The 104,306-nt window shown below is 44.0% G+C and overlaps 1 protein-coding gene and 1 long non-coding RNA gene across 7 annotated transcripts; one reads left to right on the top strand and one right to left on the bottom strand.

Moving 5' to 3' along the window:
• Positions 1-31,688: 31,688 nt before the first annotated feature.
• On the bottom strand, positions 31,689-62,674 carry ZFP90 (ZFP90 zinc finger protein). Of its 6 annotated transcripts, XR_007514696.1 has the most exons (6): positions 62,472-62,674; positions 62,139-62,206; positions 53,939-54,065; positions 53,496-53,591; positions 46,314-46,381; positions 35,294-35,377 (listed from the first exon to the last, which is right to left on the bottom strand). XR_007514696.1 is itself a non-coding variant. In XM_049864555.1 (5 exons), exons 2-5 carry the CDS (start codon positions 62,169-62,171, stop codon positions 35,292-35,294), a joined length of 342 nt encoding a protein of 113 aa, XP_049720512.1. In that variant the 5' UTR covers positions 62,172-62,206; positions 62,472-62,674; the 3' UTR covers positions 31,689-35,291. The 6 variants fall into 6 exon arrangements, 5 of the variants coding, with proteins under 5 accessions (XP_049720512.1, XP_049720510.1, XP_049720509.1 ...); XM_049864555.1 differs by lacking the exon at positions 46,314-46,381 and having other exon boundaries at positions 31,689-35,377; XM_049864553.1 differs by lacking the exons at positions 35,294-35,377; positions 46,314-46,381 and adding an exon at positions 46,394-50,162 and having other exon boundaries at positions 62,455-62,674.
• A 91-nt stretch (positions 62,675-62,765) lies between these two features.
• Positions 62,766-87,873, top strand: LOC126064978 (uncharacterized). Its single transcript, XR_007514698.1, has 4 exons — positions 62,766-62,839; positions 79,672-80,522; positions 81,486-82,019; positions 83,474-87,873. It is a non-coding gene; the product is annotated as an uncharacterized LOC126064978 (long non-coding RNA).
• Positions 87,874-104,306: the final 16,433 nt, after the last annotated feature.

Below are 104,306 nucleotides of genomic sequence, written 5' to 3'. Positions count from 1 at the left end.
TCCAACTTGCGGGAGACTCATTATTCCCATTTCACAGCTGAACAGATGGAGGCTAGGAAAGAAATGACTCGCCCTTGGTCCCAGAGTTTGGAAGCCGTGGTGGCGCCAAAGACTGTGAGGTAGGAAGGGTGGTTATTAGCCCCATAATCTTCAGCATTCCCCCAATATAAATTGATGTTTTCTCATCTTTATGTAAAGTGTAAATAAAGGCATTTTTTCAAAATGCGGCTGTTTTTATAGGTCTGAAATACTGTGCTAGCTGTGCAAAGCAGCCTTCCCGGGATTCTCGCTTCAAAAACAGCTCTCCTACCCATTTCCTGGAAGATAAGAGGGGGAACTGGGATTTGAGCCCTCATTCCTCTATTTTAGACCTGAAGTGCTTTCCTCTTTGGGGCACACGAAGTGGACTCTGGGCCTAAAAACAGTCCTGAGACTCAATCACCCTGTCCCGTAAGCCCTTTCCTACTGAGCTGAGTTTTCCGGCCATTCACACCCCCTTGTTCCCGAAATTCCCTCCCCCCCCCTCCCCGGCCCCGCACCCCAGCTACGTTGAGAACCCCAGCCTGACTCCTCCTTCCTCCCACCCACCCAGCTCAGATTTAGGGGTTTGAAGGGGGGAACTGGAGAGTCTAATTATAGATTCTTTGGCCCTCTAAGTCTCACCTGGTGACCCCGCCCATCCTTCCCCTAAGCAGGCCTGAGGCTAAGCCGTGTATCGCTGCATAGCAACCTACAGTGGAAGTCCTTCCTCTAGCTGAGCAGAGGCTCTGGCACGTGATAGCCTGGGTCCAAACCTGGGTTTCACCACTTTCTAGCGCTGTGGACTCAGGCAAGTGAAATAACCCCTCTGTTTTGCATCTGTCAAACAAAGGTAGCAATTATATGACACCTGGAAACCCTGGTGGCCTAGTGGTTAAAAGCCATAGCTGCTAACCAAAAGGTCCGCAGCTGGAATCTGCCAGGTGTTCCTTGGAAACCCTATGGGGCAGTTCTACTCTGTCCTACAGGGTCGCTGTAAGTCAGAATCCACTCAACAGCAGTGGGTTGTTTGTTGGGCTGTATATGACACCTGCCCTCTGAAGTGTTGTTGTTAGTGGATTTCCAATTCATAGCCACCCCGTATGTGCAGAATAGAACTGTTTCATAGGGTTTTCAAGGCTGTGACCTTCCAGAAGCAAATTGGCACACTTGCCTTATGAGGCGCCTCTGGGTGGTTTCTAACTTCCAGCCCTTCTAGCGCTTAATGCTGCGGGGCACTCCCCCTCTAAAATACTAGGATTAAATTAGTTAATACATGTGTTGTTGTTGTTAGGTGTTGTCCAGTTGATTCCGACTCATAGCAGCCCTATGTACTATAGAAGGAAACCCTGCTGGGTCCTGCACCATCCCCACAATCCTTGCTATGCTTGAGCCCATTATTGCAGCCACTGTGTCAATCCCCCTCGCTGAGGGTCTTTCTCTCTTTTGTTGACCCTCTGCAAAGTATGATGTCCTTCTCCAGGGCCTGGTCCCTCCTGATAACATGTCCAAAATACATAAGACAGTCTCTCCATCCTCGCTTCTAAGGAGTATCCTGGCTGTATTTCTTCCAAGACAGATTTATTCGCTCTTCTGGCAGTCCATGGTACGTTCAATATTCTTTGCCAAAACCATAATTCAAAAGCATCAGAACTTCAGTCTTCCTTATTCATTTTCCAGCTTTTGCATGCCTATGAGGCAAATGAAAATGCCATGGCTTGGATCTGGTGCACCTTAGTCCTCAAAGTGACATCTTTGCTTTTTAACACTTTAAAGAGGTCTTTTGCAGCAGATTTGCAATACATATAGACCTGGATTAAATAAATTAACAAGTTCTAAATGCTCAATTCAGTGCCTGGCACACAGCTAATGCCAAAATGTTGGTATTCTTGCTCTAGGATCCGGTTCATTTGGCCTACTCCTTCGCTTGGTGAGCCGTTTCTCTCCTCTCTAGCACCCCCACACTCCCCAACTAAAATAACTAGGAAAGCTGTAATCCTTCAATTTCACGCCTGAGGGTAAAGCGAGCAACTGGCATCTGGCATCACGGGAGCGCTCCATTATCCGGTCTGTGGTCTCAGCAGCTGGGGATCGAGGGTGGACCAAACAAAACAAAACAAAACAAAAACCCGTTGGCGTCGTGTGGATTCCGACTCACAGTGACCTTGTACATAGAGTAGAATTTCCCTTAGAATTTCCAAGGAGCGGCTGGTGGATTTGAACTTTTAACCTCTGAGCCACCAGGGCTTCAGGGGTGGACAGCGCGCAGAAAAAGCCCGCGGAACTCGCTGATGTCCGCACCAACCCTCGCCTTGCCAGCCTCGCTCTCCCACAGGGGGTGCTGTTGGTGCCCGAGGGGACGTTAAAAAGCCGCGCGGGGGCGAGGCGCCGAGCAGGCCCGAGACGGGACGGGATGGCAGGGCCTATCCTCGCCTGCGCCCAACCGGAGCCAGATGAAGCTATTGGACGGACAATTAAACACAAACGAGCCTCGGGATACAGGCCCTAATTAGGTAAACACCCGGCTGGAGGGCCGTTGAGCGCGCTCATTTCCGACTCCTTCCCAGATACTCAGCGTTCCTGGCGGGGGCAGGGAGAGGAGGGGAGAAATAGAGAGTCAGCTCTTCTGCCTGCCGCGTGGACCACACTGCTGTTTTCTCCGTAGCTCCCCTATCTGTAGGTCTTTCGTTTATACATTCATTCATTTAACAAATAATTGCTGACAGCCTGCTATGTGCCAAGCCCTGTCCTGAGCAGTGGGGATGCTAGAGTGAACAAAACGTAAATATCCCTGCAACCTAGGACCTTCCATTCCAGGATGTGGGGGGTAGGAAAAAAATGACAAACATATGTTAGATGGTGGTATGTGGTGTGTTGAAGAACAAGGACAGAATCGGCGGGGCGCGTTTGCGGGTCACAAGGTCGGGATGGAAACTGTAAGTAGGGTCATCCGGAAGGTGTTTCAATCAGGGTTTAGCAAGAAGCTGAATCCAGTGGTTCAAGTCTTCAGTGAAGGAACTAGAGGCACGGCAGGCTTTAGGAACCAAAAGGGCTTTTGAGGCACCAGAAACCAGCAACAGCGGGAAGAGGTTACCACTTCGAGGACTGAAAGGCAAATGGAGGGAGTTATGTTATTGGAGGTCTGTGGAAGCTGGAGCGGAGGACCACCGCTCCCGGTACAGCTGTGGTCAGGAGGAGGAACACAGCCGTTGCTCAGAGCAGAACAGGGAGAGCACAGGGAAAAGATACCCCAACATCTGTGTCGGCAGCCTTTCATCTCCGGGCAGCGCCTGCTTCCCATAATCTAAACCCAGTCACAAGCCTGAGGGCAAGAAAGCCCAGGTTGACAGGGGTGGTTGTCTCTAGGCATAGGGCAGGGTGGAGAAAAGTGGGCTGGAGCAAACAGGGAAGCACACAGGCCTCACTGAGAAGAAAATGTCAGAGCAAAGACTGGATGGAAGTGATGGAGCAAGCCGTGGCTATCTAGAGAAAAAGTATTCACAGCACAGAAAAGCACCAGGGCAAAGGCCCTGAGGCAATAGATTACTTGGGACAGCAAAAAAGCCAGTGTGACTAAAGTGAGCAAGCAGGAAATGAATCAGAGAGTTGGGGAGCAAGTCTCTTAGAGCTCTTAGGCCACTGTAAAAGCTTTGGCTTGTTCTCTGAGAGGGAGGGGAGGTGTTGAGCAGAGGAGTGGTTTTGAGAATAGGCTGTGGGGTATGAGGGCAGGGAGGGCCTTTGGAATCTATGGCAGTCATCCAGGCAAAAGATGAAAATGGCTTGGTTGAGGGTGGTCACTGTGGGGGTGGTGAGAAGTGATTCTGGGTCTATTTTGAAGGTATTGCACACAAGGTTGGCTGAAGGATTGGATGTGGGGTGTGAGAGGAAAGAGTCAAGGATGGCTTTATATCCCCCATCACCTGGGCTTCCTTGCCCTCAGACTTCTGATTGGTTTTAGACAATGAGAGGCACCACCAGGAGGTGAAGGGCAGGAAGAAATATGTCAGAGAATTTTTCCCCTGTGCTCTCCTTGCTCTGCTCTGGGGCAGTGGCTGTGTTTCTCCTCCTGACCGCAGCTGCACTTGGGAGGGGTGGTCCTCCAGCAGGATGGCTTCCATTTTCTGAGATGGGGGAGATGTCACGGACAGTGTCAGGGACCTGCTCACATCCCCTAGGAGCCTTTTCAAGGTTTCTGAGCTCCCCTCACCTGGCTTCTATGTGCTGATGCTTCTATCAGCCTGTGCCAGAGACTCTCTTCAGAGGTCTGGCCTCTGGCCACTTGCTGTTTCCTCTGCCTAGATTGCTCTTCCCCCAGGTATCTGCCTTCCTCTTTCCCTCAGTTCCTTCAGGCCTCTGCTCAAATGTGCTCCTCAGAGAGGCCTTTCCTGACCACTCTACATAGATAGCTACATCACCCTCTCTTCCCATTGCTGTTGTTAGGTACATTTGAGAAGATTTTGACTCATAGTGACCCCATGTGACATAGTAGAATTACCCCATAGGGTTTTCTGGGCTGTAATCTTTTATGGAACAGATCGCCAGGTCTTTCTTCCTTGGAACCGTTGGGTGAGTTATAACTGCCAACCTTCTGGTTAGCAGCTGAGTGCTTTGTGCCACCAGGGCTCCTATTTCCCCTTACCCTGACTTATTTTTCTTCCTAGCAGTTATCACACCCTGGCTTATTAGTGATTTATTAGTATGTATATGTGTGTGTATTTTGTTGTTGTTTGTTTTAAGAGAAGCAACATAGAATAGTAATTAAGAGCAAAAACCCTGGAGCCACACTGCCTGGCTTTGAATCCTGAATCCACTTTTCCTGGTTGTGAGACCTTAGACAAGTGACTTTTAACTACCTTGTGCCTCAGAGTGTCTCATCTATGAAATGGGATAAGTATAACAATACCTTCCTCGTAGGTTATGAGTTAATATTTGTAAAGCATTTTAGAACATTGTAAACGCAAGTGTTCATTAAATTGTATTTATTGCCTCCCCACTGAGGAAACTCTGGTGTCACAGTGGTTAAATGGCTGCTAACCAAAAGGTCGGCAGTTCAAATCCATCAGGCCCTCCTTGGAAACTCTATGGGGCAGTTCTACTCTGTCCTACAAGGTTGCTATGAGTTAGACTCAACTCAATGGCAATAGGTTTGGTTTTTTTGGTTCTCTACTGAGTGTGTCCTCTATGAGGGCATGGGTTTTTGTTTGCTTTACTCACTGTTGGCCATTAGTGCATAGTTAGGTCTGGCATATAATAGATACTCAAATATTTATTGAATGAATGAAATCGACAAGATAATAACTATTAAGTGTCTGGCTAGATGCTTTAAAAAAAAAAAAAAAAACCATTGCTGTCGAGCCGATTCCGACTCATAGCGACCCTATAGGACAGAGTAGAACTGCAAGAGAAGCAAAATCATTGTTGGTTCCCTGACCCGCCTCACAGAGCTATTAAGAGATCCAATGAGTTAACATGGGGACAGCATTTTGCAAAGTGTCATACAAATAATATGTTATTATAAGGATGAATTACTACAGTTTCCTAAGGGCTCACTGGGTACTTGGTTCTGTGCTAAGTATTTTCATGCATGATCTCATTCTAATCCTCACAACTCTATCAGGTAGTTCATATTAGTCCCATTTTAGAGACAAGAAAACTGAAGTTATATCCCTTCCTCGAGGCCACACAACCAGGACAGAGGCAGAACCAAGGTTCTAACCCAGCTGTATCTCACTCCAAGATGCATTTTCTGAAAATGTTGGCAACCTGCTATCCATAAATATTTTCTGGAAGAATAAATTAAGGAAGCAGTTTTTTGGATATTAGGAAGAACTTCATAATATCAGACCCTTCTTCTTAAAAAAAAAATTTTTTTTTTTTTTTTTTATAAGAACCTCTCAAAATAAACATATTTGCCTCCAGCCCAAGGTTAAATTCTGGGTGCTCCAAGAAACATTGCCCATTTTTGGTAACAAAATCCCCAGAGCTCTACTGCCATGGAGCACACATATGAGGATGTGTCCCAAAGCCCAGTGGTGTTTTCCAGTCCTGTTTTACCCTTGGCTTTTCTAGGAAGTAGCCTAGAAACTGGGTGAGGCCCTATTTTTGACTCACCCCCGGCTCCCTGCCTAGTGCTCTGCACAAATGATTCCACAATCTTACCTTCTATGTGTCTGTTCCTGATATTCCTGGGGTGTTCCTTTGTGCCGCGATTTCACTGGCTAGGCCTTCCTATTCAACACTTCTGAATGATTAAAGGCGCTGAGGTAGCTGATCCCCGCCTAGAAACTGGGTCCGTGTACTTTCCTTTTCCCTGAATGTCAGGCGGGGCTGTGCTGGCTTCAGTACCGCAGGGTTTTTTTTGCCAAGGTCTGCAGCTGTCAGTTTCCAGACATCAGAGGCCAAGCATTTATGTATGGGTGTACATTGAAGGCAAGGAATCAACTAATCAATAAGCACTCATGAAACCCTGAATCCCGATGGTTGAGTAAGGTTCAGGAACTCTGAGAACTTTAGGGCCAAAAAGAACTTTAAAGAAAATAGTATAAAAATAATCATCTGCCTTCAGCTCCATTATTCATTTTTCTCTTTTAAAGCGGAAAGTGACTCCTGAAGACTATGTTTCCCATACTTCCTTGAGAAATGACTTCTTGCTGGGTTCAGCCAATGGGAGGCACTGCTGGAAGCCTGGAAGGCAGGAGTAAGGGAGAAGCCATGGTATTTCTGCTTCTTTCTCAGCCATGTCTTGAGTGGCTGTATCTCGTCTGCAGCTCCAGCTTTTGCTGTGGGTCCAGGTTCTGCCAGGCAATCCCAGACTTTGGGCTTCAGTAACACCACCTTTTCCCTCTCTCCATCCTGCCAAGGAAGGGTTAGATGGTTTCCTGTTGCCTAATCTCTGGGTTATATCACTCTTCTCTGTTTGGCTTCTTAGACTCTCCATCACCTCTGCATTAAATTCTCTCTGGTTTAAATACTCACAGTGGTTTCTCTCTTCCTATTGGACCCTGACTGATATAACAATGATAATATACCCAGTATTTACTATGTGCCAGGCACTGCTCTAAGTGCATTATATAAATTAACTTACCTAATCCTACCATTTGAAGAATCATTACAGATGAGAAAACTGAGGCAGAGAGAGCTTGATGTAGCCCAGTGAGATTCTAAATCTGGATATAAAAAATTACCTAGGAAACTTATTAAAAATATAGGAGGCAATGGATGCCATCCTAGACCTACTGAATCAGACTCACCAGTTCATGGGACCCAGGAATCTGGATATTTAATACACTCCCCAGGTGATTTTTTTTTTTTTTTGTAAAAAGATATATAACACAACATTTGCCAATATGACATTTTTCAGGTGTACAAGTTAGTGATATTAATTACATTAATTATATTGTGCAACTATCACCCATAATTGCTACCAGGTGATTCTGATGTAACCAACTCAGCACTATTCGAAGTGAACTGATATTTGGGGGATCTAACCTCATTTTGGAGACCCTGGTGGTGTGTGGTTAAGAGCTATAGCTGCAAACCAAAAGGTCAGCAGTTCAAACCCACCAGGCACTCCTTGGAAACTCTATGGGGCAGTTCTACTCTGTTCTATAGGGTCACTATGAGTTGGAATTGATGTGATGGCAAAGGGTTAACCTCATTTTGGTAATGAGGACATTGAGACCTGGATCAGGAATGTGAACTGCCCACAGTCACAGCAAGCTCAGTGGCAGAGCTTGGACTAAAATACAGCCCAGGATCTCAACAACAAAAAGACACAGAACTCAATTAAAAATGGGCAAAGGACTTTAAGTAGACATTCCTCAAAAGGAAACATACAAATGGCCAAGAAGCATGTAAAAATATGCTCAAAGTCCTTAGTCATCAGGTAAATACAAATCAAAATCACAACGAGATACCATTTCACGCCTACTAGGATGGAGCCCTGGTGGCGCAACAGTCAAGCGCTTGGTTGCTAACCAAAAGGTTGGTGGTTGGAACCCACTCATTGGCTCTGCAGCAGAAACATCTGGTGATCTGCTCCCATAAAAATTGTAGCCTAGGGAACCCTATGGGGAAGTTCTATGCTGTCATGTGGGGTCACTGTGAGTCAGAATCGACTCAGTGGCACCCAACAACAGGATGGATATTATCAGGAAAATAGCAAATGTTGGTGAGAATGTGGAGAAATTGGAACCTGCATGCAATGCTGAAGGAAATGTAAAATGGCAACTACTCAAAAATTACCATATGACCCAGCAATTCCACTCCTAGGTATATACCCAAGACAAAAAAGTAGGGACTAAAACAGAGGCTTGTACACCAATGTTCATTGCAGCATTATTCACAATAGCATTATTTCCACAATGAGGTGGAAATAACCCAGTCTGTCTATCAACAGATGAACGGACAAACAAAATGTGGCATATACATGCAATGGAATATTATTCAGTCATAAACTGACTGAAAGAGATCTATATTTATACCTATTCCCAAGAAAGGTGATCCAACTGAATGTGGAAATTAGAGAACAATATCATTAATATCACACGCAAGCAAAATTTTGCTGAAGATCATTCAAAAACGGCTGCAGCAGTGTTATCGATAGGGAACTGCCAGAAATTCAGGCTGGTTTCAGAAGAGGACGTGGAACCGGGGATATCATTGCTGATGTCAGATGGATCCTGGCTGAAAGCAAAGAATACCAGAAGGATGTTTACCTGTGTTTTATTGACTATGCAAAGGCATTCGACTGTGTGGATCATAACAAATTATGGATAACATTGCAAAGAATGGGACTTCCAGAACACTTAATTGTGCTCATGAGGAACCTTTACATAGATCAAGAGGCAGTTGTTCGGACAGAACAAGGGGATACTGATTGGTTTAAAGTCAGGAAAGGTATGCGCCAGGGTTGTATTTTTTCACCATACCTATTCAGTCTGTATGCTGAGCAAATAATCCGAGAAGCTGGACTATATGAAGAAGAAAGGGGCATCGGGATTAGAGGAAGACTCATTAACAACCTGCGTTATGCAGATGACACAACCTTGCTTGTTGAAAGTGAAGAGGACTTGAAGCACTTACTAATGAAGTTCAAAGACCACAGCCTTCAGTATGGATTGCACCTCAACATAAAGAAAACAAAAATCCTCACAACTGGACCAATGAGTAACATCGTGATAAACGGAGAAAAAATTGAAGTTGTCAAGGATTTCGTTTTACTTGGATCCACAATCAACAGCCATGGAAGCAGCAGTCAAGAAATCAAAACACGCATTGCATTGGGTAAATCTGCTGCAAAAGACCTCTTTAAAGTGTTGAAGAGCAAAGATGTCGCCTTGAAGACTAAGGTGCGCCTGACCCAAGCCATGGTATTTTCAATCCCATCATATGCGTGTGAAAGCTGGACAATGAATAAGGAAGACCGAAGAAGAATTGACGCCTTTGAATTGTGGTGTTGGCAAAGAATATTGAATATACCATGGACTGCCAAAAGAACGAATAAATCTGTCTTGGAAGAAGTACAACCAGAATGCTCCTTAGAAGCAAGGATGGCGAGACTGGGTCTTACATACTTTGGACATGTTGTCAGGAGGGATCAGTCTCTGGAGAAGGACATCATGCTTGGCAAAGTACAGGGTCAGTGGAAAAGAGGAAGACCCTCAACGAGGTGGATTGACACAGAGGCTGCAACAATGAGCTCAAGCATAACAACGATTGTGAGGATGGCGCAGGACCGGGCAGTGTTTCGTTCTGCTGTGCATAGGGTCGCTATGAATCGCTATGAATTGACAACACCTAACAACAAAAACCACAACAAAGAGAAACGAAGCTCTGATATATGCTACAACATGGATGAACCTTAAAAACAGTATGCTAAGTGAAATAAGTCAGATACAAAAGGACAAATGTATGATCCCACTTACATGAAATATCTAGAATAAGTAAATGCATAGAAACAGAAGATTAGAGGTTACCAGGAGCCGGAAGGAGGGGAGGATGGTGAGTTATTGTTTAAGGGGTACTGAGTTTCTGTTAAGGAGCCCTGGTGGTGCAGTGGTTAAAGCACTCGGCTGCTAACCAAAAGATTGGCAGTTCGAACCCACCAGCCACTCCACGGGAGAAATGTGGCAGTCTGCTTCTGTAAAGATTACAGCCTCAGAAACCCTATGGGGCCGTTCTACTCTGTCCTATAGGGTTGCTATAAGTTGGAATCAACTCCACAGCAGCGGGTTTGGTCTTCCGTGTTGAATTTGTTTGGAGTATTGAAAAACTTTTGGAAATAGTAGTGATGGTTGCAAAACATGTGAATGTAATTTATGTCTCTGAATTATACACTTAAGAATGGTTAAAATGGAAAAATTTTTGTTATGTATGTTTTATCGCAATAAAATTATAAATGTGTTAAAAAAAAAAAAAGAAATACAACCCAAGAAGGGCTTCCCACTACCTCCACCGCCTGCTTATTCCAGGTCACATGGCTAGGTCTGATGTTTGGACTTGCTGTTCCTGGGAGCCACCTGGAGCCACTTCTTATTAGAACTATTTTGGAAAATTCAGTAGATAAACAGACGTGTATACAGGATTGCTGAGTGGTTGATCAGTATTTGGTAAAAAGAAAAGGGATGCAGCTTTATCCACTTAATCTTGTATTTTCTGAATAACTTTAGGGATTGTGTTTAAAAATAACATCCCCAGGCCACCTTCCTACATTCTGACTCAGTAAGATTGTGGTAGGGCCAAGAATCTAGAGGGGTCCAAGGTGATCTGACAACTTGGGAAAATATAAGCAAAACCCAAAAATCCCAGGATCCAAAGGAACTTCAGTTTAATGGCAGCCCCATAAGGACTGTATTTTTTTCTTTTCTTTTTTTTCTTCCCATCATTGCTGAACTCCCAGCACCACCAAAAGTGCCTAACACACCAAAACACAAAAACAAAAACCATTGCTGTCGAGTTGATTCCAACTTGTAGCAATCCTATAGGACGGAATAGAACTGCCCATTGGGTTTCCAAGGAGTGGCTGGTGGATTTGAACTGCCGACCTTCTGGTTGGCAGCTGAATGCTTAATCACTGCTCCACCTAACACACAGTAGGTGCCTAATGAGTATTTATTGAGTGAATTAATGATAATAAATGCCTTTTCTTGCATTTTGAAAATATTTTCTGGGCAGTTATCTGCTGATTCTCACAGGGTTATAACCCATTCTAGAGATGATGAAACCAAGTTCAGAGGGACTGGGTGACTTGACAGGGTCACACAGCTAATAAAAGGTGCTACAAGCTCTCTCTATGAAACGCTCTCCTCCCAACTGACAGGATGAAAGTGATAAGCAGGAACACAGGTGAAGATCATATATATGAATGTAAAATAAACCATCAGAATAAAAATCAAATAACTTGATAAGGATAAGGAATTCTAGCATTTAATACTGGAGGAGGGAATTGGAAGCTCAAAGATCCTGAAAATACACAAATCCCTCTCTCACTCAAACTCCTAACTTTACGTAGTCATTAACTCAAGTAGTCCTTGCTTGCCTGCTGTGTTGGTAATAACAGCTCCCTTTATTCAATACCGTTAGGGGCCAAGTGCTTTATGTATGTTACTCATTTAATTCTCATATCACCTCTATCCTGGCGTACTGCAGTAGCCTTCATTAGTCCCCCTCCAATCTGTTTTCCCTGCTGCTGCAAACTGGTCTTTGAAAACAGCTAAATCTGACCACTTGGTATCTCTAATTAAAATCCCTAAGTGCCTCCCCATTGTGCTCTGTCCAGGGCTTGTGAGGCCTGCCCAGTCTAGACCCCACCTACCTCTCCATTCATTACATCCAACAAATATTTATTGAAGACCTACTATGTGTCGAGTGCTATTTTAGACACTGGGGATACAGCGGTGAACCAAACAGAGAAGATCCTTGGTTTCATGCAGTGTATAATAATAAACAAGTAGAGAAGCATATAAGCAACTACAGACGGAAATAAGGCAATGAGATAGTCACTGGGGAATCCTATTTTTGATAGTTTTGATAGAGCGGTCAGACTCTGAGGAGGCAACATTTCAGCGAAGACCTGAAAGCTGACAAGGAGTTAATCATGGGAAAAGCTGTGAGAAGGAGTATTCCAGGTAGAAGGAACAGTACCTGCAAAGGCTGTGAGGTAGGCAAATTCTAGAAACCAGGAACAGAAAGAAGACAATGTTACTGAAGCAGAGTAAGTGAAAGAGAGAGGTATCAGGTGAAGTCAGAGAAACAGGTGAGAGCCAGATCACACAGTAACCCATTAGTACTTTGTAGCCACAGTAAGTGGTCTGATTTTTTGTGTCCAGGTGAGAGACAGTAGTGATTTGGACGATGGTGGTGGCACAGCAGATGGAGAAGAGTGGTCAGATTCTAGATAGAACTTTGGGGTAAAATTGACAAGACTTTCTAATAGATTGGTTTTGGGAGTGAAAGAAAGGAGGAATCAAGACCATCTCCTAGGTTTGGGAGTTGGATAGATGGCAATGCCATTTATGGAGACAGACAGAATTAGGTGGAGGAGGAATCAAGAGTTCCATCTAGACTGTGAAGCAGGAGGTGCTGTAAGCTAGCCAGTTGCAGATGTTGAGTTGGCCGAGGCTATTTGGGTCTGGTGCTAAGAGGTAGGCTGGGTTGAGGTATAAACGTGGCTATCTGCATATAGATGATACTTAAAGCCATTGGATTAGCCCTGAAGCACTCCAGCATTTGAGGCTGGGTGAAGGAGGTAAAAGGGAAACCTGAAGATTGAAGTTAACAGAAAAAGAGTACCAGAAGAGAGGAAGTGCTCAGCTGTGTCAAATGCTGCTGAAAGCCAAACCCGTTGCCGTCGAGTCGATTTCAACTCATAGCGAAATGCTACTGGGAGGCCATTAAAGATGGGGCCAGAGATATGTCCATTGAATTTGGCTACTCCAGGTCATCAGGAGAACAGTTTCACTGGAGAATCAACTCAGAAGTCAGATTTGATTAGACCGAAGAGTTAACTGGAGGAGAGAAAGCAAGTATATGCAACTTTTTCAAGTTTCATTTAAAGGGGAGTAAGAAAATGGGGTGTAGCTGCAAGAGTGTGTGAGTTCACGTGAGGGTTTGTTTCTTTTAAAAGATGGAATTTACTAAAATCATGTTCTACAAACTTTAGTCATTGAAGAACCATCATACTTTTTTTTTTTTTAACCAGCCTTTTATATGGCTAAATACATTTCTTAATATAAGTCACTTTTAATTTAAGCAACTTTCATCTAAAAGCAAATGATATTACTACATCAAATGGAAAACCAACACCACTGGCCATAAATAGAAGGTAACTGATAAAAAAAAAAAAAATGAGTACAATGAAAACAAAACAATGTCATTAAATTCTAGCTGGATATTGCTGCCTGCGGGGGCCTAAGCCTGGGGCCAGTAGTCTGTTTAAAAGGGAAATCATGAAGTGTGTTAGATGTTAAAGTCATACCGACATCAAAGTGAGACTTTCTTCTTGAACTGAGAAAGAATTGAAAATGAAATAACTTCTTCTCTATGTGATTCAAAACCACCTAAGGCTAGGCCTACACTCTGGAAAATAGTCCTTTCTTTTTTTTTGGAGATATAATTTATACTTAGTTCGCCCTGGTGGTGCAGTGGTTAAGTGATACCACTGCTAACCAAAAGGTCAGCCGTTGGAATCCACTAGCTGCTCCTTGGAAACCCTATCAGGCAGTTCTACTTTGTCCTATAGGGTCGCTACAGGTCAGAATCAACTGGATGGCAATGGGTTATACTTAGTTAAGTGCATGAATTTTAAATGTAGAGTTTGATGAATTTTTACGTATGTGTATAACCAGTGTATCTACCACTCAACTCAATATATAGAAATTTCCAGCAAGGAGACCAGTGCCCACCGAAGGCATGTTCTGCTCTTTTCCTCCCAAGCAAATAGCTGGGAGAGGGGCAGATTAAAATTGGTTAAATCTATCTAATACCAGGGTTCAGCATTAATAAGCCCACTTGTCTGCAGATTTAAACCACATTCTCCAATGTCAACTTTACTGCAAGAAAGTACTATTTTGGTTCCCATCTGCTGATACCTTTGTCTTCTTTCTCGATTGGTTTAGAAGTCAGTTTGCAAAGAGAGGTGTTATTTATTGGGCCCCCGAAACATCCCAACTAGTATATTATCTCTAAAGACTCAAAATAAGGCAGATCTTTCAACTGTTACATAAATGCTGCAACCAATGGTGGAGTAGGAAGCAGCCGTTTAACATGCTACTGTAGGAGAATATTTTTATGGAAAGATGTATACAGTGTATTGTAGAATACAAAGAGAAAGGGGTTGATGGATGGATAAAACCCATTGCAATCAGGCCGATTCTGACACAGCGACCCTATAGGACAGAGTGTAAATAAATGCTCCATGGAGTTTCCAAGGCTGTAAATCTTTATGGAAGCAGGCTGCCACATCTTTCTCCCGTGGAGCAGCTGGTGGGTTCGAACCGCCAACCTTTCGGTTAGTGCCGAGTGCTTTAACCACTGCACCACCAGGCTCCTTGCTAGATGAATAGAGGGATAGATAACTGGACAGATAGATGATAAAGCAAATATATCAAAATGTTGATCGGAGATTCTAGGTGGTGCTATATGGGTGTTCACTATATAATTCTTTCATTCTTTTCTGTATTTGAAAACTTTTAAATGAAATACTGGGACTTTAAATTTTTTTAATTAAAAAATACTATCTAAAGAATTATCCCTTTTTATAGAAAAAAATTAGTGAAATACATAAATGCATAGAAAAATATCATAATCTTTAAAAAAAGAAAATTTGATGATTCATCTTCCCTGCATGAAAACCCTTTAGTGGTTTCCCATTAACCAAAATAAAAACTTCTTAGCAGAGTCTTCCAAGGACTGCACTGCCTGGCCCTGCCCACCTTCCAGTCCTCATCTCCCTCTCCATACTCCTGCCCCCTTTCTGCTCCACCCACACAGTCCTCTGTCTTGCCCTCCAACTTGCCATGATCTTTCCTGCCACAGGACTTTTGCACATACTCTTTCCTCTGCCTGGAGCACTCTTCTTCTCCATTTCTCACTTAATTTACACTTATCCTTCAATCTCAGCTCAATTGCCACTTCCTTACAGAACCCTTTCCTGACCGTATTTTATGTTCTCATAGGACCTCATATAGTAGCCCTTGTCACTATTTAAATTGTCCATTTCTTTGTGTGCTTATTTGATTAATTTCTATCTTCCAATTAGACATGACTTCTGTGATGGATTCAACCACTGGGTCCCCAGCAGCCAATTCAGCAAATAGTGCTCAATATATACTTAAATGAATGAATAAATGGAGAACAGCCACCCAAACAGGAACACTGATTTTTTTTTGTAAGGGGTGAAATTGTGAGTAATTTTGTTCTATCTCTTTCTTTCTTTCTTTCTTTTTGGCATATCTAGATCTTTTTTCTATTGTGTGTTAATTGTGAGTTAAAAACCAGTCTTATCTGAACTGTATTATTCTGAAGTGTTTAATCCAGAACCTATGGATCAGAACTATAAAGGACAACTCCCTCTGGATAAAAAAAAAATCCCTGGGCTGAGAAGAGAGAATTGCCCAAACGGAAGAATCCAGAAACAATTCTGTTGCTGGGGGCATACAAATGAGTCTTCTGAGCCCTAGCCCCGCCTCCCCACCCACTGCTCTGTATTTCTAAGTCCTTGGAGCAACCTTTGTTTTTACACCCTCATACACAATAGTTATGGACACCAAAGCTGATTTGTCTGTCCTCCTCAATAAAATAGTGACAGCCAAACAAAACATCACCAACAAAGTCTTTAAAAATTTAAGGAACCCGATAAAAGCCTCCATTTGGCATCTGCCACTAAAGGAAATCGCCTCTAGCATGTGCCTCTGTTGCTGCCCACCCCCTTCCTTGACATCTTTTCTGTAAACATCCTTTCTCGAGGTTTTCCCTCCGCTGCTTCCTAGAAGGTGTCAGTGTTGGTCCCTCTGCCTTAGGAATTGGAAGAAGGGGAGCCCCTTCATGTTCACATGGGTGAAACTGATCAGCTGACGTTCTTCCGGCCTGTTGAGGATGAAAGCCTGAGATCTGAGGCCCCGGCAAGAACACAGCCGCCTGCGGGCATGGGTGGGCCCAAGCCGGGAGGCCCTGGATGGCAAAGCGATAGGTGGTGTGTGCACACTCAGTTGAGACTGCCTGCCTGCCTGTCAATGGGACAGGTGTGAGGGCCGACCGGGGAAGGTCAGGTCCCAGTGCTGATGCCGCAGAAAAGGAAGGATTCAGAACGAAACATTTTTCTGTTTTGTAATTAAATCAGTACAGGAATTCAGGATGTGAAAAAAGTAAAGAACAAGGAAGAAGAAAACACCATCACTTGTATTCTCCCTAGCCCAAATTAACCAATGCTGAAATTTTAGCTTTTTTCTTCCAATCTTTTTCCTACCTATAGGGTCGCTATGAGTCGGAATCGACTCCACGGCACTGGGTTTGGTTTTGTTTTTTGGTTTATAGCTTTAAAACAATATACAACTCGTACCCTTTTTCTGTAAGAAGAGAAAAGAACATTATGGTTAAAGCAAAAATCCTCCTTGATTTCTATGCAAAAAAAAAAATATATATATTACAATTAAAGCAAACATCCGTCTTGGTGAGTCCCAACAAGGCTCGCTGTACCAATTTAAGCTCCAGCCACCATGACACAAGAGTTTGTATTGCACCTCATGCTTATCAGCACTTGGTATGGTTAGATGTTTTAATGTTTGCCAATTCAGTGAGTGTGAGATGATATTTTACTGTGATTTTAATTTTCCTGATTTCTAGTGAGTTGAAACATTTTTTAAAATACATTGAAACCTGTGAGTGCTGGAACTTGATGGAACTGCCTTGTTTTTGCGAGTCTTGCAAGTTTTCTGCCCTTGATAGGTGCAGTCTTACCATTTTTCTGTCGCTCATTTTAGTGAAAAATATTTGAGTTTTCCTTCTCTGACAGGTTTCTGCCTTACACAGGTTCTGGCTTTCATGGAGTTCACTGTACTTCAAAAAACAAAAACAAAAACCTGTTGCTGTCAAGTCGATTCCAACTCATAGCCTCATAGCAACCCTATAGGACAGAGTAGAACTGCTTCATAGGGGTTCCAAGGAGCACCTGGTGGATTCAAATTGCTGACCTTTTGGTTAGCAGCTGAACTCTTAACCACTACACCATCAGGGTTTCCTTAACTGTACTTACTGGCTATTAAGTATTCCTCTTCTGGGAATCACCTGTTCATGTCTTTTACCCACTTTTCTAATAGGTTGTTTTTTCCTGTTGACATACAAGAAGTCTTTATATATTCTAGAATTAACCACTTATAGATCATATGCACTATTTTCTCCTAACTTAAATCTTACTTTTTTGCTTTGTTTGTGTTTTCCCTCATTGTACAGGCCAGGATTATCATTACAATATCAAATAGTAAGAATGATAGCTAGCATCCTTGCATGTTCTTGGTTCAGAATTTATTCTATTATTTCATCAATATGTATGCTGTTTGACCTGGGTGGTGTGTGTGTTGTTGTGTGTACACACATTGTATATATATATAAAAGTATATATAATATATAATGTGTGTGTATATATATGTAATGTGTATATATTTCTAAAAATCACAAAATGATTAAGTTATAGTTTTCACAAGAGAAATATCTGTAAGACAGAATAAACTTTACAGACAAGGGCAGAAAATTTTAATTCCGTTGTTATAGCAAATGTAGGTAAAAAAATTCATAATATGTATTATTTTTTTTCACGTAATTTTGCTTGTGAAAAATAATTATATATATATATATAAACATATACAGTGATATTTTTTATTAGGAACAGGAATTTCCCTTCAATTTCTGGTTTAGTAATGTTTAACCATAAATGAGTACTGAATTTTATCAGCACTGAGATGATTATATTTTTCTCCTTTAACCAGCTAATATGGTAGATTACACTAATAGAATTTTTGCTTCTGAAATACTTTTGCATTCCTGGGATAACCAGTTTCAATTCTTTCCTACTACAAGTTTATTTTCTAGCTCCCAGTCTCAGATCATGCCTTGGAAGGGCAATGTCATTTCCTGTCTTGGCTCCTGGTCAAAGACTCCAGTTTCTCAATAGGAATGCTCTCTTAGAAGCTTCAGAAAGCTTGGATTTGCTCATTAGTGATGTGGTCAGGGTGCCCAAGAGGCTCTAGGGGAAAGCCTGGTGCATTAGGCTGTGTGGGTATTTGCTGCAGAGGGACCAAGTGAAAACCAGGTATAGGGCAAGGAGCAATCTTCCAAAGTCACCTACTATTGCTTGTAGCAACAGAATTCAAATTTTCTGCCCTTCTCTGTAAAGTTTATTGTTTCACAGATGTTATTCTTGTGAAAACTATAACTTAATTGTTTTGTGTTCTGAACACTTCCTGTGTACCAGGCACTCCGCTAAGTGCTTTATATGCATTATGATTAATGATGGCAACTACCATTGACTGAACCTTTACCCAGTTCTAGGCACTGGGATAATGGTTGTACAAACAGTATTTCATTTAAAACCTTTAACTACCCTAGGGAGTAGAGATTATTACCTCCATTTTACAGATGAGGAAACCAAGGCTGAGAGAAGCTAACTTGTGGAGATCTTAAGACAGAGCCAAGATTCACAATCAGGGGTGTCTCACTGCAAAGCCTTTGCTCTTGACCATTGCTGTGGTACATACTATGGGTAATTAGCTCTTCAGCTCAAGCATGACATTTATAAAACGCCCTGTAAACTCCCGTGATCAGCCTCAAGTACCGACCTCTCCGTGTGACCAGCGTGTGACTGAGTATTGGCAAGTGTGATTGGATGGAATCGTTTGTGGTCTGATGGTCTCAGTGTCAGGCTGTGACATATGATCACATGAGGTGCTCTGCAATAACAGCTCCCTTAGAGAAACTGTGGTGGGCACTTAAAAAAAAAAAAAAACTTTAAAAATATTACAGCTTTACTTGTGAGCAGCCATCTAAGATACAACTAGTGGACTCTTCACATCTGGAGTAAAGGAGAGTGAAGAAAACCAAAGACAAGGTAGCAATTAGTCCAAAGGACTAACAGACCACACGCGCTACAGCCTACATGACCCCAAGACCAGAAGAACTAGATGGTACCCCGCTATGACTGGGATCATAATAGAGGATCCTGGACAGAATGAGAGAAAAATGTAGAACAAAAAATCAAATTCATAAAAAGACCAGACTTACTAGCCTGACAGAGACTGGAGGAACCTCTGAGACTAGACCCTAAGGTATCTCTCTGACTTGGAACTGCAACTATTCCTGAAAACTACCTTCCAGCCAAGCAGTAGACAGGCCTATAAAGAAAACAATAGCACCCTAAAAGAACAAGCTCCATAGAACAAACAATTACATGAAACCAAAAGGACAACATTTGCCCAAAAGTAAAGATGAGAAGGCAGGAAGGGGTAGGAAAACCAGACAAAAGGAAATGGGGAACCCAGGGCAGAAATGGGGAGAGAGTTGACACAGTGTGGGGATTGCAACCAATGTCATGGAACACTTTGTGTACAGTTTGTTGGATGGGGAACTAATTTGCTCTGTAAACTTTCACCTGAAACACAGTAAAAAAATTTTTTTAATTATAGCTTTATTAAGATATAATTCACATTCTGGCCATACAATCTGGCCATTTAAAATTTACAATTCAATCACTTTAAAATACAGAGTTGTACGGCCATTATAATGAAATTTTTTATAGTAGCTTAATTGAGATATAATTCAAATACCATATAATTCACCCAATATCTTAGTTACCTAGTGCTGCTGTAGCAGAAATACCGGAAGTGGATGGCTTTAGCAAACGGAAATTTTTTCTCTCACATTTTATGAAGCTAGAAGTCCAAATTCAAGACTCCAGCTCTAGGGGAAGGCTTTCTCTCTCTGTCGGCTCTTGGGGAAGGTCCTTGTCTCCTTTCAACATCTGTGGGCCTGGTGTTCCTTAGCGATCTGCATGTGTCTTAGCATCAACCTTCCCCTGGGTCCAGGAGATTCTCAGCTCAGAGACACCAGATCCAAATGACGCTCTCCACTCCTGGCTCTTCTTTCTTGGTGGCAGTGAGGTTCCTCCCCTCTCTGCTTACTTCTCTCTCCTTTTGTCTCTTATAAAAGGTGTGACTCAAGTAAAGGTGTGACTTGAGTAAGGGTGTGACTTCAGTCATACCCTCTTGTAAGGCTACAACTCAAGATACACCCCACACTGATCCTAGCTCATTAACATATAGAGGTTAGGATTTACAACACACCACAAAATGGAGGATAATTATACCAGATCACAAAATGGAGTTGACATATATTTTGGGGGGACACGATTCTATCCACGACACCCATTAAAAGTCTCCAGTTTAATGGCTTTTAGTATATTCATTGATATGTGTAACCGTCACTATAGTCAATTCTAGAATACTTGGATCATCCCAAAAATAAACCCTGTACCAATAGCAGTTATTCCCCATTTTCCCCCCAAACTCCCAGTGCTAAACATCCACTAATCTTCCTTCTGTCTCTACAATTTGCCAATTCTAGGCATTTCATATAAATGGAATCATATAATATGTGGTCTTTTGTGTCTCACTTCTTTAACTTGGCATAATGTTTTCAAAGTTCATTCATGGTGCACCGTATAAGTACATCATTTCTTTTTATTGATGAATAATATTTTACTGTATGAATATACCACATCTGGTTTATCCATTCATCAGTTGGTGGACATTTGGGTTATTCCCTTCTTTTGGCTATTATGAATAATACTGCTATGAACATTCATATATAAGTTCTTGTATAAACATGCACTTTCAATTTGTGTTTTGCATTTTATATGGTACATAAGCATTACTTATTCTTAGATAATCTTTGCCCATGTCCAGTTCAACCTTTCTGCAGTTGAAAATGCTCAAGAGCATCCCTTAAAAAAAAAAAAAAAAAAAAAACCAGCTGAAAATACCTGCTCATGGATATGGTAGTAGGTTCATTTACCAACTGCAAATATGGGAATGAGGTGGAAATGGTTTTCCAAGCAAGGATCACCTAGTCTGCACTCGAGGGATGTTTATTGCATCCTGGATTCAGTCAGACCCTAGCACAGCTGAGGCCCAATTACCCTTAATGTGGAACCTCCTCTGGCCCTTGTAGCTCATCCTAATGATTCCAGAGTTAGCCTTCCTTCCATTCCCACGTAGTCTTCCTCACCTCAGTAATGACAACTCAGTCCAGTTGCACAGGCCCAAAACCTTGAGGTAGTTCCTCACTCCCTTCTCTCTTTTCTTTCTCTCATGCCCCAATCCAGCAAATCCTATTGGCTCTATCTTCAAAATATACCCAAAATCCGATCACTTCTCACTTTGGTCGAAGGCACTATCATCTGTTACCTGAATTATGGCAATAGTCTCCTCACTGGTCTCCCTGCTTCTGCCTTGGTCCCCACAGTCTGTTCTCCCCACAGCAGCCAGATCACATCATTGCTCTGCTTAAAGCCCTCCTGTGGCTTCCCATCCTCCTCGGCACAAAAGCCAAAGTCCTTGCAATGGTGACAAGTCCCTATGAGATCTGACCTTCACTCCTTCATGAGTTTTGTGTGTCACTTCTCCCCCTCATTTTCTTTTCCCGTCACGATGGCTTCTGGACTGTTCCAACAATTTGCCAAATCTGCTTCTGCCACAGGGCCTTTGCCTTTGCTGTTCCCTTTGCCAGGAACACTCCTCCCCAAGAGAGCCACAAGGCTCCCTCCCTCACGTCCTTCAAATCTTGGCTAAAACATCACCTTCCCAATGAGGCCCTCCCTGGCCTCCCTATTGAAAGCTGTACCTCCATCACACACACTTCTTTTCAACTCCCTCACCTGCTTTGTTTTTCACCTTAGCACTCATCATCTTCTAACAGTAGATTGTTTATTGCGAAAAAAGTATTTGCAACGAAGAAGTCATTGGTCTTGCAAAATTCTATCAAGGGATCTCTGGCATCATTTGTATCACCAAAGCCATATTTTCCAACTTTCGCATTTCAATCACCAGTAATTATCAATGCATCCTGATTGCATGTTTAATCAATTTCAGACTGCAGAAGTTGGTAAAAATCTTCAATTTCTTCATAAATTTGAATAATAGTCGTATTAACTGGTCTTCCTTGTAGGTTTATGGATATTATCCTATCACTGACAGCATTGTACTTCAGGATGGATCTTGAAATGTTCTTTTTGATGATGAATGGAACCCCTTCGTCTATTTGTCATAGTGGATCATATGATTGTCCAATTCAAAATGGCCAATACCAGTCCATTTCAGCTCACTAATGCCTAGGATATCGATGCTTATGCCTTCCATTTCATTTTTGACAATTTCCGTTTTTCCTAGATCCATGCTTCATACACGCTATGTTCTGATTATTAATGGATGTTTGTAGCTGTTTCTTTTCATTTTGAAGATTAAGGTGTGCCTGACACAAGCCATGGTGTTTTCAATCGCCTCATATGTATGCGAAAGCTGGACTATGAATAAGGAAGACCGAAGAAGACATGATGCCTTTGAATTGTGGTGTTGGCAAAGAATATTGAATATACCATGGACTGCCAAAAGAACAAACAAATCTGTCTTGGAAGAAGTACAACCGGAATGTTCCTTGGGAGCAAGGCTGGCGAGACTATGTCTCACATGCTTTGGACATGTTGTCAGGAGGGATCAGTCCCTGGAGAAGGACATCATGCTTGACAAAGTAGAGGTCCAGTGAAAAAGAGTAAGACCCTCAACAAGATGGATTGACACAGTGGCTGCGACAATGGGCTCAAGCAAAAGAATGATTGTGAGGGCAGTATTTCATTCTGTGTGGTACATAGGGTTGCTGTGAGTGGGAACTGATTTGAGGGCACCTGACAACAACAAAAAAAAAAACAGCATGTTTATTGTCCTCCTCTTTGCTCTTGCCCCACCATGTCAGCACAAGGAAAGCAGAGGTTTTGTTTTTTGTTTAAATAATTTTTATTGTGCTTTAAGTGAAAGTTTACAAATCAAGTCAGTCTCTCACACAAAAACTTATATACACCTTGCTACATGCTCCCAATTTCTCAATTTTTTTTTTTTCTTAATGATACAGCCCACTCCCTCCCTCCACTCTCTCTTTTCCTATCCATTTCACCAGCTTCTAACCCCCTCTACCTTCTCATCTCCCCTCCAGGCAGGAGATACCAACAAAGTCTCAAGTGTCCACCTGATCCAAGAAGCTCACTCCTCACCAGCATCCCTCTCCAACCCATTGTCCAGTCCAATCCATGTCTGAAGAGTTAGCTTCAGGAATGGTTCCTGTCCTGGGCCAACAGAAGGTCTGGGGGCCATAACCACTGGGGTCCTTCTAGTCTCAGCCAGACCATTAAGTCTGGTCTTATGAGATTTTGGGATCTGCATCCCACTGCTCTCCTGCTCCCTCAGGGGTTCTAAAGCAGAGGTTTTTGAGTGTTTTGTTCCAGAGCCTGGAACAGTGCCTAACACATTGCAGGTGCTCAATAGATATTTATTGGATGAATGAATGACTAAGTTGCTTGATTGGTTCAGCCCATCCTAAGTTCCCCTGCTTTCTTCTACTCTCTACTGATACAAACCCCTGGGTCAGGTCTTGAGGGGATATTCTCAGGTTCTTTCTCCCAGTCTCCCACCCCTACACCTGAGTTAATTTTCCACCCAGAGGTAGTGCCTCAAACCTCCTTTCAAACTGAATTTTTGGTTAACATTTGCACAACTTACACCTCATTGAGGTGAGGAAGACTTCAGATCTCACATTTGTGTTTCACCATCTGCATGCCCTCTGGTGTGCCAGGTGCACCAGAGAAAGTAAAACTATCAGGCGCAGCCACATTCATAGCCTCCTACTGAGGAAGAGGACCTAGGGTTCTTTCTGCATAAATATGCTGTGGATCAAAACTCTTGTTCATTTAGTTGTTCATTCACACATTCAGGGGCAGGTCCCCCCCGCCAGGGACTCCTAGTTACTAAGCAGGATGCCTGAAATTGGATTATGGAAGGATTACAATCACTGGAATAAGGTCAAGGCAACGGCCATGGGAGTGAGTGGCTGAGGTGGGGTGGAGGACAAGCTCATTGGGGGAAAAGAGATTAGGGAGCTGAGAGATCATTTAGTATATTCACAGACATGTGCAACCACAATCCATTTTAGAACATCATCATCACTTCAGAAAGAAACCCTGCACTCCTTAGCTGTTACCCTCTATTCCTTCATATCTCCCAGGCCCTGGCACCATTCATCTACTTTCTGTCTCTATGGATTTTTCTACTCTGAACATTTCATGTCAATGAAACCATACAATGTATGGTCCTTTGTGACTGGCTCCTTTCACCTACCATAATGTTTTCAAGGTTCATCCATGTTGTAGCATGTGTCAGTATTTCATTCCTTTTAATGAGATTATCTTTGCTGATACTGGAATCACTAAAAATTATCATTCTTAATGTTGGAGAGAAGGACAGTGAGTCAGAGGTTAAAATCTTCAAGGAATGAGGGGGAGTGACTTTGGGTCTGTAGATGTCTGCTACAGGAGAGCAAGAAGATGGTACAGTATGATGACATGAGTTGAAGCCAGCCCTAATAAAGAGGGATTTACTCTGGGGCATCCAGTGATAGGAAATGGTAAGACTGGTTATAAGGAACTGGAACCAGAAAATCAAGAACCAAGGTTTTGCTCTCAGAGCCACCAAACCCACGGCCACGGCCATTGAGTCAATTCTGACTCATAGCAATCCTATAGGACAGAGTAGAACTGCCCCACAGAGTTTCCAAGGAGTGCCTGACCTTTTGGTTAGCAGCCATAGCTCTTAACCACTACACCACCAGGCTCTCTCATTTCCACCTCTCACTGTCCCCTCTCTCTCCCTCACAGCCAGCTTCTTCTACCTCACCTGACCCAACATAGCCTCCACAGCTCTAATACTATACAACCTTGCTTTTCAAGCACTCTGTGTCATCTAACTGACTTTGTCTCCAGGTCCCAAATTTCTACGACAGAGAGCCTGATTGGCTTAGCCAGCCTAAGAATTGATGTCCCTCTGGGTCTATTATCTATTCTGAGTTCAGTCAGCCTCAGCCCAATGGTGGGGTCATGTGGCACAGCATGGCAGCTGAAGCAGTGGCTATAGCAGATCCTTCAGAACTGGAGGTGGCTGGGGAGACAAGGAACAGTTTCGCTGGCTCCCCTAGGAAGCACAAACACCAGATAAACAAGGAGAAGCCCAGGTAGCTATGCTCAGATATCTCCAGAGATACTGAGGTGGAGCTCTGGTTCTCTGTGGGCCTGTGGCCATCCCATCCTGTGGAGTTCCTTTTGTACCTCACTGTCTATCCTGGCAAATTTGGCAACAAACCCGCATTGCTCACACAGAGCCATCTGGGAAGGCAGATGAGAAAGCCTGACTAATATGCACTCATTTCTCTATCAGGCCAGTGCTGGGGGAATTGCTAGCACTTTTTCCTCTCATTTCACAGAAGCTTCAGGAGAAACAATTTCGTTACAAGAGGTCAGTTCCAGCTACCATCCTGCCAAAGCTCTTTACCTGGTTCTCATGGAAGGAGACAAGGGAGACAGAAAAATAAAACCAAAGGAAAGGACTCTCCAAGAACATCTGTACCTTGGGGAGCATGAAAGTAATTTTATTTTACTTTGAGAAAATATTGCGATTTAAAAATAGATACACACACACCGTTTTTTTAATAAATTTATTTTTGATTGTTGTTGTTAAAATATACACACAGAACATACACCAATTCAAGAATTCCTACATGTACAATTCATTGACGTTGATTACATTCTTCAAGTTGTGCACCAATTCTCACTCTCCTTTTTCAAATTGTTCCTCCCTCATTAACATAAACCCACTGCCCCCTAATCTTCCTATCTAACCTCTCAAGTTGCTGCTGTCAGTTTGATCCCATATAGATAGTTCTTAAAAGAACAAGTTAAACAATCAAAAGTTTCAAAAAGGTTCACGGTGAAAAATAAGTCTCCTCTCAGTTCCTGACCTACTAAACTTCTTTCCCCTGAGGCGACCACTTCTACCAGTTCAGTCTGTACCCTTCCAGAGATATTTTATGCACACACAAACATTTTACATATCTAGTTCTTTTTTTCCATTTTTTACACAGTTTGGCAGCTTGCTTTTTTAACTTAATATGTCTTAGAGATTGTTCTTTGTGAGTACATAGCGAGCTTTCTCATTGTTTACTGCTGCATAGTATTCCACTAAAATGGGTGCCATAATTTATTTAGGCAGTTCACTGTTGATGGATGGAAACCCTGGTGGCGTAGTCGTTAAGAGCTACGGCTGCTAACCAAAAGGTCAGCAGTTCGAATCCACCAGGCACTCCTTGGAAACTCTATAGGGCAGTTCTACTCTGTCCTACAGGGTCACTATGAGTCAGAATCAATTCAACGACAGTGAGTTTGGTTTTGGGGTTTCTACTGGTGGATATTCAAGCTGCTTCCAGTCTTTGACTACTACAAACAATGATTCAGTGAATATCCTGTGCATGCATTGTTTCCTCCATGTGAGAATATATCTGTGAGATACATTCCTGGAAGTACTGGGTGAGATGGATAAGTGCATCTTAAACTTTGATAGAATTTTTGCTCTACTATCAACCAAGATTCCATCCAAGAAACAGAAACTACTCTGGTTATTTTAAGAAGAAAGAGATTTAATAGAGGGAATTAGGAGCTCTTAAAATCGTTTGAAGGGCTAAAGATGTAGGCTTTAGCCTGGGCCTCCAGGGAAGATCCCAGATCAATACAGAACCAACCCTTCAGGGAAACCACTACCTCTGAAGTCACCATCGGCGCTGCAACTAGAAGTTGGGATCAGAATGCCACTCTTGGCACATCTGCTTCTTGATTGCCAGAAAGCTGGAGAAGGGAGCCTGAATATGCTGCAGAAAAATCTCAGGTTTCCACAATCTCGCTTGCCAGCACTAACAGCCAAAAAAGCAGGGAAAAAATGGTCTTTGTCTTTGTTTCACCTTCCGTATCTTTCAGTAATTCATCTAACTGGCAGGCCCTGGTGTTATAGTGGTTAAAAGCTCGGCTGCTAACCAAAAGGTTGGCAGTTTGAATCCACCAGCTACTCCTTGGAAACCCTATGGGGCAGCTCTACTCCTTCCTATAGGGTCGCTGTGAGTCGGAACCAACTGTAATGAGTGGGTTTTTCCGGGCAGGACCTAATTTGCATCTGGAACCCTAGCTGCAAGGGAGACTGGGAAGTACAGGATTTAGCTTTCCAATGTCTCCAACTAGAAGATGGTAGAATGAGAGTTAAGAGAGCCAGTCCATGGTATTCATTACACCCTCCACAGAAAGTCAACTGCCATCGACTCCAACTCAAGTGTGTGTCAGAGTAGAATTATGCTCCATAGGGTTCTCAAAGGCTGATTTTTCAGAAGCAGATCACCAGACCTTTCTTCTGAGGCACCTCTAGGTGAACTCGAACTTCTAACCTTTCAGTTAGCAGCTGAGCACATTAACCTTTTGTACAACCCAAGGACTCCATACTCTCCGTAGAGGTGGCACCAAATTATACTCCCACCATGACGTCTGAGAGTACCTCCTCACACTAACCCAGAATATTATCAACTCTTTGAGCTTTGCCAGTCCAATACATGAAAAACGGTACCTTATTGTCATATTTTAATTGGCATTTCTCTTATCATGAGCGAGGATAAGCATCCTCTCTTACAGGCCATCAAAATGTACATCTCTGTGTACAGAGTATGATGTGAGGGATGCCCCCTGAAGTTGTGCAACATGGTGACCATGCAATATGGTTAAAAACCATTTGAATTTCTTCTGTCAATTGTTTCTGTCCTTTACCCCCATGCTGACCTTCCCTGCTGATCTTAACTGGAAACATACATTGAGGCAAGTATGTGGCATCTTTGGGGGCTTAGTTTTCCAAACCTAGACCTTACCCGGTGATCCAACAAATTTTCTCCTTTGTGTCATCTTCCTTCAGGGGTTAGGCCCAGTGAATGGTAGGGAGGGGTAGCCTCTACGTGAAATGTAACAAGCATTTCAAGTTCTGACACTCCAGAACTTTGAAATTAAATTGTATTAAAGTGCTTCCCCAATGCCAGCCTACACGATATTCTAGTTTACCTCCTGCCTGCTGCAGATTTAATTATGAATCATGCCGGATGGAAGGACGAGGACACAGCGAGCCTAGTGAGCTGGGCGGCCATTTCTGCTTGCTGGGCTTGCATTCTTGTGGTTTATAATGACTTCTCGGGTGAATAATAACCTCGAGTTCATGCCAGGCCTTTTGGACTTTGTTGATGACCTATGGGGGGCTGCAAGCTTCAGATCTCAAATTCAACAGCAGGCCTTTTAAGCCTGGTCAATCAATCAGGCCATATAGTCAGAGCCACAGAAAGTACAAGTTGCTGATGCAGAAAGACCAAAGTACCCAGAAGAACACACCACTTGCCAGGAAGTGTGAGGTTGAAAGTTGCTAGGGGTTTCAGATGCTCAATGGCAGGGCCAGCTAGGAAGAAGTACACTTACGGACTTTCCTCTAAGCCCCCATCAGAGACATCAAATTCCATAATTAGGTATTCACTCCTTTAGCTTAAACTTTCCCCCGTAATCAAGCACTCCCTCCTGACTTGCCAATTATTTTCCACTGTGTTGGGCTCAAAATGTCCTGGTCATTTTTGGTCCCCTCCTTTCTCGATCCCCTCCTTCCCTTCCCATCCAATTAATCATGATGACTCCTTGGTTATTTCTTCCAAGTGTCTCTGGGGAAGGCCTGATGGAGTATGCCTTGAAGAAGTGACTTAAACTCTCTCTGAGCCTCAGTTTCTTCATCTACAGAGTGGAGCTAGCAGTAGCCTACCTAACAAAGTTTTTGTGAGGATTAAAAATACTACATGGCTTTATAAAATGAGATTGTATTCCAAGTAAAAAATATGTGGCACAAGTTGATCCTTTCATCTCTGTTCCCTCCTCCACGACTGATTTCCAGGTCTTTATTTACCTCATTCCTGCAACAGCTTCTTAACTAGCCCTGAGATAACTAGTCCCCCTCCCTCACCCTCCTGCCCTGCCTTCAGTTTCCCCCTTGTATCAATCAAGGTTCTCCAGAGAAACAGAACTAATAGAAGATGTGTATGATTTTATCTTAACTAATTGCCTCTGCAAGGACTCTATTTCCAAATAAGGTCACATTCTGAGGTTCCAGGTGGACATAAATCTTGGGTGGACTCTATTCAACCCAGCACAGGCCCCTTGAGGGTGTGCAGGCCCCAGATTAAAAACCCCTGCCCTAGGTGACTTCACCCAGTCCTTAAATTTTCATCTCCAGCTCTGACCTTTTCCCTGACCTCCAGACTTGAACATCCATCGTCTACTTGACACCCTCGGGTGTCTGATCAGTATCTCAAACTTTATATAACAAAATGGAACTCTCGATCCCCACCTCACCTCAATCACTTTCTCCCCTGATCTTTCCCACCACAGTCAATGGCATCTCTGTCTACACAGTTGTTCAGGTGAAAAACCTAGGCACCTTCCCTGATGGCTTCTGTGGCTTGTTTTCATGGCAGAGTCAGGGTCCCAAGAAATGGAACAGGACTGTGCAAGGCTTCTTAGGGCCCAGGTATGGAATAGCACACCTTCACTTCTGCTGCATTCTATTGGCCGAAGCAAGGCCAGCCCAGATTCTAGCACTGGGGAAATAGACTCCACCTTTTAGACAGGATGAGCTGCAAAGTGATATTGCAAAGGGCAAGAATACAGGGAGGGATGAGGGTGGCCAATTTGATATCAATCTACCACTAGAGTATTGGTGCCTTGGCTTTGGCAGTTCAGAATAAATATACTGATCAGTTGAGGAAGTAGGAGTCTACTATCCCAGATTTGAGGCCAGATCAAACTGGGTTCAAATTCCAGCTCTACCAACTACCTATGAAGCCTTTGGATGAGTTACTGTACTATTCCAAGCCTCAGTTTCCTCCTGAGGTTGTTGTGAGGATCAAACACAGTAACACATGAAGGGGTAGGGCGCAGCCAGTGCCTGGCACACACAGAGAGAATATTCAATAAATACAAGCCATATCATTCTTAGATCACAAGGCCCATCCTGGGTTCCTGTAAATCCTGCCTCTGCTTACCAAGGTTGAGAAGGAGCTGGCAAGTAGGCCAGGCAGAGTGTGATTTCAGAGGGGAAACCATGAAATGCCAATTACAGAGTAAGAGCTTAATTATAGTTCTTTGGGAAAAGAAGGGAGGAATGCAACCTGGTGGGCAGAGGGGAGGGGGTTGAAAGTAGAAGACGGGAGGAGGGTAGTGAGAGGTAAAGGGAGGTTGGGGGTGGAGGAGGCACAGGGAAGCATTTTGTTTATCCATTCATCAGTTGATGGACATTTGGGTTGCTTCCACTTTTTGGCTATTGTGATTAATGCTGCTGCGAACATTCATGTACTAGTTTTTGTGTGGACCTATGTTGTCATTGGATATATACCTAGGAGCGGAATTACTGGATCATACAGTAGCTCTGGAGCTGTGGTGGCATAGTCCTTAAGAGCTTGGGCTGCTAACCAAAAGGTTGGCGTTTCCAATGCACCAGCCAGCTCCTTGGAAATCCTATGGGGCAGTTCTACTGTGTACGGTAAGGTCATTATGAGTCGGAATCAACTGGATGGCAATGGGTTTTATGGTAAGTCTATGTTTAACCACTTGAGGTACTGCCAGACTATTTTCCAAAGCCGCTCCACCATTTTACATTCCCCCCAACCATTTATGAGTCCTTTCAGAGCACATTTATAAACATAAAACAAGATGCTGTAGAGTTGACTGCAAGTCATGGTGACCCCATGTGTGCCAGAGTAGACCTGTGCTCCATAGGGTTTTCAATGGCTGATTTTTTGAAAGTAGATCACCAAGACTCTCTTCCGAGGCACCTCTGGGTGGATTCAAACGTTAACCTTTGGTTAGCAGCCAAGCGTGTTAAGTTTATACCACCCAGGGACTCCTCTACAAACATAAACTCATTAAATTCTCACAATAGGTCTAGAGATAGGCATGACTACCCATATCTTCCAGATGAGGACACTGTGGGGGAGAGTGGACATGACTTTCCAGGTGACACCAGCTAGTGAGGGCTGGGGCTCTAACCCAGAGGCTGCCCTTTCCTTCATGAAGCCTGACTCCCGGCCAGGACAGGTTTTAGGCTTTTGAGAGATGATGGGGCAATGGGCAGAGAGAAAGAATCTGTGGGTGCAGAGCTCCGGCTTCACATGGAAGCCTCAGTGTTAGGGGCAAAGACATCAAAGTCACCTCTGTTTTTGTTTTATTTGGCGACAGCCGGAGCCAGGTTCTGACTAATTAATGATGATCAAAGTGCTCTGACAAAATGGAGTGCTCTACAATGCCAACCATGAATTATTTATAGCCAGGTCTTCTGAGCTGGAGCAGAAGGGGCTGCGTTTGATTGCCCAGGAGAGGAGAAAGCTAAGCCCTTGCTTCCTCCTCAGCATGAATGAGCCTGAGCTGTCCACGGGGCTCAGTTTCTCAGTCCCGAAAATGGGGCCAAATATGAGCTGTCATTCTTTTATGTTGCCAGGTAGGGGCAGATTAATCAGTAATTACGGTACACAGGGTTTATTTGCGCTTGCTTACTAATCTGTATCTCACCTGTTTTTCACCAACTCTTTGACTAGTAAGTAAGCGCAAGTAAGCCCATGTGTACCTTATTTATTGGTAATCCATCCCTGCTCCAGGTCAGACCTGAAAGAGAGGGACTGGCAACTGAGTCCTGTCCTTAACAAACCCAGGGGCAATACATACCAAAGCTATTCTTCCCCATCCAGCTGGCAAACAATAATTAATAACAACAATATCATCACACAGTTCTTGGATCAGCAAATATTTTCTATAAAAAGCCACATAGGAAACATTTTAGGCTTTGCAGGCCATATGGTCTCTGTTGCAGCTACTCAGCTCTGCCATTGTAGTGTAAAAGCAGCCACAACAATATGTAAATGAATGAACACAGACATCCAATGAAGCTTTATTTGAATTTGAATTCTGTATAATTTTTGCATGTTACAAAATATTATTCTTTTTGATTTCTTCCCAACCATTTAAAAATGCAAAAAACATTTTTAGCTTGTTGTGGTTGTCAGGTGCTGTCAAATCAGTTTCAACTCATAGCAACCCTATGTACAACAACAGAACAAAACACTGCCCAGTCCTGTGCCATTCTCCCAATTGTTGCTATGTTTGGGCCCATTTTCAGTGCCTCAACCTGAGGGGCTTATCTTCTGGCACTATATCAGACAAGGTTCCACTGCTATTCATAACGTTTTCACTGGCCAATTTTTTTTAGAAGTATATCTCCAAGTCCGACTTCTAGTCTGTCTTAGTCTGGAAGCTCCGCTGAATCCTGTCTACCATGAGTGACCCTGCTGGTATCTGAAATACTAGTGGCATAACTTCCAGCATCACAGCAACATGCAAGCCACCACAGTACAACAAACTGACAGGTGAGTGACTTGTAGGCTATGTAAAAACAAGCCTCAAAAAGTTAAGCATAATGTTATCATTTCACATAACAATTCCACTCCTAGGTATGAAAACGTATGTCCACACAAAAGCTTGCTCACAGCAGCCATTATTATTCATAATAGCCAAACAGTGGGAAAAACCCATATGTCCATCAACTAATAAATGGATAAACGACATACGGAATATCCATAAAATGGACATTTGGCAATAAAAAAGGAATCAAGTACTGATTCATGCTACGACATGGATGAATCTTGAAAAAATTATGCAAAGTGAAAGAATGCAGACACAAAAGGTCACGTATTATATGATGTCATTTATATGAACTGTCCAGAATAAAGGAGCCCTGGTGATGACATGGTTAAAATGTTTGGCTCCTAACTGAAAGGTCAGCGGTTGGAACCCACCAGCTGCTCTACCAGAGAAAGATGTAGCAGTCTGCCTCTCAAGATTTACAGCCTTGGAAATCCTATGGAGCAGTGTTACTTTGTCCTCTATGGTCATTATGAGTCTGAACTGACTCAATGGCTGTGGATTTGGTTTTGGTCCAGAATAGGTAAATCTATAGGAGTTGTGAGGTGATAGCTAAAGGGTAGGAGTTTCTTTCTGAGGTAATGGGAATGTTCTAAAATTGATTGTGGTAACAGTTGCACCACTCTGTGAATATACTAGAAACCACTGAATTAAACATTTTAAATGGGTAAATTCTATGTGTGTGAATTATAGCTCAATAAAACTATAAAAAAAAAAAACACAGATGGTGGTAGGCTGTTGTTTGCCGATCCCGGACATAGCACAAAGCTGTTTAGCCTTTTATGAAGAATCTGCCATGATGTCACAACTACCCAGGCGTCAACCCCCTTTGAGCCTTGGTTGACTTGCCATAAGGCAGAGGTAACCAATGGTGAGGTGTGAGTGGCAGCCAGGTCTTCACACTCCCTCTCCAGTGTTCACTGCAGCCACAGATGTTCCAAGAATTGCATCCAGGAATTGGGCAGTCACTCCCTCGAAGCCTCAGGGCAGAGAAGATGCCAATACCTGTCCCTTTCCCTTATGCCTCCACCACACCCCTGGGCTTGTCCTGGTGCCAGCTTCCAGCACTGCTGAGCAAGGCTGGCCCTCCCTGTACCTTGAAAGGGCAGACCCTGCTCTAGAAATTCAGCCCATATGGCAGATATGGAAACTGGGACTCAGAGAGGACAAGGAACTGGTCCAAATTCACACAGCGATAAGCTGATCTTTGATTTCCTTGATATTCTCAAGAATGAAGGAAAAGGGAGTTGGGGGCTGGGGTAGGGTTTGAGGTGAGCATAGCCCCATCCTATTCCTGATTCTTCTCCCCACAGTGTCCTCCCTAGCTTCCCTCCATTTTCATATTTCCCAAGCCACCACTGCAGAGGAGGGTAGGGCGAAGGAAACTCTTTAAAAAAATTAATTGTAGACAAATCAGAAAATACTGTTAAAGAAAATAAGGAACACCCTTAATCTCACTCCTCAGAGGTTAACATGGAGATGACCATGAGGACTATCTGGGGTGATGGTTAAGAGGGTGGGGCTCTGGACCCAGTGGCCTGGGTTCAAATCCTGGCTCCATCACTTACCATCTGTGTGACCTCTCTGACCTCAGTTTCTTTACCTGTAAAATGGGGATACTAACAGTACCTACTCACAGAGTTGTATGAGAATTAAATGAATTAATGGCTATAAAGCACTTAAAACAGGGCTTGGCACATAGTAAGCACTCAGTATATTATTACATTTTCCCAGGTTTTTTAATTCATATTTTTTCCTTACAAAAATGAGATAATTATGTATTCACTATTTTATAACATGGATCTCTCCTCACCTTAAGTGGATTATAAACACCTTTCCATAGCATTATAAATCTATAAAACCCATTGCCATTGAGTCAATTCTCACTCATAGTAGCCCTATAGAACAGAATAGAACTGCCCCATAGAGTTTCCAAGAAGTGCCTGGTGGATTTGAACTGCTGACCTTTTCGTTAGCAGCCGTAGCTGTTAACCACTATGCCACCAGGGTTTCCAAATCTCCTCTAGAACATCTTTTTTTTAAGATGTCTTATATATAGCATTCCATGTCTTGAAGGTAGATATTTAGAGAGATTTATTTTTTCCTACCACCAAACACTTTTCTTCTTACCTTTGACCAAATTCCTAAAGAATCTGCAAAGTCAGAGGGTATGCAGGTGGTTAAGGCTTTTGATAAATAATTACTCTTCAGAAAAATTTGCTTCTACCAGCCAGGGAGAGAAGGTCCCATTCCCTCCAATGCCTTGTCTTACTTTATCACGTAGACTCAATCTTTCCAATTTAGTCCAGAAGTCCTGTTTCCTATCTTCTTGTTCTAATTTGCAGTTCAAGCTTATCCTAAGGGAACTCAGCTTCCCAGCCTGGCTGGGCATCTGCTCAATCCTATGATCTTCCTGTGTGGCCCTGGGCTGGTTCCCAACTTTTCTGAACTCAAGTCTCATTTACAGCCCCTGACTGAGTGCTTCTGGCTTGGGGTCTCTCATCAGGTTGCAGTTAAGATGGCGCAGGGACTGCAGTCATACGAAGGCTTTACTGAGGCTGGAGGAGCACTTTCAAGATGGTTCATTCACAAGACTGGCAAGCTGGTGCTAACTCTTGGCAGGAGGCCTCAGTTCCTCTTGGATCCCTCCAAAGGGCTGCTTGAGTGTCCTCACAACATAGCTGCTGGCTTTCCCTAGAGTGGGTGATACAGAAGAGAGCAAAGAGGAAATTGCAGTGTCTTTTCTCACCTAGTTTCAGAAGTCAAACACCTTTATTCCCGCAATATCCTCCTATTAGTTGAATATGTTTAGCCATATTTGTGTTGGAGGGGACTGCTCAGAGGTATGAACACCAGGAGGCAAGGATCGCTTGGGAGTCATCTTGGAGGATGGCTACCATGGTAAGAAACAGAATTTGATCTTTAATAGGATGGATACTTTTTTTTTTAAATTGTGCTTTAAGTGAAAGTTTACAATCCAAGTCAGTCTCTCATACAAAAACTTATATAGACCTTGCTATATACTCCTAGCTGCTCTCCCTCTGAGACAGCACACTCCTTCTCTCCACTCTTTATTTTTGTGTCCATTCAGCCAGCTTCTGACCCCCTCTGTCCTCTCATCTCCTCCCCAGACAGGAGCTGCCCACATAGTCTCCTGTGTCCACTTGAGCCAAGCTCACTCTTTACCAGTATCATTTTCTATCCCATAGTCTAGTCCAATCCGTGTCTGAAGAGTTGGCTTTGCGCATGGTACCTGTCTTGGGCTAAGAGAAGGTCTGGGGACCATGACCTCTGGGGTTCTTCTAGTCTTAGTCAGACCATTAAGTCTGGTCTTTTTATGAGAATTTGAGGTCTGCATCCCACTGTTCTCCTGCTCCCTCGGGGGTTCTCTGCTGTGTTCCCTGTCAGGGCAGTCATCAGTTGTAGCTGGGGATCATCTAGTTCTTCTGGTCTCAGGCTGATGTAGTCTCTGGTTTATGGGGCCCTTTCTGTCTCTTGGGCTCATAATTACCTTGTGTCTTTGGTGTTCTTCATTCTCCTTTACTAAGATGGATACATTTGAACTAATTAATAAACAACATTACACATTTGACAAAGCTACGTACAAATTCAGGGATATTTGTTAAACAGTGTGGAGATGGTACGGGGAATAGGGAATGGGGATAAAAAGAAATGAATGAATGAGTGAATTATTAAAACTTGAGGGGGCCTTGCACAAACCAATTACGAGGACTGTGAACTGAGACAGTTAATTCAATCCTCTGCACCCAAGTCCCTTCTGCTGCCCCTCCAAAAAATAAGAGGTTGAGAAAAGACGTTCCTTGTCCCAGATCACAAGAATCCAGCCCCCTTGATCTAGTCTGGGTCTCTCTGCCTGACATATCCCTTAAATTCATGGTTGACCTACTCTGGTTCCCGGCTAAGTAGGGAAGACTTTGCCTGCAGGAAGGGGCATGGGGACCTGCAAAACCAGGCTGGGAAGAAAAGGCTCAGTTATTACCCAAATAGTGGGGCTGGTGGATTGCTCACCCCTCCTGCCAGCATTCTTCTTTCTCTGGAGACAAAGGGGCTCTCAGAAAGCAAAGCCCTGTGAATACCCCCAGGTCCAGCCTGTTGGGGGTGGGAGAATCGAAACACTCATTTCTTTAAAAAATATATCTTGTAGCTCTAGGCCTTGTTACTTCTTTATCTCTTTTAATCCTCATAAACTCTGCCAGGTAAGAACTGTTATTTCAAGATACCCAGGGAAGGGAGTTGAATGGATTGTTTTTAACTGTTTCCCCTCCCTGTGAAGTCATTCATTCATTCAGCAAATACTAACTGAGCACCTACTATGTACCAGTACTGGGGACAGAGCAGTGAACAAAGCAGGCAAAGCCCCTGTCCTTGTGGGGGTGGGAGTAGTGGGGACAAATGTTAGACAGTAAGCAAGCAATGAATAAGATACATAAACTAAAATGGGCAAAGACTTTTAAAGTCATTATGTTAACAGAAAGGGTGCCCAGGGAAGACTCGTTCCTTGGAAAATATTTGGTCTGAGACCTGAAGGGTATGGAGCCAGCCCCGTGAAGCAAGTACAGCAGGTGCAAAGTCCCTGAGGTGGGAATAAAGCTGGTGTGATTAAGGAAATTAAGGAGGGAGGCAGGGCTCAGATCAGCTTGGTCCTAATAGCTACTGGCCAAAAACCAAACCAAACCCGTTGCCACTGAGTTGATTCCAACTCATTGTGACCCTGCAGGACAGAGCAGTACTGTCCCATTGAGTTTCCAAGGAACAGCTGGTGGATTCGAACTGCTGACCTTTTGGTTAGCAGCCGAGCTCTTAACCACTGCACCACCAGGGCTCTACTATTGGTCAAAGGAGTTTGGAATTTATTCTCGGATCTGATTCCAAAATAAATCTCTCCTCTCCAGTGCAGGAGCCGTGGATGGAGACCGCAGAGAGGCAGTATCTCATCCGGTGCAGCGAAATTTCAGCACTGTTTAAAGGAGGAAAGGAAGAAGGGAAAGAAGAAAGTGGTAAGAAGCCTGAGAACATATTTGCCAACTGCAGGCTCCGTGCTGCCCCGGCAGCTCCAGCGCTCTGCCGCCTCCTTGGGTGCCCTCTGCGGTCCCTCACTGCCCTCTGGTGGCCGTCAGACACACACGTAGTGCCCCAGCCAGAAGGCAGGAGCCCCCGCAACGTGCACTTCTGCAAGGGGACACATCCCGAGAGATCTCCCTGGGGGGGGCCAGCGCCATGGAAGTCCCAGCCTGTTCACCTTCTGTCTGAACATTCTAAAACACACCCAAATGAGAAGGCCAGGTGCTAAATGCTTTACAGGTATTAATTCACAGCAGCCTAAGAGGTGGAACTATGGTAGTCCCCATTTTACAGACAATCCGAGGCCCAGAGAGACTAGATGTGAGCAGATTATACAGGTAGTGTCACCCCTTCTGTTTCCTAATCCAATGCTCACTACAGCTCAGCTGCTTCTAGTGATGATGATGATAACAGTGAAGATAATAAACTAATTATAGTGCTGACTGTGGGCCATACATTGTACAGCATATAACTAATTTAATCTGCAACAGTACTAACGAGGTAGGTTCTATTAACATGCCAATTTTACTGTTGAGGAAAACGAAGTACAGAAAGCATAAGAAACTTGCCCCAGGTCACACAGAGAGCAGAGTATTGACTAGGAAAGCACTGAGGAGCCTTGGAATTGTCTGCTTGTTCCATTTATAAATGTTTATTAAGCATCTACTAGGTGCAGGAACCTGAGCATGCAAAAGAGAGAAAGAAAGAAAACAAAACATTGCTATTAAAATGAAAAATGAAAAAATGCAAAAGCAGAAAATCTGTTTACAAAAATGTGATCCTGAAACTAAGATGCTCACAGAGAAGAATGGAATGGTTTGAGATCAGTAAAAAAAAAAAAAAAAAGAAAAGAAAATGTGACCAACTGATCACTTCTGGGGGTGGAGAGGAGAGGCAGTTTAACTGAATATAAACATTTTCACCGCATCCCACCAGCAGAAGTGACACACTGACAAGCCCTAATTTAAGGCCTGGCTGAACATTTACTTTGAAGAAGAGTAAATGAGGGTGCTGCCATTCTCCAGACAAATTCAGAAAAAGGGTAGCTGTTTAAACATTAAAAATTTCTACTCCTAATGAACAGAATCTTGCGATTCACTCTGAGATACGTTTCTCTGAGAATCATTTTATTTTGCTTCTGCCAGGCCCCTGGGCACATCATTAGTCTGGTCCACGTAAATAGGGTTCAAGGCTGAGGCTCCCTAAACCTCTAAGGTGACCTGAATTGGGAAAACATGTCTATGCCAGGGCTTGTATACTGCCCTGTCAACATTTTTCTGAGGGTGTCTTTTTTTCGAGTCTTGCTCCAAATATGGAAGCCCTGATGGCTAGTGGTTAAGAGCTATGGCTGCTAATTAAACAGCAATTCGAATCCACCAGGCACTCCTTGGAAACCCTATGGGGCAGGTCTGCTCTCTCCTTTAGGGTCGCTATTAGTCGGAATGGACTGGATGGCGACGGGCTTGATTTCTTTGGACTCCAGATATGGGGTGATTTTTCAGGCTCTTAGCTTTCAGCACTTTCACATTTGTCCCCATTATCCTGCCTGTCCATCAACTTCAGAGCTGGGTTTCAAGACATAGCTTTCCATCAGCAAACGCCTTAGGCAAAAGCAGCTTTGCTGCTGGGATTATAATTTTGTGGTAGTGGGTTGTTTCTCCTAGAGTCTGGTCCCTGATTTCTTACACTACTGTTAGTTCTTTGATGCTTTTAAGAATACTTTTCTCTTTTCTACATTTCACCCAGCTTCTTAGTCTAAGTAAGGGTTAGGCATAATTACCTAGAGCACCATTACTTAAGTGTAACCACTTCATTATTCTCCCCTGAGCTTGTCTGCACAGGACCATGCCTGTCCTGAGGAAGGGAGCAGAGAGGAGATGGATGGTGTCTGGGCTCTTTTATGGCCCTGTCTCAGGGGACCAGAAACTTGGGCCTCCTCAGGGGGCAACACGGTGACCTGTAGTTTCTCAAATTACCTGGACGATTTCATTCATACAGTTCAATTTATCCCCATTTTGTCGACAATTAGATCACATGATAGGAGAATGGAAGGAGGTCGGCGCCAGAGTCCATGACTACCCTACCGGACCACAGGAAGGCCATCACACCCCCTTCCCAGGAAGCGCCCCCGGGAGACTAGGGCCGGAGCAGGAAGCGCAGGGTGGAAAGGGATCCTAGCCTCAGGTAGGGGTGGAGTATTCCACCACGAGGCAAGGTGGGGGAGAGGACGATTGGCCTGCGGTGTCCGGTCGGGCATCCGCCACGGGACACGGAGCTGTGAAGAGATCAGGAGACGCCCGCGCGCAGCCACTCTCTGCGCCGCTCAGAGAAGAAACGAAAACTCAAGGCGGCGCACACGCCAACGTCAATACCGACTAAGGGCGCAAGGCACCTTAGTTAGGTTTGCGGCTCACAGGTGCCTACGACCTCGACTGAACAAGGACCACTCAGAGACGGAAGTGTGTCCACCGCTAAGGCTTCTGGGGAATGTAGTCTTGCCGAGGTAGACGTCAATAACACCTGTCCGAAAGCGCTCCGGGGAGGGCGCTCCGGGGAGGGCGCTCCGGGGACGGCTCCTTCGTGCCCGCCAGGTATGCACACTTGACGGAATCCCACTCCCCATCCACGGCTCATGAAATGTGGAGGGTTTGGGTTGGGGGGCGCAGGGAACACGGGTGGGTTTCCGTTGGACCCCTCTTTCAAAGACACCCAGGTCTTCTATGATTAATTCTAAATTTAGTGGTATAAACCTTCCTAACCTGGGTGGTGGAAACCTGGGTGGCATAGTGGTTAAATGCTAGGGCTGCTAACAGAGAGGTCGGCAGTTTGAATCCGCCAGGCGCTTCTTGGAAACTCTATGGGGCAGTTCTCCTCTGTCCTATAGGGTCGCTATGAGTCGGAATTGACTCGATGGCACTAGGTTTGGTTTTTTTGGTTTGGTGTCATCATTAAAAACACCCTCAACCCATGGACGCAGCTGTCAAGAAATCGAATGACATTTGATTTCTTGACATCTGCTGCAAAAGACCTCTTTAAAGTGTTAAAAAGCAAATATGTCACTTTGAGGACTAAGGTGCACTTGACTCAAGCCATGGTGTTTTCAGTAGCCTTACATGCATGCAAAAGCTGGGTAATGAATAAGGAACACCAAAGAAGAACTAATGCCTTTGAATTATGATGTTTGCAAAGAATATTGAATATACTATGAACTGCCAGAAGAACGAACATATATGTCTTGGAAGAAGTACAGCCCGAATGCTCCTTAGAAATGAGGATGGTGAGACTTTGTCTCACATACTTTGACATGTTATCAGGAGGGACCAGTCCCTGAAGAAAGACATCATGCTTGGTAGAAGATCAGGGAAACAGAGGAAGACCTTCAACAACATGGATTGACACAGTGGCTGCAATGATGGGCTCAAGCATAGCAATTGTGAGGATGGTGCAGGACCGGGCAGTGCTTCATTCTGTTGTACACAGGGTCACTATGAATCAGAAACAACTCCAGGGCACCTAACAACTTCAACCCCACCATGCTGTCAAATCCTCCAACCTCGGCAAATACAATTTTGGTTATTAAAACAATCCAACCCAGTTCAAAACTTCAAACTCATACCTTATACTAGAGCCCACCCACCTCCTCCAGTGGGTTGGGCCACTGGGAAGCAGAGAGGAGGAGAGAGGCAGTGGTAGCAAATGAGGCAGGACAGAGCAAGCAGGTACCCAGTTTGAATCTGGTTAGTCCTGTTCTGCTTGAGGATGGAACGACTGCCGCATGAGGGAATGCCCAACTGTCTATGGTCTCCGTGCAGATTCACTTCAGCCCCCTGTGTTAATTCACAGCAGGGCATCCTAGTTTCACCTTTGGCCCCACTCAGCCCTCGCCTCTCCAGGTGGTAATGCCCTAGCTTCATCGAGTAGCCACTGGGATACAGCCCTATGGCTCTTGCCTGTCCTCTGTCTCTTCCTTTCTCCCAGCTCAAGGCACAGGGTGACCATACATCATGGTTTGCCAGGACAGTCCTGGTCCCCCACATGGTTAGGTCCCCCTTCATTCTCAGGGTCCCAGTTCGTATGATCACCGTATCACAGAACCAGTGAAATCCTATCTTGTGCTCTCTGAAGGCACTGAAAATAGGCAGCAGAGTTCCAATGCCTAGTCTTTTCTTCCCAGGCACAACACAAATGGGGACTCTCAGAGGGCTTCTCACTCTGTTGCTAGTGGCTACTCCAGCAACATGCACACACACCCTTCAGAAACACCCAGAGTGTACTGGCCACCAGTCTATGTTGAAGTCTCCCTTCCCAGCCCCAACACAACATACACACACTTCAAAGGATGCATCAGGCTCTTCCAAGAACTCTGGGTAGTGCCCCAAAGTGGGTCTGTGTTTTCACCCGGGATGTAGACACCAAGCTCTCCTCTTAGGTGCCCCAAATATCTCCATTCTCTTGGTGCCTGTTATGGATGGAATTGTGTCTCTCCAAAATATGTTGTAAATTCTAACCCTTATAGACCATAAAACCAAACCTGTTGCCGTCGAGTCGATTCTCACTCATAGCGACCCTATACCTGTGGTTATAATCCCATTTGGGAATGAGTTTTCTTTGTTACTTTAATGGGACAGTAGAGCGTTGGGTATGTTTTAAGGCAATCTCTTTTGAAATATAAGATATTAAGCAAGCAAGTGAACTAGCAGAGATGGGGGAAGATAGATGCCAAGGAAATGAAGATTACCAAGAAAAAAGACCTTCCCCCAGAGCTGACAGAGAAAGCCTTCCTCAGGAGCTGGTGCCCTGAATTCAGACTTTCAGCCTCCTAAACTCTAAGAAAATAAATTCATTTGTTAAAGCCACCCATCTGGGGTATTTCTATTATAGCAGCACTAGGTGACTAAGACACCATCCTCCCTCCACTCTACCCCCCAGAGGTAACCACCACTCTGAAGTTATGAAATTAACATTTTAATACATTTTTACTTTTACTCATTATGCATCATTCACGTATATGTGTGTGTGTGTGTGTGTATATATATATATATATATATAAAATGGATTGAGTTGTGTCCCCCCAAAATGTGTCAACTTAGCTAGGCTATGATTCCCAGTATTATGTGTCCTCCATTTTGTGAGAGGTTGCAAATCCTAAACTGTGATGTTAATGAGGCAGGATTAGGGTGGAATGTACCTTATGCCACTAGCCTTGCTTCAGTTACATCTTTTATCTTACAAGAGATAAAAGGAGAGAGAAGCAAGCAGAGAGGAAGGACCTACCATCAAGAAAGGAGAGCTGGGAGCGAAGTGTGTCCCTGCATTAAGAACCTCCTAGATCCAGGGGAAGACTGATGCCAAGGTGCATGGAGATCTCCAAGGAACACAGGGCTTACAGATGTTAGAAAACAAGAACCTTCCCCCAGACCTGACAGAGAAAAAAAATCCTTCCCCTATAGTTGGCACCCTAAATTCAGATTTCTCGCCTCCTAAACTTAGAGAATAAATTTCTATTTGTTAAAGCCATCCACTTGTGGTGTTTCTGCTACAGCAGTACTAGATATCTAAGGCAATATATATATGTTTAAAAAACTGTTCTAGAAGTTATACTATACTACACTATATCGCTCTGCAACTTTATTTTCAATATTTTAGCTTTGTTAATACATGTAAATACAGTTCAATCCTTCATTAAATATCTAAGTAATTTCTGTGCTGGGGATATAGATATTAAAATTTAAGCACTGTATTGTATTAAATGATCAGCATGTCACAATTTATTAAACCATTCACTTACTAACAGGCATTTCTATGGTGTCCACTTTAATATTTCAAATATTGCTGCAATGAATATCCTGTGCAACATCTCTTCGGGCTCACAGGGAGAATTTGTAGTCTGGTGTATATATCTACAACTGGAATTGCTGGGTCATGAGCTTTGCTGAGCTTCAATTTTACTGGACATTGCCGAGTTACTCTCCAAAATGATTTTATTTATTTACCCTCTCATCAGCAGCGTATGAGTTCTCATTTCCCCCAACAATAACACACATGAGGAATGTGCTTCGTAGTTCAATTCATGCATAGGAGACTAACGGACACACCAGCCCAAAAGCAAAAATGAGAAAGCAGGAAGGAACAGGAAAACTGGACAAATGGAATCTGGGGCAGAGAAAGGGAGAGTGCTGACACATCGTGGGGTTGGCAACCAATGTCACAAAACAATTTGTGTACTAACTGTTTAATGAGAAACTAATTTGCTCTGTAAACTTTCACCTAATGCACAAGTAAAAAAAAAGACCCCACATACTTACAAAGAAACAATAAGCAAAAATTTAAATTGGCGGGCAGGGAGTTCTCATTTCCCCCTGCCAGTCTTCTTAATTTTTGCCAGCCTAAATGGGTATGAAATAGTTTCTCATTGTTTTTGTTTGCAATTTTCCAACTTCAAGATTGAGCATATTTTCACTTGTAAACCAGTCTTCTTTGTTGACAAATTTCCACTCAACTGCTCACTGAGTAACACTACATTGAGCACCTACTGTATACCTGGCATTGTGATAAGCAGGGGACAAAAAAGCTAGCCAAACAGATGTGGACCCTGCCTTCCTAAAGCTCACAATATAGTGAAGGAAACAAAAAACCAAATAATCACAAATAAAAATTGTGGTTAGTAACATGAAGGGTATTAAATATAATCCATGAAAATTTAAGAGGGAGACCAATCTAAACGAAGTAGGGGAATCAGTGAAACTTTCCCTGAAGCAACATATGCGTTTTAACAAATGAGTAAGAATTAACTAGTTCAGTATTTATGAAAGCCCACCGCAGCTATTAAGAACTGAGCATCCCTATATCACTAGGTTTAATAACCAAAGAAGTATTTTACCTACCCATGCTGGCAGAGCTGTGCTGGACGCTGGATGGATATAATGCCTGCCCTCTGGCTCTCTTCCCGAAACACCCAGCATCATGGGGGGAAGTGGGAAGCTGGCTTTCTCCTCTCGCAATTTTGAGACTGTTAGTTCTGCACTGTTGTATTAAGCTTATTCTTTTATGAGTCTCACATCATCGGCTTTATACTGCCCTATACATGCTGACCCAGCAATCCCATCTTGGATATTTTAAGAAAATATTTAGTAGGGAAAAAAAAGGTGTGGTGCTTAAAAAGATAAAGGTATCCATTGTCACTATTATCAAAATCAATACCAAAAATAAGTCAAATTGATGTCCCAACATCAAGGGACTTATAAAATCATGAGACTGTGTGGCAATGTTGAAAACATTTATGGCAAAGTTTTTAAGAATGCTAAAAGATTTTATTTACAGCATGAACAAATGTAAACAGCTGATATATAAAGGTGGGAGGCTTGTGGGTGAATTTAGGGCATTTAATTTAAAGAAGCACCACCTATCTGTCAGTTTGTGGCACTGTGGTTGCTCTTATGTTGGAAGCCATGCTCCATATAATATGTATATATATTTCAAATACCAGCAGGTCACTCATGGTGGACAGGTTTCAGTGGAACTTCCAGGCTAAGACTAGAATAAAAGGCCTGGCAATCTGTTTATGAAAATTAGCTAAAAAAAACCTTATGGATCAAAACAGAAATATTGTCCAATATAGTGCTGTAAGATGATCCAAAATATCAATGATTATGAAAATGGCACAGACCAGGCAACATTTTGTTGTGTTATACACAAAGTCACTATCAGAGGTGACTCGACAGCAACTATAACAATGACAATTTACTCAAATAGTTTGGAAAAATACTCCAAAGCCCTTTGTCATTTTGTCTCTGCTTGGTCTTCAACCTAACCTGTCACCATATCCCTTCATCTGCTCACCCCCTCCAACAACACTGCATTACATGCAGCTCTGGAGATATCAGAGTTAGGTTAAGCGCTGTCCTTGGAGTTCTGGGTTTGAAGCTTGAATGTGCTGTTTGGGTACTACTTTGTGCAAGGTACTTTACCTCTGGTCTCCACCTCCAACCTATTACAAAACATGTATCATGTCTCTCCAATGCAAGCAACAGAAACACAAATTAGCTTAGGCCAAATAGGGAAATAGTTGGAATGACAGTGGGGAGCTCACTGAACCCAAGAAAGAGCAAGACCTCAGGAATTAGAAGTAAGAGCACCTCATTCTCTCCTACTACAATAAACCTCTTATCTCTGGTAAGGAATCAGGTTCTGGCAGCTCTAGGCCTTCATCTACCCAGCCTACCAACCCCAAAATAAAAAAGTTTCCCTGCCAGCTCTATTTTGGAAAAATTCTGGCAAACAGAGTCCGATTGGCCCAACATACCTGCCCCCAGTACTATCATTGAGCCTGGGTGACATCCTGAATTGTGCTCCTGAAGTCAGTGAAGCAGGGATTGTTACAAGAAAAGAGGAAGAGGGAGAAAAACGCTGGCCAGGCAGAGAGACAAGAGCTACCACAACACCCGTAACAGGGATGCTGCAAGAAATAAATGAGACAATGCTATGTAAAGCACTTAGCAAAATGTGGTTCAGGTAGTAAGCATATAACAAATGGGAGCTATTAACTCACCTGGCTGTGAAGAGTTTAGCAGTTAATCCCTCCTCCTTGTCGCGCCATTCTTTAATCTTAGCCAAGTTCTGAAAATTGAAAAAGACAAACTGACTCCCATTCAACTAAGAAGGCTATTTATTGAGAGAATACAATGATGTTACAAGGACACATTTCACATGGCCCTAGAAAGCTGGGTGTTCATAAGTTCATGGTTGCTGGGACTAGGACAGTCCTTTGCTCAATCAGCCACACATACATCCTGGGCTCCCTCCCTGCCAATGAAGATGTAATGAGGCTCAGATTGGTTGGATCTAGGTCGGGCTCCATACATAAACCAGTGGTCTCCTTTGGGTCTTCTGGGACTAGGTCTTTACGAACTTCCGTAACAGCAGGGCAACATTCAACTGGTTACAATTCATGACATTCCTGAAAGTAGTCCACTATGGGAATCCCCAGTCTGCAGCGAAGTGAGTTCCTAACACATAATCTAGTTAATCAGCAGGGAAGGATCTCTGTAGAACTACCCATAGTCAAACTATCAGACAACACAAACATGGACTTGGCATCATGTGTGCACTAAACACAGAGCATCATAAACAAAGTTTTCTGAGTGGTTAATGTCTTGGAAGGCAGATCTGCCATGCTTCACAGGCAGCAGACTCATTGGGCTAGACGTCCCACATTCTAGTCCCCAAGCACATCTTCCCTAACAAGAATGAAGAATGCTTGGGAACTGCTTCATACTGTCCAGTATGAGAGAAGAGTCAAGGATTCCACTACCTGGCATGCAAAAAATCCAGTAGGAAAGGTTTATATCAATGCCACCCATGTCACCCCTCCCCATGATTCATCATCAGTGCTGTGAAAATTTGCTTATCTTAGGGAGGAGCGATTCTTGTGTAAAAGAGATCAACATCCATAGCTGCTTCCAAATCTGTCTGTGCTGTTGATGCCAATGAATCACCAAAGGTTCTAGAAATTTCTTTAGGATGACCCATGGGAGATGTTAGGGGACATTAAGGCCCAGGGTGAGTCACTAAAGCTTTACTACTGCTTTCCTGATAGAAAAGCACCATGGACTGAAAAAAGTTGATTTCTTTATGGTGTAATATCCTTGGCACACAATGTTAACCAATACCTTCTGTTTTTCCAAACTGAGTCAAAGGTAAAATTTATGGCAGCAGGTAACTGGGCTTATACTTTCCCAAAATAAAATTAACTTGGGAAAAAAATTCTCTCTTCCCTTAGCTTTGTTTTCTCAATATGACATAGAAAGCTTGGGGCAGTGGTTTCCCATGGCAGTGAGTCATGAAAAGCACAAAAATTTTATGAAACTGACATATGTTAGCTGAAAGTATAATTATGATAGTTGGGGAAAAGGAAAGGAGTCACCAGTAGTTCAACAGTCCACGGTCTCTGCTACCATTTTGGTTTACAGGTTTCCAACAAGTTGCCTTAAACAAATTTGCTTAAGTCTTGCTACCTTTTACTAATCCACAAAGTGTCCAACCCATGGGTGCTCATTAAATGTTTATGTATCTGGTTTATTTTAAAATTTACTTTAGAGCACTCTGAATTCCAAAATACCTTTTCAGCAGCAAGGCCATGAGACCAAAGATCCAGGAAGGCTGCATTCTCCACCCAGCTTTGCCATTATAAGCTGTATCACACTGTGCAAACCACTTCACATCTTTGGTTTTCAGTTTCTTCATCTGTACAAGGAAGTGATTGGACTAGTTGATCTAATTCCTTGAATGGTGAATTCCTGAAGGTGGAATTGGTTTCCCAGGTGAATTTTGTCAAAGAGCTGCAGTTGTCAGTTTTAAAAATGAGTTTTGGTCATTGCTGCAGGAATTTTATTTATAAAAGGGCTGTAAACAGTTAGGGCTACAAGCTAAGCTGTCGAGAATTGGCAATCTCCTGCATACATATACTCAAAAACTGTATAATGTCCAATATATAGGCATATCATTTCTAACTGGTTATATGTCTGTAGTTGTTTTTACAAAAATCTGTAATCAAATCTGAGAATGTGACTTTTATTAAAAAACGAACATTGTCTACTGGCATACAGTTTTCTTCACACACAACATAGAAATACACACATAACTCATTACATTCTTAAGTTTTCTCTCCAGTAAGAACGCTCTCATACTGAATTAGGAAAGTATTTCAGCCAAATGTTTCTGCCCATTCCTTAATTTCAGGGTTCCTAGAGTTTATTTCTAGCATGAATTCTCTGATGCTTAGTCAGAGCTGAGCTTCGACTGAAGTTTTTCCCACATTCCTTACAAACATAGGGCTTTTCTCCAGTATGAATTCTCTGATGATCGTGCAGGTTGGTCTTTTTTCGGAAGGCTCGCCCACATTCATTACATTCATAGGGTTTCTCTCCAGTATGAGTTCTCTCATGCTGAATAAGGGATGAACTTTGACTGAAGGCTTTCCCACAGTCAATACATTCATAGGGTTTCTCTCCAGTGTGGGTTCTCTCATGCTGAGTAAGCGATGAGCGCCGACTGAAGGCTTCTCCACATTCATTACATTCATAGGGTTTCTCTCCTGTATGAATTCTGTGATGCTCTATGAAACTTGTACTCCTTTTGAAAGCTTTCCCACAAACGTTACATTGATAGGGTTTCTCTCCTGGTTGAGAAGTAGGTTGTTGACTAAAGGCCTGCTCACAATCATAGGGGTTCTCTCCAGTATGGATCCTCTGATGGTCAGTAAAGTCTGTAAAGTGACTGAAATCTTCCCCACAGTCATTACAATGATAGGATTTCACTTGAGTGAGAGTGCTTTCATCTTGAGTAAGAGATGAGCTGTGGTTGAAATCTATACCATAGTTATTGCTTTGGTAAGGTTTGCCTCTCTTATGAATCCTCATATGTTTATAAAGGGATGGGCTCTGACCAAAAGCCCTCCCACATATGCTACATTCAAAAGGTTTCTCTCCAGTATGAGTCCTCTCATGCTGGACAAGGGAAGAACACCGACTAAAGGCTTTCCCACATTCCTTACACTGGAAGGGTTTCTCCCCACTATGTGTAACCTCATGCTGTGTGAGGGATGTGCCATGCCTAAAGGACCTCCCACATAAATTACATCGATAAGGTTTCTCTCCAGTGTGAATTCTCTGGTGTTGAACAAGGGAGGAGCTTCGCTGGAAGGCTTTCCCACAGAGACTACACTGATAGGGTTTCTCTCCAGTATGAGCATTCTCATGCTGACCAAGGGATGAGCTATGCCTGAAGGCCTTTCCACATACATTACATTCAAAGGGCTTCTCCCCAGTGTGAATTCGCTGATGCTCAGTAAGCTGTGTCTTCCAGAGGAAGGTTTTTCCACAGTCAGTACATTCATGGTGTTTCTTTCCAGGATAAATCCCCTGATCTGTACCGTTGGGGGAAGCTGCCTCTCCTTTATGAGTTTTCTCATGTTTAGTAAGTGATGATCTATGAATAAAGGCTTTTCTGCATTTATTACATTTATAGGGTTTCTTTTTTGTAAGGATGTTATTCTGATTAAGTAAGTCTGAATTATGTCCCAAGTTGCTTCCCAGAGTATTACATTCGCTAGGTCTTATTCTCGAAGGAATGTTCAGTTGTGTAACCAGGTCTGTGCTTAATCTAGAGTTTTCACCAAATTTATTTTGCTCAAAACTTTCCTCTGGTGTGACTGTTTTCTTCTGGGTATATGTATCTGGCCCCAGACGTCTCCTCCAGTTTTCCTGCTGTCTGTCTAACTGGCTTCTAACACCCCAGCCGTCTTCTAGTGCGGCATGTGAGAGATCATCTGTGTTACGGGAGACTGCAGATATGCCCTGCTGCGGCTTTGATGATTTGGCTTCAGGCCTGATCTCCCAGTCTGAAAGAAATCCAAAATGCAAAAGTCCCTATTCCCTCCCATTGAAACAAACTGCTACAGTAGGAATGAGGAAATGAAAGAGATATAAATTATACACGACTCTTTTGAAATTAGTCCTGTAGCCTGGGTAGAAGACCCAAAATGGAGAAAAGGGAGAGTGAAGGAGATGACAGTAAAGACTGCAGATCTAGAATGTGTGGTAAAGTCCAGAGAATAAGGAAAGCCTATCTAAGAGGGCTGGTTAGAGAATAAGGGAATGAGTATGAGGACGTTAGACATAAATACAAATGGAACAGGAACACAGTTCAGCTTGCAGGATTCTATCTACTGTCCAGGCTTCCAATCCTTTTTACAAACCACCACAAAAATCCATCATCCTAATACATCCATTTCCTCACTTCTTTGAAGTCACCTCTGAGGCTCCAGGTCTCCAAATCCTGCAAAGAAAATCTGTAGCCAATAACCTAACTGAAAGGATTCTTTGATATACTTGGAGACTGAGGGATATACTTAACAAGGTAAGAAAAAGTATTATTTCAGGAGGCAGATTATCCTTACACCTAGGACTGTGTGGTTTAAGTCTATTTGAATTCTGTTTCTACACTACTCACTTCTTTCAACCAAAAAAGGATCTATTTCAATCTGCCTAATAAAAACTGAGCTATAAACCTGTTTACCTCAGAATACCAATAGCAGAGAATTAACTAATTTCTAGGTTTTAAGAATGGCAACCTTTAAAAACTAAGGGGAGGGAACTCTCTGGAGTGATGAAAATATTCCATATTGATGGGATTTTGGGTTAGATGAATAAATGCATTTATCAAACCAATTGTATGGTACACATAAGAGCTGAGCAATTCATTGTATGTAACTTTTTCTTTAAAAAAAAGAACCATAAAAAACTGAACTTTAGTTAATGATATGTATGCTAAAGTATTTAGGAATAAAAAGTACTTATGTCTGCAACTTATTTGGAAATACATCAAAAAAATAAGATAGATTGATAGATGGAAAGATATATGATAAAGCAGATACAACAAAATGTTAACTGTTGAATCCAGGTGGAAGGTATGTGAGTGTTCACTGCCTAATTCTTTCGACTTAGAAATTTTTCATAACACAATGTTGGGAGGAAAAAAAACTAAGGGATCTCAAACCCCAAGATTCCTTAAACTGAAATTAGACTTAATTCTAAATTCCCAGAGGCAGAGAATGCTTTGTATTTCTCCTTTTAGAATCCTTCTCAATGGGACATTCAAGAAATGCTTGATGAAACGAATGAGTGAAAAATTTCTCTCTCCAGTCAGATTCTGTAACAATCAGTCAAGTAGTATCTGACTGTCTTCTAGATATTCTGCAACAGGTAGAAATATAACAGACTCTTCCTGTAGGAGCTTGAAATCTAAGAATAGAAACAAGACTCAATATTTCAAAAATTAAAAAAAAAAAAAACCACACTGGATGGTATATTATTAAATCTGAGTTTGTCTAGTATAAAAAAAATAGATGATATAAATTTGTGACCAGGGAAGAATATTTATATAGATAGGCCTTGAACTCAAGTAATAGATGGTTTTGAATAGACAAAGTATTAACTAATGAGTAAAAGTGTATGCTACTTAATGGGGAACATTAAAAGAAGTTCAATCTAAATAAAGCCTGTTTTGGCAGGAATAAACAAATAATACTGGAAGGTACGATAGAGGACCTTTAAATCTATGAGGTATAGGGGAACAAGGTTTTTTCAGAGGTGGGTGGTTTATGAAGATAAAGTTTTATAATCCCATACAGTTTATTAACTGATAAATAAAATGTGATATATCCATACAATGGAATATTACTCACCCATAAAAAAGGAATGAAGTATGATACATTCTATAATGTATATGCTATACATTTCTATACAATTCTATAACACAAATGAACCTTGAAAACATAGATAAGTGAAAGAAGTCAGACAAAATGCCACATACTGTATGATTCCAGCTATACAAAATGTCCAGAATAGGCAAATCCATAGAGATAAAAAGGAGATTAATTGTTGTGGGGTAGGGTGAAAAAGGAAGTGGGAGTGAGTGATAACAGATTCGGGGGTTTCCTTTTGGGGTGATGAAAATTATCTCAATAAAGGTGTTATAAAAGAAAAAAAAGAAAAGAAAATCCCATGTGGATTATAAAAAGAAAAGATAGAATGAGCAATTCCAACTGGGAGTTATAATAATCTAAGCTTAGTTCAGGATGTTACTGATAAAAATTAAGACAGGAAAACCTAAGACATTTCTCAAAGGAGAAAAATAACCTGGGGAGATCAGGTAAAGGAGGTAAGAAAAAAAGAAGGCTAAGTGATTACGGAGTCTGGCTTAAGGGATCAGAAACCCAACGGTCTCTAATGGTTAAGGACAGAAATGGGTAATGGGCAATGTAGCAAAATATGGTGGCTAGGTATGAAAAACGACTAATTTATATATTCAGTATGAACTGAGTGAGGCTTCCAAGGGCAGAGGTCCTGTGAGAATTAAAAAGAGAGACCCGAGTGCAAGTAAGGAAGATTTCTGAGTCTATAGCATAGCATAAAGAGCTGCAACCACCAGAATGAAGGTACCCTTATCAAGACATAATACAGAAAGAACTGGAAGGCAGATTCCTTAAGGCAAATTCACTTAGAGGAAAAGGCAAGATAAGACAAAGACCTAAAAGCCAAGAAGCACTGAACAAGTGAGGAGGCCAGGAGAGGGTGATAACACAGGAGCCATGGAGGAAGGCAGTGAATCAAATCAGCATAAAGGTGAGATGGAAGGAAGATGGTGTTGCTCCCTAATCGGTGTTTTAGCAGTTTAGGGAAGAAGTCTCAAGACAGGTTACAAAAAGGAGGGAGAATCAAGGCTGTGGGTATTTCCTAAAAGTCTGAGCCATCTGACAGTGAAAGTGACCTCTACCCTCTGCCAAAAAAGAGAGGAGACATGGAAGTTCCATTAATATCGGAATGAGTAAGAAAAGGAATCTCTAAATAATGAAGGAAGACTGAGGAAGCCAGAGGAGAAAATAACCCAGTAAGCAGAGTTACAGGATATGCAGAAATAGCAGAGTGTAGGATAAGAGGTTACTTCTGGAAAGGAATAAGGAGTACCTTTTCCTCTAAGTCCCGCTAATAGCAGCAACACCCTGTGGTAGGAGACCTACAAAGGTGTCACCCAGGAGACCTCAAAGCACATGGCTTCAGCTTCCTCTGCAGGTCTCGGAATTCCCAAGCTAGCAATTGAAAGGTGCTTCCCCCTCCCTGAGCTGTGCTGTTATCTGCATTGATTCCTACATGCCTGATTCCCACTCATTTACCTGGACAAAAAGGTCTTTGGATTTCTTCCTCTGATATCCATGGCTCTTCTCCTTGCTCCAATTTGAAGATCACCTCTGGCTTGGAAACTTGATATCCTGCTCATGGGTAAATATACAAGCTTAGGTTGTTTGTGCAAGTGGACAAAGAACTTTCCTACAAGTCACTACTAGTCCTTGATATGCAGGAACTCTGAAGGAAAAAAAAGGTGCAACTATGGGAGTCATGCAATCAAACAATTTATTTCCAGTAATGTAAAATAAAGACCTTTTACCTTGAGAGCAGGATCAAAAACCCATACATAAAGCTGGATCTCAAAGAAATTAACAAGCTTAGATCCCTAACACCCTGCTCACAGTTACCTATGCTGTGAGCACTACAACCTTAGCAACTGAGAAAGGAAAGACCCACCAATGGGCAAGACACTGAAGGGAGTTGTTCTTACCAAGAGAAACCAGGTGGCTATAGGTCTCCAGCATCACATCCCTGTACAAGATCCTCTGAGTAGGGTCCATGTGGTGCCATTCTTCCTGGGTGAAGTCCACAGCCACATCTTTGAATGTCACTGATTCCTGTAGGATTACATTCCTGCTCAACTAGGTATCAAGCCTGCAAACATTCCCATGGCAATACTCGAAACACTCCACTCATGTTGTCATCAAGTGGATTCTGACTCATAGTGACCCTACAGGACAGGACAGAACTGCGCCATAGGGTTTCTAAGGAGCAGCTGGTAGATCTGAACTGTCAATCTTTTGGTTAGCAGCCGAGGTCTTAACTACTGTGCCACCAAAGGATCTATCAAAAGCAATGATCACACATTTGGTATTCTGATCAGGTTATATATACTGGCTGTTTAACTCTATAATTTTGTATAGGGTCTAGTATGGCAGGCAGGAAAGTTAGGAGGGGCAATTTGGCCTCTAAACCTGTATCCCATTTAGATGTCTCCTTGCATTCCCTCAAAGCCAAGCACTGCTGTCAATTCCTTGCTGCCAATTCCTTGCTCTCCACTCACTTTCTTTGTGTGTGTGGGCATGTGTACTGGGGGAGGGTTTACAAAATTCAAACACAGTGGGTGTAAAAAGTGATAGCCTTCTTGATCTGCATCACCAATCCTACTTTACTCTCCAGAAATAATCACCGTCAACACTTTGGTATATACCATTAGAGTGCATTTTCCATGTTTTACACATTCACACACACAACCTCATCTTGTAAAATACCAGACACATTGCCCCACAACTTGCTTTCTACATTTAACTATGTGTTTTGGAGATCTTTCCATAGTAGCTATATAGTTTCACCCTATTCCCTTGAACTGCTTCTTAGTACTCCATAGTACAGTTGTATCACAAAACAATCGCTGCCTAAAACAAACGGCATCCTGCTGTACTTAAGAGTAAAATTCAAACTTATCCATCACTTACCAGGCTCTAGCCATGCCGACCTTGCTATTCCCTGAATATCTCAAGCTTGTTCCTACCCAGGGCCTTTATGTTTGCTATTCCTTTTATTCCCAGATGGCCAGATGGTTGACAAGTTGTTACTCACACCTCAAGTGTTGCCTCCTCAGAAAGGCTGTCTTAGCACTTCTAATTTACTCTCCATCATATACCTACGTTTAATTTTTCCTCGTAGTACAGTATCTTGCCCAAACTCTTGCTACCAAATAGAAAAGGACACTCGTACTTCTAACAATTATCTGAGATAAGCTTGCTTGCTGGTTGAGTGTTTGTCTCCTCCCACTGTAAGCTCCTTGAGAGCAGAGACTATTCATCTTGAGCAGTTATATGCCCAAAGCCTAGAACAATTGCCGACACACAGCAGATGCTCAAAAAATACTTGATGAATAAATAAATGGATCAGTTTCTTATTAATAGATATCTGGAGTGTTTCCAGTATTGTTCTATTACAAACATTATTCCAATAAATATTCTTCATAAAAAATATGCTAGAATTTCTCTAGGATAACTAAAGTTAAAAATGCTAGGTCAAAGGTCTTTTCATACTTCTTACTCTACTTCATCGATGCTTCTTCTACCACTCTACTGAAATTAGGCTGGCCAAGGTCCTCGATGCCTCCCAATTGTTCTGATGGTTGTAGGCTCATCTTTGTCTTGCCTCCCTTGGCTGTGTTAAGCCATAAGACACCTGTGATCGTACGCTCCTTTGGTCTTAGTTAGATTTCTATCTCAGAAAGTATATAAGGGAGTGTGGTTAAGGCAACTAGTATGAAAAGACATTGAAAGCAGAGATAAGTTAGCTGCAGGAGTGAGAAGATATCATAGAGGTTTCTACCTTATTCCATGCCCTTTTCCCCACTTTGCTTAATTATAGCTGAACTGAACTCCTTTCAGTTTGTTTGACAATCATTCTCTCCCCTTTCTGCCAGACTTTCCCTTAGCTAATTCCATTTTATACTTTACAGATTACCAGATGCTCAGTGAAGTCTTCTGATCCCCTATAGGAGGGCCAATCCCTCTATTATGTGCTTTAAGCCACTTTGCACACCTACAAGTATTCAAATAAAACCTAATCATCTACGTAATGTTTATATTCCGGACTAGACTGTAAGCAAGCATTATGAGGGCAGTGATTGTATCTTTTTTTTTTTAAAACTCTGAAACACCAGTGCCCAGCAAGTGCCTGATCAACAATAAATATCTGTTCACTGACTGTGCTAAGCCTTATGGAGATATATGCAATTTGAATCTGAGAGAAGATAGGATGGCACCATTTTCTACTGAGTGAGGTGCATGAACACATCCATACACAACACTGGCTCCTCTGTACTGTATTCCTGCTTAACATTGAGGCTGTGTCCCTATAGAAACAGGAAAAGATGAAACCTGTGGGAGATTTTTTGACCAAGGTCAGGGATCTGACTGTGCCAGGTAAGGTGACACTAGATACTTACTAAATGCCTGGCTTAACAGGTACACTGTGGCAGAATAAAAATGGAAAAAAAAAACACTGCAGTCCTTGAGTAGATTTCAGTTTATTTTAAAATATGTAATTATGAGAGCACAATTTAAGACAATACACAGCGAAGTGAGGTACTAAGGATGTTCAGAGCCGGGAAGACAGGGAGGGGGGGAATCTTCAAAAGACTATGCACAGGGCCTTAAGAGGTAAATACCATTTAGATGGGTGGAAGGCGGTCCAGAGATAGAGAAGCTTGAGACGGGAGGCTGGACTTGGGATGGACATGGCCAGCAAAAAAAGGGGTGGGACCAGACATTTTAAGTTGACTGTAAGAACGAACATCCTCTCCCCAGTGCTTACTCTGTCCCCTAAACATATAACCCCTTTGGCTAATAGGTAGTTAGTCGTCTGCAAAGCTGGACTCCTTTGCTCTGGTCCCCATATTTAACACCTGGGCTCCTGATTTTATTCTGCTTCCTCAAATAGGTTCCACTAATGGTAGAGAATGTGCTGACTAGTAAGCAAATGTCTACGTCAAGCCAATCATCATTTCTTGCCTTGACTGGTCTCCATTCTTCTGCTCTTGGTCCCAACAACCTTATTTTTTTCCTGCATATTATCAGAGCCTAAACGTCTCTAAAACACAAATTTAATCATGCTTGCAAACCTTTAAATTTTTTCCCACTCTTCCCTGCCTAGCCCATGCCACCATCTCTTATTTGGGCTATTGCTACAACCACCAACTGGTCTCTCATATTCCACTTTTGCCCCATTCACACCCCCCAAGTGTATATTCCATGTAACAACCAGAGTGATCTTATTAAAACCTGTCAGATCATGTCACTCCTTTGCTTAAAACCCTCCAACGGTGCCCCAGTTCATTCCAAGAAAAAGCCAAAGTCTCTACAGTGACCTACACAGCCCTTTACAATCTGGCCTCCCCCTATCTCCCCCTATCTCATTTCAAATCTCATCACCTACTACTCTGTTTCATTCAGCCTGCCCTCCGTCCGATTCCCGGAACACACTACGCATGCTTCTGCTTCAAGCCCTTTGCTTTGTCTGTTCCCTTGACATAGAAGCCTCTCTCTACAGATAAACGCACGGTTCCCTCACTCACTTCCTTCAGCTTTGTTCAAATGTCACTTCATCAGAGCAACCTTCCCTGACCACGCTACATAAAGCAGCACCCATCCTGCTCTGTCACTCTGTCCTCTTCTTCATAGCCTTCACCAACTGACATATACTTTTCTTTGTTTACAGTCTGTATCCTACACCAGAATATAAACTCCAGGTGAGCAGGGATATCATCTATTTTCTTTATTGTTCAATCTCTATTGCCTAGAACAGGCCAGGTGCTCCACAAATATTTAATAACTATTTACTATTTAATAAAAAAGTTACCTGCTTCTTATTTTTTTATTGTGGCTACTAGGAATTTAAAACTATATACATAGCTTGCATTATATTTCTTCTGGACAGTGCTGTTCTAGGTTGTCTCCCAGCCACAAACTTCTCTCCATTTTTCTCTCACGCTTTGCCTTCTGCCATTCGCCATACACGGCTACACTTCTGCCATGACGACTCTTTGTCAGTCAGTCCCTAATCATACTACACCCTTTCATGTCTCCTTGCCTTTGTACCATAATGTATATACTCTATTCCAATCATAAGGTGCTTTCTTCCCTCAGCTCTACAGGAAAAACTCCTGGTCATCGTTTTAGAACCAGTTCAATGGTTCCTTCTCTTCTGAAGTTTTTCCACGTCCCCTATCCTCCTGTCTCCTTCAGCATTTGGTCTATGTCTCCATTTCAGAATTGCAGTTGTTAAGTCATATGTATTTTTCCTGCATCAATTTCTCAAACACCTTAAGTACCAAGACCGTACCCTTTCCATTTCAGTATTCCCAACACCAAGCACACTGGGATTGCCCAGAATTACCTGGGCAACTTTTCTAAATTACCTGTGGAAAGCCTTGTCAAATATCTTTTAAAAGCTCCTCAGGTGATTCACTATAAAAGAATAACTGTTAATATCTACTTGACACTCCCTGCAGGCCACACATTTAGTAATTTATATGCACTGTCTCACTAAACTTTCTCACAGAAACCTTTTCACCACCCCAAAGGAAGCAGGTACCACTTCCTGACTAGTTCTGAGGCATGGCCCTGGTTAAGAACCACTGCCTGGCACACAGCATACACTCCAAAATGTCTGCTGAGTAAATGAATACAGAGTATGGATAATACTTAATGAAGAAGGATGGTGGTCCAGGGAAATCTTGTGTGGGTTTGGGTGACCTGAGTTAGATTTGGTTGGGTCTGTTCATCCTGGTGATCTGATCTCAGAGTTCTTGGGATCTGAAGGCAACAGAGACCAGATCAGAGATGGAGCCCATTTCCTCCCCATCAAGGTAGAACACCAAGAAACCTGGACTCCATATGCAACTTTTTTCTTGTAAAACTTCCCTATATCTTTTTTTTTCTTTTTAAAATGAGATGAAATACACAGAAGATCAGCCATTCATGGTAAACAATCAGTGGCATTTAGAAGATTCATGAATGTTGAGCAACCACCACCTCTATGTAGTTCCAAAATATTTTCATTACCCTTTCCCCATTTTCTGAGGAATCTGGTGAATTCAAACCTAAGACTTGCAAATACTTTTATTTTCCTAACTAAAAATGCAGCACATGTATAATGAAGAAAAGACAAACAAGGGTGCATAGAGTTTATACAGAAAGAGCAACAACACATGTAAACCAAAACCAAACCTGTTGCCATCGAGTCAATTCCAACTCATAGCCACCCTATAGGACAGAACAGAACTGCCCCATAGAGTTTCCAAGGAGGGCCTGGTGGATTTGAACTGCCGACCTTTTGGTTAATAGCCATAGCGCTTAACCACTATGCCACCAGGGTTTCCAACACACACAGATCCTAACAATTCTAACGGCATCCTGTTTCTCCCATCTCTGCTCCCATTCTTATCCTATTGCCACTGGAGCCACTTTGTTAGTTAAGCCCAGGGGGAAGGTGCCACCCATCGAACACCCTTCCAGGGGAATTCTAACTTCCAGTCTCTTGCTCCTACAATTCATTATTCACAGTAATCTTTAAAACTAAGAAAGCATACTATTTTCCTGCTCAAAAACACTGGCCCAAGCTACACTGGCCTCCTTGGTGTTCCTTGAATAAACCAGACACACATCTGGCTTTCGGGCCTTCACTCAGCTATCCCAAGCACAATAAGGGTATGGCTTATCTTGACCACACTATGTAAAATTAAAATTGTACCCCTACCACAAGTTTCCTGCCTCCCCATTCAGTCCCCCTATCTTTCTTACCTTATATTTTTTTGAGGTACCTCTAGGATATTATATAATTTACTTGTTTACTGGAGTCTTCTGTCTCTCCCTTCTAGAACATAAGTTCTATGAGAGCAGATGCCTTTGTAAATTTTGTTCACTAATGGGACTATCTGGGTGGCACAAATGGTTAAACATTCAACTATTAGCCAAAAGGTTGGCAGTACGAACCCACCCAGGAGTGCCTCAGAAGACAGGCCTGATAATCTGGTTCTGAAAGGTCACTGCCTTGAAAACCCTGTGGAGCAATTCTACTCTGTACACATGGGCTCGCCATGAGTTGGAATCACTCTATGGTAACTACAACAATATATCCCAAACACCTAAGAAAGTGCCTGACATATCATAGGGGCTCAATGACTATCTTTTGAATATATAGACAGATGGATGAATGGGTTACCATGGCCAAAAAAGAGGCCCAACTTCTTTCTGTCCTCATCTATTGCCTGCAGCCCACACCTGTTATCACACAGGACAATGGGTTTCATGGTCCATTGTTTTCTGGACCCCAATCTTCTTCTTTGACCCACAAAGTCAATCACCTCTACCTCTACCCTCTTTGTTTTCACCTGCTTAGATGCAATCAAACTCCTATCCACAGGTGACAGTCTTCACTAAATCTTTCCCACATGCAGGATTTCCTCTCCCCTCTCCATACTCAAAGCAGCCTCTGGCCCTCTGTATCAACACCTGACACCCCTCTCTCCCTTGTGCTATACTCCTGCATGAGGCTGTCTTCCCCCATTAAATTAACTTCCTGGATAAAGAGTCATATGACTCTATTACTTATCTTTTCCATTCCCCTAAGCAGCACGCTCAGAGAAGGGGAACCACTGACAAAGGGAAATTTCTACTTACAAATCCCTTTTGTAGGGCCAGTGCTCTGTTCTGTCCATCATGCCTGCTCATCGCCTACAGTCTGAGTTAGGTAATCCACGTGGACTGTCAGGCTACTGCTGGAGAATATAACTGAATCAGAGTGCTTGGGGAACACAACCTGAAAAGTAAAGTTTAATGTGGTCCCTAAAATTCACTGCACAGAACATGTATCTACTTTCAGTTTTCTGGAAGACCATGGAACTCACATTCGACAAGACTCCAAGATCAACACCATTAAGAAGGGAATCCCTCCTAAGGAAAGCACCATCACCTCTGACAGGATATTAGTTATCCTAATTTCATGAGCCCTGGTGGCACAGTGCCTAAGCGTTTGGCTGCTAAACAAAAGGTCCGCAGTTCAAACTCACCAGCCGCTCTGTGGAGAAAGATGTGGCGGTCTGCTTCTGTAAAGATTACAGTTTTTGAACCCTACAGGAAGTTCTATTTTGTCCTATAGGGCCACTTTGAGTCAAGGGGTTTTTACTGAGGAAACACTTTGTATTTAAAGGTGATAATGATAATGATTTGCTCTGCTTTCCCTCAAACCAAGTAACTGTCTAGTTCTAGCGCTGTACTTGTCTTACTTCTTAAGGCTCACCTCTGGAAAACAAAGCATGTAAGTGTAAAAAACATGAAGGCATTATATAATGTGTGTGTTTTATCTTCTGTTAACTATTTTTAGAAGACACTATTAGTATACTTATGAACTGAGTTTGACTGTCTCATACACCTAACAACTAGAATCTGTAATTCTTCCTTAATCCTAAAGACAGTATGGATTAAAATATTCTCTCCTGTTATGTTTCACTGATATACTCTGTTCCCGCTCCCCCAAAGAATGAATGGGTTCACAAATCAGCCTCATACTTAAAGTGAAGGCTGTTCTGGGGATGGGCACTATTATACCTTTGTTAAGCATTAAAGAACATGAAAGCTATGGACAAGTCCTCCCTGTTTTTTTGCCTCCTTGCCCAAGAAAGTCCATCTCTATTCTCTTCCTAGGCATGTCCAGACCATACCTCTTCAGCCCCATGAAGTCTATGGCCCCTGGGTCAGAAGCTGGAGATCCTCCTTCACTCACTGCTGCCTTCCCAGTCACTTTCTCCTCTACAGTGTTCGACCTGTCACCGACTCTCTCCATTTCTTACTGACAGAGTTCAAAGAGCTGGCTTGGCACTCAGGGGTCTCACCACTGACATTTCCCAACACATTCAACCTTAACTCCTCTCACAAGCCGTTTGGTCCCCTCCACCCTGCAGTGCGACTTCCCTTTTGGGAAGCTGGCTGCCACTCCAGCATCCACGTTGTTGCTCCCCCCAGCTCTGGACATTTTTTTTTTTTTTAGGAGGCTCCGGGGCGGGGGGCGGGGAAGGGGGAACGCTAGCCAAGTAAGGGGGTAGCCAGGTGGAGAACAATGACTCCCCAAAACACCCTCCGTGGGCCTAGCTAGATTAGGAATGCACTGCTCACCTGGAGCGCGGCCTTCGGCGGCCTCCGGGCCATTCCCGCCTCGTCGGGACCCCACTCGGGAACAGGGACTGAGGAGAGAGGAGTGGACCCACTCACCCGTCTGCGACCACAGCCCCCAATCCGCCCCGTCGGACCCGCCTCTGCTCTCAGCGCTTCTCCTCTAGGGAGGTGCTCAGACCCCGCCCCAGCCTGCCGTTTCCTCTCCCCAAAATTAAATTCTCCAGCAGCACTTCTGACCACCCCTCCGGCCACGCCCCGGTCCCCAACAGGGCGGAGGGCGCGGTCCCGCGGACACCCGCCAACGCATGAGAGGTACCATCCCGACCCGCGCACTCGGAATCACCGCCTCCGGGAGGTTCCGGATTTCTCGCCCTCTGGCCCACCCAAGGGCCACGGGCCGGCTTCTCCTTCCCCAGCTCCAGGCTTCGTCCTCCCGGACTCCGATCAGCGGACGAGTTTTCCGAAACCGCCTCAGCCACACCAGGGCCGGACAATGGACGCAGCGGCGGCGCAGAGCCGGAAGTGCGCTTGCGCACGCGGAGCCTCGCGCCCGCAAACCCCGAGACCCCGGCAGTCGCACGAACTACATTTCCCAGAGGCCCCTGCGCGTTGGTCCCGCAAGAGGCGGCTTTGGAGGACGACGCGGCTCTCTCTTGGCCGCCTTGTGGGGACCACCGTGAGGGCCGAGTGCTGTGGAGAGTGTGAGTTGAGTATTCTTATGTTATTCATTCCACAGATAGTCACTGAGCGCCGCCTCCGTACTGGGAGCACGGTGCTGGCGGCGGGATACAGCGGTAGACGGCGGGAAAGTTCCTGCTCTCGGGCCCCGTACATTCCCGTGGTTGAGGCAGACAGTAAAGACGTAAACATATCAACAAGATAATTGCAGGTACTGACTTCGCCATAGGAATAAGACAATGAATGGAGTGGGGCAACTTTAGGGTGCTGGGGGGACGGTCACTCTGAGGCAGTGACATTGGAGTTGAAACTTAAGGAAACAATCGCAGGACATGGAGCATTCCAGGCTGATCGAACAGACGGTGTCAAAGCCCAGAAGTGGAAAGAGCTTGATGTGTTTCAGAAATAGCAGTCCACTGTATCTAGTAAAGGGAGGGAAGAGTGAGCGGAGTAGAGTAGGACAGGTAGGCCAGGGTTTGATTGAGCAGGGCTTTGGAGGCCACGATAAGGAGTGTTGGTTTTACTTTCGTGGAAGCCATTGAGTAGCAGCAGTGGAGTCACTTTTTATTTCTTTGAAGGGATATTATTGCTATAAAGGGATCAACTAAGAGGGACTTTTCCTCTTGTCCCCGAATTGTAACTAGAACTCAAAGCTGAGGATTAAGTTCTCTCACATTCTAAAGAGAGACAAAAACATTTGGGGCTAGGCATCTCCTCAGGTCTTACAAAGGGGAGTGGGGTGCTGATCTTGCCCTACTACTGTCAACTATTGCCTCAACACCACCCCTCCTTACCAGGCTATATAAAGAGAATATGATGGGAAAGAAAAGGGGGGAGTCCGCAGAAAAGCAGGCCCTAGTGGGGAATGCAGGGTCCCACCTCCACCTCCAGGATGAATATGAGAAAGAGAAGTACTCAAATATTGACAGCACCCAGGAGAAGGGGAGAATTGTATAAGTTATCCCAATGCCTTCCTGTGCAAGGGAAAGAACTGGAGAGCAAGTAGCTGAGGGTAAGGGGAGCAGTCTGAATTTCGTTTCTATAGGTCGAAAGTGAATGTCTTGGAAAACAAGCTTTGGGGGTGCAGAGCGTCTCACAAAGTGAAGGAACACAACAGTAAGATGCTGTGCTCTAGAAGGAGCTGAGGAAGTTGGAAGGTGTTTAAGCAGAGCCAGATACCCTCTCACACTTCCATAAGTTTTCTCCAAGGAACTCACAAATGCATTTCCGTTCCTAGCAGTGTGGCCAAGCAACTTTAATGCTGTATAAAACATTTTAAAATATCTTGAAAAGTGCACCGATGAGCTGGAAAATTGGTAAGGAATGCACAGAGACCAAAAACTAAGCAAAATTGAAAACTAATGGATTGAATTGTGGTCCCCCCAAAATATGCGTCAACCTGGTTAGGCCATGATTGCCAGTGTTGTGTGGTTGTCCTCCATTTTGTGATTGTAAGTTTGTGTTAAAGAGGATTAGGGTGGGATTCTAACACCACCCTTACCCAGGTCGCATCTTTGATCCAATGTAGAGGGAGTTTCCCTGGGATGTGGCCAGCACCAGCTTTTTTTTTTTTTTTTTAAATCTCTCAAGAGATAAAAAGGAAAGGGAACCTAGCGGAGAGGGGGGACCTCATACTACCAAGAAAGCAGTGCCAGGAGCAGAGTGTGTGTCCTTTGGACCTGGGGTTCTGTGCAGAGAAGCTCCTAGTCCAGGGGAAGATTGATGAGAAAGACCTTGCTCCAGAGCCGACAGAAGGAGAAAGCCTTCCTCTGGAGCTGATGCCCTGAATTTGGACTTTTAGCCTACTAGACTGTGAGAAAATAAATTTCCCTTTGTTAAAGCCATTCACCTGTGGTATTTCTGGTATAGTAGCACTAGATGACTAAGACAATAACTTAGGTAGATTTGAGTTTTGTTTTCCAAAGCCTCTAAGCACAGGGGCCAGGTGATAAAACCCAGGACCCACCCAAAGTAGGGGATCTAATTGGAGACCCCTCCATCTCCAGTAAAGCTTGGGACTCCAAGGGTAAAAATTAAAATCTTCCTGGTGGGGACCACAAGGTAAATTGCCTGGTTCAAAACCTGGCAGTGAGTGGAACCTATAAACCCATTGCCGTTGAGTCAATTCCAACTCCTAGAGACCCTATAGGACAGAGCAGAACTGCCCCATAGAGTTTCCAAGGAGCACCTGGTGGATTCAAACTGTTGACCTTTTGGTTAACAGCTGTAGCATTTAACCACTACGCTACCAGGGCAACAAGTAGAAGAAAGAGAAAATCCCTTCCCGAGGATTTGTAACCACAAGTTGGGCCTCATGTGGATTTGCAGCCTGAATTCACGGTCCCTAGCCAAACCAAACCCGCTGCTGTCAAGTGGATTCTAACTCAGAGTGACCCTATAGGACGGAGTAGAACTGGCCCGTAGAGTTTCCAAGGAGTGCCGGGTGAATTAGAATTGCTGACATCGCAATGAGTTGGAATCGACTCAACGGCACTAGATTTGGTTTTTTTTTTTTGGACCTCTCATTTAGCAGCTGTAGCTCTTAACCACTATGCCACCAGGGTTTTCGTCACAGTCCCTAGGTGGCCTTAAAAGCTGCAAGCTGAGAATTTAGTTTAAATTGGTCCCAGGTTAACAGTGTTTCCAGGCATTTGGCAGAAGCAAATACAAATCGTATCTGGAGAAAACTACTTTCAGGCCAGGCTTCAAAGGATTTCCTCAAAAAAATCACGAAAGATATGAGCTTACAGTCACAAAACACGTAAAAAACAAGGTACCATAAAAGACAGTAGGAAAAAAATAGCACCATCAGATTAATAACAGCTCAGATACAAGGGATACAGATACAGAATTTAAAATAATATGCCTAATTAAAAAAAAAAAACCTATTGCCATCAAGTCGATTCTAACTCATAGCGACCCTATAGGACAGAGTAGAACCACCACATAAGGCTTCCAAAGCTGTAATCTTTACAGAAGTAGACTCCCACATCTTTTTCCCTTGGAGTGGCTATTGGATTTGAACCACCAACCTTTCAGTTAATCACTGTGCCACCAGTGCTCCTTCACTATGTCTCATATGTTTCAAATTTTATTTTAAAAAACTAAAGGAGAGGTTGAAAATATGAATAAAGAGCAAGAGTCTAAAAAATATTATTGAACGGAATTGAATAAGAACCAAATAGAACTTTTACAAATGAAAAACTATAATATATAAAGCTATAACATACATACCTAATGCTATAACATATCTAATCTGAATTCCAGAAGAAGAGGAAAAAAGATAAGGCTGAGAATTTTCAGAGCAGATGAAAAATACTTTCTTACAGATTCTGGAATACCATCATCCCAAACAGATAAATAAAAAGAAATGTATACTTAGATTCACCATAGTAAAACTATAGAATGCCAGAGATCTTAAAAGCAGGAAGAGGAACTCACAACATCAGAAGCCAGAAGACAGTTGGAATAATATCTTCAAGAGTAAGGATAAAATAAAGGCATTTTTGGAAAAACAATCAGAATACCATCAACAGGGCCTCATTAAAGTTGGATTCCTTTAGACAGAAGGAAAATGATTCCACATGGAAGGTCAGGTATAGCTGAAGGAACGTTAAGCACAGAGAGCAATAAAGGTATGCGTCAATCTAAGTAAAAGTTGTATAAAACAATCACAATCATGTCTTGTGGATTTTTTAAGAAAGTGAAAACTAAAATACAGGTCAACAGTGGAAAGAAATCAGGGGAGGGGCTGATGTAAAATGTTCTAAGTTCCTTATATCGTTTGGGAGGGTAAAGATAGGGACTTCTTTAGGTTGGCTATACATCACAACATTCCCTATTGCTCCTTGGTCTCTCATAGATAAATGGGATCTTCTAAAAATTAAACACATATGGTCATCAAAAGACTTCATCAAAGGAGAACGTACAGACTGGGGGAAAAAATTTTGGCTGTGACATATGTGACAAAGGTCTGATCTCTAAAATCTATAGGAAAATCCAACACCTCCACAACAAAAAGACAAATAATCCAATTTAAAAAATGGGCAAAGAATATGAACAGACACTTCACCAAAGACAACTTTCAGGCAGTTGACAGACACATGAGGAAATGCTTGGGATCACTAGCCATTAGAAAAATGCAGATCAAAACTCCAATGAGATACCATCTCACTCCAACTTTGCTGGCATGAATCAAAAAAACAGAAAATAACAAATGTTAAGAGAAGTTGCAGGGAGATTGGAACTCTTAATGCACTGCTGGTGGGAATGCAAAATGGTACAATGATACGCCGTTTCCTGAGGTTCACCCTTTAGCCAAAGATGAGACAGGTATATAAGGCCAACAATAACACATGTGAGAAACGTGCTTCATAGTTCAATCACGTATACGAGTCTGATGGGCATACCAGCCCGCAAGCGAAGGCAAGAAGGCAAGAAGGGACAGGAAAAATGGACAAATGGAAAAGGGGAACCCCGCTGGAGAAGGGGAGAGTGCTGACATATCACAAGGTTGGCAACCAATGTCACAAAACTATTTAGTTATTAACTGTTTAATGAGAAGCTAATTTGCTCTGTAAATTTTCACCTAAAGCATGATTTAAAAAAAAGCAAGCCAAAGTCTCAGTCTCACCATCTTCGCTTCTAAGGAACATTCTGGCTGTATTCCTTCTAAGCTGACTTGTTCTTTCTTCTTACAGTCAATGGTATAGTCAGCATTCTTTGCCAACACCACAATTCGAATGCATCACTTCTTCTGCCTTCCTTTTCCATTGCCCAGCTTTTGGATGCATACAAGGCAGTTAAAAACATCATGGCTTGGGTTAGGTCCATCTTAGTCATCAAAGTGACATCTTTGCTTTATAAAACTCCAAAGAGGTCCTTTGCAGCAGATTTGCCCAATGTAACCCATCAGTTGATTTCTTGACTGCTGCTTCCGTGGACATACTCATCAACCAGGGCAGAAAATTCTTTGGCTGGGTCTTTTTCCCTCCCTGAAGTATATCGGGTCTTTAGTATAAAAACCATAGCACTGCATACCAGGATCTTTCAAGAAAAGCCAAAAAGACCTGGGTCTTGTCTCAAGCACAGAGACAACACTAGCAGAACACCACACACCTGCTCCAGAATTGACTAGAAAGACATTTTTGTGGCAGTCAGCAGGCCCTCCATGGCTCCAGAAGACACCACAGCTGTGGTCGTCAGTATCCTGTGGGCCACAAGTGAATGTATAGAATCCTGAGGAGTGTTCTGTCTTTAAAGCAAACAAGTGCCTGGTAACCAGGACGTCCATCAGTTGGGCTGGGGGAGATGTTTCCAGTCAGGTTCTATAAAATAGTGCTCTGTAACTTTGCTCTGCAAAGTAATGTTACTTGAATAGTGTATTTGGGGAGGTGGAATAGACTGAATGCAGCCAGAAGAGACCAGGCTGTGAGCTCTGGCCACTCTAGGCCATGCAACAAACCTAGAGCATCAAAGCAGTACCTTGCCAGAACCCATTCTCTGCACACTAGCATGTCAGAGCATAACGGGGGTGCATGCCTTGGTAGAGGACCCTGCCTGTGCCAAAATCCCTGAGTGAGTCTCATTCTCCAGATTTAGGTTCCTTCTGCTTCAGGCAAGCCTGGTCTGGCCCACAAAGGTCACAGGGACACCTCCCTCCCCTAAAGGCTTTTGCTGTGTTTTGTCAATGCAGGCAGGTAGGGCTAGAGGTCTGGAGGGTCTCACCAATGATATCAACTAAGAGACCTAGATTTCAATCATAAGAACTCAGGAGAAATCACCTGGAACTGGTAAGGTCTTAAAATTTTAGGGATTTTCAGCGAAGCCAGTTTGTCCCTGTTCAATCCAAGCATCCTGGATGGAGGAGACTCCTCTGGGGTGACTCAGTAACTCAAGACCCATTCCTCATATAGCCCTGCCATCTTTAGCTTGGGGATGATTATCTTCAGAAGTGGCTGTCTCCCAGTAGAGGGAGCAGGTTCCTTTGGGTGCATTTGCAACCTTTTATTTCCTTAAACCATATCTCATTTTCCTAGTATATCTCTGACAAACTCAGGCTCAGAGCCTCCTTGTCCATTATCCAGGCTTTCCCATGAGTGACTTGTTCCTAGTACTTTTACCCATCGGAGAAATGAGAGGCCAGTCTAGGGCACTAGGGTTTGGGGCCACAGATCCCCCCTATGGCTGTGGAGAAAAGAGGCTCTGACCAGACTTGGTGGTGAGGGCAGAGGTAGCCAAATGTTTGAAGTGATCTTTGTTTCTTTGTTTATAAGTAATTTGTTTATTTAAAAAGAAATTGGCTTTAAAAAGTTTGTAACCTGTTTCTGAAAGTAAAGAATTCAGTTATCATGATGGGGAAATAAGGAGGCTGGAGAGGAGTTTAGTCAAGACTCTAGTTGCAGGTGACAGGAACCAACCAGAAGCAGCTTAAGCCAAACTAGGGAGTTTAGGTAAGGATATTGGGGACTCACCGCACCCAGGAGTTCTGTGTCCTATCACTGAGTCAGAAAAAGGCCTCCAGGTATCTGTGGGTAGGGTTCACCCACTTAGCTTTCTCCTCTGGTGGGAACATGGCTGATGTCATCTGTAATCTAGGTTTTTAAAACAGAGTTTTAAAAAGAGGACCATTTGAATTGTAATCTACTGTCTCCAAAGCCAGCATTGTTTTATTTTCTCCTGAGTCTTTTTTTTTTTTTTCAATTTGTGGTAAAATGTATCTAACATAAAATTTTCCATTTTAACCATTTTTAAGTGTACAATTCAGTGACATTAATAACATTCACCGTATTGTGCAACTATCACTACTATATCCAAAAGTTTTTCATTATCTCACACAGAAACTCAGTACCCCATAAGCAATAGCTCCCCATCCCCCACTCCTCTCAACTGCTGGTAAACACAACGTAATCTTTTGTCTCTGTGCATTTGCCTATTCTAGATGTTTTATATAAGTGGGATCATACAATATTTGTCCTTTTGTATCTGACTTATTTCCCTTAGCATAGTGTTTTTTTAGGTTCATCCATGTCATACATAGCATGTATCGGAACTTCATTTCTCTTTATGGCTGAATAATATTTCATTGTAAGGCTATAACACATTTTGTTTATCTATCCATCTATTGATGGACACTTGGGTTGTTTCCGCTTTTTGGCTATTGTGAATAGTGCTGCAGTAAATATTGGTGTACCTGTCTCTGTTTGCATTCCTGCTTCCAAGTCTTTTGGGTATATACCTACCTAGGAGTGGAATTGCTCGGTCATGTGGTAATTCTAAGGAGCCCTAATGGCACAATAATTAAGCACTCCACTGCTAACTGAAAGGTGGGTGGTTCAAACCCGCCAGCCACTCCATGGGAGAAAAGACCTGGTGATCTGCTCCTATAAAAATTTCTGCCTAAGAAACCCTATGGGACAGTTCTACTTTGACCTATAGGGTCACTGTGAGTTGGAATCAACTCAACAACATGGCTGTTCTATGTTTAACTTTTTAAGGAACCACCAAACTATTTTCCACAGGCAGCACCATTTTATATTCCCACCAACATCACATGAGGTTTCCAGTTTCTCCACATTCTGAACAACACTTGTTATTTTCTGGTAAAAGGCATCCTATTGGGTGTGAAGTAGTATCTCATTGTGGTTTTGATTTATATTTCCCTAGTGACTAATGATATTAAGCCTCTTTTCATGTGCTTATTGACAATTTGTATATCTTTTTTTGGAGAAATATATATATATTTTTAATCTATTTAAGTCCTTTGTCCATTTTTTAATTGGTTTATTTGTCTTGTTGCTGAGTTGTAGGAGTTCTTTATATATTATTAAAACAAAAATCATATTAAGCCAATAACAGAAATATATTGAAGTTTACTGAATGTATGATTTGCAAATTGGGGTAACATTTTGACTAGAGTATCAGAAATGTTCTAGAGAAGAACTTAAAAAATTCTTATACCAATTCTTATCAGCATTGTCATGGAGAAAAGGGTGGAAACAGAACTGATAAACAAATTTGTGACCAGGAAGGATTTTCATAGGCTTTGTCTTGAGAAATAATTAAAATAATGACTGATTTATCCTAAACATAGCTCCCAATCTGATCCTTGGACTCTGTTGCCCAAAACTGACTGAATTCTTTAAAGAGCACAATGCCAAAAGCAAACAAACAAAAAAAACGGTCTTACTAGTTTATCTGGACCATTGTTTGACCCAAAAGTGGCTTTTAGGAACCAGGTTTTTTTCGAGGCAAAAGGTTCAAAAGGACACCTAAATGCAATGGCCTATCTGGGCTACCCCAACTTCCCCAAATCGTTGATCAAAAATGTTGAACAATGGCTGCAAAAGACCTCTTTCAATTGTTGAAAAGGAAAGATGCCACCTTGAGGACTAATGTGTGCCTGACCCAAGCCATGGTGTTTTCAATTGCCTCACATGCATGTGAAAACTGGACAATAAATAAGGAAGACCAGAGAAGAATTGATGGCTTTGAATTGTGGTGTTGGTGAAGAAAATTGAATATACCACGAACTGCCAAAAGAACAAAGTCTGTCTTGGAAGAAGGGCAGCCAGAATGCTCCTCAGAAGCAAGGATGGCGAGACCATGTCTTCCCTACTTTGGACATGTTGTCAGGAGGGATTGGTCCCTGGAGAAGGACATCATGCTTGGTAAAATAGAGGGTCAGTGAAAAAGAGGAAGACCCTCAATGAGATGGATTCACACAGTGGCTGCAACAATGGGCTCAAGCATAGCAACAATTGTGAGGACGGTGCAGGACTGGGCAATATTTTGTTCTGTTGTGCACAGGGTAACTATGAGTCGGAACCAACAGGATGGCACCTAACAACAACACAACATAGACCTTATTCGGATTTCACTTGTTTTTGCATATACTGGTGTTTTTTTTTTTTTTTTGGTATGACTTTGTGTGTAATTCTATAATACTTTATTGCATGCATAGAATTGTATAACTACCACCACATTCAAGATACAAAACTGTTTCATCACCACAAAGGAACTCCCCTGTGCTACTCCTTTATAATCACACCTCCTTTATAATCACACCCTCCCTGCACCCCCCTTCTCTAACCCCTGATCTGTTCTCTATCTCTATACTTTTGTCATTTCTAGAATGTTATATAAGTGGAATCGTACAGCAGGTGACCTTTTGAAACTGGCTTTTTTCAGTCAGCGTAATGCCCTCAAACTCCATCCAAGTTGTTGTGTGTATCAATAGTTCATTCATTTATTGTTAAGTAGTATTCCATTGTATGGATGTACCATAGTTTCTCACTAGTTCAGCCTAGTGGAAATTCCTTACTTAGAAATATGGGGCCGGGGAGGACAGTTGGAAAAGGAAAAAAAAACCTGGACACTCAGCCCTCAAGACCCACACATTGAGTCGTGAGCATCTAGGGTCTTGTCACAGAACCCTGTGGTGAGATCTGATAAGGTTTAGTCTTTACTGACCATTACTGACCCTGCCAACCACATTCAGGTCATGCCACTTTTCTTGGAGCCTCCATAAGCCCCAACAATGTTTTTCAGTCCAAGGAAGGTTCACTGAACTCCTTTGCAGCCCAAGCTCTCTGAGCCCTGCTACCCTGGATTTTCTCACAGAGCCTCCCTGGTGTCCTCCTGTCATCCTGGGCCAAGCTGAAGGGCTCTGCAGACACTTGTTCCCAGCTGTGGTAATTCAGGCTAGAGCCAAGTGGTATCACCTGGAAGGCAATGTGTGGTCCCTGCAATTAACAATGGCCAGGAGACCTTTCTTTAGGTTAAGTCACCTGGCTCTCCCAGAGAGACCCTCCTCAGCCCAGTCACTTGCCCCCTTTGTTTATCAAGTCTTATTGTTTGTCAGTGAGGGAGCACTCCAGCATCCCATCTTTGCTCTGACCTTGCAGCCTGGCCTGTTTTATCCTACTCTCTTCATGGGTTTGGAGTCATGAAAAATGTCTACCCAAGGAAGGCTTATCCCAAACACTTCTGTTCCCTGAGACAAGGATGTCCAATGATCCTGGGTCATGGTTGGTCATGTGTGGGGGATTGACCCCACCAGGCCTTCCAAGATGAAAATGGAGGGCATCTTGCAGCTAAACAAGGACTTTGCTTGGAGACAGAAAAGTGGACAAAATGAGCAAAGGACAAGATAGGGAAGAAGAGCAGAGAAATAGTGAGGGATGTTGTTGTTAGTTGTTAGGTGCCATCGAGTCAACTCCGACTCGTAGCGACCTTATGTACCACAGAACGAAACACTGCCCAGTCCTGTGCCACCCCCACAATAGTTGTTATGTTTGAGCCAGTTGTTGCAGCCATTGTGTCAATCCATCTCAATGAGGATCATCTTCTTTTTCACTGACCCCGTACTTTACCAAACATGAGGTCCTTCTCCAGGGAACAGTCCCTCCTGACAACATGTCCAAAGTGTGTAAGACGTAGTCTCACCATCCTTGCTTCCAAGGAGCATTCTGGTTGTAAGTCATTTCCCTTGGGGCAGCGTGTTCCACCAGTAGTGCTACCTGGCAGGTGTCTTGCTTATCCAGCCCTTGTCCTGCTGGTCTTTGGCCTGAGTCCGGCCTCAGCACCCCTGCCACTCCCCTCAGGCTTCTCCAACCATTCTGGCCTCTCTGCCCTGGGGCCAGGCTTCTCTGGCCTTGTTGCCCAGGCCAACAGCCTTAACTATCCATCCCTTCCAACCAGAGTACTGGGAACTCAATAAGGGTTCTCACCCAGGGCACTTCCAAAGTTTCTCTAAAGAACACAAAAGTTTGATGTGGTATGGACCAAAACACCTTTCTCTGCCAGACTCCCCTAGCAATGCTTGATTTAGACCTAAGCTTCTAGAGCCTCTTCTCCAGATGGACCTTGTCCCTTCTTGAGGTGGGGTCCAATTGACAGGATGACCTGGCCAGAGTCCAGTGAGCCACCAGTGGCTGAGGCATTTTTGGAGTCAGGCATCACAGCTTCAATTAGGAGATGGGCAGGCATACAGACAAGCGAATTCAATATGGGCATGGGAGTGGGCAGTGACAGGATGGGTGGCACAGGGTGCCCTGGGAGAATTGCATGGGCGAAGGGGCACCCACCCCAGCCAGAGAAGGGCAGAAAATCTTTCTGGAGGAAGTGAGGCCTGAATTGAGCCTTGAAGGATGAGTTGGCATCTGGGTTGGAGTAGAGATTTCAGCAAAGGCAAGATTTAGGTAGACTGGAGAGTCTTCAGAGTATGCCCTTCTGAGTATGTGTTATTCCTCATTGGGGTCCACAATCCTGGGACTCCTCCTTACCCTTTTCTTCTCATTCTGTCCTCTCTCCCTGGACAATCTCCCCCATCTCCATAATTGTAATCAGCACCACCTTGATACATGTGGTGCCTTCTGCCTTGTCACATGGGGTTCCTTGTACTTTGTCACATATGGTCCCTTCTACCTGGACTGCTCTTGACTTACTTGCCTACCTGGTGAACTCTTATTCATCCTTCAAGACCCAGCTTGAGGTTTACACCTTTCTGGTGCCTTCCTAGAACCTCCCTTTCAATCATGCCCTCATTCCACAAACTTATATTGAGCATCAACAAGTGTTAGGTCCAGGGTAATGGCCCTACATTGTAACTTTCTGTTCACTTGTCGCTCTCTTCAACAGACCAGGATCTCTGGGGCGGTGGGTGGTGGTGAGGATGGTGGTGGTGGCTGTGGCTTATCTCTTCTTAATCCTCAGGCTTTACATTCACTCCCTAAAGGAACCGATGGACAAATGAATGACGATTATCATACCTTCTCCTTGTAAAACATAATAACAAACAAGAAACACCCCAGTTAAACAGGGGTGGTACTCTCTGACTCCCAGTCCTGCCCCCTGACATTGCTACAAAGGTATTTGGCCATACGCTATTAAATTAAAGTGAATTAAAATTTGCTTGAAATAACAACAGACTGCCCCTCTCCCCTGAGCCTGCAATGACCAGATTATATCTCCTCCAGGCACAGAAGTTTGACATTTCACTGCAAAGTCATTTTCTTCTCATTTCCTTGTGTTGCTAAGATATTCTATTTCTCTTCACTTCCCCTTCGTGCCCCCATTACTCATATTTAAATTTATCTCCTGCCATTTAATCCTCTGAAATAGGCTTGCTGGCATTGATGTTCCTATGCGCTACCTCGTCTGCCCAGACCTTCTGTCTCCTCCTGGACCACTCTGAGAAACAGGACCCAGACCCTTCCCCAAGACTGACCCTTGGGCCCTGGGCTTCTCCTTAAGATTACTCTTGACTTCAGGGTCCTCCCTCTCCCACCTCACTCATTGCCTTCCTTACGCTAGACTCCTCCTCTCCTGTCTCCTGGGGTGTGGTTTTCATTCTGCCTCTAGGCCTGGAACTCCTGGGACCCCTTTTGTCACCCTGAGCCTCATAATCAAGGATAAGTCCTTAAAGGGACCAAATTTCCAACAGGAAAGCCGGTGTGGGAGTTGTTTGATGTCTGCTTGAGACACTGCTATACCATGTTTCCATGGCTGGCCTGGCCACCCTTCTTCTCACCAGCTCAACCCATCTTTGTAATATAGGGGTGAGGGGGCTTCTTCTCCCTGAACATAGTTGGCAAAGGTCAAAAAGGCACATTTGGGTGAGATGGGCTTGAAGTGGAATTCTCATTTGGCATTTCTCTGTGTCACAGGGACTTGGGACTGAACTTGAAACTTAGGACTGCTTAGGACAGGGACAGGCAAGGCACAGTGGGCACTGGGAGGCAGGATCAGAAGCCCAGGTGGCTGCCATTTAGTGGGCATATGCAATGGCCTGGATTCTGTGGGTATATCGGGGGAGTTTGTGCTGTGAATTTCTTCTCAGGGTGAGAGGGAAGGGTGCCTGCCCCTCACCTCAAGCTTAGGCAAAGGGATTTCAGTGGAACCACTCCGAATGCTCCATACACACCCTTTGGAACTGACGTGAACATGCCAGAGAAATCTAAATGGCAGGAGACAGGCTGGCCAGATGGCCTCACGGTGCAGGAAGGAGAATAGCTGCGCTGGGACCTGCCTGCACGCCCAGAGATTGTCAGGGCAGAGGATGAGTGAGTGTTTGCAATGGACAAGAGGTTGTTGCTGACATAAGAGAGCTGGCAGGGGGTCATTTTAGAGCCTGACCAAGAAAGCCTCCTGGAGGACCAAAAAGACATCAGCTAAAAGAAGCTGAAAGTTACTGCTGGGCCAAGAGGTGAAGAAGGGTCATAAGGGCATTTACCTTTTAAATTTTACCCAAGGGCAAGGAAAAATGTAGCCCCATAGAGTAAATTTAAAGGACAAAGTTAGACAAAGATAAATTGCTTTTTAGTTATATTTTACCTCATGTTTGTAGGGTTACACATATATTATCTCATTTATTTATTTTTTCTTTAATAAAATGTACTTTATAATTATGTTGATTTAAACATATTTACCTTTCCAGAACAAAATCATATCTGCAGTCTATACTCATTTATATTTTCTATGATTTCCAATTGTATCTAGGTCAAAGTTTAATCCTTCATTATTCCCAAAATACTTTATGCTTTTTAAATGTTATCTCATTTAATTTTAGCAACACCTCTGGGAGAAAAGGAATCTTTTTACCTCTGTTCCACATCTAGAGATCAGAAATTAAGGAAGGGGCTCACGGGTGCACAAGAGTAAGTGGTGGAGTTAAGGTTCAATTGGAAAAGTCAGGCCTGGGGTTGGGGTGGGGTATAGGCAGTGGTGGTGCCAATGGGTGGTTGAGGGGCTTCAGCAGTCCTGCCCAAAACCTCCATCACCACTTCCATTCTTTGATAGGGGCAGTTGCTGTTTAGGGCCCCTCTGAGAAAGTTCTGGGTGGGGCTCCTGACAAATGCCTATAGGATGGTGGCCCTATGACTACCCAAGACTTGAGCTATCCAGGTACTTCTGCCCAGTGGAGACTCCCACAAAGGGGCCTGTCTTAGTCATCTAGTGCTGCTATAACAGAAATACCACAAGTGGATGGCTTTAACAAAGAGAAATTTATTTCCTCACAGTAAAGTAGGCTAAAAGTCCAAATTCAAGGCGTCAGCTCCAGGAGAAGGCTTTCTCTCTCTGTCGGCTCTGGAAGAAGGTTCTTGTTCTCAATCTTCCCATGGTCAAGGAGCTTCTCAGGCGCAGGGACCCCCAGTCCAAAGGAAGTGCTCTGCTCCTGGTGCTGCTTTCTTGGTGGTATCAGGTCCCCAACTCTGTGCTTGCTTCCCTTTTATCTTTTGAGAGATAAAAGGTAGTGCAGGCCACACTCCAGGGAAACTCCCTTTACCTTGGATCAGGTTGGTGAGCTGACTAAGGATGGTGTTACAATCACAGCCTAATCCTCTCAACATAAAATTATAATCACAAAATGGAGGAAAACCACACAATACTGGGAATCATGGCCTAACCAAGTTGACACATATTTTTTGGGGGATACAATTCAATCCATGACGGGGCCCAAAGGGGATCTCCTTGAGCATTAGTTGCTCTTGAACTGCTGGGTCAAGTGTCATGACCAGGATTAGTGAACCCAGAGCCTGGTTTGTGTCAGCTCAACTTTTGGGAAGAGCAAGAACCAAGACTGGTCTGCAGAGAGGGGTTAAAGAGCCGGGAAACCAAGTTAATAGGCCAGGTCCAGTGCCAAGGAGATGCTGCCTGTGACTGGACAGTTCCCAGGAGGCCTGACAGGGCTTTCATATCTGGTCACCTACAGAGACACCTGCCCCTTTGTAAATTTGGCTGTTGATGGGTTTCTGATCTAGCGTCAACATATCCTGACCAAGACAGAAACTCTAAAAAAAACTGGATTTCATGAAAAGTCTACAATTTCCTGTATGCATTGGCCCATGCCAGGTTCTTCCTTTCTTAATGCCACTTACTTATGGGTACTGCACCTTCAAAAATGCGATGTGCCTCTACGGGGCCCTGCCTTTTCCCTCAGCCCTTCCCAGCCACCTTCCTGCCATTCTGTTTCCTTGGAATAGGTGTAGCAATGGGCAAGTCGGCCTACAAGCACCTGCTCATGCGGAGACATGGCTGCCATTTGCAGTAGGGAGAGGCTGAAGCCCCATGGGTTTTTCTCAGCGCAGCCCATTTGCCTGGCAGTTGCAGAAGATGTCTGCCAGGGGCGTACTTACAGGGACATCACAGGGACATTGGACTGGTTTTGAAGGCGGGGTCTTGTGTTTTGCCCTTTACTGGGGCTTCACAAATGATTTAACATGACTCTGGTAGAGGCCACATCAGGACTGTCATGTGAGTGTTATTTTGAATCTGAAGCTCCTCTTTCATTTCTCCCAGTGAAAGGGTTTCAGTAGGTGTAGAAAATTCTGGGGCAGCAGAGAGTGGGCCACAAGACAGTGTATATCTGGCATCTAATTTGGTTTGACTTTTCCTGGCCTTAAGGAGCCAAGAAGAAAAGAGCACCAGCTACAGAGGTGATAGTTCCCTGCTTGTGTCCCAGCTATCTCCACCCTGAGGGTTCACTCGACAGCCACAGAGATGTGGGAAGGCAGCATGGCCAAGAACTCATGTCAGGCACACACAGGATGGGAGGTTTTTTTTTTTTTTTAGTTTCTTTTGAAAAGCATTAGGAAAACCACTTCCCCAAACTTGCCATAATCAGGCAAGGGGGGTTATTTATTAAGCATGAAGCTGACTGGACCAGCTCTCCTGGTCGACTAAAATTGGCCTGAAAGATAAAGTAATTTATGGTTGTCAGATTCTAAATTAAATGATTCAGATACTACTGTGGCTGATTAAAGGACTTTATTCAATTTCCTCTTGACCACATGTTCTTCTGTGAGGGCAGGAGAGATACTGCTTCTGGAAGAAATGTAATATTCAGAGACTGCTGATCTAATCTAAGGGATGATGTTTATTAAGTATGACTGCCCCCCCACCCCCGCCACTTTTTATGAAAGGTGAGACTAAAGAGGGAGGAGGAAATGGCTTACTGTTTGCTTAACTATGAATAATGCTCTCCCTGCCAGGCATCTTGGTGGGAGCCTCCACAGAGAACCAGGCTGGGTTCCTGAGAAAAATTTAAGGACCTTTATCTGAGCTCTAAGGAGCCTGGAGTTGCAAAAGTTAAGAGCTCAGCTGCTAACCTAAGGTCAGTGGTTCAAACCCATCTAGTAGCTCCGCAGGATAAAGACCTGGAAATCTTCTTCCATAAAGATTACAGCCAAGAAAACCCTATGGGGCAGTCATATTCTGTCACATAGGGTCACTGAGAGTCAGAATTGACTCTACAGCACCTAACAACAGCAACAAATGAGTTCTAGGCAACAATAACTAAGGTCAACCCATGAAACTAGAGAATGAATAAACAGAAAAAATAGTGAATCTAGGATTACAGCAGACAGGTTAATCATGGTGCCTACATCAATCACCACAGCACCTGCTAAAGGGACATCCTTGTGGCAGCCACATTAGTGCCCTCTCTCCTCGGCCCCAGCTGATGGGACCACCAGGAGACCATGGCCCAAGGTAGCCAATCCAGAACTAAATGATAAGCCCTTGCATAAAACAGATGAGTTGACTTGGGAATGTGAGTGAAAAACTTAGGTGATGAGGCAGTTAGCAGCTGAGGCAGACATCGAAAGGAGGAAAGAGAGCGACCAGGAGATATTCAGGGCATGAAGGTTGATGGCAGTCATTTTTAGACAAGAGACAAAAACTCACAAGTAAACAGAAGCTAGGTGACAAGGAAAGGATATTCAGAGTGAAGAGGAAGGAAGGGGCTATTGGTTCAGAGAGAGAAGAGGGCAAGCTCAGAGAGAGACTATCTGGACCTGGGAAAGAGATGGAGAAGCCCATAGTGGCCCCTACTCCCAGCTTCTTTCTGTTGCAGGTCTGTTCCAGCTCATGCTCATCTGAAAACAAGCTCGTCCTTTCTTAAGATGGTCTGCACAGGACTAAAAACAGCCCAGGTAGACACAAGAATCAACAGTTCTTCAGTGCTAAAGAACAGAGTAGAAGTTTACCATGTGAAGCATAATCAGCTTTTAGTGAATGGCTCACCTAATCTGAGAGGGATGTGATGAGACTGACCCAGGAAGCACACTCAGAAGACTGAGTGGGCAATGAGACCCTGGAGAACTAGTGGGGAGGGAATGGCCTTTTGGCCACAGCAAAGAGAGAATTGTAAAAGAATTGGGCTCTCCTTCCCTAGGGGCCACCTGGCCTCCCTTTGACCTTGCTCTGGTGTTCTGTCTCTGGATGAAAAGAGGCCATGCAAATCACAGTCATGGCTTGATCCTCTCAACCCAGGCCAACAGACAGGGAGCTCACCAAAGGAAAGTTTGCTGACAACTTCAGTGCCTCCAGGATCTAGTGAGGTTGCGAAAGAATGGAGAGTGGGGAAGGGAACACAAAAGCAAGGGCAGCCAGAATCTGCCCGTCAGTAAGTACGGAACATTCTCATGTGGGATTTCCTCAGGCCTCTGTGCAAGCTGTTGGCTTGGAGTCTGAGGTGTGGGTTAGATGACCCCTCTAGTATCAAAATACCTAGTATCAAACCTCTCTCAATGTATTTAACAGGCCTGGGTCAGTTACCTCCATCTCAAAAACCAAAACCAAACCCATTGCTGTCCAGTCAATCCTGACTTAGCAACCCTATAGTCAGAACTGCCCCCATAGGGTTTCCAAGGCTGTGATCTTTATGGAAGCAGACGGCCACATCTTACTCTTGCGGAGTGGCTGGTGAGTTCAAATCCCTAACTTTCGGTTAGCAGCTGCACTTTAACCACTGTGCCACCAAGGCTTCTCCTCTATCCCAAAAACTGGTGGGGGCTTTCCCTTCCATTTCCCTGGCTCCCCACAGATCCTCCCATCCTGCACTGGGATTCATGGGGGACAGCTGTCACATGGGGCCAGTTGCAAGGAGCTGAGCAAATTCCCAGGGCAAAGACAGGCATCATCCCCAGTTGATATTTATCGGGTAGGTCTATCTTCCCTGTACACCTGGCATGGCCCTGGGCACAGGTAGTGGGCATCAGTGGCTGAACAGGAGCCCCCCACCTTCTATTGATGCAATAGCACATTTACACTGGCCTCAGGGACTTTTTAGCCCTCTGCCTGGAGTGCTCTTCCCACAGATCACTACAAAGATTTCCCCTTCACTTTCCTTGGGGCTCTGCTCAAATGTCACCTTCTCAAAGAGGTCGACTGACCATTTGATATAAAATAGCCTGCTCTTTCCTCCTTAACCTTCTTTATTTTTCTCCATAGCATTTATCACGCCTGCCATACTATATTATCACAGTCCCTCTGCACCCAAACAGGGTCTGGCTCACAGAAGGCATATAACAAATATTTGCTGAGTAAATTAATTTATTGAATTGTCGGTTTTAATTTACACTAGTTTGGTTTTTACCCAGGGTGTATATTTTTTCATATGTTGAGAGCCATCTAGTAGTGAATAAGGCCATAGACCCTGGTGCCAGGCGGCTCAGGTCAGACCCTGGCCCTGCCACTTGCTGTATGGACTTGAACTGGTCCCTTAGCCTGTCTGTCTCAGTTTACTCATCTGTAGAATGGGGATAATCAGCTCCTCCCTAGTTGCGTTGTTGTGAGTCTTAAAGGAGCTGATGCATGTAAGGGCTTGCACAGGGCCTATATAAACCTTAGCTTTACGTTTAATTGGGCATTTGTGTTTCATCTCAGATGTTTCTCTTCCTGTCTTTCGTCCATTTTTATGAGGTATTCTATGCAACTCCTTACCTCTCCTCGGTCTGTGCCGTGTCTCCGCCGCTCGCATAACCGCCAGGGGGCGCACGGGCCCGCCCAACCTGAAGGGGCCGTGAGTGGCCCTCACAACCTCCAGGGGGCGCCCGGGACCCGCGCCGTCCGTACGAGGCAACCTGCTGCCGGCAAGAACTGAGAACTCTGGCTGGAGCCGCAGCCCCGGTCCACCTGGCTTTGTTTGTCCCCTCGTCCTGGGTCTTCTCGCCCCCCCCTGCACCACCTGGCGACGGCGAGCTGGAAAGGGGCTGGACACATCGGGTCGGGAGTGCGATCTCCCCAGTCGCTCCCCGCTTCGTCCCTTTTGTATGAGACCGCTAGCTTCCTAAACGCTGCTGGATGGTTTGTAACGGGAAAACGCCGCTGCTGTGCCCACTGTGAGCCCGTCGAGCAAGAGGGACTGCTCTCCTGAGGGTCTCAGAGGCCGCTGCCCGCCGCCCGCATCTCGGGAGGGAGGTGAGAGGACGAAGTGTTGGTTATTTATCCTGAAGAACTTTGCACGTTAACACATCTTCGCTGTGACCCTGGGGACAGAGGCCAGCACTGTGGGGCTGGGATTCCCACGGGGTCGACTTTACAGGGTCACGGGGCAGCAGCCCCCTGCCCAAGGAGACGCCTCCCGTGGCAGCGCCGGGGGTTCTGCATGGGCTGTAAGGAATGGAGTTGATGGGGTTCAGAGCAAAGAGAGAGGTCAGAGGGCTGGTCACGGGGTCCCAGCTGGAAATGAGGGGACAAAAAAAAAAAACCTAGGGGCTAAGGACCAGAGGCTTCTACGGAGGCAGAGGGTGAGGGACACACGGGGTTCCCCGTGTGGCCGAGGCAGTGCAACCCAGGGTGGCCAACACTGCAGGGGTCAGATCTGGACATGTAGCCTGCGTGTGGCAGAGAGTGGAGGAGTATCAAGAAAGCTTGTGACTTCATTGTTCATTCACACCCCATCTAAGTTACCCCAGTTGAGGGCAGGTCTTTGAGGGGAGAAGGGGTGAGCCAGGGCCCAGGGCACGGACTGGGAAGAACAAGAAGGGTAGAACAGCCTGCAGGAGCCTCAAAGGCATGGGGCATTTGTTCAAGGGCACAGGAGCAGGGTCTCCAGGTGCTCTGGGGGGTCTGGAGAATGAGTGGCAGCCTCCAGCGGCTCCCAGAGCAGGAGATGGAAGGAGGCTAAGGTCTTGTCTATGGGAAGTGACTCTTATTTCCCAGGGCAGGAGGATGGTAGATGGTGGATGGTGCAGAGGCGTGAGGCTTCAGTGGATTGGATGACAGGATGGGGTGACTAAGGGTGTCAGGTTGGGAGTCTGGGACACTGGGCAGAGGCAGGGCAGCAGAGGCCTGGGTCAGTCCTGCCCCAGACACTGGCTCCTGCTGTAAGGCACCCACTGTACCATAATGGGTTCTTAGAGGCAGTCGTGGGCTCTCATTGCACACCAAGGAGCCCCACACGTTGAGAAGCTTCCAGAAGCATTAAGTGCTTTAAAAGGCCCACTGCTTGACACGTCAGCTGCATTAGAACATTTTATCACAACTGAGGCACAAGTAGGTTGTATGGTGGTAATTGCTTTCTTAACCCATAGAGAAAATGCATCACAAGCCTACCACAATTAAGTGGTCACATTCCTTTTTTTGATTTAGAGCTATTTAGAAATATTAGTGACAGACTAAGCTTCCAGTTGTTTTCTTTTTTCTTCAACTGAAACTATTTTTTTTTTAATCCCATGAAATATTCTAAGTGCTCCGGGAGGGAGGAATGAAAAGATGTTTGCGTTTCTAGCTCTGTAGCCAACCGTCACTCAAATAATAACCTCAATGCATAACCTGGGAGTTTAATATCCTCAAATATTTATAATTATGCAGAAATAGCCCTAAGAAATGTTCAGCTTACTTAATAGAAAAAAAATTTTTTATTTTTTCAGCTTACTTACAGCTGGATAATTATTGGCGTCCAACCTGCACAACCACAGAGCTGCTTCTTGGAGTTTGGCGGTACCCCTTTGCCATCTGGGTATGCAGGGTATAGGAAACCTCTTTGCTAAAGGGCAAAGAGATGGGGCGACAGGTAGCGCTGTCGGCTCTTGCTGCCACATTGCAGGCTCTTCCCCTGCTATTTGTGAGTTTCTTTCCCCTTTCCCAGAGCGTGAGAGGTCCAGATGTGAAATGCAAATGGTGCCTAGCCCAACCGGTTAGGGGGCCACACACACATACACACAAAGAGCGGACACAATCATTCCCATGGAATCCTCTAGTCAACCCATGGATGAAGTCCCATGTAAAAGAGTCCCTTCAGGGGTGTTCTATGGAGTCCTAGATGCTCCCCCCAAAGGATTCCGTGGACAGATAAGCATGAGAAGTGCTATCTCCATTCCCCTTTGAAGAGATACAACGCGTACTGTCTATGAATACATTCTCCCTTTCCTGTCTTCTTTCCTGCTGCTCTACCCACATGTCCAGATGAATATCAAGAAAACCATTTTCCCTGCATAATTACCCGCCTCCTCCCCTCCCACCTACACACGTCTTTCCTGGTTGGAAGTTGCAGCCGCTCTAATTTCTTTTAGTGGCCCGCACTCTGCATTTACCAGGCAGGTGGAGCTAAATTAAGGGAGCTGCTGGCTGAGGCTGAGGGCAAGGGCCCTTGGCACCACTCTTCTCTCCCTGGAACTGCTTACCCTTGACTCTTCTCTCCACATCGAGGTCCCCTTCCCACATCTCCTGGGCTGGTGGTGCAAGGCTCTTGGTCCCTGAGAGGGTCACCAACAGCTGCCTGGTCTCTTCTCCTAGACTGAGGGTGCCTTGGTTCTGATCATGTAACCTGAAAGGAAATTTGGCTTTAATGAAATCAGCTAGGATGCTCTCAGCTGCAGGTAACAGAAAGTCCAACCCCACTAGTGTAAACAATGAAGGGTGATCTCAGTTTGTAAACTCACCCAGAGCCCCAGAGCCACCCGGGACCAGGCAATTGGGGGTTTGGCTTTCCTGTTTCTCCCTCCTTTTCATTCTTTCGTTTCACTCATACAGCCAAGATTTTAGGCACTGGGGGTACAGCAAGTGCATGAGCTCTTTACTAAGGAGGACAGAGAAAAATGTTCATCTTTGCAACTCAGAGAGAGAAGGTGGGGGGAATCTTCCTTTTATAAACATATGATTTGTGACAAGTCAATCCAAACCTGAATGTCTTCACCGTAGATGCTATGGCTTGGAGCAAAGAGCCCTTCCCACATTTTCCTTAGGAAGAAGTTGGGATGTTGGGCCCAATGTTCTCTTCCCTTGAGGACTCTTGTTAGTGACAGGAAAAAAAAGTTTTTCTTCACTAAAAAAAAAAAAATTCGTTGCTCCAAATTTTTGAAAACTGGATTAATTTCCATGCCAAATTTCAGAGCAGATGTGTGATTAGTATTAAAGGTGGTCTGTGGACCATTGGACAACTCAGGTCAGACACTGGGGCAGCAAGAAGGGTTCTCATAGCCTCCTAAAGTCAGCTCCCATTTACTTGAAATTAAAAAGAGGAATTAAATTAATCCAAGCCATGGCACATTGTGTAAAATATGAGACACAGTGGGGACTGTCATTAATAACCTTCCCATATTATATGGAGTTTAGTTGACAAATTTTTATCAAGTGTGTCTAGTGTTTTTATCTGGCCACCCTCTTGCCCTCACTGACTCATCCCTGTGGCTCTTGGGTCTGGAAATAGCTGGGATACCTCAAGATAGACCCTCTTGGGGTCAGGACCCATGGTCTTCAATGGGAGTTGATGTTGAATGACCCCTGAGGGCATCTCTTTTCCCCTGAGCTACCTGGTCTGACTCAATTGACCTGACTGAAATGTGTTCATTCATTGTGGTAAAAAATATGTAACGTACGACTTGCTCTATTAACATTTTTAAGTATAATTCAGTGGCATCAAGTAAACACACAATGTTGTGTAACCATCACTACCATCTATTTTGAACACCCGAATTAGAATCTCTGTTGCCATTAAGTAATAACTCCCACATCTTCCCCTCCCACACCCCCTGGTGACCTCTAACCTAGTTTCTGTTTTTATGAATTTGTCTCTTCTAGATATTTCATATAAGTGGAATCATACTGTATTTGTCCTTTTTCATCTGGTTTATTTCAGTTAACAATCTTTTCAGGGTTCATCCATGTTGTAATATGTATTAGAATTTTATTCCTTTTTATGACTGAATATATTCCATTATATTGATACACCACATTTTTTATCCACTCATCTGTTGATGGACACTTGGGTTGTTTCTACCTTGTGGCTATTGTGAATAGTGCTGTAATGAATGTTTAGTGTATAATTCCTTGTTTGAGAATTTAGTGTATAATTCTCTGAGAATTTAGTGTATAATTCTCTGTTTGAGTCGCTGCATTCAAGTCTTTGGGGCATATACCTAGGAGTGGAATTACTAGGTCATATTGTAACTCTCTGTTTAGCTTTTTGAGGATGTAAATGTTTCTTGGGCACCTACCATGTTTCAAGTTCTGTTCTAGGTGTTAGGTCTGAAATACTGGACAACCTAATTCTTAAAACAGTCACACTGAAAAAGGCGTCCATGTTTGTTTGTTTGTTTTCTCCCACTTTTCTCAACCCTAACAAGGGAGCATGGCTGGGAAGAGAAGTGTCTTGATTAGGACATGGCCATGCTTAGGTTCCCTATCTCACCAGCTGTATTAGTTTCCTATTGCTGCTGTAACAAATTACAAAAAAACTTTGTGACTTAAAACAACAGAAATTTATTATTTTATAGTTCTGGAGGTCAGAAGTCCAAAATCAGTTTCACTGAGTTAAAGTCAAGATATCGGCAGGATTGGTTTCCTCCTGGAAGCCCTGTGAGAAGAATCTCTTTTCTCGTCTTTTTCAGCTTCTGGTCACCACCTGTATTCCTTGGCGTGCCCCTCACCCACAGAGGCAAACAGACAGTTATCAAATAATCTGAAGAAGGCTCATGTCCCAAAGTCTGGGAAATTCCCTTCTTGGCATCCCCCCTTATTTGAGCCAAAATAAAACAGTCCTTGTCAAAAGAGCCTACTGCAGGCAACTCAAGAGTGTGTGTACAGAGGCCTCACATAGTGAAGTGCCTGGAAATGACAAGGGTAAAGCAGAGCTATTATTGAGCGTGGTCTGTGCGTCCAGTATTATACTAGAGCACACAAGTAAGGTAAGGTTGATAACCTGGAATTTATGTCCTCGTGGACTTAAAAATTTGAGGGGCTCTAGTCTTTTCCTTCTGGGAAACCTGGGTTGATTTGAAATCTTCATGTTGGGTGGGTCCTACAAAGAGGGGTTAAAACCTGGATTCCACTTGCGTAAGAGAAGCAGCAACCCTTTTCAACTCTTCAAGGGAAAGGCTTTCTGGGGAACAACCTCCATTTCTTGATGGGACAGTCATTCCCAAGGCCAACTCTTAACCTCAGGAAAATATGAAGACATGAATTATCTTGTGATTTTTTTCCCCCATGACTAGGTCAAGATTTTCTATGCACCAAATAAGTCCCAGCTGTAGTTAAATGTCGCCATCAAGGTACAAATAAAGTTACCAGTTCAGAGTCCTCCTAGGGCATTCTGTGTTGCTAGAACATATTTGGGTTTTGCTCATCAGCACTTCAAGCAGGCAAATACATACCTAGTGCTATCTATGTTTAAGGCCACCTTACCAGGCACGGGGACAAGAGTGCCTGAATAAATTTCATAGGTTTTAGCAGAAAGAATTCTCAGCGACTCTTAGGTTCATCTCCCTTGTTTGATGGATGAGCAAACTGAGGCCTAGGGAAGCTGAAGGGTTGCCCAGGAAGACATAAAAATAGGATGAGGACAGAGTGGGAAACAGAGGTCTGAACTCCTGACCCCCGGAACAGCAATCCTGCCGGTTTGGTTAATTAGGGAAAAGACCAACGGTAACAGCTGATGGTGATGGAACCTGGATGAACGCCCTGCATTGGGCTAAATGCTTATGTGAGTTATGTCATTTACTAGGGTGACCAACCATCCCAGTGTGTCCAGGACTGAGGGGTTTCACAGGATGTGAGACTTTCAGTGCTAAATCTGGAAGAATCCAGGATAAAGTGGGACAAGTTGATCGTGCTACATTTAATGCTCTCGAACCCTTATGAAAGAGCTACTACTGTGGTTTCCATATAAGAAAACAAGATTGAGAGATGGTACATGACTTGTTTAAGGCCCCACAGCAGTAAATAGTAGGAGTAGCACTGAGACCCAGAAAATTCAACTTCACAGTTTACCATCTTAACCACCAAGTGATAACTGAACTTTTCCTTAAAGGTGAAGAATCTTGCAAAATTTGACTTGTGTGCATATATTTTTTTTTAAATAATATTTTATTGTGTTTTAGGTGAAAGTTTACACAGCAAACTAGGTTCCCCTTTAACAATTTTTGTACACATTTTTCCATGCCATTGGTTACAATTTTTACAATGTGTCAGCATTCTCATTATTTCCATTCTGTTTGTTCTGTTTTCATTGATCTAGCGTCCCTTCCCCGCCTCGCCTTCTCATCTTTGCTTTTGGTGGATGTTGACTGTTTGATCTCATATAGTTAATTGTTTAAGGGAGAACATTACTCAGTTCAGATGTACTTTTTTTTTTTTTAACTTTTATTGAGCTTCAAGTGAACGTTTACAAATCAAGTCAGACTGTCACATATAAGTTTATATACATCTTACTCCGTACACCCACTTGCTCTTCCCCTAATGCGTCAGCCCTTCCAGTCTCTCCTTTCGTGACATTTTTGCCAGCTTCCAACTCTCTCTATCCTCCCATCCCCCCTCCAGACAGGAGATGCCAACACAGTCTCAAGTGTCCACCTGATATAATTAGCTGGCTCTTCATCAGCATCTCTCTCCTACCCACTGTCCAGTCCCTTTCATGTCTGATGAGTTGTCTTCGGGGATGGTTCCTGTCCTGTGCCAACAGAAGGTTTGAGGACCATGACCGCCGGGATTCCTCTAGTCTCAGTCAGACCATTAAGTCTGGTCTTTTTATGAGAATTTGGGGTCTGCATCCCACTGATCTCCTGCTCCCTCAGGGGTTCTCTGTTGTGCTCCCTGTCAGGGCAGTCATCGATTGTGGCCGGGCACCAACTAGTTCTTCTGGTCTCAGGATGATGTAGGTCTCAGATGTACTTTTGAGTGCTTTTTTTTTTCCTGGGGAGAGAATTTTTAAAAGGGCCCAGGACCCTAAACAGGCTGAAGAGAAGGTCTGGGTATGGTGCAACAAAGGGTCTCCACACTGAGTTCCTTTCCCTTTTGCTTGGCTCCAAAGATAGAAAGTGTTCAGCTGTAGTATCAGGACTCAGGTGGAACTCCAGAAAAAACATTCGGAGGGTGGGGGCTGCATAATGCTGAATGGATGATGAGGAGTTGTGAAATTCGCTTCTCTAGAAGTGTTTACAAAGGGGAACATCCCCCATCCATGGTCAAACTGGTCTGACTCAAGTTTGACCTCCACAGGACTATGATTGGAGGAGGCAGGAAGCAGATCTGAACTTTACCAGCTCAGTGAGGCCACTTCCTCTCCTGCCTGCTTTGTTCAGCAACTAGCAGGAGGCTTTGGGATTCCACTGGGAAGGGCTTTCCTATATATACCATGTGTTATGGATTGAATTGTGTTCTCTGCACCCCGCCCCCCGCCGCCAAAACAAAATATGTGTGTCGGAATCCTAACCCCTATACCTGTGTATATAATCCTGTTTGGAAAGAGTTTTTTTTGTGTGATGTTAATTAGATCATATCCGAGTAGGGTGGGCTCTAAGTCTAATCACTTCTGAGTTATAAAAAGAGCAAATTAGACTTAGAGACACACACACAGGGGAAAATAGATGGCATGTAAGGACTGTCAAGGAATAAATGGGACCACCTGCAATGAAAGAATGGACACGGCCACAACCCTGATTTGGACTTTTCACCTCTAGAACTATGAGAAAATAAACTTCTGTTCTTTAAAACCACCCACCTGTGGTGTTTCTGTTACAGTACTATTAGGTAACTAAGATACCATGTAAGCTAATATTGATTGGGTGCTTACAATTTGAGGTACTGTGGTTAAATGCTTTACATGAAATAATTCATTTAATTCTCATAATACCCCTATGAGGTAGCATACCCATTTTACAGGATAAAGTGAGGCTTAAAGATATTGTCAGTCCACCTTGAGTCTGTCAGTTTGTCGTAATGTGGTGGATTGTGTGTTGCTGTGATACTGGAAGCTTTGCCACCACTATTTCAAATACCAGCAGGGTTCACCCTTGGTGGACAGGTTTTCAGTGGAACTTCCAGACTAAGACAAACCAGGAAGAAGAACCGGGCTACTTCTGAAAAAAATGGCTAGTGAAAATCTTATGAATAGCAGTGGAATATTGTCTGATATAGTGCTGGAAGATGAGCCCCTTAGGTTGGAAGGCACTCAAAATACACCTGGGGAAGAGCTGCCTCCTCAAAGTAGAGTCAATCTTAATGACATGGATGGAATCAAGCTTTTGAGGCCTTCGTTAGTTGAGGTGGCATGACTCAAAATGAGAAGAAACAGCTGCAAACATCCAACAATAATCAGAACATGGAATGTACGAAGTATGAATCTAGGAAAATTGGAAGTCATCAAGAATGAAATGGACCACATAAAAATTGATATCCTAGGCATTAGCGAGGTGAAATGGACTGGTATTGGCCATTTTGAACTAGACAATCATATGGTCTTCTATGGTGGGAATGACAAATTGAAGAGGAATGGCATCACGTTCATCATCAAAAAGAATATTTCAAGATCTATCCTGAAGTATAACACTGTCAGTAATAGGGTAATATCCATCAGCTTACAAGGGAGACCAGTTAATATGACTATTATTCAAATTTACACGCCAACCAGTAAGGCCAAAGATGAAGGAATTGAAGATTTTTACCAACTTCTGCTGTCTGAAATTGATCAAACATGCAATCAAAATGCATTGATAATTACTGGCAATTGGAATGCAAAACAAAGAAGAATAGGTAGTTGGAAAATACGGCCTTGGTGATAGAAATGACGCTGGAAATCACATGATAGAATTTTACAAGACCAGCCACTTCTTCATTTCAAATACCTTTCTTCGCCAACATAAATGGTGACTGTTGCAGTACGATTGATTACTTTTTTGTGGTCTTTCTAGCTATGGTCTTGTAACTCCCACTCAGGTGATTGGGTGGGACTGCGTGATAAGGTAATTGTTGCCCACCAAGGGGATTGGTCAGTTTTGCCTTAAAAGAGCCAATTTCAGAGCAGAAAGGAGAGTCCTACCATCACCAAGGAAGAACAGCCAGGAGTGGACAGTGAATCCTTTGGACCCAGGATCCTTGCGTTGAGAAGTCCCTGGAAGCAGGAGACAGAGAGAGAGAAAGAGAGCAAGCTGTAACCCTGAAGACAGTGAAAAGCGGTGGCTGGAGAGAACCCGTAGTAGAGACCTGGCAGCAGGAGACAGTGCAGCGGGCTTCCCAGCCTACAGAGAGAGAAAGCTGAGTGCCTTTGGGGAGAGGCCTAGGGCCAGGGAGAGGTGTGCCTGTGAGCACGGTTGGAAGAGGCTGTCCTGATGGAAGAACTGTATCCTGAGTGTTCTTGAGCCTGAACTGTAACTGCTACTTCCCTAATATACTCCATAATCATGAATATGGTCTGTGAGTTCTGTGTGGCCATTGCAATGAATAATCAAATCCAGCAGAGAAGTACAGAGTGCTGTGGGAGGGATGGTTAGCATCAGATTTAGTAAAGACAGTGGAGAGAGAAGGCTTGTTTGGCCTCCACCTCATGGGAGTCAGCCTTGCGCTGTTGATACTGGTTTTCCTTCCCCTTTATGGGGTTGGAGGAGGTCAGACACTGCCCCCATGCCATTTTTACAACTATACACATGGACCTCACCAGATGAAATACACAAGAATCAGAGTGCATACATCTGTGGTAAGAGACTATGGAAAAGCTCAATATCATCATCAGAACAAGATCAGGGCCAACTGTGGAACAGAACATTAATTGCTCATATGCAAATTCAAGCTGATGTTGAAGATAATTAGAACAAGTCTATGAGAGCCAGAGTATAACTTTGAGTATATCCCACCTGGATTTAGAGACCATCTCAAGAATAGATTTGATGCATTGAATACTAATGACCGAAGACCAGGTGAGTTGTGGAATGACATCAAGGACATCATATATGAAGAAACCAAGAGGTCATTAAAAAGACAGGAAAGAAAGAAAAGACCAAAATGGATGTCTGAAGAAACTCTGAAACTTGCTGTTGAATGTAGAGTAGCTAAAGTGAGAGGAAAAAATGATGAAGTAAAATTGCTGAACAGAAGATTTCAGAGGGCAGCTTGAGAAGACAAAGTAAAGTATTATAATGAAATGTGCAAAGACCTGGATAGAAAACCAAAAGGGAAGAACAGGCTCAGCGTTTCTCAAGCTGAAAGAACTGAAGAAAAAATTCAAGCCTCGAGTTGCAATATTGAAGGATGCTGTGGGGAAAGAATTAAATGGTATATAAGAGCATCAAAAGAAGATGGAAGGAATACACAGAGTCACAGTACCAAAAAGAACTGGTTGATGTTCAACCACTTCAGGAGGTAGCATATCATCAAGAACCGATGGTACTGAAGGAAGAAGTCCAAGCTGCACCGAAGGCATTGACGAAGAACAAGCCTCCAGGAATTGACAGAGCATCAAGATGTTTCAATAAACCAATGCAGCGCTGGAGGTGTTCACTTGTCTATGTCAAGAAATTTGGAAGACAGCTTCCTGGCCAACCAACTGGAAAAGATCCATATTTGTACCCATTCTAAAGAAAGGAGATCCAACAGAATGCGGAAACTATCAAACAATACCATTAATATTACACACAAGTAAAATTTTGCTGAAGACCATTCAAAAGCGGTTACAGCAGTAAGTTGACAGGGACATGCCAGAAATTCAAGCTGGATTCAGAAGAGGACTTGAAACGACAGTTATCATTGCTGATGTCAGATGGATCCTGGCTGAAAGCAGAGAATACCAGAAAGATGTTTACCTGTGTTTTATTGACTATGAAAAGACATTCGACTGTGTGGATCATGACAAATTATAGATAACTTTGTGAAGAATGGGAATTCCAGAACATTTAATTGTGCTCATGAGGAACCTGTACATAGACCAAGAGGCAGTCGTTCAAACAGAAGAAGGGGTATTGCGTGGTTTAAAGTCAGGAACCATGTGTGTCAAAGTTGTATTCATTCACCATACTTATTCAATCCATATGCTGAGCAAATAATCCAAGAAGCTGGACTATGTGAAGAAGAATGGGGCATCAGGATTCGTTGTTGTTGTTGTTAGGTGCCGTCGAGTCGGTTCCGATTGATAGTGACCCTATGCACAACAAAACAAAACACTGCCTGGTCCTGCACCATCCTTACAATTGTTGTTATGCTTGAGCCCATTGTTGCAGCCACTGTGTCAATCCACCTTGCTGAGGATCTTCCTCTTTTTCCGCTGACATTGCACTTTGCCAAGCATGATGTCCTTCTCCAGAGACTGATCCCTCCTGACAACATGTCCAAAATACGTAAGATGCAGTCTCACCATCCTTGCTTCTAAGGAGCATCCTGGCTGTACTTCTCCTAAGACAGATTTGTTCATTCTTTTGGCAGTCCATAGTATATTCAATATTCTTCGCAAACACGACAATTCAAAGGCATCAATTCTTCTTTGGTCTTCCTTATTCGTTGTCCACCTTTCACATGCATATGATGTGATTGAAAATACCATGGCTTGGGTCAGGCGCACCTTAGTCTTCAAGGTGACATCTTTGCTCTTAAGCACTTTCAAGAGGCCCTTGGCAGCAGAGTTACCCAATGCAATGTGTCTTTGGATTTCTTGACTGTTGCTTCCATGGCTGTTGATTGTGGATCCAAGTAAAATGAAATCCTTGACAACTTCAATCTTTTCTCCATTTATCATGATGTTGCTCATTGGTCCAGTTGTGAGGATTTTTGTTTTCTTTATGTTGAGGTGCAATCCATACTGAAGGCTGTGGTCTTTGATCTTCTTTAGTAAGTGCTTCAAGTCCTCTTCACTTTCAGCAAGGAAGGTTGTGTCATCTGCATAACGCGGGTTGTTAATGAGCCTTCCTCCAATCCTGATGCCCCGTTCTTCTTCATATAGTCCAGCTTCTCATATTATTTGCTCAGCATACAGATTGAATAGGTATGGTGAAGGAATACAACCCTGATGCACACCTTTCCCAACTTTAAACCAATCAGTATCCCCTTGTTCTGTCAGAATAGCTGCCTCTTGATCTATGTAAAGGTTCCTCATGAGCACAATTAAGTGTTCTGGAATTCCCATTCTTTGCAATGTTATCCATAATTTGTTATGATCCACACAGTCGAATGCCTTTGCACAGTCAATAAAACACAGGTAAACATCCTTCTGGTATTCTCTGCTTTCAGCTAGGATCCATCTGACATCAGCAATGATATCCCTGGTTCCACATCCTCTTCTGAAACCAGCCTGAATTTCTGGCAGTTCCCTGTCGATATACTGCTGCAGCCACTTTTGAATGATCTTCAGCAAAATTTTGCTTGTGTGTGATATTAATGATATTGTTCTCTAATTTCCACATTCGGTTGGATCACCTTTCTTGGGAATAGGCATAAATATGGATCTCTTCCAGACCGTTGGCGAGGAAGCTGTCCTCCATATTTCTTGGCATAGATGAGTGAGCACGTCCAGCGCTGCATCTGTTTGTTGAAACATCTCAATTGATATTCCATCAATTCCTGGAGCCTTGTTTTTTTGCCAGTGCCTTCAGAGCAGCTTGGACTTCTTCCTTCAGTACCATCGGTTCCTGATCATATGCCACCTTTTGAAATGGTTGCAAATCGACTAATTCTTTTTGGTATAATGACTCTTTGTATTCCTTCCATCTTCTTTTGATGCTTCCTGCGTCGTTTAATATTTTCCCCATAGAATTCTTCACTATTGCAACTCAAGGCTTGAATTTTTTCTTCAATTCTTTCAGCTTGAGAAACGCTGAGTGTGTTCTTCCCTTTTGGTTTTCCAACTCCAGCTCTTTGCATGTGTCATTATTATACTTTACTTTGTCTTCTCGAGCTGCCCTTTGAAATCTTCAGTTCAGTTCTTTTACTTCATCAATTCTTCTTTTGCTTTAGCTGCTTGAAGTTCGGGAACAAGTTTCAGAGTCTCCTCTGACATCCGTTTTAGTATTTTCTTTCTTTCCTGTCTTTTCAGTGACTTCTTGCTTTCTTCTTGTATGATGTCCTTGATGTCATTCCACAACTCGTCTGGTCTTCCATCACTAGTGTTCAATGCGTCAAGCCTATTCTTGAGATGGTCTCTAAATTCAGGTGGAATGTACTCAAGGTCATATTTTTTCTCTCGTGGACTTGCTCTGATTTTCTTCAGTTTCGGCTTGAACTTGCATAGAGCAATTGATGGTCTGTTCCACAGTCAGCCCCTGGCCTTGTTCTGACTGATGATGTTGAGCTTTTCCATCATCTCTTTCCACAGATATAGTCAATTTGATTTCTGTGTGTTCCATCAGGATTGGAGGAAGACTAATTAACAGCCTTCATTATGTAGATGACACAACTTTTCCTGCTGAAAGTGAGGAGGAGGACTTGAAGCACTTACTGATGAAGATCAAAGACCACAGCCTTCAGTATGGATTATACCTCAACATAAAGAAAACAAAAATCCACACAACTGGACCAGTAAGCAACATCATGATGAATGGAGAAAATGTTGAAGTTGTCAAGGATTTCGTTTTACTTGGATCTACAAATAACACCCATGGAAGCAGCAGTCAAGAAATCAAATGATTGGGTAAATCTGCAGCAAAAGACCTCTTTAAAGTGTTAAAAAACAGAGATGTCACTTTAAGGGCTAAGGTGTGCTTGACCCAAGCCATGGGATTTTCAATTGCCTCATATGCATGTGAAAGCTGGACAATGAATAAAGAAGACTGAAGAATTGATCCCTTAGAATTATGGTTTTGGCGAAGAATATTGAATATACCATGGACTGCCAGAAGAATGAACAAATCTGTCTTGGAAGAAGTACAGCTAGAATGCTCCTTAGAAGCAAGGATGGTGAGACTTTGACTCAAATACTTTGGACATATTATAAGGAGGGACCAGTCCCTGGAGAAGGACATCATGTCTGGTAAATCATTTTGGTCACCGAAAAAGAGGAAGACCCTCAACGGGATGGATTGACACAGTGGCTGCAACAATGGGTTCAAACATAACGATTGTGAGGATGGTGCAAGACTGGGCAGTGTTTCGTTCTGTTGTACATAGGGTTGCTATGAGTCAGAATTGACTTGGCAGCACCTAACCATAACAACAGAGATGCTAAGGGACTTGTTGAAGTCATCCAGGTGTAAGAAGTGGCCCTGGGATTTGAGCCCAGGCAGGCTGATATGAACGAGCCCTTGGCTCCTTGCTTCTTGAGTCATTTCAGTCTTGTGGCCTGGTTAACTACTCCAGCTCATCCTGTGTTGAGTCCCAAGGAGCACTCTGGATGTTCCTCTCTCTGCTTGGTGCTTACCCTGTCTATGGAGCCCCTCAGGGGACACCATGACCATCAGCATGTGGAGGGCAGGGGCTGCCCCCAGCATGGTGACAGAGCCCAACATCCTTGCATTAAGAGTAGAAAGCGAGAGGAGAGAAAGAAAGAGCCCTCCTCACTCTCCACCCTCGTGCTCCTCCAGGATGAACTTAGAGAAGACAAGACTGAGTGGACCATAGATACTCAGCTCTGCAGGGAAGGAGGGGAGCTTCACCTGAAAGAAGAGAAGGAAAGCCCTAGCCCTGGAAAGGAAGGGCTTCCCACTTTGACTGGTAGAGTCACTATCCCATACAATATCCAAATAAGCATCCTATGAGCTAGTGGCTTTTGTCCAAGCCCAAATACTCCCCTGAGCTCCGGACTTGCATGTCCAGAGCTACCACGCAGAGTTACACAGTTTGTCTACTGCGCAAGGATGCACAGCCAAGAGGACTAATGGGATTAAGACCCAGCTGTCCTCTGCTCATCAAGCTACGTGCACTAGTGTGAGGCCACATTCATCTGGAAGAAGACACCTTTTTCTAATTTGCTCAAAGGTACCATATGGGCTGGCAGAAGCCTTGCATTTATCTATCTGACTCCTGGATAGCTTCACTTGATATTGGATAAACATCTCAAACTTGGTATGACCAAGACTGAACCCTTGATTTCTGCTCTCCTCAACCTGCTTTGCCTAAGACTTCCCTTTCTGGCACCTCTGTTCAACCAGGTACTCAAACCCAAAACACTGTACTCCTGTCCTTTTATCACCCCTCAGATCCAATCCAGTAATAAGTCTGTCAGCTGTATCCTCCATAGCTCCCACTCTAGTAAAAACCACCAACATCATTTGCCTGGACAGTTGTAGTAGCCACCTATCATGTCACACCCCTGCTTGAAACCCTCCAAGAGGTTCCCTACATTCTTAGAATGCTAACATCTGAACTTCTCACAGTGGCTTACAGAGGCCTACAGAGTGTGGACTCCATGTCCACCCCTTCTCTAGGCCCCCAACAGAAAGGAGTCAGCTGGGGTCATCATAAAGAGATCTTGCCCAGAGGGCCTGTTTCTGAGTGAAGTGAAGGCAGTCACAGAAAGAGGCCAGGGTGAGTCACAAGCAGCTGCTTGAGGAGGTGAACTCCATGCTAGAGAACTTCATTTGGAGGTTCCAAGTAGGGAGAGTGCAAGGGGAGGTCTCTGAGGAACTCATGAAAGTGCCCATGAGAGAAGGATCCAGAAGCTGTACATCTTCCATGGAGAAGGTCAGGGTGCCAGATCCCAGCCATGGTGTCAAGAAAGCCCTTCTTGGGCCTCTTGCTTCTCCTGTTCCCCTTCTACCTTACCCCAGCCCATCCCTAAAGAGATGGACAACATAGCAGCTGGCCAATGGAGGATGAACTGAAACAAGAAAGCAAAGAGAAACCCACTACAGCCTCCTGTCCCCACTGTACATTTTCCATGTTGAGGTTTTAAATAGGATAGACTCGATTATGTAATGGTGGCTGAAATAGCTATGGAACCTGCCTTTCAGTGGTGGAGGGGGGAGTTGAAGGGAGAGGGGGTTTGCAGAGGCCAAGCCCATCTTATTCCATAAACTAGATACAGGGACATTTGAAGACAGAAGGGTGAGGGCATATTCAGGGAACAAGTCACTGTGTGCATCTTTTGCCTGGAATATGCTGGGGGAACCTGGGGGACTGGTGATGAGTAGCTGGCAGGGATGATCACATTGGTCTTAAGGGCCAAGTCAAGGAATTCTGACCTTATTCTGAGGGCAATGAAAAGCCATGGAAGGTTGTAGGCAGGGGAGTACCATGACCAGATTCACGTGTTTTAAAGTTCATTCTGCCTGTGAGTGTGGAGAATGGACTGAAGGCGCCAGAGCGACGGTCTACAAAGGCCTAAACTAGGACAGAGGTGGTGGGGTTGGCAAGAAGGGGGTGGGCTGGTGAGAAATTGAGGAAATGAAACTGGCAAGGCATGCTATGTTGGCCCCAGAACCCGTTGCTGCCCCAGTGAGTCACTGAGGCCTTGTGGGAGAAGCTGAGCACCCACTGCACTCCAGACCCCATTCCGGGTCTTCCCACTTGTTCACCCACTCAATCTTTAGATCGCCCTGAGAGGCTGGAATCATCATCCCCGTATAGCTAGTAAAGAGACTGGTTCAGAAAAGCCCAGTGGGTTGTCTGAGGCCACACATCTGGATAATGACGCTGTCAGGACTGGAATCTGCTGGCGGTAGAGATGCCCTGGGGCTGTACGGTCCTGGGCCCACTGACAGACACGCCTGCTAGCAGCTGGGGCAGCACCACATGTCAATGATGCCAAGCATGGCTCTGTGGATGGCCAGTACACCCTCATCAGGGGCATTGAGAAGAACAGCCAAAGAGTCTGAGGGTCCTAACTGACATGGCAGGGCCCAGACATGGTACACATTGATGAGAACCCCTGAACAAGGGTCATGGGAGAAAACTGGGAACTTGGCCAAGGCCCCTTCTTCCCAAATAGAAGAAAGTGGGCAGAGAAGTTGAGGATGGACAGCTTGAATCCTCCACGTGGACATCCCTGAAGGCATACTGACCCACAGCAGGTCAGATGAGGGCCTCACCACGTGCACAGACCACAGACTACAGACCCCGAGGCTTTTGTTCTGCCCAGTTTAAAATAAGTCAGGCCTCGCTCCGCAGCAAGAAGTTCCAGGTTGTCCTAAAATGGACCTATGTTCAGGGAGATCTGTGGCTGAGACACAGTGACCCACTGTAACCATGTTAACCTCTGCCTCTCCACTGGGGCAGGATGGTTCTTCTCACTCTGGGTTCCCCTGCCTCCCAGATGAGTGGTTGCTGCCGAACAGGAAAAGAGAGGGGAAGCAAATCCCTAGGCTTCAAGAGGTGTGGGGATGGGGGTCTTGGGTACCAAGGGCAGGACAGAACTAGACCTCGGTCTCTCCTGCTCTTCTAAGCTGTCATTTGTCCTTTTAAAGGAGACTGTACATCCCAGCCCACCAGGAAGCTGAGACAGCTCATTTTCCCCAATTTAAAGATGAGGCAGATGAAGCCCAGAGAGTAGGAACTGCCCAAGAGCACCCAGGGAGCAAACGGTAAAGCCGGGATTTAAGCTCCAGTCTGCTCCTACAGCTGCAGCCGCTCCAGCCCAAGGGCACTCCAGAACCATGCCAGGAAAGGCCTTCCTGGTTCTGACTCCCCAAGACAACCCAGACATGCCATCAAGGGAGGGATGTGAGGCTTACCATTCCCCTGGTAGTTTTTCCTAACCACAACATACATGATTTTTTCTTTCATTTATTTTCCCACTCATCCACATGAAAAGGACATAAAGAAAACATAATAAAAGAGCTTCCAAATTAGAGAGAAACCATAATGGTAGAGAAGTTGAACTATAAATAGAAGGAAGTGAGCCTTCTCCAAGCCACCCTGGGATGGTGTGATGAGGCAAAGGCCTGCACCCCTCATCAAGCAGCCTTCACAGCCCTACTTTGGGCCTTGGGAAATGGCTGGGTGGGGTTTGGGGGAGGTGGTTAGTGGGTCTGGGTGGGGTGCTGCACAAACTTTTGGATGGGTGCTCAGCAAGGGCAGGAAGAGTTCCTTCCACATGGAATCGAGACCAGCAACCACCGTGTGGACAGTGTCTCCTCTGCTGGGCACGGAGGGGGCAGGCCTGGGAGCAAGCTGTGGACCAGAGTCACCTGGGCTTGGGCAAGATGCCTGGCCGCCCTCTTAGGACACATCCTTGGATGTGGATGACGGACGTTCACGGAGATTGGTGAGCAGTGGGTTAAACACCCCCTGACAGCTGACCTTCATTGGGGATTTACTTTATGCCAGGTCCATGAGAAGCACTTCCCACACACTCTCATTTAATCCTCACAACAACCCTATGAAGGAGTATTATTATTACCCTATTTTGCACAGAGAGGTTAAGCAACTTGCCCTTGGTCAAAAAGCAGGTAAGAGATGGAAACAGGGTTTGAACCTGGGCTGCTGTCTCTAGTGCCTGTTGATCTAACCACCACACACACTGCTTCCCAGTGAAGAGGGTGAAGAGACCTGCATCAGACCTGAGAGAGGTCTCTGACAGGGGGACATAGGGCTCTGACCTCGGCCCCATCTGGTTTGACAGGCCCCAGATAAGGAAAGAGATAAATAATGGGATGGCTATGTTTGAGGGTGACAGGATGCCAGGAGGGAGAAAGGAAGGGAGGGATGGGTGATGCAGAGGAGGATGTTCACAATCTCCAGAGCTATCTGACAGGAGTGACAAGTTGCATCCATTAGGATACAGCATACCTGAAGGAAATGTGCAGAGCTGGGGTCAGACCCCAGAAATAGGATCAAATGTGGGGGAATGCTGGGCCGTGTTTTAGCAATGTATGCAACAGGTACCCATCCAAGGGGTTGGTTAGAGAGGGCCACATACCAGAAGCTGGCCCATGATCACAGGCCTCAGAGTCAGTGGGCATGGGAGCCAGGTCCCCTGCATTGCAGATCCTCGAGTTCATGGGCCTCCAGAGTCCCTAAGCTCAAGGGTCCCCTGGGTCACCAGCCCCAGGACTGAGGGTACCCAGGGCCACAGAGCCTGGCTCCTGGTCTTTGCCTCCCTCTATATCTAACCTCCTTGGCCAGGGAACCATCCCTGTGGGTACGAATAGGTTTATGGCCACAGTGTCCATGGGCATCGATGTTTCTGCCAGGGCAGGGTCAGGGTTCCACATGGAATTGAGACCTCTGGCATGATCAGGGCCTCTGAAATTGGTGTGAAATGCTTATAAGTGGATGGCCTAAAGGATGATGGTCTGAGGCTCCATCCCTGGGAGGACAGTGCCAGAACAAAGGAGGAGAGAGGCTGTGCCAGGCAGCCTGGGAAGAACCCAAAGTCCCGCTGGGGGAGGGGTGCTTGAGGGGGACAGGATGGAGCCAGCAGGGAGGAAAGATCCTAGCTAAGGCAAAATGTGAAGTCCCATACCCCCAGGCAGCACTGGGCAAAGGGTCAGAGCCAGTCCTCCCCCGAGGGCCCTACAGGGCATGACTGTGCTCAGTCTAATGAAATATAACTAACACTGAAAAGGCAGGCCACCTCAGGAGGTGACAGGCACCCTCACTTGTAGTCCTGAGGTCTGTAGAAAAGGAAACACTCACCTTCTTTAGGCCTGGAGGGACAATCACTGAGACTGCTGTAGGGGGTTTATCTGATTGCCCTCCTCAGACAAAGTGGGGATCTGCTACTCGCTGTCTATCAGGAACCTAAATATGCCATTCAGGGCGGCCACTCTGGAGCCCTGGCCTGGTCCAAACCATTCGGACCATAAGCAGTGGCCAACAAAACGAGACAAGAGATCACAAGAGACAGGCTCAGCCTGCCCTGGACTCCCTGGGACCAGCCTTTCCAGGGAGCTAAGTAAGTGATGGAGTCTTGGTGGTACAGTGGTTAAAAGCTTGGCTGCTAATAGATAAAAAAAGGTCGGTAGTTCGAATCCACCAGCCACTCCTTGGAAACCCATAGATAAGAAGGTTACTTCTTTTCCCTGCATAATGGGTTGGTGCTAATAAGGCCACTGTTGTGCACATTTACAGAATCTCTGATTTCACAATCACCGAAAGCCCTGCAAGTATTAATTAAGGCTCAAAACCCCTGGAGGCTGGAGCAGATTCTCATTAACCTCATTCTGCCAAGGCTATGACTGTGCTTCCCTCCTAGAGCCCGGCTGGTAGAGCCGCTCCCCATGTCCCAGGTCAGGGAGACTGTAGGGCTTCTGACAGCTCCATGACACTCATGACAGAGCCAGGTTCAGACCAGACAGACCATAGGCTTCACCTAGAGTGGCTGACACAGGAAGCATTTCCCCTCTTTCGGCTTTTTTTTTTTTTTAACAACTTTATTGAGAAATAATTCACATACCATACAGTTCACCCATTTAAAGTGTATAATTCAATGGCTTTCAGTATACTCACAGAGTTGCACACCCATCACCACAATCAATTTTAGAACATTTCATTACCCCATAATGAAACCTCACACCCTTTAGCCATCACCCCTCAATCCCCCTGTAGTCCCCAGCCCCAAAACAAAACATTGTCACTCAGCTGATTCTGCCTCATGATGACCCCTCGTGTTTCAGAGTAGAACTGTGCTCCACGGGGTTTTCAATGGCTGTAATCTTAGTGAAGGTTTCTATGGGGAAAATATTAAATGATACAGGAAGCATCAAAAGAAGATGGAAGGAATACACAGAGTCATTATACCAAAAAGAATTAGTCGATTTGCAACCATTTCAAGAGGTGGCATAGGATCAGGAACCGATGGTACTGAAGGAAGAAGTCCAAGCTGCTCTGAAGGCATTGGCAAAAAACAAGGCTCCAGGAATTGATGGAATATCAATTGAGATGTTTCAACAAACAGATGCAGCGCTGGAGGTGCTCACTCATCTATGCCAAGAAATATGGAGGACAGCTTCCTGGCCAACTGACTGGAAGAGATCCATATTTATGCCTATTCCCAAGAAAGGTGATCCAACCGAATGTGGAAATTAGAGAACAATATCATTAATATCACACACAAGCAAAATTTTGCTGAAGATCATTCAAAAGTGGCTGCAGCAGTATATCGACAGGGAACTGCCAGAAATTCAGGCTGGTTTCAGAAGAGGATGTGGAACCAGGGATATCATTGCTGATGTCAGATGGATCCTAGCTGAAAGCAGAGAATACCAGAAGGATGTTTACCTGTGTTTTATTGACTGTGCAAAGGCATTCGACTGTGTGGATCATAACAAATTATGGATAACATTGCAAAGAATGGGAATTCCAGAACACTTAATTGTGCTCATGAGGAACCTTTACATAGATCAAGAGGCAGCTGTTCTGACCGAACAAGGGGATACTGATTGGTTTAATGTCGGGAAAGGTGTGCATCAGGGTTGTATTCCTTCACCATACTTATTCAATCTGTATGCTGAGCAAATAATATGAGAAGCTGGACTATATGAAGAAGAACGGGGCATGAGGATTGGAGGAAGACTCATTAACAACCCGCGTTATGCAGATGACACAACCTTCCTTGCTGAAAGTGAAGAGGACTTGAAGCACTTACTAAAGAAGATCAAAGACCACAGCCATCAGTATGGATTGCACCTCAACATAAAGAAAACAAAAATCCTCACAACTGGACCAGTGAGCAACATCATGATAAATGGAGAAAAGATTGAAGTTGTCAAGGATTTCATTTTACTTGGATCCACAATCAACAGCCATGGAAGCAACAGTCAAGAAATCCAAAGACACATTGCATTGGGTAAATCTGCTGCCAAGGACCTCTTGAAAGTGTTGAAGAGCAAAGATGTTACCTTGAAGACTAAGGTGCACTTGACCCAAGCCATGGTATTGTCAGTCGCATCATATGCGTGTGAAAGGTGGACAATGAATAAGGAAGACCAAAGAAGAATTGACGCCTTTGAATTGTGGTGTTGGCGAGGAATATTGAATATACCATGGACTGCCAAAAGAATGAACAAATCTGTCTTAGGACAAATATAGCCAGAATGCTCCTTAGAAGCAAGGATGGTGAGACTATGTCTTACATACTTTGGACATGTTGTAAGGAGGGATTAGACCCTGGAAAAGGACATCATGCTTGGCAGAGTACAGGGTCAGTGGAAAAGAGGAAGACCCTCAACGAGGTGGATTGACACAGTGGCTGCAACAATGGGCTCAAGCATAACAACAATTGTAAGGATGGCTCAGGGCTGTGCAGTGTTTCGTTCTGTTGTGCATAGGGTTGCTATGAGTTGGAACCAACGCGACGGCACCTAACAACAACAACAGTCTTAGGGAAGTAGATTTTCAAGCCTTCCAGCACAAACCACACCTCCCAGCGACCTACCCCCAGCAGTAAAACCAAACCCATTGCAACTCATAGTGACCCTATAGGGCAGAGTAGAACTGCCCCATATGGTTTCCAAGGAGCACCTGGTGGATTCCAACTGCCAGCCTTTTGGTTAGCGGCCATAGATAGCTCTTAACCACTATACCACCAGAGTTTCCAGCCCTAACCAAAACCAAAAACCCACTGCTGTCGAGTCGATTCCAACCCATAGCGACCCTATAGGCAACTATGAATCTCCTTTCCATCTCTGTAGAATC

Source organism: Elephas maximus, chromosome 21 (assembly GCF_024166365.1).
Source record: "Elephas maximus indicus isolate mEleMax1 chromosome 21, mEleMax1 primary haplotype, whole genome shotgun sequence".
Classification (NCBI taxonomy): domain Eukaryota; kingdom Metazoa; phylum Chordata; class Mammalia; order Proboscidea; family Elephantidae; genus Elephas; species Elephas maximus.
Note: the sequence above shows the minus strand (reverse complement) of the source record. Positions and strands in the feature narration are given on the sequence as shown.

Coding starts and splice junctions, on each gene's coding strand:
- ZFP90 (XM_049864553.1), bottom strand. CDS start 62,171: ATGGCCCGGAGGCCGCCGAAGGCCGCGCTCCAG. Junction 54,066..62,138: donor CGCCGAAGGCCGCGCTCCAG/GTGAGCAGTGCA, acceptor GTAATCCTACAG/GAATCAGTGACATTCAAAGA. Junction 53,592..53,938: donor TAGCCACCTGGTTTCTCTTG/GTAAGAACAACT, acceptor ACCCATGAGCAG/GATATCAAGTTTCCAAGCCA.